At 43.9% G+C, this 140,738-nt stretch overlaps 3 protein-coding genes across 5 annotated transcripts; 2 read left to right on the top strand and 1 right to left on the bottom strand.

Moving 5' to 3' along the window:
- Window positions 1-31,455: 31,455 nt before the first annotated feature.
- MKRN1 (makorin ring finger protein 1) lies at window positions 31,456-60,882 on the top strand. The gene is made up of 8 exons (XM_068549567.1): window positions 31,456-31,836; window positions 38,995-39,123; window positions 53,020-53,249; window positions 54,049-54,275; window positions 57,036-57,250; window positions 58,008-58,118; window positions 58,674-58,812; window positions 59,169-60,882. Exons 1-8 carry the CDS (start codon window positions 31,652-31,654, stop codon window positions 59,379-59,381), a joined length of 1,449 nt encoding a protein of 482 aa, XP_068405668.1. The 5' UTR covers window positions 31,456-31,651; the 3' UTR covers window positions 59,382-60,882.
- A 15,524-nt stretch (window positions 60,883-76,406) lies between these two features.
- RAB19 (RAB19, member RAS oncogene family) lies at window positions 76,407-92,620 on the bottom strand. 3 transcript variants are annotated; one of them, XM_068550126.1, is made up of 4 exons: window positions 92,557-92,620; window positions 90,176-90,388; window positions 88,316-88,499; window positions 76,407-76,675 (listed from the first exon to the last, which is right to left on the bottom strand). In XM_068550126.1, exons 2-4 carry the CDS (start codon window positions 90,374-90,376, stop codon window positions 76,407-76,409), a joined length of 654 nt encoding a protein of 217 aa, XP_068406227.1. In that variant the 5' UTR covers window positions 90,377-90,388; window positions 92,557-92,620. The 3 variants fall into 3 exon arrangements, with proteins under 3 accessions (XP_068406227.1, XP_068406226.1, XP_068406228.1); XM_068550125.1 differs by having other exon boundaries at window positions 92,540-92,574; XM_068550127.1 differs by lacking the exon at window positions 92,557-92,620 and adding an exon at window positions 91,102-91,108.
- A 2,442-nt stretch (window positions 92,621-95,062) lies between these two features.
- SLC37A3 (solute carrier family 37 member 3) lies at window positions 95,063-138,748 on the top strand. The gene is made up of 15 exons (XM_068549566.1): window positions 95,063-95,159; window positions 103,775-103,935; window positions 105,200-105,308; window positions 111,931-112,023; window positions 115,484-115,567; window positions 117,407-117,552; window positions 122,480-122,576; window positions 124,768-124,852; window positions 125,593-125,771; window positions 127,995-128,136; window positions 129,468-129,569; window positions 130,180-130,227; window positions 131,189-131,340; window positions 135,673-135,738; window positions 137,380-138,748. The coding sequence occupies exons 2-15, from the start codon at window positions 103,847-103,849 to the stop codon at window positions 137,470-137,472; spliced, it is 1,485 nt and encodes a 494-aa protein (XP_068405667.1). The 5' UTR covers window positions 95,063-95,159; window positions 103,775-103,846; the 3' UTR covers window positions 137,473-138,748.
- The last annotated feature ends 1,990 nt before the right edge of the window (window positions 138,749-140,738 follow it).

Below are 140,738 nucleotides of genomic sequence, written 5' to 3'. Positions count from 1 at the left end.
TGCTGAAAAGGAAGAAAGCGAACGGTAAAAGGGTTTGGTTTCCTGGGATGAGCCGCGCTTTCAGCTGGCTGGTGATGCCACCTGGCGGCCGAGGCCACTTGCTGTCATGCCACTGACTCCTCTGGTCCCAAATGGACCTGACTTTTCTGGACGGCCTCTTTCCTCTTAGAAGCCATAGAGCCGTCCCCTGCCCGAGCAGCCCATGACTTTTAGAGGTACACACAAAAAGAGGAAATCTCCTTGTAAGATCTGTTAATAAAATATTCTTAGGGTCCTAAAGTTTATGGTGCTGCCTAGAGCCCATCTTAAAACATGTGAGCCACTGCTTTGAGCCCTTTCCGATTTATACTGTATGAAATTTTCCCATCTCAGTATAGGGACCCAGAGCAGCGTACGTGAACTAGTGCATGTGCAGGATGAATGCAGGGACTTTTGTTGTTGATGTTATCAAGGAGCATCAAAACTTTGGGGACAGCCTCCTCAGACTTGTGTGGCCAGAGGGGAAGAAGCAGGGGGTGCAGGAGAAGGCTGCATTCCAGGGGGCGCTGTCCTGCAAGGCCTGCAGTCGGCAGCACAGGCACGTTCTCAAAGCAGGCCTCGGGGCCACCCCGCGGCCAACCCACTGCCTGCACATCCCACTGGTGGATTCCCTCTGGGGGGGCACCAGGAACCCTGCAAAAACACACGAAAGGGATGTGCTCTGACCTTGGCAATGGCCCAGGGGCCTGTGCTGCCTGGCAGAGGTTTTGTTTGTTTGTTTGTTTTTAATTTTTTGGCTGCGTTGGGTCTTCGTTGCTGCGCGTGGGCTTTCTCTAGCTGCGGTGAGCGGGGGCTACTCTTCATTGCGGTGCGCAGACTTCTCACTGCGGTGGCTTCTCTTGTTGCGGAGCACGGGCTCTACGCTCGTGGGCTTCAGTAGTTGTGGTGCACGGGCTCAGTAGTTGTGGCTCACGGGCTCTAGAGTGCAGGCTCAGTAGCTATGGTGCACGGGCTTAGTTGCTGCATGGCATGTGTGATCTTCCCAGACCGGGGATCGAACCCGTGTCCCCTGCATTGGCAGGCGGTTTCTTAACCACTGCACCACCAGGGAAGTCCCCTGGCAGAGGTTCTTGCCCTTTAGGGAGTTGGGAGCAAGGGGGTCTTCTGAGGAAAAATAAGAACAAGAGGAAAATAAGGAGAGGTCGACCTCTCATTCTACATTAGGGGTTCTTAACTAAAGTCATGGGCCCCCCAAATTGTATCCGAGATTTGGTGTGTCCATTCTTTTTTGGGGAGAGAGGATCCATAGTTTACGTCAGATTCTCAAAGGGGTCCAAGGCCCCCCAAAAGGGTAAGAATGAGACTGTGCATAACAATTAATCTGGGTAGATATGTGTGGTTGGGGGTTGGGGGAAGACTGAAAGAGAATCTCTGAGTGTTTGTTTGGACTCAGGAATTTGTAACTAACAAGCTCCTCAGATTAGTTAACTCTATTAATACCAATATTCTGCCCAGAGATGATCACTTTTAATGTTTTATAATCTACCTTCTTTTCTAACTTATTTCATATTATATTGTTTACACCTCCAAGTGAATAAATATACATATTTTCAACACCTCTAATGGTCACATAATATTCTATTTTATAGATACAGTAAAAGTTATTTTACCAATCCTCTCATGCATGCAATGTATTTCCAATTTTTAATATCATAAGGAGCATTGAGAAAAGCATCTTTGTAAAAGTATCTTAGTACAGGGATTTCCCTGGCAGTCCAATGGTTAGGACTCTGTGCTTCCACTGCAGGGGGCATGGGTTCAATCCCTGGTCGTGGAACTAAGATCCTACAAGCCACGCAGCGTAGCCAAAAAAAAAAGTATCTTAGTCCATTTGCCCTATTTTCATTTTCATTTTTGCTTGAAGTAAAATATACATACAGAAAAGCGCACAGATTATGAAATATACACAGCCTGACACACTTTCACAAATGATCACATCTGTGTAACCAGCACCCATATCAAGAAGCAGAACATCATCGGACACGGTTCAACTTCCCAACATCCCTCCCATCCTACTCTAAGTTGAAACTAAATCAACTAACAAATTGTCTACATTTTGCAAAGTGGTAAATTGGGCTGGGGAGGATCAGAGACAAAAGAAAAAAGTAGGTGTGTGATCCCTGCTCACAGTCTAGGGTAGATCTGGGTGGATAACGCTATTTGGGTTCAGAAACAGAGCATGGCCATAAAGCATGGGTGTGTTAGACCAGATCACGACCACTCAACCTTTGTGTCTTGCCTCACACCAACCATCTGTCCAAGAACCAAGTCCTCTAATTGCAGTAAAACTCATACATTTTCCATAAAGGGTATGTGTTTAGAAGCATTCCATTACTGTGTTTCAATCCATGGTCAATTACCTGGCCATGAAAAGCAGTTGGAGCAGGCTTGTTGGGTGGATTTTATTGCTATGGAATATCGGAGACACTGGTGGGCAAGGGAAGGGCTGAGTGGGAGCAGGTGCAGCTGGCATGTCTTGGGAAGAGGCCGGAGATAGCAAATCTGAGCGAGAAGGCAGCTGTCACCACTGCTGAGACGAGGGAGAATGAATTCTTAGAAATTATCACACAAACCTCTTCTCACTCAGACCAAGAATAACGATAAGATCTGCCATTTATTGAGCACTTCTTTTTGCCCATTACTATGCTGAGTTCATCACATGTGTTATCTGATCACTAGAATGTAAGCCCCATGAGGGCAGGGACTATGTCCGTCACGTTCACTGCTGAATTCCCAGAGCCTAAAACCAGCGCCTGGCACAGAGTTGTCTCTCAGTAAATGTTTGCTGACCAAAGAAACAATTCCCACAACAGTACTAAAAGTGGTACTCGGATGCTAACGCACACATATGGAATCTAAAAACACGGTACTGGTGAACCTAGTGGCAGGGCAGGAATAAAGACGCAGACGTAGAGAATGGACTTGAGGACACGGGGAGGGGAAGGGTAAGCTGGGACGAAGTGAGAGAGTGGCATGGACATATATACGCTACCAAATGTAAAATAGATAGTGGGAAGCAGCCTGTAAAATAGATAGTGGGAAGCAGCCACATAGCACAGGGAGATCAGCTCGGTGCTTTGTGACCACCTAGAGGGGTGGGATAGGGAGGGTGGGAGGGAGATGCAAGAGGGAGGGGATATGGGGATATATGTATATGTATAGCTGACTCATTTTGTTGTACAGCAGAAACTAACACATTGTAAAGCAATTATACTCCAATAAAGATATAAAAAATAAATAAAAATAAAATATATGGATAAAAAATTTAAAAATATAAAAAATAAAACTGGTACTATACTGTCTCTATCGCAGGCAGCAAGCTCAGTAGAGATGGTTGCATACCCCACAAAGCCAAAGGAGTACTTCATCAAGGGGAGGCAGCCTGCTACTGACCGTGTAACAGCCATTCCTGGCATCTCAGATAGCTTGTTTTCAGCACAAGCACCAAGCTCCTAGGAGACCACATTAATAATCAGAAGGTTGCTTGGTGAGTAGGAAGTCAGAGCAAAGGGTGTTGGAGAGTCTGGAGGGACGTCTCCCCAGGAGGGGAGGGGAGCCCAACAGACTTTCCCATCTCACAGAGGGTCTGTTTCCCTGGGCAGTGTTCTATCTGCCCTGCCCTGCTGACTCCTTGATCCTTGGCACTTCCCCTGCCCCCGCCCCCTGCCCTGCATTTCTTTTTTTTTTTTTTTTTTTCCTCTTTATTTTATTGGGGGGAAATTCACATAACATAAAAGTCCATTCATCCATCGATGGACACTGGGGTTGTTTCCACCTTTTGGCTATTGTGAATAGTGCTGCAACAAATATGTGTATGCATGTATTTAAGTACCTGTTTTCAATTTCTTTGGGTATATACCTAGGAGTGGATCGCTAAGTCATATGGTAATTACTACATTTACATTTTTGAGGAGCCATCAAACTGTTTTCCACAGAGGCTGCACCATTTTATACTCCTGCCCACAATGTATGAGGGGTGCCCCCTTTCCTATGCTCCCTTCCTTTCTTCAGAGAGATTCCAGCTTTCTTAGGTATATCCATCACCTTCCAGCCGCACCTCTCAAAGAAGCCCCACGTTTCTCAGGGGTGATTGGTATCACCTGCGTCAAATCTGCCTGGGATACTAGTTTAAAATAAGATGCCTGGGATCCACCTTGACTTATCTGGGGCTAAGGCCCTAGAAGCCTTGATTGGTTGGGAGTTCCCCAGATATCTTCAAATATGTACAGGTCTCTGTCTTAAGTGACTCACTTCTTCAGGTGACCCATCTCCTCCCTTTTATGCAAATTCTCCCTTGAGTTTCACTGACAGAGAGTAATCTTAGCGCCAAGTTTTGGAAGTAAGACTTTTGCACGCATGGCCTGAGTTCAGCATTACATAAGAGCTTCTAAAGTGCTTTAGAGAATAAAAACATTGATGAAAGCTTGCAAGAGCCCACAGACCTGGTGAATTCAGGTTGGTTTGTTTTTTAAAAAAAGGTCCCATTACTCTAGTTACCTTGCCTAGGCTTAAAAGCCAACCCAAGGCAGGACAGGTTAGGCTCCCAAAAATCCTGCGGAGAGATCGCTGTGGGAGTGAACTCAGAGGAGGGCAAGGTGGGCCGGAGCTGGAGGCTCGGCTCAGACTTCAGGGGGGGCTTGATGTGAGCTGAGTTCAGAGCCTGACTTGGGTGTTTGGGAGGGGCTGAAACAGGTAGAGGAGGAAGAGGAGATTCCTGGCTGAGCAAAGGTTAGTAAGAAAAGCAGAAGGCAGGTGAGAGGGGCCACTTAACTGCTGGCACCTGTGAAGGCCAATTAACTTCACTCCCTGGCTTGTCCAGTGACCACACCTCGCCCCTACCCAGCTCCTGCATGGGGTTCAGCTGCCAGCCTGCAACTGCCTTCGGGCTACAATAAACAGAGGCCTGGAGCCAGTTTCCCTGACAATGGGCCAAGGAGCCGTCTCACCTTTGATCAGCGCTGGGCTCCCTACCTGCCCCTCTTACTCTCCTCTGCCTACAGCCGTCACCCCTCCCCATCCCAACCCTAATCCTAAGAGCCCACGGTGAAGTCCTGCTACTGAACCTCACCACAGGCTGTCCTCCTTACACAGAGCTCATCCCTTATCCCCCCAGGCGGAATGGGGGCTGAGTTGTTTTTCTGGCAGATTCATGTGGACCCACCCTTAACTCTCGCCAGGCCCCTGGACAGGTGTGAAAGGGCTTATCCAGCGGCACTGTGGGTGGCAGCCGGACCTGACCAGCTGGGAGGCGGCAGGCCAAGAGGCCAGCAGAGCGGCAGGGCCTGGCTGGCCGGCAACTAGCCTAGCAGACCGGAGCCGCGCTGCCTTCCGCTCGGGTCCCGGGGCCGAGGCCGCTTTTCTCCCTTCCCCGCCCTGGTTTATCCCTGGCCTGGTTGATCTGGGAAGCTCTGGGCAGAAACTGAGGTGGCACAGCAGCCCTGCCAAGGCCAAGCCAGGGTCAGCCGTGCTAGGATGATTCACAGGGTGAGGGGGTCAGTGCCTACCCAGCGGCATGGGGTCCACTGGCTCCACGTCCTTGGTTCCCACCAGCCAGACGACCCCTCGAGGCTAGTCAAGCCCTGCTCTGTGCGGAGACGGGGCTGTGGAAGTAGAGAGATGCCGAAAGCTGGCCCCTATCTCGAGACGGGGGCATCTGCCCTCTGGGGGATATGTAGGGCCAGGGCCCTGCTACACCAGGGGGACAGTCACACTGTCCTGCACTTTCCAGCCACGTCAAAATATTGCTCTTTAAAAAACAAAAACCAGGTGATGGGTGCACAATAATGTGAATGTACTCAGTGCCACTGAACTGTAAACTTAAAAATGGTTAAATTGGCAAATTTTATGTCATGTGCCTAATGCCATAAAAAACAAACAAACAAAAAACCATAGGAGTAATGTTGCAATGCATTTATATTCTGTGCAATTATATCAACCTTGGGCATATATCATTCACACATGTATTTCTACAGGATAAATGCCAACTTCTTGCTCTATGCCATTGTTCTCTTCCATTCCACAGGTATTTATCCTAAGAGCACTTCCTACTAAGGCTACTTGGTAAAGTTATATATATTCCTCTTAATACTTTGGGCTCTTACTGCTGCAGGACTGGTCCAGGAAACTGTGAAGGAGCTCTTTAATGCCTTCCTCAGAGGTTTGGGGATGACAAATGGAGCCTTAGGACAAAGCAATGTGCGTTGTGGTTGGCCTGACAGAATTTTGCTAAAACTTGGTCTTCCCTCTCTCCTCTCCTTTCTCTAAGTCAGCCCCTCCTCCTTCCTTTCTCAGCCCCAGGGCTCAATCTTCCCTCCGGCCCCTGAGATAAGCTCCCGCAGAGAAAGGCTGTGGTGATAACCGTTTAGGGAGTCACCCCTGCAAGGCATTTCCGGTTCAACTGCTGACTCTTGAGCTGTAGCCCCAGAAGTGTGGATTGCAGCGCTAAGACCGGCGCTTAGGGGAGGTATCATTTGGGTGGGGCCTGTCCTGAATGTTACCCCTGGACTTGCCGTCCCACCCCTGTCTCCACTGTGCCTGCCCAGCCAAGCAGCTTCCCTAGCACCCAAGCCCGCCCACGTCTGAGGCAACACAACTTGCCTGGGCGCCCCCTACAGACACTGACGACCTTCAGGGGAGCGCTGAAACCTTCTCGCTTTCAGCCAGGTGTGGGAAAGGATCTGAGCCCTCCTGAAACCCTGCTCCTCCACTGCGACATCGCCCAAGCTGCTGCCCACAGCAGCCGAGAAGAGGTGAGATCTTTCTGAAGTGATAAGAACATTCTGGAATTAGTGGAGATGGTTACACGACAACTTTCTGACTATACTAAAAACCACCGGTTTGCACACTTTAAAAGGGTGAACTTTTGTAGTATGTGAATTATATTTCAATGAAAATAAAAGACAAGAGACTTCCCTGCTGATCCAGTGGCTAAGACTCCGTGCTCCCAATGCAGGGGGCCCAGGTTCAATCCCTGGTCAGGGGACTAGATCCCACATGCCACCACTAAGAGTTCACATGCCACAACTAAGGATCCCGCATGCCGCAACTAAGACCTGGCACAGCCAAATAAATAAATAAATATTTTTTAAAAACAAAATAAAAGACGAGGGGGGAGGGGACTTCCCTGGTGGCGCAGTGGTTAAGAATCCGCCTGCCAGTGCAGGGGACACGGGTTCGAGCCCTGGTCCAGGAAGATCCCACATGCCACGGAGCAACTAAGCCCATGCGCCACAACTACTGAGCCTGCGCTCTAGAGCCCGCAAGCCTAGAGCCCGTGCTCCTCAACAAGAGAAGCCACCGCAGTGAGAAGCCCACGCACCGCAACGAAGACCCAATGCAGCCAAAAATAAATAAATAAATAAATGTTCCTTTAAAAAACCAAAAAAGACAAGGGGTACTTCCCTGGCCGTCCAGTGGTTAGGACTCCACATTTCCAATGCAGGGGCTGTGGATTTGATCCCTGGTCGGGGAACTAACATCCCACATGCCGCATGGCCAAAAATAAAAATAAAGGACAAGACCAGCCATTGGGGGACAAGGGGAGCAAGCTTGGTGTATGGGACAAGCTGTGCCTGTAGCTGCCCCAGGTCACGGGACCCAACAGGCTGCAGAGAGTAGAAGCAGCACCCACACCCCAGCATCAGGAGAGAGAAAACCCCCGTCTTGGTTTATGGCTCTGGGCGTGCGGGGGCCACTGTCACAGCAACCCCTGTGACCAATAATCTAACTACCACAGAGGTGCGCTTACAGTTTCCTCGTAATTGTTAAAGACTCTGCTCATTAAAGAAGTGTATTTTGGGGATTCCCTAGCAGTCCAGTGGGGGTGACCCGGTTCAATCCCCTCATCAGGGAACTAAGATCCTGCAAGCTGCCAAGCTGCCAATCTGGGCTACGGGGCCAAAAAAAAAAAGAAAAAAGAAAAAAGAGAAGCGTATTTTCACCACAACAGCTGATATCATCATCTCAACTGACCCTTCACTCAGTGCTTTACTGCGTGTTCTGTACACACAACTCCCAGCAGTATCTCCCTGGCTGGTCCTCCTCCCAGAGACTCATCAACTGGCTATAGGCAGACTTCAAATATTTCACTGATCTTGGCCTTGCCTCCAGCCCTGAAATAAAACGTGAAACAGCTCGAACATTCTGTCCCGGCCCACACCCGCCACTTCCACAGGCCCCTCGCCATCCCCACACAGGGATTTTTTTTTTTAATAATTAATTTATTTTTATTATTTATTTATTTATTTTTGGCTGCATTGGGTCTTCGTTGCTGCGCACGGGCTTTCTCTAGTTGCGGCAAGTGGGGGCTACTCTTCGTTGCGGTGCGTGGGCTTCTCATTGTGGTGGCTTCTCTTTTTTTTTTTTTTTTTTATTCTTATTTTTTTGGCTGTGTTGGGTCTTCGTTGCTGCACACGAGCTTTCTCTAGTTGCGGCGAGCGGGAGCTACTCTTTGTTGTGGTGCGCGGGATTCTCATTGCAGTGGCTTCTCTTGTTGGGGAGCACGGGCTCTAGGTGCGCGGGCTTCAGTAGTTGTGGCACGTGGGCTTCAGTAGTTGTGGCTTGCAGGCTCTAGAGCACAGGCTCAGTAGGTGTGGCTCATAGGCTTATTTGCTCCACAGCATGTGGGATCTTCCTGGACTAGGGCTCAAACCCGTGTCCCCTGCATTGGCAGGCGGATTCTTAACCACTGTGCCTGTGGTGGCTTCTCTTGTTGTGGAGCACAGGCTCTAGGTGCACGGGCTTCAGTAGTTGTGGCACACGGGCTCAGTAGTTGTGGCTCGCAGGCTCAGTAGTTGTGGCTCGTGGGCTCTGGAACACAGGCTCAGTAGCTGTGGCATACGGGCTTAGTTGCTCCGCGGCATGTGGGATCTTCCCAGACCAGGGCTTGAACCCATGTCCCCTGCATTGGCAGGCGGATTCTTAACCACTGGACCACCAGGGAAGTCCCCCAACACAGGGATTTTATTGCCAGTCTCACAGCAGTGGACAGTGGACAGTGCCCTCTACAAAGGAGACCAGGGATTCTTCTGAAAGAGGAATGAGAAAGCTGTAGTGTTTTTGGCAGTTTTTCCCGGTTCAAACACATGCTAACCCATCTGTGGCTGAGGAAGGGTATTTTTTTAAAAATTTATTTTATTGAAATATAGTTGATTTACAGTGTTGTGTTAATTTCTACTGTACAGCAAAGTGATTCAGTTATACATATATATACATTCTTTTTCATATTCTTTTCCATTATGATTTGTCACAGGATATTGAATACAGTTCCCTGTGCTATACAGTAGGAACTTGTGTTTATCCTTTCTATATATAATAGTTTGCACCCGCTAATCTCAAACTCCCAATCCATTCCTCCCCTCCCACCCTCCCCCTTGGCAAGCACAAGTCTGTTCTCTATGTCTATGAGTCTGTTTCTGTTTTTTTAGATAGGTTCATTTGTGTCATATTTTAGATTCCACATATAAGTGATATTGTATGGTATTTGTCTTTTTCTGACTTACTTCACTTACTTAGTATGATAATCTCTAAATTCATCCATGTTGCTGCTAATGGCATTATTTCATTCTTTTTTATGGCTGAGTAATAGTCCATTATATACATACCACATCTTCTTTATCCATTCATCTGACAATGGACATGTAGTAGTTGTGGCGCGTGGGCTCAGTAGTTGTGGCTGAGCCCACGTGCCACATGTCTTGGCTATTGTAAATAGTGCTGCTATGAACACTGGGGTGCATGTATCTTTTTGAATTGTAGTTTTGTCTGGATATATGCCCCAGGAGTGGGATTGCAGGATCATATGGCAACTCTATTTTTAGTTTTTTGAGGAACCTCCATACTGTTTTCCGTAGTGGCTGCACCAATTTACATGGGAAAGGGCACGTTGGGTGCTTTTGCATTGTATTGGAAAAGGAAGATCAGGGCCCAAGACAGGAGAGAGAGGCTCCTACTGCCCTTGAAGATCTGCAGGGCCGAGGGTAGGTAGGACAGCGTGCTTGAGGAGGGGGCATGTACTTGGTCTTTTTCTTTCTTTCTTTCTTTCTTTCTTTCTTTCTTTCTTTCTTTCTTTCCTTCTTTCTTTCTTTCTTTTTTTCTTTTTTTCTTTCTTTCTTTTTCTTTTCTTTCCCTTTTTTTAGTGCTGAAAGAGCAGTGATTTGTTCTGAAGCAGCTTCAAAGTATCCCTGAATTACACTGTCCTCTGGTACTGGAAAAAGTGGTTCTCCATATGAAAGAAAGAAGAGGGACTTCCCTGGTGGTCCAGTGGTAAAGAATCTGCCTTCCAATGCGGGGGACTCAGGTTCAATCCCTGGTCGGGGAACTAAGATCCCACATGCCACGGGACAACTAAGCCCGCGCACCACAACTCCTGAGCCCGTGCACCTCAACTAGAGAGCCCTCGTGCCACAAACTACAGAGCCCACGTGTTCTGGAGCTCACACGCCACAACTAGAGAAAAGCCCACGCGCCGCAAATAAGACCTGATGCAGCCAAAAAAAAAAAAGAGAGAGAAAAAGAAGAAAATTGGGCCCCCACCTCAGGCCATGCATACAAATTAATTCCAGATATCCAGCAAAGTATGTCAGCTGTCAAAAGTGTGGATTCTGGACATGGTGTGGGTTCAAATCCTAGCTCCCCTCTCACCAACTGAGGGGCTTGGAGCAAGTTATTTAATGTCTCTGTCTCAGTTTCCTCATCTGTAAAGTGGAAAGAATATTTTATGAGGCTTACTTTTTTTTTTTTTTTTTGGCCACGCAGCATGTGGGATCTTAGTTCCCTGACCAGGGATCAAACCCATACCCCCTGCATTGGAAGCACAGAGTCAACCACTGGACCTCCAGGGAAGTACCTATGAGGTTTAAATTAGTTAATATGTTGTGAACTTGGTAACTAACTAACTGCTGGTGAAACAAATCAGTGTGTAAAAAGCTAAATCCCACACTTTTATTTCTTTTTTATTTTTTTAAAGTTTTGGTCGCACCGTGCAGCTTGTGGGATCTTAGTTCCCAGACTAGGGCTCGAACCTGGGCCCTCAGCAATGAGAGCGTGGAGTCCCAAGCACTGAACCGCCAGGGAATTCCCATAAATCCAACACTTTTAGAAGACAATATGGGGGACTTCCCCTGCGGTCCAGCGGTGAAGACTCCGCCTTCCAATGCAGGGAGAGCAGGTTCTATCCCTGGTCGGAGAACTAAGATCCCACGTGCTGCACGGTGCAGCCAAAAAGAAAAAAGACAATATGGGAAAATGCCTATCTGACCTCAAGGTGAGGAAGTTTTTTGACAAGACATAAAAAGTGCAAATTACAAAGCAAAAGACTGTAATATAGTAAAAATAAGAACATCATAGAGGGAGAAGGATGGATAAATCATGGTGTATTCATACAGTGGAACACTACTTACCAAGGAGGAGGCATGGACTGTTTGACCCAGACAATGACTTGAATGAACCCCACAGTGTGTGGAGTAAGAGAAGCCAGAAAGAGAATAATACACACGGCATCATTCTCTTCATATGAAAATCCGAAAAAAGGCAAAACTCATCTGTGATAATAAAATTCAGAAAGTGATTGTGGTGCTGGGATGAGAGAATTGACTAAAAGGGAGAAAGAACGGACAATCCGGAGTCGTGGGAATCTTCTATATCTTGATTTGGGTGGTGATTACATGGGTGTACACAATTGTCAAAATTCACTGAACAACAATTAAGTTCTGTGCATGTTATTTTTTTAAATAAATGTATGTATTTTATTTATTTATTCTGTGTATTTTTTTTAATATAAATTTATTTATTTTTGGCTGTGTCGGGTCTTCATTACTGCACGCGGGCTTTCTCTAGTTGCGGAGAGTGGGGGCTACTCTTCTTTGCAGTGTGCGTGCTTCTCATTGTGGTGGCTTCTCTTGTTGCGGAGCACAGGCTCTAGGTGCATGGGCTTCAGTAGTTGTGGCACACGGGCTCAGTAGTTGTGACTCACGGGCTCTAGAGCACAGGCTCAGTAGTCATGGCGCACGGGCTTAGTTGCTCCGCAGTATGTGGGATCTTCCCAGACCAGGGCTTGAACCTGTGTCCCCTGCATTGGCAGGCAGATTCTTAACCACTGTGCCACCAGGGAAGTCCCTGTGCATGTTATTGTCGGTAAATTTATTTCCGTTTTTTAAATGTAATTTAAAAAAAGAAACACGGTGGAAAAATCTTTACTCCATCAAAGGATACCATTTTGTAGAGTAAAAAGATAAGCCACACCTGGGGGAAGATATTTGTAACATATAGAACCAACAAAGGATTAGGACCTAAATATATGTAAATAGCCCCTAGGCTATAAGGGGGCTTATAGCAATAAGAAAAGACAATTAAAAAAGACAAACAATCCAACAGATAAATAGGCAAAAGAAATGTATAGTGGGACTTTCCTGGTGGCACAGTGGTTAAGAATCCGCCTGTCAATGCAGGGGACAAGGGTTCGATACCTGGTACGGGAAGATCCCACGTGCCGCGGAGCAACTAAGCCCGTGTGCCACAACTACTGAACCTGTGCTCTAGAGTCCGTGAGCCACAACTACTGAGCCCACGGACTGCGATTACTGAAGCCTGGGCACTCTAGGGCCTGCATGCTGCAACTACTGAAGCCCGCGCACCTAGAACCCGTGCTCCACAACAAGAGAAGCCACCGCGGTGAGAAGCCCGCGCACCGCAATGAAGAGTAGCCCCCACTCGCCACAACTGGAGAAAGCCTGAGCACAGCAACGAAGACCCAACGCAACCAAATAAACAAAAAAAAAAGATCAATTATACTTAAAAAAAAAAGAAATGTATAGTAATTTCATAGAAGAGGAAGTACAAATGATCTATAAACAGACGAAAGTATTTTCAAATGCAATATTGATCAGAAAAATGCACATTGAAACCACTATGTGTTACCATTTCAAACCTCCCACATGATCAAAAATTAAAGTCAGACAATTTTTTAAATTGAAATATAACTCACTTCACATATCGTAACATTTACCCTTTTCAAGTGCAGAGTTTGGTGGTTTTTAGCACAGTCACAAAGTTGTGCAACTATAACCACTGTTTAACTCCAGAACACTTTCATCACTGGAGAAAGATTACATCTTTTTTTTTTTTTTTAAACATCGGCTATGTCTTATTTATTTATTTATGGCTGTGTTGGGTCTTCGTTTCTGTGCGAGGGCTTTCTCCAGTTGCGGCAAGTGGGGGCCACTCTTCATCGCGGTGCGCGGGCCTCTCACTATCGCGGCCTCTCCCGTTGCAGAGCACAGGCTCCAGACGCGCAGGCTCAGTAATTGTGGCTCACGGGCCCAGTTGCTCTGCAGCATGTGGGATCCTCCCAGACCAGGGCTCGAACCGGCGTCCCCCGCGCTGGCACGCGGACTCTCAACCACTGCGCCACCAGGGAAGCCCCCGATTACATCTTTTTAAAACTGCTGTGGGCAGCGGCTTTGGCCTCGGCCTGGAGTAGGAAGAGCAGGGGCTTGGGAGCATTCGGTTCCTGCTGGATATACAGTTTAAAATGTAGGAATCTGGAGCGACAGGATATGACAGAAGTAAATAGTATAGCCACTGGAAAACTGACATTACCAAGTAAAGCAATTGATTACCAGTGACCCAGTAATTCCACTCCTAAGCATACACCCAACAAAATGCTTGCCTATGTGTATCAAAAGACATGTACAGGAATATTCAGAGCAGCATCATTTGTAATAGCCAAAAACTGGAGGTAATGAAATATTCATCAACAGTAAAATGTGTAAATCAGGTGTGGGATAACCATACAATGGAACACTATGCAACAGTGAAAAATCTATAAACTACATCATATGCACCAATATAGGTTAATCTCACAAACATAAGCTAAAGCAGCAAGAAACAGAGGATATGAGTAAGATTCCACTTAAAAAGAATTTTAGGGGTTTCCCTGGTGGCACAGTGGTTGAGAATCCGCCTGCCAATGCAGGGGACACGGGTTCGAGCCCTGGTCTGGGAAGATCCCACATGCCACGGAGCAACTAGGCCCGTGAGCCACGACTGCTGAGCCTGCGCGTCTGGAGCCTGTGCTCCGCAACGGGAGAGGCCGCGACAGTGAGAGGCCCGCGCACGGCGATGAAGAGTGGCCCCCGCTCACCGCAACCGGAGAAAGCCCTCGGACAGAAACAAAGACCCAACACAGCCATAAATAAATTAATTAATCAATTTAAAAAAAAAAAAAAAAAAGAATTTTAAAACAGGCAAACCTAATAATGTCGTGTTTAGGAATCCATGCGCAGCTAAAAACAAATGTGAAGAAAACCAAAGGAAAGATTAAAACAGAATTTAGGACAATGGTTTACTTGGGATCAGGATGTGTTATCGAAGAGGCACATGGCGGGGAAGGGGGGAGGGATAAATTGGGAGATTGGGCTTGACATATACACACTACTATATATAAAATAGATAGCTAATAAGAACCTACTGTATAGCACAGGGAACTCTACTCAATACTCTGTAATGACCTAGATGGGAAAAGAATCTAAACAAGAGTGGGTATATGTGTATGTATAACTGATTCACTTTGCTGTCCAGCAGAAACTAACACAACAGCGTAAATCAACTATACTCCAATAAAAATTAATTAAACAAAAAAAAAAAAAAAAAAGAAGAAGAGGCACACTGGGCAGGACATCTAGGATATGATAATATTCTACTTTGTGATATGGGTGACAGGTGCCTGGGTGTGTTTTGTCGGAGGAAAACTTCCTCTAAGCTCTTGGTCTGTGAATTAGACTAACAAAAGACAGATTGTCAGGATAAAATGTACACGATTTTTATCAATATATATGTGCATGGGAGTTCACAAAAAATAAGTGAAAATCAAAGAAATGGTCGGACTCAGGGGCTCATATACCATTTTAACAAAGGAAACATGGTTTGGGTTTCAAGGGACGATAAACTGTGGAGAAGGGACTAGGAAATATGTGGGGGAAACTAGTGACCGATAAGGGTTATGTTAGTAAGAGTTGGTCGTGCAGCCTCATCCCAACGCTGACGCCTCCATCTCTGTAATAAGAGTTGCATTCCTCTTTCTGGTACCTTTGCAAGGGAAATATATGTCCTGCTTTTAGGAGGAAAAGGGGCAGAAGGACAGAGAACCCTTCCTGCATCTGTTGATTCTCAATTGCCTTCAGCTCAAAATAATCTTTATTCCAGAATGGCACATTCTGGGGCAGCATAGACTGTTCTCCTTCAGTTCGAACTATGCACGTTGTTTTTACACACTCTTCTGTTTGCATGCATGTGCGTGCACACGCGCGCACACACACACACCAGAAAAGAAAAGCCATCGCCCCCTGAGTGTTGGGTTTTTTTGTTTTTTTTTTATTTATTTGGTTGCACCAAGTCTTAGCTGCGACTGGCAGGCTCCTGAGTTGCGGCGTGCGTGTGGGATCTAGTTCCCTGGCCAAGGATCGAACCTGGGCCCCCTGCATCGGGAGGGCGGAGCCTTAACCACTGCGCCACCAGGGAAGTCCCACTCCCTGAGTGTTTTGTGTAGGCCCAGCAGATGGACATCTCACTGGCAAACCGATAATGTCCTAGCCTCACCTGGGGGAGAGGAAGAGATAAATTTCAGCCACTGCTCCAGATTCTTACCTGTCCCCTGGGAAGGCCCTGGCACCAAAAGGACAGTGAGGTTTGGGAGAGAGGGCGGCGTGGGGCACCCTCACCCAGCTCTGCCTCCGGGTGACTGTGGAACTTGGGGTACATCTCCTTGCCTCCAGCCCTTCCATTTCCCCATCTGTAAAGTAGGTGAAGAGGTCCCTTCTTAATTATTTTTTATTTTTTGGCCGCGCCATGTGGCATGTGGGATGATCTTAGTTCCCCAACCAGAGATTGAACCTGGGCCCCCTGCATTGGAAGCACGGAGTCTTAACCACTGGACCACCAGGGAGGTCCCTGAAGAGGTCCCTTCTGACCCCAGACTTGACTATCTGCTGGAGCACCTGTGGCCACAACCAGGAAGTGTGGTCTGTAAGCCCGGTCAGGGCGGGATCCCAGGGCCTTCAGCTGATGGGGCCACTGGGCAGATGCAAGAGGGAGGGAGGAGCTGGAGGCCTTGGCAGGACAGGTGGGGTGTGAGGAGGGGAGGAAACACACTGAGCTAGAGCCCAGTGTATCCCACGCAGCTAACAGCTGAGCTGATCTTAAAGTCAGGGCATGCCTCAGCCAGTCTTAGCAGCTATTTATAGCTCATACACCTCCTTATTTGGTAGCTGCCTGCAGTGCCCGGTGCTGGATCCCCTTTCCAGTGATGTCTGCCTTCCTGATGAGCACACCGGGCTCCTGGTGCAGCTCTGACTCACGCAGGGCTTCACACAGAACAGGCACTCGACTGTGTGTGTGTTTTCTGTTCCAAATACTCCTAAACTCATTCATATTTTTGAAATTTCTAATTGTGTTAAATTACACATAATATAAAATTGGCCACCTTAAGCATTCCTGAGTGTAGAGTTCGCAGTGGTGAGCACGTTCATATTGTTGTGCAGCCAGAATGACATCCTTCATCTCCACAAACTTTTCACCATCCTCAACTGAAAATTGGTACCCATTCTCCCAGTTCCCCGCTTCTCCCCTCCCCTGGCCCCGACAACCTCTCTTCTACTTTCTGTCTCTATGAATTTGACTAGTTTAGGTACCTCATATAAGCAGAATCATGCAGTATTTGTCCTTTTGTGACTGGCTCATTTCACTTAGCATAATGTCCTCAAGGTTCATCCATGTTGGAGATGTGTCAGAGTTTTGTTCTGTTTTAAGGCTGAATCATATTCATTCCATTGTATTAGTTCCCAGACCAGGGATCGAACCCATGCCCCCTGCAGTGGACATGCGGAGCCCTAACCACTGGACCACCAGGGAATGTAAAACACGTTTTGTTTTATCCATTCATCTGTCGATGGACACTTGGATCACACCACACATTTTTACGTTTCAAATGCAGTGTTGGAACCAGAATCCCCATTGCCAGAGTATAATCAAATGGAATCGGCCAGCTTTCTATTTATTTTTTATTTTTAAATTTTATTTATTTATTTATTTTTGGATGCATTGGGTCTTCATTGCTGCTCACGGGCTTTCTCTAGCAGCGGCAAGCAGGGGCTGCTCTTCATTGCGGTGCGCAGGCTTCTCACTGCAGTGGCTTCTCTTGTTGCGGAGCAAGGGCTCTAGGTGCCCGGGCTTCAGTAGTTCTGGCATGCAGGCTCAGGACTCATGGCTCGCGGGCTCTAGAGCGCAGGCTCAGTAGTTGTGGTGCACAGGCTTAGTTGATCCTTAGTTGTGGGATCTTCCCAGACCAGGGCTCGAACCCGTGTCCCCTGCATTGGCAGGCAGACTCTCAACCACTGCGCCACCAGGGAAGCCCCCGGCAAGTGGATTCTTAACCACTGCACCAACAGGGAATTCTCAGCTTTCTATTTAAAGCCCGAAGCCTTTCATTGATTTAGGGCAGGATCTGATGACCAAGAAAGATTTTATGACAAATGGCATTTTCTCGGGGGGTCCTGGGTTCACAGGACAATTGTCCCTGAAACCCCTACTGGACTGAGAATTCCAAAGAGGAGATATAGGTTGTGGTCAGAGAATGGGCTATAAGAGCAGTGGCTGGAGGTAGAGCAGTTAGGGGGGCTGAAAAGGCCTGGGTATAAGCAGTAGAGAAGGTATCTGGGATTTTTTTTTAAGTTGGAGATATATATATATATATATATATAGATATATAGATATATATATATATTTATTGAAGTCTAGTTGATTTACAATGTTGTGTTAATTTCAGGTGTACAGCAAAGTGATTCAGTTATACATACATGTATACCTAGTTTTTCTTCAGATTCTTTTCCCTTATAGGTTATTACAAAATAATAAATACAGTTCCCTGTGCTATATAATAGGTCCTTGTTGGTTATCTATTTTATATATAGTAGGGATTTTTTTTTTTTTAAGGTAGGAAATGGCCCCTGAGGGTGAGTGCATGGAAAACTGGAGTCAGGGTGGTCCCTGTGGATTTGATTTGATTTGCTTTGTTTATTTATTTTTTTGGCCATGCTGCCTGGCATGTGGGATGTTAGTTCCCCAACCAGGGATCGAACCCACGCTCGGAGTCTTAACCACTGGACTACCAGGGAAGTCTCCCCATGGATTTTAAAGACACCCGGCCTTCTGATCTGGCCTGGGGTGGAGAGACTGCAGGGCAGGTGCCAGAGTCCTTGATGAATGGTCAAGACCTATTTCCTTGACTCAGTTAACAGGGTTAATTTGTTTTTCGGAACAGCTTGTGTGGAGAAACCTTGCCTGGGACTCGGAATCATCCCAGTTAGAAGGGTAGGTAACCACGGTGAAGCTGGCAGCTCAGGACTCAGAGCTACCTTTCTTCTGCTGCTAGATTGTGATCTGACCACCTGCACCGGCGCCAGGCTTCTGCCCAAGACCTTCCCAGGGCTCCCCACTGCCTGCAGGCCAAGTCCAACCCCTCCCAGTCCTCCCCACCTCCCCCAGAGCTGGCTGCAGCCTGCCCTTTCCTGCCGAGGATTTTATGCTTCAACAGTGAGTGTAGAACTGCTTCCAGCTTCCCTCCTCCACCATCCGGTCCCTGAGCTCCACGCCTGTGCGTCTGCAGTCTGCAGCAAGGGCACACAGCTAGCTCAGCCCATGTGGCACCTTCCCTGCTACCCTCAGCCTCAATCAGTCTGGCATAATGGCTGCTTCTCTGACCTCTGACAGCACCTTGCAGATGCCTCTACCACTGCACATTCCCAGTAAAATGTTCTGCTTTGGGGTCTGCTTCCCCTCTTAGCTTCTAAATTCCTCGAGGACAGGTGCTGCTACTTTTCACCTTTGTTTCCCCCATTCATTCACTCATTAGACATATATTTATTGAACTGTAATGATGCACCAGACACTGCTCTAGTTTGAATGAATGCATGTCCTGGGATTGGGCCTTTTTGACATTCATTCATTCATTCATTCATTCATTCTACACATACTGAGTGTGATAGATACTGGAGGTACAACAGTGAACAAAAATAAATACAGTCCCCGCTCTCAAGAGATTTTGGGGGGAAGACCAACATTCAAATAATCGTACACAAACAAACGTAATGTTTCCATCATGACAGGTGTTATGAAGGATGGGGAATTGGAGTGTGAGAGTGGATCAGAGGGGTTGGACTTGGTCAGGAGCCTAGAGAACACTTCCCCAAGAAAGTGATACTTGAGCTGAGGTCTGAAGGTTGGGGAGAGGAGGGAACAGCTTTCCAGAGAGGAGGGAACAGCATTCCAGAGAAGGGAACAGCATGTGCAAAGCCTTAAGTCATACATTGGTTAGAAATGCTTTTGGCTTCAAGAAACAAAATCTGACTGCCAGTGGCTAAAACAATTGGGTGTTTGTTTTTTGTTTTTTGTTTTCTCATACAACAAAAAATATGGAGGTGGTAGCTGCTGGCACTGGGCCAGTTCTTGCACTCTGTCTTTGAGGCTCCTTCTGTTCTCTGCTCTACCATCTCTGAACGTTACTTCTTGTGCTCAGGCTTGTCCTCTTATCAGCCCAGCTCCAGACATCAGGATGCTTTTCAAAGGCAGGAGGTAGGGAGGACCAAGCAGAAGCCTGACTTATCCAGAAAACCCAGGACATCTTTCCCAGAGGCCTCCCTGCAGCCTTCCCCTCATAGCTCCTTGGTCTATGATCATATGACCATCCCTTGGTGCAAGGGATGCTGGGGAAGCTAGTATTTCACTTCTGTGGTGGGAATGGGCAAGGGAAAGAAGGTTGGGAATAGCTTGGTACCGATACATAGTGGGAGGGAGCAAGGCAAGTTCTAGAAACTTAGTAAAGGGAGCTTTGTAGAGACATTAAAGCTGGATGGGTATGTAGGGGCATTAGTTTGCTAGGGCTGCCATAACAAAGTACCACAGACTAGGCAGCTTAAGCAATGGAAATGTATTGTGTGACAGCTGGGGAGGCTGGAAGTCCCACGGTTGCTTTCTTCTGAGGCCTCTCTCCTTGACTTGCAGATGAACTGTATCTTCACATCGTCTTACCTCTTTGCTTATCTGTGTCCTAAGTGCCTCTTCTTATAAGGACACCAGTCATATTAGATTAGGGGCAACCCCAATGACCTTATATAACCTCTGTTACCTCTTTAAAGGCTCTGTCTCCAAATACAGTCACATTCTGAGGTGCTGGGAATTGGGGCTTCAACACAGGAATTTGGGGGAGAGGGGGCCACAGTTCAGTCCATAACAGGGTCAAAATTTGTAAGGCTCTGTAGATCATACCAAGGATTTAATTCTCATTCTAAAAGTAACCAGAGGGACTTCCCTGGTGGTGCAGTGGATAGGACTCCGTGCTTCCAATGCAGGGGCCCCCGGTTCGATCCCACATGAATGCCGCAACTAAGAGTTCACATGCCACACTGGGGAGCCCACATGCCGCGACTAAGGAGCCCGCCTGCCGCAGCTAAGGCCTAGTGCAACCAAATAAGTAACTAAATATATATATATAAATGATGTTTAAAAAATAAATAAGAAAATAATACAAGTAACCAGAAACTATGAAAAAGTTTTAAGCAAGAGAATGACACAGCATCTTCAGATTTAGATCACTGGCTACAATGCAGAGGATGGAATGGGAAGAGCCAGAGTAGATGCCCACAGACCAATTACCAGGCCACTGAAATAGCCCAGCAAGAAATGATGATATCTTAGCTTAGAGTAGTGGCAGTGGAGATGCAAGAGGGCAAATTTGAGGTAGATTTCAGAAGTGAAAAGGCCAGGACTTGGGCACAGGGGGGCTTTGGGAAGAGGGAGAGGAAGGCATCCGTAGCCTCTGGGCCTGGCTGGTGGTCCTGCATGGGAATCAGTGCTCAAGAAGCTGGGCCGCTGCTGTGAGAGGCAGCAAGGAGCTGCAGGCACCAAGCTGAGGTGGGATCAGCAAGGTGAAGGCTCCCCTGCGGGTTGGGGGGCTGGTGGTCTTGTACTGCTCTTCAAGGGTGAGTCCTAGGAGCTCAGATCCCCGTCCTATGAGGACATACAAAGCGAGTATTCTCTGCGCAGCTCTCTGATCAAAAGGCATTAGTTTCATCTGTCAATTACATGTGCATTTTTATATTTTGGAAGATAGGCACAAGATGCTATGAGATATATATTTGATAACGTGGGGACCCACTCAGGACCCCAGAGTTGATATCAAGATGATTTTAAGCTGAAGACATTTAAGATTCAACAGATGCAGAAAAAAAGCTTTTCTGAGTTTTCCTTACCTAACTAAAATCAGCAACTGCTAGGAAATGAGGATACCATAAATCCCCTTACTGGCCCTCAAGAAGGCAGAAATACCATGCATACCTGTGTAGACAATCATTATCACAAACCTTATCTCTCACCTGTTCTAAAAACCCACTGGGCTTCCCTAAAGAAACCTATTGGGTTTTTCCCATAGAAGCCTTCTCTCTCCCTCCCTTTTCCCTACTAAGTTAGGTGTATAAGCCTTTAATTTTAACCATTTAAGAAGCCAGCTACTTCTTTCACTGGCTATTCTTATGCATATGAAACAAACTCTTTTCTCCTGTTAATCTGTCTTTATCAGTTTAATTTGCATGTCCTAGATAATGAACCTAAGAGAGTAGAGAACGGTTTTTTTTCCCCCCATGTAATTACCGAATCCAGAATGCATTGCTGTAATCCTTCAGATCAAAGCTCCCTGCTAAGTGTGAAGCCAGAAGGATAAACAGACAGAAAGCTAGAAGACACTCTGTACCTGTGATTACTTGAGAATGAAAAAGGGGTCTGTGTTGTCCCTACCCTCCACTCACAACATCCCTTTGTCTCCTCCCTTCAGGTAGCCACACCTGGATGTGCGCTGCTTCAGTGCAGTTTCACTAGGTTTGATAACTTCTGCTTGGCTGGTAAACTCACACCCAAAGCATGCTGTGAACTGGCGTTAGGAGGAATGTGCTCCTTGGGACCCTGTCTCTCTCTCTCTCTTCCCATTTCTCCCCAGCCAGCCTGCCCCATCTCTGGCCACACTCAGCCTGGCTCAATGGGCTCCAGCCACACTGGCATTGGCAGTTCTTGGATTATACCAAGCATGACCCTGTCTCAGCGCTTCTGTACTCGCTGTTCCCTCTGTCCTGTACACTATTCCCTTAGATTTTCAACTGGCTTATTCTTGCCAATCCTTTAGGTGTCTGTTCAGATATCATCTTAGAAAAGCTTTCCCTGGACTTCCCTGGTGGCGCAGTGGTTAAGAATCCGCCTGCCAATGGAGGAGACATGGGTTCGATCCCTGGTCCGTGAAGATCCCACACGCCGCGGAGCAACTAAGCCCGTGGGCCACAACTCCTGAGCCTGCGCCCCTAGAGCCCATGCTCTGCAACAAGAGAAACCACCGCAATGAGAAGCCCGCATAACGCAACGAAGTGTAGCCCCCGCTCGCCGCAACTAGAGAAAGCCCGCGCAGCAGCGAAGGCCCAACGCAGCCAAAAATAAATAAATAAATTTATTAAAAAAAAAAAAAGAAAGAAAAGAAAAGCCTTCCCTGATGACCCTATCTAAATGAATGAATAAGTGAATACATTCACTGATGCCATCATCCTAAGACTGTGGCCCATTTAGACTGTACCCGGAAGAGGCTTTTTCTTAAAAAGACAAACAGACAAAAAAAATTCTGTTTTTTAACCAAATAAGGCTAAGGAATTCTTTTTTTTTTAATTGATTTACAATATCGTGTGAGTTTCAGGTGTACAGCACAGCTATTTACATATATATATATACACACACATATATATATTCTCTTTTAGATCCTTTTCCTTTATAGATTATTATGTAATATTGAGTATAGTTCCCTGTGCTATACAGTAGGCCCTTGTTGGTTATCTATTTTATACATAGTAGTGTGTACCTGTTAATCCCAGCCTAGGGAATTCTTAAATTCATTCTCAGCACCCATTTCTTAGTCTGGACTCAAGAAGTCTTTTGAAATAGATAATTCCTATGGAGATTAGGCTGCCCTCTCCAGCCTCTCTTTCCTAGAAAGCTTGGTTTCACTAGGGCAGAAGAGGGAGTAGCATTTACTCTAATGGCTAAAACACATACACATACACACACCCTAGAAAGTAAAGGTTAAAGCAGATAAGATTTTTCTAACTTCTTGGTACTTTAAATGCTTACTTTTCTCAAATCTAGTTGATCTTTTTCCCACCCACCCCTAGGGCTGTCCCCAGGCCTTTTTGTACTTTTGGAGATTACAGCTCACACTCCTAGCAAGGGCAAGAATGGAAACTGGAAACATTATTAGCATTTTTTGCTCCCTGCTTAAAAGAAAGCCCTCAAACTGCAAAAGCTATCTGGCCTGCACAAAGGCTTGGGGGTGTGGGAGTGCGCGAAGGGCTGAGACACCAGGCCATTTAAAGAGGAGGCACTGAGTTTGCTACAAGTTTTCCTAATTTTTTTCCTAAGACCTTAGCTCCTGTCGTTTAGAGTGGGGGAGGGGAGCTTCTCGCTGGGGTAAGCCAGCACAAACCTAAATTTGCATTCATTCCTACATCTGTCCATTGGTTTATCTATTCATTTGTTTACTCAACAAAGATTTTGGGCCAGGCACTGAGCTAAAGCTGAGAACAAAGGGCTCCAAGCATTCTGTGCAGATTGTGGGAGGGGTAGGGCAAAATGTTTAATGTTAAAAATAAAAATAACAGGATTTTAAAAATTAGACAATCAGATTCTAAATTTCATACGTAAAAGATAAAGTGAGAACTTTTCTGGAAACAAAAAGTAAGATGGCTCTAGCAGATATTATATACCTTCAATAATATACAGCACTGGGATTTAAATAAAGAGAACAGAAAGTTCACAAACAGACTTGAGTATAAGAATTTAATATGGAACTTCCCTGGTGCATAAGCCAAAAAAAATTACAAATTGGACTCCATCAAAGTTAAAAACTTATGCTTTTCAAAAGATGCTGTCAAGAGAATAGAAAGACGGGCTTCCCTGGTGGCGCAGTGGTTAAAAATTCTCCTGCCAATGCAGGGGACATGGGTTCGATCCCTGGTCCGGGAAGATCCCACATGCTGCGGAGCAACTAAGCCCGTGAGCCACAACTACTGAAGCCCGCGCGCCCAGAGCCGGTGCTCCGCAACAAGAGAAACCAGCGCAATGAGAAGCCCGCGCACCGCTCTCTGTAACTGAAGAAAGCCCGTGCGCAGCAATGAAGACCCAATGCAACCAAAAATAAATAAATTTCTTAAGAAAAATAAAAAGAAATGAACACTATTAAAATTTTTAAAAAAAGAATTTAATATGCCATAAAGATGGCATCTCAAGTCAGTGGAGAAAAGATGAACTATTCAATAAATGGTGTTGAGACAACTGGGTAACTATCTGGGAAAAATCAAAACTCACACCTAACACCTTGTGCCCGGACAAATTACAAAAGGATCATAAATTTAAATGTAGTAAATCAAACCATAAAATTACTAGGAAAAAAACCACACGGGTGAATACTTGAATAACCTTGGGGTTGGGAAGACTTTTATAACTATGATACAAAACCCAGAAAACATAGACTGCATTTAAAAAAAGAAATCCACATGGCAAAAATCACAAGGAAAATCAGAACACCAACAACAAACTGAGAAACATATTTGCAGTCCATGAGAAACAAAATGCTAATTTCCCTAATTCCACTTACAAATGATCTACGAGAAAAATGGGCAAAGGTTATGAATAGACAGAAAAGGAAATAAAGTATCTCTTAAACTTATGAGGATTAAGAGGAATGGCAAATAATTGTAAATGACTCTACTTCCATTTAAAAAGAGAGAGAGAGAGAGAGAGAGAGAGAGGGAGAGAGAGAGAGGAATTCCCTGGTGGTCCAGTGCTTAGTGAAACGGGGGTGGGGTTATGGGATCCTGGGCACGGAAGCCTTTTTTTGTCCCCCGTTTCTTGTAGGCAAGACTCCAGCCTCCGTGACCTTTTCCAGAGGGCAGATTCGAACAGTTGCTAATCAAGGGAGGAGCTGCCGAGAAACCACCTGAGGCAAGATTAAAGGGACCAGAGAAGCTCATCAAGATTAGGAGAGCCTGAGACCCTGCCCACACCCTCATCTTGTCAGTCACCCCACCGTTGAAGTATTGTTAGAAAACTCCTCCTCAAATCCTCTTGGGTTGGGACACACATTTTTTTGAGACAGGAGCCTTGTGTGTTCCCATTTGCCTGGCAAAGCAATACTGTCCTTTTTCTACTTCACCTAAAACTCCGTCTCCCAGATTCGACCCGGCACCGGTGCGATGGAGGATTCTGGCTAAAGCAATTTAACAGGATTCTTGCTAAAACTGGATGATGCAGAGATGAACACGGAAGTCCAAAAATTGAGGCCTCATTGTAAAGTTCAGGGGAGCCTGAGTAGAGTTTAGTCAAAGAATCTTTGTCATGCCCCCCCCCCACCTTTTTTTTTGGCTGCACTGCGCGGCTTGTGGGATCTTAGTTCCCTGATCAGGGATCGAACCCCGGCCCTGGGCAGTGAGAGGCTGGAGTCCTAACCCCTGGAACACCAGGGAAGTCCCTGTCAGGCCCTTTTCTACTTTTAAAAATGTTTAGTCACATGACTGTATTATTATAAAAAAAAATTTATACAAAGCAAAAATTAACACAGTGTCTAATACAAAATAATTCATAAATTGTCGGAGACGATACTTAGCCCGAAGAAGGCAGGGAACCACTGACCTATGTGAAAATACAAAGTGTTTTTACAGGGACCAAATCATTATTTGAAGCCCCTTTGGAAAGAAAATAACAGGAAGATTAATATTGGTGCTTATTGTGTGGACTAGAATTCACACACTAAGGTTTTCAAGGTTGTTCCACAGATTGCAAAGTAGATCTGCTCACAGCCATATAATCCGCAGCGGCTTGGCACGATGCTAGCCTTATCTCTTATACTTTCTTTAATTTTGTAGCACTCAGCACAGACCAACAAGTGGGATTGCGTCCTGTCTGTAGTCTTCCCTTTTACATCAAAAGCTTCCCCTAGGGGAGAGCCTGACTTCCAGTACCGGCTGGGGAAGGAACACTAGCCCCACAGCTACAATTCCTCAAGCTTCAAGCTCTGCTCTGTCACTCATGGGCTGTGTGAACCTGCACAGCATCTCTGCCTGTCTCTTCAACTTCATCTGCTCAGATTTATAGGGGCAAAATAATCTGTGCTTGCTCAACTTCAAAAGCCCGTTGTGAGACTAGAACTAGACAAGGAGTGACAGGCCTTTGAAAAGCATCAAGTATGGTTCTGATGTAGGGTTGCCAGACAAAATATAGGATGCCTAGTTATATTTGAAGTTCAGACAGACAACGAATGTTTTAAGTATAAGTGTATCCCATGCAATATTTGGGATATACTTACACTAAAACTCGATTTGTTATTTATCTGAAGTTCAAATTTAACTGGGCATGCTGTATTTTCATATGCTAAATCTGGCAACCCTGTTTTAATATCATATAACAACATCAATGGAAACAATAATAAATACTTACCTAGCAGTTACTACACCTAGGGACTGTTCCTTGAGCCTTATATATATTAACTCATTTAATACTTATAAGGAAGGTGTACCACTGGTCTTATTTCACCAGTGAGGAGACTTAGGCAGGAACTTGCCCAATGTCACCTGGCTACTACGTTCAGGCACTAAAGTCTGCTCATGATTCCTATATAACCTGGCTGTTTGGGTAGCACGGGTCCAGCAAAATCAAAATCACTAATAAATATTTTGTGAGGGAAGAGATAAATGGATTGCCCTGTGCTGAACTTTTCTCCCAGAGAAAGAGATGACTCTTTGTTTATTTTGTTTCCCTATAATACAAAACATCATTATTCCTATTGGTATGGATGGTGAGACAAGGCATAGTAATTTTTCTAACAACAGAGAATTCTTTCATCCATTGCCCAAATATTATTGAGCACCTACTATATGCCAGACACTGTACTAGGGACTTGGGATACATCTGAACAAAATAGGTAAAGATCCATGCCCTCAGAGAACTTATATTCTAGCTAGGAGAGACAGACAATTAAAAAATAAATAACAAGAAATTCTATAGTAAATTAGAAGGTAAATACTATGCAATAAAGAAAAATAGAGCAGGGACTTCCCTGGTGATCCAGTGGTTAAGACTCCAGCTTCCACTGCAGGGACATGGGTTCGATCCCTGGTCGGGGAACTAAGATCCTGCATGCCAAAAAAAAAAAAGAAAGAAAGAAAGAAAAAGAAAAATGGAGCAAAGTAAGGGGATTAGGAGTGTAGGAGGGTGGGGTGAGGTGGTGAGGAAACATGTTGCAATATTTTAAAAGGCAGTCAGAGGAGAAATTGAGATTTGAGAATTTCCTTTCTTTAAATTGTTTTAATTTTTTAAAAATTTATTTATTTAATTTATTTATTTTTGGCTGTGTTGAGTCTTCGTTGCTGCGCGTGGGCTTTCTCTAGTTGCGGTGAGCTGGGGCTACTCTTCGTTGTGGTGCATGGGCTTCTCATTGCGGTGGTTTCTCTTGTTGTGAAGCATGGGCTCTAGGCACGCGGGCTCAGTAGTTGTGACTTGCAGGCTCAGTAGTTGTGACTTGCAGGCTCAGTAGTTGTGGTGCACGGGCTTAGTTGCTCCGCAGCATGTGGGAATCTTCCCGGACCAGGGCTCGAACCCGTGTCCCCTGCATTGGCAGGCAGATTCTTAACCGCTGCGCCACCAGGGAAGCCCTTAATTAATTTGTATTGGAGTATAGTTGATTTGCAATGTTGTGCTAGTTTCTGCTGTACAGCAAAGTGAATCAGTTATACACATGCATATGATAAATGGAATATTGCCTGCCATTATCAGTAAACAAAGGATGTCACAGTCATCAGCAATTGCAGCTGCACCTAGGCTGCGCTGGTAAGCCCTGAGGGGACTCAGGAAGGAAAAGCATACCTGCCATCTAGCAGCCATCAGACTGCAGCCACTCCCTGTGGTGAGCCCTGAGGAAACTCAGGAGGTGAAAACACAGGATACTGGCCCCAGACAGCTGAGGTGCATATCAAAGGAATGATTTCAGTGAGCCCAACTCTTGCATCTTCCCGTACAGAGAAAAATGTTAAATTCCTTAACTAGAGCTATCTGGTTTTCTTTTATTAACATTAATCTTTTGTTCCTACTACCTGCCCTTTGTTACAAAACTCCTATATGTCCTAGCTCCCCTCTCCTCTCCTCGGAGCAATTTTCTCAGGGTTACTTGAGACGCTGACTCCCGGGCTTGCAGTCCTAAAAACTCCAGCTGAGTAAAACATAACTCTCAACTTTTAGGTTGTGAATAGTTTTTTAGTCGACACATATATCTACTCTTTTTAGGAGTCTTTTCTCATATAGGTCATTACAGAGTATTGAGTAGAGTTCCCTGTGCTGTACAGTAGGTCCTTATTAGTTACCTATTTTATATATAGTAGTGTGTATATGTCAATCCCAATCTCCCAATTTATCACCCCCAGCCCCGATATTTGAGAATTTCTGGTTGAGTTTTGGCAAAGGCTTGGAGGAGGTAGCCAAGGAAATGCCTAGATGATGAGGTTGTGAGAGTGTGACTTGCGTGTTTGGGTCAGCATGAAACCAAGTACAAATCCTTTCCCGGCCCCTAGTTTCTTGTTTATAAGCTTCATTCAGCCTCCTTGATATTCCAAAGGGTGGATTCAAACAGTTGCTAATCAGGGAAGGGAGGGAATACAGAAACAAAGAAGGAGCAGTCAAGAAACAATAGTGAAGCCTCGGGGCAGGGTCCTGGTTCTTCCTGAAGGAATGTACATAACAATATCTTTGAGTTCTTCTGCAGGAACTAAGGTCCCCACCCAGGTGGAGGATGGTGACTTCGGGCTGAACGCCAGATTCCTGGAGCACCGTCCAGTTACCTCACCACCAACCGGTCAGAGGAAAGTCACACACCTTGCAGCCCTCACCCCAAATTTTGCCTATAAAAACTTCTCCTTGAAAACCATCGAGGAGTTGGTGTTTTTTTAGCATGAGCCACCCGTTCCCCTTGCTTGGCCCTGCAATAAACCTTTCTCTGCACCAAACTCTGATGTTTAGGTCTGTTTGGCCTCACTGTGCCTCGGGCACACAAACTTGCATTTGGTAACAAGCTTGAGGTCAGAGTTCCTGGAGAAGGGAAAAAGGGGCAGAAGAGAGATGAGGTCTGTAGATGGGGCCTAGTAAAGCCTTACCCTGATTGAAACCCTCCTTGGAGGACTTGGAGCAGAGAAAGTCACTTTGGCTGCAGGGTTGAACAGGAAGATCTAAAATTCAGAGCTCAGCTTGGCTGGGCACAGGGGGTCTCGGGGACAGCTCTGGGTCCCATCCTCAATCCATCTTAAAGTTGAGGCCCAGGGCCTTTCCAGGTGTATCTCTGAGACTCAGATCTTTTACCATCTCATATGACTGCACTGAGGGCCCTGAGCCGAGCATCACTGCTTCCAGGTGAGGGCAGCAGTGAGGAGACAAAAAGAATCCATACTTTACAAGAAGATTTTTCTAAAATAGAAGAATTGTTTTAAATGACCCTTTTTCTTAACATAAAAAAGTTTCAGTACTTCCTTCCCTACTCCCACGTTTTAAAAACACAATTTATCACCTGACTGTGTTAAAAAGGAGACAGAAGGCCCCAAATGGAGTCACTTGTGCTAAACCCACATCACCAAACCAAGACTTAATACCTAACCTAATTGTTGTCTCAACCCCCCAGGAATGTAACCTTTAACCAGTCAACCTAGAATTACCTGGTCAGCACTAGGTGAGGTGATCTGACCAGTAGGCCCCTTCTGTTCCTTTTGGGAGAACAATGCTTTCTTTGCTAATAAGTTCCTTTTTCTGCCCCCTTTCAGCCTTTAAAAAACTTTCCTTTTCTACAGCTCAGTGCAACTCCTTTCTAGATGCCCAATTCATGAATTGTTCAATAAAGCCAATTAGATCATAAAATTGACTTGGTTGAAATTTTGTTATTTAACAACAACAGATAAACCCTAACAGAAAAAGACTACCAGGAACACACCAGTGGTCCAACAAAGATTTATTAACTTGCCGCAGCAGGGGAGGCCACCCAGGAGTGGAATGTGGGCATCTTGGAAAGGGGAATAGGGAGGGGCTTCTCACAGGGTTGAAGCTCTTTTTGGGTAACAACACAGCAGAAGACCAGCTCTGGTTTGGGGTGCTGTCGTGAGGTGGGGCAGTTTAGAAACTGGGTGTCTCATAAATCTTCTTTGGGAGGTCAGAGGGAGAAATGAAGTGGGGCTGGGGAAGTCATAGCAAAAAGCTGTAATTACTCAAAAGGGGATTGTTAGTCATTTCGCAGCCATGGTGTGGCCTTGGGTGAAACATTGTTTTCTGTTGGCTTTGCCACTGTCCTTGTTTGTGTCTGTTGGGTACATTGTGGTCTGATTATCAGTGGGGTGGATTTTCACTTTCTCAAGGTAGAGAGACTATAGAAAAGCAAATTTAAGGGCTCATGAAAAACTGCTCAGGATTTAATATGCAGCATCTGTGTGGACCATGGGCTTTAATCAGAAAGTAGCATTAAATACTTTTTAATGTTCCTAGTTTTAGAAATAACTCTTAGAAACTGGGATATTTCAGACAGCTTTTGTTATTCAATATCTATTAAGTTAAAACTGTAGTGTGAATCACAGTGGACTCTCATTTAATTTTCATAATCGTCTCTGGGGTAGGGACAGTTATTATTTTTAAATTATTATTATTTATTATTTTACAGATGGAAAGCAGGAGCACTAAGAGGTAAGTTAACTTACTCAAAAACACATTGCTAGGAATGGGAGAAGCCTGGAGGTAACGGAGACAAGCTGACTGCAGAGCATCTGCTTAGCCACCATGCTATTCTCTTGGGTTGAGAGATCCCACCTCTGATGGGAAGAATACGAGAGAACATTTATTAAGTGTTTAGTCTGGCCAGGCACTAAGCTCAGTGATTGCCACACAACCCTATGTGGTAGGGCCTACTCTCACCCCCATTTTTTTTTTTTTTTCTCACCCCCATTTGAGAGATCAGGAGACTGAGGCTAGACAGAATGGGTAACCAGCTCAAGTTCGTACAGCTAGTAACTGGTAGAGCCAGGAAAGTCTGGATTCAAACCCAGGACCCCAATCGCACTCCGCCTCTCCACTGCATCAGCCTATGCTGGGACGCATTCCTCTAAGTCAGTGCCCTTGAAATGAGGACTTTGGTTCCCAGGATGTGGAGCCTGGGGGCAGTAGGTGGGGGGGGTGGGCCTCACCTGGGGTAGCCCGCCCTCGCCCCGCCCCTCCCAGGCGGAGCTGCCTCGCCCACCAATCAGAGGGCGCTGGGGGCGGGCTGGGGGCGCTCGGGCTCCGGCCCGCAGTTCGAGCGGCGAGAGCGCTCAGAGACGCGACGCGGGGCAGAGGGGAGCGAGCGGGCGCCTTAGTGTCCTTACGCACCCCACCCCTCGCCTCGCCGCCTTCTCCTCCCGGCAGCCGGACCGGAATTATGTGATCCCGGAAGTTCCGGCGCCATTGCTGTGTGGGATAAACAGTAATGGCGGAGGCTGCAGCTCCCGGAACAACAGCCACAACATCAGGAGCAGGAGCGGCAGCGGCGGCGGTGGCAGCGGCCTCCCCCACCCCTACCCCCACAGTCACCTCCCCGTCCCTGGGGGCGGGGGGCGGGGGAGGCGGCAGCGACGGCAGCGGCGGCGGCTGGACTAAACAGGTCACCTGCAGGTGAGACGCAGCGCGGCCGGCGCCGGGCGCGGGGAGGGGACCGAGACCCCGGAGGAAGGGGCGGGCGACCGGCCGGAGGTGGGAGGGGAGCCGGCGTTTCGCAGCCGCCGCCGACGGTGCTGCCGCCGCCGCCGCCGCCGCCGGCGCTGCTGTCCCCGCGGCGGCCGCGGCCTCCCCGCCCGCGCTGCGTCAACCCCCGCCGGCCGCTGAGGCTCGGGCGCGCGCGGCCTCGTTGCGGAGCCGCCGCACCGCCCGCCGTCTCCCCGCACCCGGCGGAGCGGCGCAGCGCGCACGGGGAGAGGTAGGATGACTCCTCTCTCCTTTTTATTGTCGCCGGATCCACCAGCCCCTGCCTCCAGCTCGCCGGTTCGAGAAGGCGGTTGGCGGTGTCGCCTGGAGCCCGCCACCTCCACGCGACCCTGCCTGGCCGGGGAGCGCCGCTGCGGGCCCCGGCGAGGGGGCTTGGCTGCCGGGCCCCGCCGCCGTGTCATCCGTTTGTAAAGTCTCCTCGGGTCTCTCGGCCCCCGCCCCCGCCCCACCCGGAGCAGGAGCTTTGGTTATTTCTTCTTTGTATGTTTATCGAGGTTGGCGGTTCTGAGCTTTGTCTTAGAACCGAGTGCCGGACCGGGGTCGTCTCCTCCGCCCTAAATTTGACGAGCTGCCGTTCCCGTTCCCCGGCAAAAGGTTTCTATTTTGAAATCCACGCATCTTACTTAAGGGAGTCGAGGAGCTCGTCGCTCCCAAAGGAGAGAGATTTTGTTTTAGTTTGGGATGTCGGATGAAAATATTTGGAAAAAAAAAAAAGTGATTAGTGGAGGACGGTTATACTGACGTGTGCACGCCTGTAAAAAATTATCGAGCTGTACGTTTAAGATTAGGGCATTTAATTGGATGTTGTACTTGGATTTTTAAAAAGTGATCAGTAAGCGCCTAGAAGCTTTTGTTTTTCAATCGGTTGAAAAAATCAGTTGAAACGCCGGTTTTCACTTAGGTGGGGTAATTTATATGTAAATGCTTGAAAATCTTCTTAATGTACAGAACTCACTGCCCTGGTATTAACAGCGAGAGTGAAGCGTTCTCAGTGCTTAACATGATACATTTAAGGCATGAATGATAAGTTTAATTAAGTTTATTTTCAATAACGGGATGTAGAAAGCATAAAAGCCGTTTTAGGTGGCTTCTTTTATCAGTCATCTGTAGAGCCTTAGAATACTTGTGCAGTATCCCAAAGAATGAGAATTTTAAAATTCCTATTCATGGAACCAATTATTTGAGCCTGTTACTTCTCTTTTCTCTACAATGTTACAGTTGATTTATGTGTGCTAGTTGACTCTTTTAAAAAATAAAGGGACTAGTGTAACCTTTACATTCCTGCATTTTCTAGCCATTCATCTTGCAGTTCCAATCTATCTATACACTGAGACTAATCTTCCTTTAATATGTGGGTTCTTTAAGAACTCTATTCAGTGCCTTGATTTTACACACTGACTCTGATCTCAATATAGTTTAGCCTTGAATACCCATCACTAACTTGACGTTACTATATATTACTTGTCTCATTATTTTCCTGTTGTGTCTGTATGTGAGCTCAACTCATTTCTGTCCAGAATGTGTGGTCACATCTACACTTTCCTTTCCCCTCTGTTAGGTATTTTTCCCTGATCTGCTTCCCCTTTTCTACTTCCTCACCAGTGTCATCAGAATTCAGAACAGCTCGCCAGACTAATCATTCCTTTTTGCCTACCTTTAGGATCTTTGAGTTTCTGAAATATCCCAGATCGATTCTGGACCAGTGGGAGTTCCTTGCCCATGAACAAATAGATTTATATATTTAAGAAATTTACATAGCTGAGTAATATTTCTAAGAAGCATTATGTATCAGATACAGGCTTAGATGTGCTATTGTTTTTCATATAAAGCTGTCTGTAGCTTTTGCTTGAGACAGTTATCCAAAAAAGCACAGGCTAGTTGATAAGTCTTGGGTTTTAATATTTGATATTGTTTTCAGTTGTTCTAAGTACTAACATGATCGCCTGTTAAAAAATCTTTCTTCCTTGAATAGGGGGATACCAAATATGATATCTTATTTATTGTAAGCTTTGAGCTTTCTGAGAGCAGGGGCCCTGTTTTATCATTGTATCTGTAGGGCTTTACTCAGTGCCTGGTATACTCAGTAAATGCTTAAATTGATCTTGATAAATCCACACCTAAAATTACCCACTTTGATATGTGCTTGTAAGATTCCTCTGCTTTCGTTAAGAAGAAGATGACCCTTGTAAATCAGCAAAGACAAAGGACTTAATAGAACATGTGTATATCTTTTGGGACTATCTCATTCAGTTATTCAGTAAATAAACATTAGTGCTTACAACGAGAGACATAGAGCTAGAAGTTGAAGGAAATGCAGAAATGCACTGTATTATAAATATTTTCGTTGTGTTTGATAGCAAAATCTCCTGTGAAGAGAATTCAAGAGAGTGTTCTAGTTTGTGCCTCTTCCCCCATTATATCTAGGAATTTGACTAAGGCTGTTTTCTTCACCAAGGGTATAATCCTCTTAGCTGTTTGGATGTTGGAAATTTGTTTCTGGTTGCTCAGAATCATCTGTATTTTCTTGTTGGTTAGTATTGTCTAAATATTTCTCTTGAAATTCTATGTCATTGTGTTTATCTTCTCGGCTTTTAAGAAAAACCTAGGTATACTTTTCCCAAGGAACTGTGTTATGCTGCCCCCACCAGGCCATTTTGATATCTTTTATTAGAATTTAGTGCTGTGAACTAGAAATGCTGTTGCTTTTTCTAGTTTTCTTGAGTGTTGGGGGTTAAAACAACAAAGTTGTAACTTGCAAGTTGTAATTTTGAATTTAGACACTGTTTTATCAGAGTGCTTCTGCAATGGTAGACGAGTGTATTGAAATAATACACAAAAACCAAGTGTTTTTTCATTTTGATTTTTCAAAAACTTTAAGTGTAGCTTAAAAATGAAGGGAATTTTTCCAGAAAGTCTTTATCCAAGTGCTGTGATATCCATAGTAAAATGTATTGCTTGCAGACTTCAGTGTTTTTTGAAGGGATGGCATTGAAAAAGTTATTCAGCCCAGGGAAAAGAGAAATTAATTTGCTACTGGCACTATGATTCCCCATGACACCTAGCTGTCTTCTACAGTTTTTACTGAACAAATATCTAAGTATTATGTGTACAGGTACTATAGAAGATAAAAAGCAGAATAAACTGTGGTTCTTAAACACCAGGAATTTACAATCTAGTTTGAGAAATAGGGTACATGTACTTATCAAGAATTAAGTAACACAGTAAACAATGTCACAGCAGATTAAGTGATTAAGTGCCAAATTAATTAATATTCTGTAATTTCTGTAAATCCCCAGACAGGTTGTTATGATGCCTAGAAGTACTTTAAGGGTATTGTGTAGCTCTCTTACACCCTCACAAGCTACTGTTGGGGTTTCTTATATATATCTTGGTAACCATGCTTACGTTTCCAAGAGGTACAACAGTCGGGGATTCTAGTCAATTGTATTTGTCTTTATTACTGGACAATATCTGATTGGAGTCATAGAATCTTCAAGGTGGAAGGAACCATAGAAATCATATGGCCCAGCCTTTAACTGAAGGCAAGCTCAGCCTGGACACTGGCATTAAGGTGAACTTGGATGATGGCTTTTTGGTGGTGGCATTTAAAAAAGAAAAAAAAATGGGGAGAAATTCTTGGGAGAGGTGCCTTTTTTCCTCTTTAGGTTATAACTTACACTATCATGTCGTAATCTCTTAGACTTAGACATGGGTTGGCAAGAAGGGATTTCACTGTGAGGACTGTTTATAATTATACCAACAGTGTTAATATCACTGAGAGACAAAAGGCAAGTAAAACAAACCAGAAGCCCAGACCATATGTAACCCAGACCATATGTACCAAACAACCATGTAAAATAATGCTTAGTATTTGGCAGTAACTAATTAGGGCTTGTATTCTAGTGTTTCTGTTGATTCTGCAGTATCAGGTGATTTTGTGTCTGCTTGAATTCCTTTGGTGATGCTAGTTCTGGACCTCAGGAACTTATTTCATTGCTGGGTAGTTCTAGTTCTCAGTCCTTACGCTGAGCCAGGTTTATGATGTAGCTTCCCACATGTATTGACTTTGCCAGGAATAGTGCTGGAAAAGGCTATTCCTTTATCTTCTGGCCAAACTACTCCAGTTACTTAAAATCTTATGGCATGACATCTAGGTCTCTTGCTTTTCTTACCCGATTTGTTAGTGTGTACCTCTTACAGTGTGTGGTCGGAAACAAATGTAGTCAAGGCAGAGAAGAGATGTGGAAGGGGAGATGAGGAAATGAACTCGAGTGCCAGCAAAGACACTACGCAGCTGCTACTGCATGCATGGTTTGTTTGTTTGTTTGTTTTTAAGTTCTTAAATCTGAAAGAGTGGTGAAACTAAGACAATAGCTTTACTGAGGGTCACAAAGCTGGAATTTAAACAGTCTTCCTAATCCTGAAACTGTGTGCTTTTTATTACTACTTGGATCCAAACAGTTGACTACTGATGCAGCCTGATTGTATTAACTGTTCTGGTAGCTGCATCCACTGCTGGCTCTTGAAACTTGGACTCAACTGAAGTCCCTAGACATAAATGTAATCAGCTGGCCCAGACACATCACCTGGAAGAAGGCAGTTTAATGTAGTGCTTTAAAATTTAAATTTAATTCTGACATGTCCTTGTTTAAAATCTTTCAGTGGCTTCTTACTGCTTTAAGATAACTTGACTTAAAAGGCCCTGCAGAATCTGTTCCCTAGCTCTCCAGCCTGTCCTCCCCTCTGTTCTCTCCATTCTTGGTCACTGCTGTATTATGCTCTTGGTCAAAAGGTGCTAACAGGCCATGCTACACTGTCTTAGGCCAGTGACTCTGAGTTTTACTCTTTCATTTTGGATTCTTGGGAACAGTTTTTACTATCGTGGATGTCAAAAAGTAATAGTGGTGTGAGGTGTTGCAAAAGTGTTAAGGAAGAGCATCCTGCTGAACATTTAAATGCAGGTGTTAGGGAGCTGAACTCCTTGGAGCAACTGGTTTGAGATCTCTAGGGGTAGGTGTTTTATCAAGCCTTAAAACTGTATCAGTATGTGCATCTCTGACTTCAAGCTGACCCCAAAGAATATTGAAGGTATAGACAGCTTTGTCTTGTGTTGAGAATTGTGAAAGTTCCCACTGGGGATGGGACAGTAAGCAACTGTATTCGAACAGTGAGACTGTTTCAAATGAATAACCAATTACCAACTGTGGATACTTTTATAGATACTTTGAAGCATGATTATACTAGTGGTGATTACAATGAAATTATTGATTTGTTGGGTTGTTGGCTTTTTTTAAGTGTTAATCTCTTCATTTATGCAGTCAAAAAGTACCTATTGGCACAAGTGGTTTAACTCAAATTTGTCTTATGTGGTGCTCAGACAGCTTCAAAGCTTGGAGAAAGTTGCCCTGTAGTTGAGCAAAAGTTCAGACCTAGTTAGATTAAGTTAAACCTGATAACAGTTGAAGTTAGGTTAATTATAGTTAGAATTTGACTTCCTACTACTATATTCTTATGTTTTGTTACGGACTGAAACCCTAGGGCAGTTTAGGATCTTCTTGATGATTATAGCTGTTCCACCAAGATGTTACATTTTTTCTTTCTATGTCACATAGAAGGTATAAATGCCAGTAATTTTTTAAAAATTAATTAATTAATTTTTGGCTGCGTTGGGTCCTCCTTGCTGTTCGAGGGCTCTCGGGCCACTCCCCGTTGCAGTGCGCCGTCCTCTCATTGTGGTGGCTTCTCTTGTTGCGGAGCACGGGCTCCAGGAGCGTGGGCTTCAGTAGTTGTGGCACGCAGGCTCAGCAGCTGTGGCTCGCAGGGCTCCAGAGCGCAGGCTCAGCAGTTGTGGCTCACGGGCCTAGTTGCTTCGTGGCATGTGGGATCCTCCGGGACCAGGGCTCGAACCCGTGTCCCCCGCATTGGCAGGCGGATTCCCAACCACTGTGCCACCAGGGAAGCCCTGTGCCAGTAATTTGAATAGAACCTTTCACATTTCAATTTGGGGCAGCCGCCTTCAAGGCTCCTTTAGGTAAAAATGAGTCTCTTTTCTATATATCCTTCAATCCAGCGGACAAGTGGAGTGCACTTACTGCTATTCTACCTTTCACCTCTAGATAATTGACACACCCAGGAGATAGGCACTTTTTCCTTACTCTGGATCAGCTGTACATAGATGCATATTTGGGGCAGTTATGGTCTGCCAACATGAAGTCTTCATAACTCTGCTCAAGAGAAAGAGACCAAAGTCAGTGATGGGAGGGAGGATGCAAGGGGTGGTGGTGGTTCTACCCACTTTACAAGATCAGGATTATCTACAAAAAATAAAGACCTTTATCACTTCCCTGATCCACCTAGTTACTTACAGATTGCTGCTTGGCCCCCCGCCCTATTTCCAGTTTAGTTGGTCTGAGGTGAGGTCTCAAAAGTTGCACTTGTAGCAAATTCCCAGGTCCTCTTAGAAACTGAGTCATTCTCTGATACTTGGTTTTTGGAAACTGCTAGTTAGGTACACATGTTCTTCAGAACAAGAGTCTGCTAAATGAAGGACAGAAAGTGATTTCACTTTGCCTCTACCTTTGCAACAACTTTTACTTGTATTTTCACATGTGGCTTTTAAAGAATTAAAATGGTTTCTCCAAGAATTGAAACATATACAGTAGTCTGACCCGTTCAGGTTTACGTTGTTTCTTGCTTATCTTTGATTTTTTTTCAGATAGAGCTGCCGTTATGGCTGAAGTTAGTGGAAAACAAGAAGCTACCTCTGTAGGACTGTAAAATGAGAGCAGTAGTCAGACTTAACCCGCAGAGACTAGATTAATGATGACCTCAAAGTTTAAATTGGTGTCTGTATCTATAGGCAACCTTCCTGTGGTACCATCATGGATAATTTTATGGTCATATGGTCTAGTTCTACTTTCTTTGTGTTCATGACTCGTATTTGTGTAAATAGACTATAACAGTAGAATATAGTATTAGTATATAGTGCTCCTGTGTTATTAGAATATATTGGTCATGAATTCTTTGAGTACTGACTTGTAAACCAACTTGTGGTTCTTTGTCTCACAGGTATTTCATGCATGGGGTTTGTAAGGAAGGAGATAACTGTCGATACTCACATGACCTCTCTGACAGTCCATATGGTGTAGTGTGCAAGTATTTTCAGCGAGGGTACTGTATTTACGGAGACCGCTGCAGGTAAGAATTTGTTTCCAATTCAGTTTTGTTCAGGGGTGGATGGAGAGGTTGGCAGAAAAAAATGAGAGTAAAATACGTAATTCCAACAACTTTGTAAATAATAGATTTAAAATAGTCCTTTTTTTTTTTTGCCACGCCTCGCAGCTTGCAGGATCTTAGTTCCCCGACCAGGGATTGAACCCCGGGCCATGGCAGTGAAAGCACCAAGTCCTAACCACTGGATCGCCGGGGAATTCCCTAAAGTAGTACTTTAAAAAGTGCTCATTAGAAATGTTAGCACACTGACAGATCTTTCTCTTGGACGGAAAGTATTACATTTAAAAAATGAATTTATAATACAGTCCTAAGTTTAAATAGTGCCTGAGGAGCAACTTCCAGCAAACCTATGGATAGGGTATGGTGAAGGCGTGTTTGTTAATGGCATTTCCTCCTTTTTAAAATAAATTATTTATTTATTTATTTTTGGCTGTGTTGGGTCTTCGTTGCTGTGCGAGGGCTTTCTCTAGTTGTGGCGAGCGGGGGCCACTCTTCATCGCGGTGCGCGGGCCTCTCACTGTCGCGGCCTCTCTTGTTGCGGAGCACAGGCTCCAGACGCGCAGGCTCGGTAGCTGTGGCTCACGGGCCTAGTTGCTCCGTGGCACGTGGGATCCTCCCAGACCAGGGCTCAAACCCGTGTCCCCTGCATTGGCAGGCAGATTCTCAACCACTGTGCCACCAGGGAAGCCCAATGGCATTTCCTCTTAAAGACCAAGAATAAGGTTAATATTTGACCAGTTGGAACTAGTTTCAGTTGTTCTCTATTAGTATGAATTATGGGGAGAAAATGGGATCATAGGCATTTGGAACAGTGTATTAGGTTACTAGTTAAGAGGGCTTGTCATTCCAACTAAACTTTCATAAACCACTTGAGCTCGCAAGACTAAATTTTAAGCCAAGATTTACAGAAAATGCTTCAGAACAGTCTCTAGTATCTATCTCAGAACTGTGGAAAACCAAGAGGGATTAGTTATTAAGTAACCTCTATCATTATTCATTGAATTGGTACCATAATCCTGTTAAATTGCAATTCAGCAGTAGTGGGTTCTGTGGGTTCTGCTAGCAATTGGGTAGAGCTTTTCTTCTCTTTTTCTTTTTGGCCGTACTGCGCAGCACATGGGATCTTAGTTCCCTGACCAGGGAACCAAACCCGCACCCCCTGCAGTGGAAGCGCCAAGTCCTGACCACTGGACCACCAGGGAAGTCCCAGTTAGAGCTTTTCTTTATCTTCTCAGTTTAGAAAATATCTCAGTGTATTATCTATTGATGTTAAACAAGTTACCCTGAAAATCAGCAGTTTGAAAACAGCGAACATTTATTATCTCATATTCTGGAGTCTGGAATCTTGGAGTGGCTTAGCTGGGTGGGTGGTTCTAGCTTAGAGACTCTCAAGAGATTGCGGCCAAGATTTCAGCCAGGTCTGCCATCATCTGAAGTCTCAGTGGGGGCCTGAGGACCACTTTGAAGGTGGCTCACTCACACATCTGTTGGTGGGAGGCCTTAGTTCCTCGCCTTGTGGACATTTCCCTAGGGCTGCTTTAGTGTCCTCACACTAACTTGTCCCCAGAGTAAGTGATTCAAGAGAGACAGCAAGGACGAAACCACAATACCTTTTTATGACCTAGTCTCAGAAGTCACACACTGTCACTTCCACTATATTCTGTTTATGACAAGCGAGTCACTAAGTCCAGCCCACTTTCAAGGGGAAAGAAATTGGCCTCCACCTGTTGAGGTGGGGGGGACTGTCAAAGAATTTTGGGCATATTTTATTTTATATTTTTTAAGGTTTTTTTAAAAAATTTATTTAAAAAAAATTTTTTTTTGACTGTGTTGGGTCTTCGTTGCTGTGTGGGCTTTCTCTAGTTGCAGTGAGTGGGGACTACTCTTTGTTGCGGTGCGCGGGCTTCTCATTGCGGTGGCTTCTCTTGTTGTGGAGCACGGGCTCTAGGCACGTGGGCTTAAGTAGTTGTGGCATGAGGGCTCAGTAGTTGTGGCACACGGGCTTAGTTGCTCCGCGGCATGTGGGATCTTCCCGGACCAGGGCTCTATCCTGTGTCCCCTGCATTGGCAGGCCTATTCTTAACCACTGTGCCACCAGGGAAGTCCCAGGCATATTTTAAATGATCACACTAGGTAAGATATTTTGACAGTGTCATAGCCAATTTTAGCATCCTATTATCAGAAAAGAATTGTGTCAACTATTGGGTTCAAAAGCTTAGAGTTGAAAAGACTAAGAAATTATTGACGGGTGGAATATTGATGTTAGGTTATCTCACATCTGTTTTACTTAGGAAATCTAGTAAGGGTAGAGAAGAAGGAAGATTCTTTCCATGTAACTGTAGGAAGGATCCCAGAAATGGAACCCCTGGTATCTGAGTTTAGTGGTCATTTTGCCCTCTGCTGATTATTTTCATTGCAATATTGCTAGAAGGAAAAAACTGATACAATGACACTCAAAAAAAAAGCCAAAAACTAAAAAACCCAGATATGTCTTTTGTAGTCAGTCACAATATTAAAAAGGGCAATAGGTGTTAGAAATCCATCCTACTGTGAATGAGCGATTCTTTGTAGTAGGATGGTCTCTGCAAGATTTTTTTTAAAAAATCTTTATTGGAGTATAATTGCTTCACAATACTGTGTTAGTTTCTGTTGCACAACAAAGAGAATCAGCCATATGTATACACATGTCCCCATATCCCCTCCGTCTTGAGCCTCCCTCCCACCCTCCCTATCCCACCCCCCCATCCCACCCCTCTAGGTCATCACAAAGCACCAAGCAGATCTCCCTGTGCTATGCTGCTGCTTCCCACCAGCCAACTGTTTTACATTTGGTAGTGTATATATGTTGATGCTACTCTCACTTCGCCCCAACTTTGCCCTCCCACGCCATCCATGTCCTCAAGTCCATTTTCTATGTCTACCTCTTTATTTCTGCCCTGCAACTAGGTCCATCAGTACCTTTTTTTTTTTTTTTTTAGATTCCATATATATGCGTTAGCATACGGTATTTGTGTTTCTCTTTCTGACTTACTTCACTCTGTATGACACACTCTAGGTCGATCCACCTCACTACAAATAACTCAGTTTTGTTTCTTTTTATGGCTGAGTAATATTCCATTGTATATATGTGCCACATCTTCTTTATCCATTTTCTGTAGGTGAACAGTTAGGTTGGTTCCATGTCCTGGCTATTGTAAATAGTGCTGCAATGAACACTGTGGTACATGTCTCTTTTTGAATTATGGTTTTCTCAGGGTATAAGCCCAGTAGTGGGCTTGCTGGGTCATATGGTAGTTCCAGTTTTAGTTTTTAAAGGAACCTCCATACTGTTCTCCTTAGTGGTTGTATCAATTTACATTCCCACCAATAGTGCAGGAGGGTTCCCTTTTCACCACACCCTTTCCAGCATTTATTGTTTCTAAATTTTTTGATAATGGCCATTCTGACTGGTGTGAGGTGATACCTCATTGTAGTTTTGATTTGCATTTCTCTAATAATTAGTGATGTTGAGCATCTTTTCATGTGCCTCTTGGCCATCTGTATGTCTTCCTTGGTGAAATGTCTATTTAGGTCTTCCACCCATTTTTTAACTGGATTTGTTTTTTTTGATATTGAGCTGTTTGTATATTTTGGAGATTCATCCTTTGTTGTTTCATTTGCAAGTCTTTTCTCCCATTCTGAGGGTTGTCTTTTTGTCTTGTTTATGGTTTACTTTGCTGTGCAAAGTTTTTAAGTTTAATTAAGTCCCATTTGTTTATTTTTGGTTTTATTTCCGGTACTCTAGGAGGTGGGTCAAAAAAGATCTTGCTGTGGTTTATGTCAAAGAGTGTTCTTCCTATGTTTTCCTCTAAGAGTTTTATAGTGTCTGGTCTTACATTTAAGTCTTTAATCCATTTGGAGTTTATTTTTGTGTATGGTGTTAGGTAGTGTTCTAATTTCATTCTTTCACATGTAGCTGTCCACTTTTCCCAGCACCACTTATTGAAGAGGCCGTCTTTTCTCCATTGTACGTTCTTGCCTCCTTTGTTGTAAATTAGGTGTCCATGTGTGCGTGGGTTTATCTCTGGGCATTCTATCTTGTACCATTGATCTATATTTCTCTTTGTGTGCCAGTACCATACTGTCTTGATTACTGTAGCTTTGTGGTATAGTTTGAAGTTGGGGAGCCTTATTCCTCCAGCTCCATTTTTCTTTCTCAAGACTGCTTTGGCTATTTGGGGTCCTTTGTGTTTCCATATGAATTGTAAAATTTTTTGTTCTAATTCTGTGAAGAATGCCATTGGTAGTTTGATAGGGATTGCATTGAATCTGTAGATTGCTTTGGCTAGTATAGTCATTTTCACAATATTGATTTTTCCAATCCAAGAACATGGTATATTTCTCCATCTCTTTATGTCATCTTTGATTTCTTTCATCAGTATTTTATAGTTTTCTGAGTACAGGTCTTTCGCCTCCTTAGGCAGGTTTATTCCTAGGTATTTTATTCTTTTCGTTGCAGTGGTAAATGGGAGTGTTTCCTTAATTTCTCTTTCTGATTTTTCGTTGTTGGTGTATAGGAATGCCAGAGATTTCTGTGCATTAATTTTGTATCCTGCAACCTTACCAAATACATTGATTAGTTCTAGTAGTTTTCTGGTGGCATCTTTAGGATTCTCTATGTATAGTATCATGTCATCAGCAAACAGTGACAGTTTTATTTCTTCTTTTCCAATTTGTATTCCTTTTATTTCTTTTTCTTCTCTGATTGCCATGGCTAGGACTTCCGAAACTATGTTGAATAAGAATGGCGAGAGTGGACATCCTTGTTTTGTTCCTGATCTTAGAGGAAATGCTTTCAGTTTTTCACCATTGAGTATGATGCTTGCTGTGGGTTTGTCATATGTGTCTTATTATGTTGAGGTAGGTTCCCTCTTTGCCCATTTTTTGGAGAGTTTTTATCATAAATGGGTGTTGAATTTTGTCAAAAGCTTTTTCTGCATCTATTGAGATGATCATATGGTTTTTCTTCTTCAATTTGTTAATATGGTGTATCACATTGATTTGCATATATTGAAGAATCCTTGCATCCCTGGCATAAATCCCACTTGATCATGGTGTATGATCCTTTTAATGTGTTGTTGGATTCAGTTTTCTAGTATTTTCTTCAGGATTTTTGCATCTATGTTCATCAGTGATATTGGTCTATAATTTTCTTTTTTTGTGATATCTTTTTCTGGTTTTGGTATCAGGGTAATGGTGGCTTCGTAGAAGAAATTTGGGAGTGTTTCTCCCTCTGCAGCTTTTTGGAAGAGTTTGAGAAGGATCGGTGTTAGCTCTTCTACAAGTTTGATAGAATTCGCATGTGAAGCCATCTGGTCCTGGACTTTTGTTTGTTAGAAGATTTTAAATTATGGTTTCAATTTCATTACGTGTGATAGATCTGTTTATATTTTCTGATTCTTCCTGGTTCAGTCTTGGAAAATTGTACCTTTCCAAGAATTTGTCCATTTCTTTGTGGTTGTCCATTTTATTGGCATATAGTTGTTTGTAGTAGTCTCTTATAATCCTTTATATTTCTGCAGTGTCAGTTGTGATTTCTCCTTTTTCATTTCTAATTTTATTGATTTGTGTCCTCTCCCTTTTTTTTCTTGATGAGTCTGGCTAAGGGTTTATCAATTTTGTTTATCCTCTCAAAGAACCAGCTTTTAGTTTCATTGATCTTTGCCATTGTTTTCTTCATTTGTTTCATTTATTTCTGCTCTGATCTTTATGATTTCTTTCCTTTTACTGACTTTGGGTTTTCTTTGTTCTTTTTTCTCTAGTTGTTTTAAGTGTAGGGTTAGATTGTGTATTTGAGATTTTTCTTGTTTTTTGAGGTGAGATTGAATTGCTATAAATTTCCCTCTTAGAACTGCTTCTGCTGCGTCCCATAGGTTTTGGGTCGTGGTGTTTTTGTTGTCATTTGTTCCTATGTATTTTTTTATTTCTTCTTTGATTTCTTCAGTGATCTCTTTAGCCTCCATGTATTTTTGTTTTTTACAGTTTTTTTCCCGTAATTTACTTCCAATCTCATAGCGTTGTGGTCAGAAAAGATGCTTGATATGATTTCAGTTTTCTTAAATTTTCCGAGGCTTGATTTGTGACCCAAGATGTGATCTATCCTGGAGAATGTTCCATGTGCACTTGAGAAGAAAGTATATTCTGCCACTTTTGGGTGGATAAATATCAATTAGATCTGCCTGGTCTGTTGTGTCATTTAAAGCTTGTGTTTCCTTATTTATTTTCTGTTTGGATAATCTGTCCATTGGTGTAAGTGGGGTGCTAAAGTCCCCTACTATTATTGTGTTACTGTCGATTTCTTCTTTCATCATTGTTCGCAGTTGCCTTACGTATTGAGGTGCTCCTATGTTGGGTGCATAAACATTTATCACTGTTACATCTTCTTGGATTGATCCCTTGATCATTATGTGGTGTCCCTCCTTATGTCTTGTAACAGTCTTTATTTTAAAGTCTATTTTATCTGATACAAGTATTGCTACTCCAGCTTTCTTTTGATTTGCATTTGCATGGAATATCTTTTTCCATCCCTTCACTTTCAGTCTGTATGTGTCCCTAGGTCTGAAGTGGGTCTCTTGTAGACAGCATATATATGGGTCTTGTTTTTGTATCCATTCAGCCAGTCTGTGTTTTTTAGTTGGGGCATTTGATCCATTCACATTCAAGGTTATTATCAATATGTATGTTCCTATTACCATTTTCTTAATCATTTTGGGTTTTTTTTTGTGGGTCTTTTTCTTCTCTTGTGTTTCCTGCTTAGAGAAGTTTCTTTAGCATTTGTTGTAAAGCTGGTTAGGTGGTGCTGAATTCTTGTAGCTTTTGCTTGTCTGAACAGCTTTTGACTTCTCCATCAAATCTGAATGAGATCCTTGCTGGTTAGAGTTATCTTGGTTGTAGGTTTTTCTCTTTCATCACTTTAAGTATATCCTGCCACTCCCTTTTGGCCTGAAGAGTTTCCACTGAAAAAATCAGCTGATAACCTTATGGGGATTCCTTTGTATGTTATTTTTTGTTTTCCCTTGCTGCTTTTAATATTTTTCTTTGAATTTAATTTTTGTTAGTTTGATTAATATGTGTCTTGGTGTGTTCTTCCTAGGATTTATCCTGTATGGGACTCTCTGTGCTTCCTGGACTTGGGTGATATTTCCTTTCCCATGTTAGGGAAGTTTTCAACTATAATCTCTTCAAATATTTTCTCAGACCCTTTCTCTTTCTCTTCTTCTTTTGGGACCCCTATAATTCGAATGTTGGTGCTTTTAGTGTTGTCCCAGAGGTCTCTGAAATTGTCTTCAATTCTTTTCATTCTTTTTTCTTTATTCTGCTCCTCGGAAGTTATTTCCACCATTTTGTCTTCCAGCTCACTTATTCGTTTTTCTGCCTCAGTTATCTGTTATTGATTCCTTCTAGTGTATTTTTCATTTCAGTTATTGTGTTGTTCATCTCTGTTTGTTCTTTAGTTCTTCTAGATCTTTGTTAAACATTTCTTGTATTTTCTCAGTCCGTGCCTCCATTCTACTTCCGAGATTCTGGATCATCTTTACTGTCATTACTGTGAATTCTTTTTCAGGTAGATTGCCTATTTCCTCTTCATTTATTTGGTCTTGTAGGTTTTTACCTTGCTCCTTCATCTGTGATATATTTTTTTTGCCGTCTCTCTCTCTCTCTCTCCCTTTTATTTTTTTTGAGTGGGATTATGTTCCTGTCTTACTGGTTGTTTGGCCTGAGGCTTCCAACACTGGGGTTTGTAGGCTATTGAGTAGAGCTGGGTTTTGTTGCTGAGATGAGAGATTCCGTGAGGCCTCACTCTGATGAATATTCCCTGGAGTTTGAGGTTCTCTGTTAGTACAGTGGTTCAGACTCGGAACTCCCACCAGCGGAGCTTCGGCCCGACTCTGGGCTTGTGAACCAAGATGCCGCAAGCCGCCTGGGGTGACAAAAAAAAGAAAAATAACCAATAATATAGTAAAAAATAAAATTAGCTTAGGAAACTAACAGATATTTTAGGAAGAATATAAAAATAAAAATATAGATGAGTCAACAACCAGAATGTGCATCAGTACCACAATAGTAGAAAAAAAAAGAGGAGGAGGAAAATGAAAAAGGACGGAGGCGGGAGAAAGGCCTTGGCTGTGGAGAGTGGGGCCTAAGCAAGGGCAAGGTTTGGGCAGTGGGCAGGGCCAGTGCTCAGGACCCACAGGGCTGGAAAAGGCCTTGGGGACTGTGGGGGGGTGGGGCTTAGGCTTAAGGAGCAGAGGTTGGTCTCAGAGGGTGGGGGACCTCACCTGGGAGCCCAGCAGGCTTCCTGGGCTCGAGTGGGCGGGGCAAACGCCCTCCTCTCCTCTCCAGCTCCTCCTGGAGGGCTCCTCCCATCTGCCTCTTGTGATCTCCCCGGCCTCCCTCCTGTGCCCCCAAGGACCCATGCGGCCTGGAGGGGGGTTTGGAGGACAGGGGGGCCTCACCTGGGAGCTCAGCAGGCTCCCTGTGCCCAAGTGGGTGGGGCAGTCACCCTCCACTCCTCTCCCACTCCTCCTGGATGGCTCCTTCCGCCTGCCTCTCCTGATCTCCCCGCCCTCAGGGGCACCGATCCTGTCTGGCCTCCACATCTCCCACTGTCAGTCTCCCTACGTCCTACCGGTTCACTTTGGGCCAGCAGGTGCCCTAGCTGTGGGGAGACGCTAACTCTGCGTCTTCCCACACCGACATCTTGACTCCACCTCCTCTGCCGGGTTTTTAAACCAACTTAATTCCTTGACTAGGCAGTCAGTTGAAAATCCTTGTAAACTGTAGGGAGAGAGGAATTGAATGTAGGCGAGAGTGGACACAGGGCTGTAAGGTGCGCAGCAGAGAGATGTGGAGAATAATATACTGTGTGATAGATTGTGGAAAAGTATGGTTGTTAACAGATGAGCCTCTTATTTCAGAAGAGAGTCTCATATGATTGGACCATAGAGGTGAAATGACTGGGAAGTAAGGGGGTAAATTGAAGAAATCCGAGCTAAGGCCTAGGCTCCACGTGTTAATCAGCTTAGTTTTCAGGTACCTTTGCCAGCCCCAAATGGCATTCCATGTTCTCCTTGGGAGTAAGTATAGAAGCCCATCTTCCACATTACCCTGTATTCAGAGTGGGTTTCCTTGTGGGAGACCAAGGTTGAAGGCCAGGGAGTAAGGTAGGTGCCCTGTTTCAGTGAGGCTCTGATACTTAGGTGGATGCAAGTCACCTAACAAACTGCTTTTTTCTTTTTAGTTTTCTCTTTAGTAAGGGTACACAGCTCCCTTTTTGGGGAATGATCCTGATTTGAGCTGAGTTTAGTGCTCTTAGGGTAAAGTGAAAGGAGTTAGGGAAACCTACATCCCAATAGTCTACCTGAAAGGAAAGTTTGGTGATAATTGTTTGGGACAGGCTGATATAGGTGATTATTAAGAGCTTGATTATAGACTAGCTAAGGAAGGAATCTCATGGAGTGGCTTGTTCCAAGATTGTTTGTCTCCTCATTAAAATTGTACTTGGGGGCTTAAGCCTACTTGTCACTCTTACTATGTAGAGATCTTTTTATACAACTTGGCCAGTGCCCAGGGATTTTGAGTAATTTAACTCCTCATGAAGGGAATAGTTTATAATGAAAGATGATATCCTAGTTCCAACAGGTCAGAAGTGTTGCTGTATCCGTGTTGCAGAAGTATTGCTGCATCCGTGTTGCATAACGGGGGTGCTGTTATTTAGTGATGCCGGTTCTTTGTTGCTCAGGACTGTTGCAGGAGATCTAGCATCCTTTGCCCCCACTGCATAAGTGCCATTAGAACTCCTAGTCATTGTTTCTGAACAGCCACTTGGGAAAGGGACAGGACTGCCTTGGTTGACAACCATTGTTATGGTAGATCTTGTTTCCTTTGGAGCGACCGTGAGGCGTGCGGGATCTTAGTTTCCTGACCAGGGATTGAACCCACGCTCCCTGCAGTGGAAGCTCGGAGTCCTGACCACTGGACTACCAGGGAATTCCCCTTTGGAGGGATTTTTGCCCTATAGACCTACCAAATCCCATAAGTTAAAATCTTTAAAGGCAGATATCAAAGCTCAGAATGATTGGGGGTGGGGAGTTGCAAGCCAACCACAGGGAGAAATGTCTGTCCTTTGTGTAGAGGTAGAAGAAAAATGGATTAAACTTCCTTAGACAGAAATTGATACTGTATGAAAGTATTTTTTGCAAGATGTGAAAGAAAAACTCAATATTAGTTTCAGTGTTGCCTCAATATTAACTTACCTCTTAACACTGTGGCTTAAAGGATCAGCAATTCTGTGTTAATTTCTTAAAGAATTAATAACTTTACAAAGCCACTGTCATGGACTGTGAATCCAGTAGATGTGAGAATTCTCTTTAATGCGGCCTGGCAGACTTTCAGTATGGGGCCAGAGAATTAATATTTGTGGCTGGGCAGGCCATACGGTTTCTTGTAGCACAAAAACAGCCCTAGATAAATACATAAGCTAATAGATGTGGCTGTGTTCCAATGAAACTTCATTTTGGGACACTGAAATTTATTTAATTAATTAGTTAATTAATTTAAACATTTCTGAGAGAGAGTTTATTTTATTTATTTTTTAAAATTTTATTTTTGGCCGTGCTGTGTGGCATGCGGGATCTTAGTTCCCCGACCAGGGATCAAACCCATGCCCCCTGCATTGGGAGTGCAGAGTCTTAACCACTGGACCCCCCAGGGAAGTCCTTGAAATTTTAATTTCAGTTACTTTTCGTGTCATAAAATGATCTTTTTTCCAACTATTTAAAAATGCCAAAGCCATTCCTAGCTCCCGTTGGGTTTGGCTTGAGGGCCATAGGTGGCCGGTCCCTGTGCTATGAAGAGCTCCATGCTTCACTGAACCATTCGTTTTTAGTAAACTCCTTTCAAAGTGGGAGTGTTGCTTTTGCCTTTGTCTTTTTCTTTCTTGCTTTATTCTTATTTGTACTCTACCTTTCCTAATGCTTACTCACAAATTTTTACTTTAGAAGCGTATTTTATATAGATATATTCTGCACTATTTACAGATGTGAACTTTCTTGCTAATATTCTGTGCTTTCAAAAATTTTATTTATACCTTATTGATTCCTTGATAAATTTTCCTTAAAACCAAAATGCACTCCTTTCAAAAACTTTGTAGTATTTGTAATTTGATAGATGGTGATAAGCATTTGAGTCCTATCTTTTAAGTAGTTTTTTGAGTCATTTACCCTGAAATTCTTTTTTTTTTTTTTTTAAAGATGGCTCTTAGCTTTTTTTTTTTAAATTAATTAATTATTTTATTTATGGCTGTGTTGTGTCTTCGTTTCTGTGCGAGGGCTTTCTCTAGTTGTGGCAAGGGGGGGGGCACTCTTCATCGCGGTGCGCGGGCCTCTCATTATCGTGGCCTCTCTTGCGGAGCACAGGCTCCAGACGCGCAGGCTCAGTAATTGTGGCTCACGGGCCTAGTTGCTCTGCGGCATGTGGGATCTTCCCAGACCAGGGCTCGAACCTGTGTCCCCTGCATTGGCAGGCAGATTCTTAACCACTGCGCCACCAGGGAAGCCCCTACCCTGAAATTCTTGAGATCAATATGGCAAAGGAGAAAGAAAAGAGAACTAAAATATGGGTGTCATATCTATTTCTTAGACCCTTTATGTATCTTGACATTTAGTTTTATTTAATCCTTTAATACTTTCCCAAAGCCCTGAAGGCTTTCTCTATTGGTGAAGCTGGCATTTTAAATTCAAGCCTGTCTTAATTCTGAAACCCGGGTTCTTTTCTAACTTAAAGGCTGTGAAAGCAGTTAAAATGTGAGGATCTGGGGATAGATTTCTAAGGTTCCTTAAGGCTCTGAAACAAACTTCAGAGCGGTGCTGTTTAATAGAACTTTGTGCGATAGTGTGAATGCCCAAAAAGGTGACCCCTAGCTACGTGTGACTACTTATGGAACACTTGAAAACGTAGCTAGTGCCAGGACCAAGGAACTGAGTTTTAAATGTTATTTAAGTATAAATAGCTAGATATGGCTAATGGCTGCTCTCTTGTACAGGGTGGCTTTGGAGTCACATTAGACCTAGAGCACTACTTACACGTCATCTATAAAGTGAAATAATACCTTCTCATAGTTTTTTGATGATGAAGTGAGGTGGTACAAGTGAAAGAGCATATTTCTGATCTTCAGCTGGCATAATTCCAGTCTGTGGGATAAATGCACTGGGTTTTGTAGCTGATATCAGGATACTCAGATTACTTGTACTGCAAAGCAGAGTAGGTTACCTACTGCTTAGGAGTAGGAATAGGAAGATTTGAGATAATATAAGGATAAAGACCAGCTCAGCAAATGTTTGCCATAAGCTAAAGGACAGTCTTTAGTTAAAGTTTTACCTCGTCTTTAGATGTAAACACAGACACTTATAACGCAGATGACCCATGGTCAGTACTGCCCAGTTAACTAATTAATTACAACAACTGCTAGATACATACTATATGTTACAACACAGTTTATGTACTGCATTCATAATTTATTGTGTCTGGGTGAATCTCTCAGCATAAAATACTCAAAGAATTGTGAGGATTTTCTCAGGCAGCAAGGTGCTTCTTAAAGGAAATAAGCAGTTTTTTTCTGTATTTGGGGATAAGGTTCAATGATAATTTTACAGATGAAAAGCAATCAGGAGATGTGTAGGGTAAGAATTTAGAAAAGAAAATTAGGTGAATGGATGGATGTGGGAAAAGAAAATGCATACTGCATATTTTGTAAATACTATCTCTGCATTTTAATATTGGGAGAATTTTATGTGTTGGTAAAATGTTTCACATATTTACTTGTTGAATTTGAGTGTCAGCCTTGCTTTCTTAATCAGTGTTAATTTTGACTGCACAATCTCTTTAGCAGACTTGCCATGGGAACGGTAGTCAACTGTCTGAAACTCCTAATTAGAGTGGAATTTGAAGGGTAATAGATGTTCTTACAGCATGGGTGGGTGAACTATATGGCCTGTAGGGCAAACCTGACCAAAGGCTGTTTTTGTAAAGTTTTACTGGAACACAGCACGCATCATCATTTAGATAATGCCTACGGCTGCTTTTTTTTTTTTTTTTTAATTTAGTTATTTTATTTATTTATTTGTGGCTGCTTTGGGTCTTCGTTGCTGCGCGCGGGCTTTCTCTAGTTGCGGCGAGCAGGGGCTACTCTTTGTTGCGGTGCACGAGCTTCTCACTGCGGTGGCTTCTCTTGTTGCGGAGCACGGGCTCTAGGCGCGTGGGCTTCAGTAGTTGTGGCACGCAGGCTCAGTAGTTGTGACTCACGGGCTCTAGAGCGCAGGCTCGGTAGTTGTGGCGCACGGGCTTAGTTGCTCCACGGCATGTGGGATCTTCCCGGACCAGGGCTTGAACCCACGTCCCCTGCATTGGCAGGTGGATTCTTAACCACTGCGCCACCAGGGAAGCCCCCTATGGCTGCTTTTGAACCACAGCTGCAGAGTTGAATAGTTGTATTGTAACATGGGCAGTATGACCTGCAGAGCCCCGAATCTGTGTGTATTTGACTCTTTAAGTTTGCTGACCCCTGGTTTGTGGCCTTGCTGCTCACACTGGTCCCTGGAGCAGCACACTGGCATGTGTGAGGGCTGGTTAGACTCGCAAAACTCTGGGCTGCACCCAGACTTAGAAATTAGGTATCTGCCTTTTAACAGTTTTCCACGTGATTCATAGGCACAGTAGTTTGAAAAGAACCCAAGGACAGGGTGGGGAATATATTCCATCTAGAGGCTCCTGGCTAGACAGTGACTGCCGACTTTTTAAATTTTATTTGATTTTATTTTTAAGATATGAACACAGCAAGCCATTGAAACAGGAAGAAGCAGCTGCTACAGATCTAACTGCAAAGTCACCCCTTGCTGCTTCCTCAAGTCTCTCATCAGTAGTTGGACCGATTGTTGAAATGAATATGGGCGAAGCTGAGTCAAGAAATTCAAACTTTTCAACTGTAGGAGCGGGTTCAGAAGACTGGGTGAACGCCATTGAGTTTGTTCCTGGGCAGCCCTACTGTGGCCGTAGTGAGTATTTTGAAGAATAAAAACAAGTTAGAGGGATAGAGAGTAGTTCATCAATTAGCTGAGTTTTCACAAGCTTCCTGCTTCCAATCTTCATATCTAGTCTAATCTTAATACTCTTAAATTAGGTTACCTAAGACTTAACAGATGGAGTCAAAGAAACTTTTTGAATCCCAATAGTAATGAATTTAGAATGTTTTGAAAAACTGAAGCGCCTCTCTCTCTCTCTTTTTTTTTTTCTTTTTTAAAATTTTTCATTTTTGGCTGCATTGGGCCTTCGTTGCTGCGCACGGACTTTCTCTATTTGCGGCGAGCGGGGGCTAATCTTCATTGTGGTGTGCGGGCCTCTCATTGCCGTGGCTTGTCTTGTTGCGGAGCACGGGCTCTAGAGCACAGGCTCAGTAATTGTGGCACACACGCTTAGTTGCTCCACGATATGTGGGATCTTCCCGGACCAGGGCTCGAACCTGTGTCCCCTGCATTGGCAGGCAGATTCTTAACCACAGTGCCACCGGGGAAGTCCCAAGCCTCTCTCCTTTAATAAGTACAGTTGCACAAGAAATACGTAAAAAGGTTTTTTAAAAAAATTTTAGAACAAGGCTAATCTTGGAAATGTCAGTATCAGAAGAAATTCATTTCTTTCAAGAGTAAGGGAATTAGTTCAATAGACTGCTTTGGAGTTTAATTGAAGTTCTTTTCATTTTTTTCTTTTCAGTTAGTTTCTTAATTACCTTATTTATTTATAGTTCATGTATCTGCCTTATCCGTTTTGGACCTTTACCACACTCTTAAACGTTTTCAGCTGCCCCTTCCTCCACTGAAGCACCCCTGCAGGGCTCAGTGACCAAGGAAGAATCAGAGAAGGAGCAAACTGCAGTGGAAACAAAGAAGCAGCTCTGCCCCTATGCTGCAGTGGGAGAGTGCCGATATGGGGAGAACTGTGTGTATCTCCACGGAGACTCGTGTGATATGTGTGGGCTGCAGGTCCTCCATCCAATGGATGCTGCCCAAAGATCACAACATATAAAAGTAAGTCTTAAGGAAGATATTCTGTTAATAGGTGTGAGAACTATATTTTCCCTTTCACAACATTGTCAGTTCATTTCAGAGAAACGTTTGGTGAATTGAATGGTGATTAGCATTAAGTTAGGGATGTTTTCCTTCCTAGGCTTCTTGACTGCTTTATCAAGTAAACTGTGCTTTAGAACCTCAGACTTTGGGCTTTTTTTCCTTTTTCTTTCTTCTTTTTTAAAATAACAGCTTCTCTGAGATTCACATTCTATACAATTTGGTCTTCTAAAATGCACATTTCATTGGTTTTTAATATATTTGCAGAGTTGTGCAACCACTGTTCTCTCTAATTTTAGGACATTTTCATTATCCCAGAAGAGAAACCTCTGGCTCATTAGCTCCACTGCTCTCCATTCTTCCCTTCCTCCAGCTCCTGGCAACAACTGATTTACTTTCTGTCTCTATGGATTTCCCTGTTCTGGACATTTCGTATATGTGGCCTTTTGTGACTGGCTAAAAGATTAGCATGATGTTCTTAGGATTCGTTTGTGTTATAGTGTGTATCAGTACTTCATTCCTTTTCATGGCTGAGTAATAATCCTCTGTATGGCTGTACAACATTTTGTTTTTCCATTTGGGTTGTTTCACCTTTTGGCTATCATGAATAATGCCATGAACATTCGTGTGTAAATTTTTGTGGACATATGTCTTGATTACCTTGGAATAGAGTTGCTGGGTCACATGGTAATAACTCTGTGCGTCATATTTTGAGCAACTGCCAAACTTTCTCCACAGTGACTGCACTGTTTTACATTCTCATCAGCGATGGATGAAGGTTTCAAACTATGGTTTCCTAAGCCCATTTGCTGCATGAATTTTTTTTTGTTGGGAAGACCCTGTATTACAAACCTTATATTTATTGGAGCAGATTTTGCTTCTAATCATAATCATCTCTTTTAATAAACTTACTTTGGCTGTGGGTGGTGGTGAAGCAGTGGAGTATGGTTTGACCTCTGCCTCCTCAGCATATTGGCTGTGTGATGTAGCAGGTTGAACCCCTGCATATATTCGGGAGAGCAGTGCCTACTTCAGGGGATTGTTTTTTTTTTTTTAAAAAGGTTTAGCCTAAGTGTCCATCGACAGATGAATGGATAAAGAAGATGTGGCACATATATACAATGGAATATTACTCAGCTGTAAAAAGAAACGAAATTGAGTTATCTGTAGTGAGGTGGATGGACCTAGAGTCTGTCATACAGAGTGAAGTAAGTCAGAAAGAGAAAAACGAATACCGTATGTGAACACATGTATATGGAATGTAAAAAAAAAAAAGGTCATGAAGAACCTAGGGGCAGGACAGGAATAAAGACGCAGACCTACTAGAGAATCGAGGACACGGGGAGGGGGAAGGGGAAGCTGGGATGAAGTGAGAGAGTGGCATGGACATATATACGCTACCAAATATAAAATAGATGGTTAGTGGGAAGCAGCCACATAGCACAGGGAGATCAGCTCGGTGCTTTGTGACCACCTAGAAGGGTGGGATAGGGTGGGTGGGAGGGAGACGCAAGAGGGAGGGGATATGGGGATATATGTATAAGTAGAGCTGATTCACTTTGTTGTACAGCAGAAACTAACATACCACTATAAAGCAATTATACTCCAATAAAGATGTTAAAAAAAAAGGTTTAGGAAAAAGATAAAAATATATACTAAAATAACTGGTTTATGGGACTATGGGTGACTTTTCTATTGCTTTTTTGTATTTCCTATAATTAGCATGTTTCTTAGAGATTAAAATATGTGTAATATAATGTTATGTAAATTATACCTCATTTAAAATAAAAAGTATGTGATGTCCACACAAAAACTTGTACATGAGTGTTCATAGCATTATTCATAATAGCCCCAAAGCAGAAGCAAGCAAAATGTCCATCACCTGAACATGGAAAAACAAACTGTGGTCTCTCCATACGATGGAATATTACTCAGCAATAAAAAGAAAATGAAATAATCATATATTGTACCACCATAGATACCTTGAAAATGTGCGAAGTGAACAAAGGCAGTCACAGAGGGCCACATATTTATACGAAATGTCCTGAATAAGCATGTCCACAGATTCGTCGTTGCCTAGGGCTGCGGGTGTTGAGCGGGGGGGAAGTAAGTGACCGCTGTGGGTTTGGGGTTTCCCTTTGGGGTAATGAAAATGTCCTAGTATTGATTGTGGTGATGGTTGTATAGCTCTATGCATATACCAAAAACCATTTCATTGTACACTTTGAATGAATGCATTATATGGGATGTAAATTACATCTCAATAAAGCTGTTTTATTTTGAATGTGAATTATATGCCTGGCACGTAATTGTCACCTAATAAATGTTAGTTTCCTTCACCCTTATTTTCTGGCAGGTTGTAAATTAGAGCCTTAATCCTAATTACATTTTCCATCTAGAAACCAGTAAAATCAACAAACATAGTGTGAAAAACTGTCTGTAGTGTGAATAGCAGCAGGGGTTGAGTTGCAGGATAGAGAAAATTAGGTAATTTTTTAGTTCCTGAAGTTGAGTCCTCAGAGTTTGACTTTATAGTATCGTGAAGTCCCCAAATGTCAGTGCACCTATACTCACTGGTGAACAAAGCTGTTTTCAGTGTCGTATTGGGAACATTATCTTTTCAACTGACTGTTTGATTCTCTGCACAGGAGTCTTTAGCTGTCAGGTTGAAGTCTGGTCATGATTCCGTGACTTGATTGCACCTCTCTCCACTTTTTCTAGTCTTGCATCGAGGCGCACGAGAAGGACATGGAGCTCTCGTTTGCTGTGCAGCGCAGCAAGGACATGGTGTGTGGGATCTGCATGGAGGTGGTCTATGAGAAAGCCAACCCCAGCGAGCGCCGCTTCGGGATCCTCTCCAACTGCAACCACACCTACTGTCTCAAGTGTATTCGCAAGTGGAGGAGTGCTAAGCAATTTGAGAGCAAGATCATAAAGTGAGACTCCTCCCCAATCTCCGTTTGTGCTTTCTATTTTGGGGAAGAATTTAGTATCTTGTGCCAACTTTCAACCAGATGGACCGCATTTAAATGCATGCATTTTATCTTGAAACTGGGGGTTCTTCTAATTGGGATTTCTTCTTTGTATTTCAGCTAGCTTCTAGATTAGTTGGTATATCTACTTTTATTTGAATGAGGAAACCGTATGTATCAGTTAGTAGAATCTTCGTGCTTTTTTCTGAGGAGATTGTGTTTAATGGATTAGCCAGTTTAGGTTCAGAGAACAAACTTATCTAGCTCTGAATGTATGTTTCCTGACATTTTACATTTTCCACTTTCCTATTCCATCCATTAAGCTAGCCAATAATCCACCATCCTTTAAAGATTGTTCTCATAACTGAACAAAAACTACATAATCTAAACAGAGCAAAGTTACAAGAAATAAATTTATTTAAACGAAAGAAAAAGGAGTCTGTGTGAAATGTCTTCTTTTGTTGTTGTTTTTTTTTTTAACCTAAGTTATTTTTTTTTTTTAATGCACTGGCTAGCCATTGAGTTGAATTTATAAAGGGGTTTGTCTTGCCTCAAAAGAAATGGTCAGTTGTGTGACCAGTGTGTGGAACCCTTTCAGGAAAAGCCCATTTGCCTTTCAGTTAAGTCTTTAAATCTGGAGGTGACACACCAGGGTGTGTCCTTGAAGGAGAGTGGGCCTATAAAGGGGAATTTGCATTGCAGCCTGTTCATTGTTTCCCAGGTCCTGCCCAGAATGCCGGATCACATCTAACTTTGTCATTCCAAGTGAGTACTGGGTGGAGGAGAAAGAAGAGAAGCAGAAACTCATTCAGAAATACAAGGAGGCAATGAGGTATGAGCACTGCAGCCTTTTCTCAACCTAAGATCCCAACGTCGCTTGGGTTCACTTTGAAAAGAACAGTGCTGCATTATATACTCCTACCTCCTTCCTACCCTTTCTTTTACTTCCCAGTACAGTTTATATTGTCACCGCTGATAACACTTACCTGTTCTGTATCTTGCTATAACACAGTTCTTGGGGTGCACGCCAAGGGCTGCGTTACGATGGAGTCTGCACTGCTGATAGAGCTAAAGCCCCAGGAATGGGGTCTGCCTTGTCCTGATTCCATGTTACAGTTGTCCTATGTTCTTGTGTGTGGGCTTTCTCAAAGGTTTTCTCTCTGCTGGATCTGCGGTAGTAGGGCTGTTAAACAGCTAGACTTGACCAGTTTCTGTTTCTAGTCAGTGTTTCATGCAATAGCACACACGTGTTTGAGAACACACCTTGGGGAGGGCTGTAAACAGACGTACCAGTTCTATCCCTCCCTGTTTAAAGAAACCCTGGATGATAGTCAAATACAGACCTGAAATCCACTGTGAATAAGGGTTGCGATATTTTCCTTTCCAGCAACAAGGCGTGCAGGTATTTTGATGAAGGACGTGGGAGCTGCCCATTTGGAGGGAACTGTTTTTACAAGCATGCGTACCCTGATGGCCGTAGAGAGGAGCCACAGAGACAGAAAGTGGGAACATCAAGCAGATACCGGGTAACTCTCACTGTTTTTTTAAAGGAGGGGAAATACCACACTCTCAGTTGAGTCCCACACAGATTGGGGTAGGGGAAGGAGAAGATTAACAGTGGGAGCGAGACTAGAGCGTTACAGGAGGAAACCAACTTCAGCAAACTGGGAGGGCTATGAGAGGAGAAACTAGAATGCTTAACGCTCTAGACTAAACTGTTGGCCTCAAGTAACCAGAGGGGAGGAGTTGGTAAAGTCGAAACCCTAAATGAGAAGTCTGGTTCGTCATGCCCTCTGGTGTGCTGGACGTTTTGCCTTAGAAACAACAGAATAGAAGATGCTACTCGGCAGTGCCATCCCTATCACGGCCCTGTTTTTTACAGGCCCAACGAAGGAACCACTTCTGGGAGCTCATTGAGGAAAGAGAGAACGGCAACCCCTTTGACAACGACGAAGAAGAGGTTGTCACCTTTGAGCTGGGCGAGATGTTGCTTATGCTTTTGGCTGCAGGTGGGGACGACGACCTGACAGACTCTGAAGACGAGTGGGACTTGTTTCACGATGAGCTGGAAGATTTTTATGACTTGGATCTATAGCAGCTTTGCGGGGCGTGTGAACTGGTCTGCTGAGCCTCAGACGGCAGCCGTCCCCGCTGGTGGCGGCAGCGCCCGTGGTTCTCTTCTAGGCAGGCCTCTCAACTCCAGGTGCTGTCGTAATAATTTTTACCCAGGGCCTGTCTTCTCAATCCCTCACCTTTCCCCAAGGAATATGTTGTTTTCTCTGTTTAAAAAAGTTACAAAAATAAATCTTAAAGTTAGTTTTTTTGTAACATGAATTTAACTGTCAGACAGTTAGAGTGTAGGTTTGTTGCGTCATCTGTTTTCAGCCAGATTCACACAGTTCAAGGGTAACGTTTCTGGATTTCCAGTACTCATTTTTGAGGACCCCAGTTTCAAAACTAACAGCTTTGGCCCTGCTTTGGGGTCCAAGAATTGGGGTGATAGGTGAAGGATCTGAACTGTGGCATGTAGCCTTCTGCTATAGACTTAGGCGGATGCTTGAGGTTTCTGGTGAATTCTGCACATCTGTGTTTTTATATCTGTTCCCTGCCCTGTAATCCCCACCCTGTGCACTTGTTCTGTGGTTTTGGTCTCTTGTTTAATTGCACACAAGTACTACTGCTGGGTAACCAGAACCAGGTGTGACTGTGTTGAGATTTTTACTGTGTTTAGCCTGATAGGAAAATTGTGAAAGAACACATATAAAGATATAGTGGGATAAAATAAATGCAGAGTTGGAAGTTGACTCCCAAGGGCTGATAGACTTGGTACGTGTGAGCGTGTAACAAGCTTCTCATCCCTGCATAGATGCAGTGTCTGTAGCCTTAGTGGAAAAACTCAAGTTTAGTGGTTTCAGCCTCGTGTGGCAAATAGATCTTAAAAAAGGACAAAGCAGTATATTGGTAGCTGTTAATAGAGCAGGGCTAGCTCTGTCTGTATAAATAGGGAAATGGGCTTAGCCATAGAAGTTCAAACTATCTGGTTATCTCATGTATTAACACAAACTGGGTCTCAGTTACACGGTTGTATGTAATGTTTTATGATCTCCTAGACTTTCTAGTCCAGGCACTTTTTGACAAACCTTTGTCCTCATTTGAGGGGTTTTGTTGTCGGGTTTTTGTGTTCGTTTTTGTGGGTATTTGCCTCATTCCATCCCTGAGCTTTGCAGCTAGACAGGTGTGATTCAAAACTATGTTCTAAGGTGTTTCCTGTAGTGGAGTAATTGGTTTGCAGTAGTAAGTCATGCTTTTCCACTAAAAGGGGACGGAGGGGTGGTAATCCACAAGATAAGCTACAGTTAAATTGTTAGAAGAATTCCTTGATCAGAAATTATAAATTTGCGTTTTTGTTGCTCTATTTCCTGAAAATAACTTGGAGATGCCCCTGATTTGTCCATCTACTGCTTTGATTCCTTGGATACCACTCATTCTTTCACGTTAAGCAAAAACAAGTAATTGTTGCAGAGGTCTCTGTATTTTGCAGCTGCCCTTTTGTAAGACGCACTTTTCCCAAATAAAACAATTTTAAAAACCCATAACTTGGCTTTCTGTTTTGTGTAATGAGCCATTTTGAAATGTGCAGATGTCAAAGCATATTTGTTTCTTTCATCGCCTCTTGGATCAGTTCATCAGTGAGTCAAATTTCTGTGGATATAGGTTCATTGAGAAAAGTTGACACCTTTCCTAAAACATCTAGCCTGCTGAGAAATGTTTGAGAGAGAAAGAGATAAAGAGGAAAACCTTACCAGCTGGGATCATCAAATTATATATTTCTTTTTAGGATTTTTAAGACTAACCCTTAGGCCTTCTTTATTGGCCAGTGGCACTGACAGTTTCTGTTGCCAACGTGCTGGTTGAACCTGCTTCAGACCCGCAAATAACGGTGTTTTTGTTCCTAATTCTACTACATGGTTTTTTTTTTGGCCGTGCTGCGTCGCTTGTGGGATCTTAGTTCCCTGACCAGGGGATCCAACCCGGGCCCTCAGCAGTGAGAGTGTGGAGTCCTAACCACTGGACCACCAGGGAATTCCCTATATAAATTTTTTATTATTAAAATAAAAACCCTTCCACCACTCCAATGGAAGACCTTAGGTAACCTTTTTACAGTGCCTATTTGTAAAATAAGTTAGTATCTATAATCAAGAATTAATCGTTGTAATATCTGTATTAAGAATTAATGCTATTGAAAATGTCTCCAGGGCTTCCCTGGTGGCGCAGTGGTTGAGAATCCGCCTGCCAATGCAGGGGACACGGGTTCGAGCCCTGGTCCGGGAAGATCCCACATGCCGCGGAGCAACTGGGCCCGTGAGCCACAGTTACCGAGCCCGCGCGTCTGGAGCCCGTGCTCCGCAACAAGAGAGGCCGCGACGGTGAGAGGCCCGCGCACCGCGATGAAGAGTGGCCCCCGCTCGCCACAACTAGAGAGAAAGCCCTCGCACAGAAACGAAGACCCAACGCAGTCATAAATAAATAAATAAAAGACCGTGAATTTCCAAAAAAAAAAAAAATTAAAAAAAAAAATCTTAAAAAAAAGAAACAAATGTCTCCACATCTAGGACTGTGTGTATTGCAACTTATCGTAGCCATGGTCATAGCTGAAGGTCCACTGAGGTGTGTGTTTCTGCAAGCTCCCTGCTGGTGGATCTTTAGCTGAAGCCGCTCCCTTCCGGAAGTGCCCAAAGTTCACCTGCAGCTGCTGCTGCTGAGGCCTTGCTGGGCACCACGTGTACTCCCAGAGGGATGCCAGGGATGCCTAAGGCGAGGCGGAAGTGCTGGGGATCTGAGCCGGGGGAGAGACTTAAGCCTCTGTTTTTTTGGTGTCCAGAAAGTAGGAAGAGGCTCATCAGTAGCTGCCCCGTTGGCAGCGTGTCTTGAGTCTGCGGTGGGGAGAATGGTCTAGGCATGACCCAGGTGGTGGTGATAATAGCTTACTGCTGGAGTTTCGGTGGGTTGGTGTTTGGAGCAGCTCTCTTTGTGTCTCAGAAGAGGCAGTGGAAGCTTACGTATAAGCCTGTCCTTACTGCGTGTTGCTGCCTGCTCACTGCCTGCGTTGAAAGTGAGCTCTTCCTGTGTGCTTGCCGATTGCAGACAGTTGGGGGACCGCCGGTGATGAGTGAAACTTCTTTCCCATTTGCACAAAACTACCATCTCAACGTCTTTCCTGCCACCACACACAATAAGTGATGTTTACATCTGTGACTATAACTCCTGTGGACATTCACAGATTGTTTTTTTTTAAAGGTTGGAGGAAAAGTGAAGCAAACACTGCCAAAGATTTGGGGGAGGGAGGAGGTATGCTGTTGATAAAAGTATCTGTAGTCGTCATTATTCACGCTTTTCAAATGTCCCAAGTCGGCTTTCTGGGTGCGCGGTACAGTGGCAAAGCCCATCTAACTTTCGTGAGCTGATGAAATGTGAGCGGAAGTGACAAATATCATTTCCAGATGAAAGTTAAGAGCCAGTCAGCCCATGGTTTTCCTCATTCTCCACTTTCCTATGGCCATGCGTGCTTTCTGAGGAGGTGGAGTTTCCACCGGCCTGGGTCACACTGCAGGGAGAGGTGGGGCGGACACTCAGCTGACCTCTGAGGGGCATGGGACGCCAGCTGGGGGGCGAAAGGCCTCTGAAATTTTGGGTCTTCATGTTGTCACAGCATAACAACCAGTCCGTCCTATGTTGAAATCATCTGTTTAAAGAAATGAGCTGTCATTTTTTACAGAAATCTAAGTAAAAGACTTTCAGTATTTAAAATATTCATTTATGTTTACAATACTTTTTAGGCACCTCTATTCAAGATAATCCAGTAGAAAATAAATTGTAAGGTGATCAAGTAAATTGTACCGATGAACGAACATAAATAAACTTTATCTTTTAAAATTGATACATCGTATACAGACAATGATTAGTCGGAAAAGCATTATTACAAACTTTACTTGCTTTTTTGCCTAATCTTTGATGATAAATACTACTAATGAAAATATGTAATTTTTTTTAGAAGAATGAGATTTTGTACTACAGTTTTTAAATATGTCGGAAGGACTTTAGTTGAATTGCTGTAAGTTGGTTAGCTAGATGATAAGTTTTTAAGTGGCCCTCAAACACTAGAAGACATTTCTGAGGGTAGCATAGGCTTGTGCAGGAAAGGGATTTCCCTCTAAGTGGGAAAAGAATCTTTAAAATTTTAAGCAGCCAGTGCTTATTTTGTATTGAATGACAGGAAGAGATCCATTGCTGGTAATAGAAAATACCTAAGATCTTACTTTCACCAGAACTAACCAGGTCTTAGTGCAGCTCCCTTATCAGTACATAGAAGAAATACGCCTTGTAGTACCTAAACAAATACGTGTTTTTAGGTTCAAGTGATGTGCTTTACTTCCCTTTTAATTAAAAACTTGTTCCCCTCAACAAATACTTAGAAATTGACTTCCAGAAAGTTTGTACCGCCTCTGTCTTTGCCAACAGTGATCATAATCTAAAATGCAAAATTATGAATTTCTAAGAAAAAAAGATTTGTTTAAAGGAAGACTGATGATATATTTGCCCTCTTGTAAAGGGCTTATTTCGTTTTTACTTATATAGATGCAGGTGCACGAACTCACTTTCTTCCCCTGCCCTTGCCTTCTTCGTTAAAATTGTTAACAGATAACGTTTTTAATAAGATGAAGGTAACCATTTGTTACAGAGCCAGCACTGTGCTAGCACTGAGGTGCTGTGAGCACAGATGTGGCGGAAACAGTGCTCATCAAAATAGTCCATGTGATCCCTTCCATTTCCCAACTTCTTTGCCGTTAAATTGGTGCCATGTGACTGACTTGGACCATGTGCTGCACGCCTCCTCCATCCCTCCTCCTGCCAAGGAGATGTTGGAAGCCCCCCGCTGAATCGGCAGTTACAAGGTGGAGGGATCCCGAGTCCCCAGGTCACTGGAGAAGAGAACCCCTCCACCCCAAATCAGATTTTGCATGAACAAGAGATTCACTGAGATTTGCGAGTCTATTTTGTTTTTTGTTTTTTTTTGCCGATGTAGCCTAGCATGAAATATCCTAATAACGATAGCCGTAGTCCTTTTCTTAATGGAGTTAGAGATATTTGTGTTATTTATTTGTTTGTTTGTTTGCCACGACACGCGGCATGCAGCATCTTAGTTCCCCAACCAGGGATGGAACCTGTGCCCCCTGCAGTGGGAGTGTGGAGTCTTAACCACTGGACTGCCAGGGAAGTCCCATTGTGTGATTATTTTTGATAATTATAAATTATGATAACTACTATAAAGGTGTAAAATGAGAACTTTCAATGGGAGGCCTGGCTCGTCTCTGGCCAGGGAAAGCTCATCTGAGCTGAGATCTGAAAGGGGGGAAAAGGGCACCACCCCTCAGACCAAAGACGTGTGCTGAAGCCGTGAAGCCGGCAAAGGCAGAACATATGACACCTTGTACTGAACCCTACCATCAGTGGCAGTCGATACCCTGCAGGATATGCCCAGTTTACTATCTTAGCTATAACACTTCCTTTCCTTTTAGAAAAGAATATCAATGCAAGTGTGTCTGTAACATTTATAGGGATAATATTGGGTTGCCCTAATATATCAAGATGATCTTCCTAAGTTTTAGTACTTTAGTAAAATGTGACACACCCAACTGGTCCTCTTCTTAGCCTAACCAGAACTTAGCCCTCCCCTGAAGTCACTGCACCCCCAGAATCCTGTCCCACAGGGACCTCAGCTGTCACTCTTCTAAAGCCGCTTGCACGTTATTGGGCCACCTGTGCCATAATTTGAAGTCTTTGCCACCTAGCCATAACACTGTCATCATAGGAGAACTTGCACGATGCTTTATAAAGCACTTCCTGAGCTTTCTTAACTGATCCTCACAAGCCTGTAAAGTAGTTAGGGCCAGTTTTTGTCTCATTTTGCAAATGAGAACACCAAGGTGCAGGAGTTAACTAGCCCAGTGTCAAACAGGCAGTGTGTCCGTGGAAGCCTTATAGCTTTGGACTCCACGTCTGGGTCTCTACACAGATCTGCTGCCATTTGCTTCCTTTCTGGATATAGCTCACTTTTCTGGGTGACTTGAGTAACAGATTTACACTCTTCCTCACCACCATCCCCTCAGTTGGCCTTTGTGACTTGAACATCTGTTCTCTCTTGACACTGTGGAGTCCTAAGCCTCAAGGTTTGGGGGGAATGATTTTTTTTGTCGTTATTCTAGTTCTGTTTACTTGCATCAGGAGATTCAAACGTAAGAAATTTAGTTTCTTACAGAAGATATGCTTTGTTTAAATCCTGCAGACTTCAAAGACAGGCAAAACACAACTCTTACCCTCTAGCTTATAATCTAGTCTTAAGTGTCTGAGATGATCAGTGCATTTAGGTGGCTTGCTTGCTAATCATACTGCTGGTATAAAGGAGTAGCAGAGACATGGAACCTCCGCTCCAGAGCAGTGTTATTCACTGCAGGTTGTGACCCATTCATGGATGGGGAGAACAATTTATGGGCCACAAGCAACATTTTAAGCAAATGAATGGTATATTTATGTCAGGGTGCATCTCATGTGATAAGGACACGTTTTACCGGGTAGAAATGTAAATTGTGTTTCTTAATATGGATTATAGTCAAAGTTCCGAAAACACTGCTGTCGTAACCTACAGTCTTAGGGACTCTAAAGGTCATTTCCAGAGACATAGTAGTCTGTGGACTGCAGCTGGGGACACAGGTGCATTACAAGTTTTGGTACCAACACAATTATAAGAAAGGCAAACTTGAGCACTGAAATTAAGGGACAGTGCTCATTTACATGGTAACTATTCACAGGTTTCTATTAATAACATTTTTTATTATACAAATGTAACAAAATCATAAAGAGTAAAGTTTTAAACCCAAAGAATCCAATGTGATAGGTAAAACTCTAGAATGACCCTTGCTCAGATATCATACCATCCCCTTTGAGTGGATGGAACTTGTGAATATGATGGGAGATATCACTCCTGTGATTATGTGTCATAATGCAAAAGAGACCTTATCCTGGGTAGGTCTGACCTAATAAGGTGAATCCTTTCAAAGTAGAGTTTTCACTGGCTGGTTGCCAAAGAGAAAGTGGAGAGATATGCTCCAGCTGGCCTGGCTGAAAGCAAACACCCATGTCGTGATTGCCTATGGGGACCGTGTGGCAAGGAACTGCAGGCAGCCTTTAAGAGCTGGCAGGAAGGGGCTTCCCTGGTGGCGCAGTGGTTAAGAAACTGCCTGCCAACGCAGGGGACACGGGCTCGAGCCCTGGTCCAGGAAGATCCCACATGCCGCGGAGCAACTAAGCCTGTGCACCACAACTACTGAGCCTGTGCTCTAGAGCCCGTGCTCCGCAACAAGAGAAGCCACCGCAATGCGAAGCCCACGCACTGGAACAAAGTGTAGCCCCCCGCTCGCCGCAGCTAGAGAAAGCCCATGCGCAGCAACGAAGACCCAGCGCAGCCGAAACAAACAAAAGAACTGACAGGAAAACAAGGACCTCGGTCCTACAACCACGGAAAATGAATTCTGCCAATAACCAGTGAGTTTGGAAGAAGAACCTGAGACCCAGATGAAAACCACAGCCCTGCCTGACACCTTGCTTTCAGCCTGGTGAGACTCTGAGCAGAGAATCCACCTAAGCTGTGCCTGCACATCTACAGAAACCTACAGAAACTCTGAGATAATAAACGTGTTGTTTTAAACCACTAAGTTTGTAGCAATTTGTTATGCAGTAATAGAAAACTAATATACCCAGGAGTAACACTTTGGTTTATATCTTTCTAGTTATATCATTTGTAGTTTTCTTTCTGTGTACATCTATACTTTTTTGCTTGTAATGGAATCATACTTTTTCTTTAATCTTTTTTTAAGATTTAATTTTATTTATTTTTGGCTGCGTTGGGTCTTCATTGCTGCGCGCATGCTTTCTCTAGTTGCGGCGAGCGGGGGCTACTCTTCGTTGCGGTGCGCGGGCTTCTCAACGCGGTGGCTTCTCTTGTTACAGAGCACGGGCTCTAGGCACATGGGCCTCGGTAGCTGCGGCTCGCGAGCGCTAAGGCACAGGCTCAGTAGTTGTGGTGCACAGGCTTAGTTGCTCTGTGGCATGTGGGATCTTCCCAGACTAGGGGTCGAACCTGTGTCCCGTGCATTGGCAGGCAGATTCTTATGCACTGGGCCACCAGGGAAGTCCCTCTTTAATCTTTTATTTACCCTATTGTTGAACATTTTTCACCCCATTAAACAATGATACCACACTTTTTTTTTTTGTTTTTGGAGTATAGTTGATTGACAATGTTGTGTTAGTTTCAGGTGTAGAGCAAAGTGAATTAGTTATACATACACATATATCCACTCTTTTTTAGATTCTTTTCCCATGTAGGCCATTACAGAGTACTGAGTAGAGTCCTCTGTGCTATACACAGTAGGTCCTTATTAGTTACCTATTTTATATATAGTAGTTACCACACCTTTAAAAGTTGTGTAGAATTTATGTAATAATCCCCTATTGTTGAAGATTATTTTCAGGTTTTCATTATTATTAGCAGTACTGTCTCACACAATCCATGAAGAATTCCTGAATCTAAATACCTAGAAATAGTCTTCCCAATATTTAAAAAACCTTTGCTCGTTTCCAGCCATCAACTAATTCTCTCCTACTTTCTCATTGTGAGAGCTCTTTTTTTTTTTTAACTTTTCTTTTTTTTGGCCTCTCCATGCAGCAGTTCCCTGACCTTCCCTGACCAGGGATTGAACCCAGGCCCTCGGCAGTGAGAGCCCGGAGTCCTAACCACTGGACTGCCAGGGAAGTCCCTCATTGTGAGAGCTCTTGAACAAGGGATCTCTACTAATGACTTTAAGGTAACTACCCTTTATTGAATGCATAGTGTGCCAGGCCCTGTGCTTCGCACTTCATTCATTTCACATTTACTCCTTACAGCAATCTGAGGTGAATGGCGTCTGTTTTACAATGGTGGAAACTGAAACTTACGTTAAATCATTTGCCTGTGGCTTCACAGTTGATAAGCTGTGGAGCAGCCTTCAAACTTAGCACCTTCTGACTAGAGGCTAGACTCAAGTAGACTGTGCCGCCTGCAGTGGACTCGCCTCATCATCCTACCAAAAGTGCATTGCCGAGGGCAACCGGTGACGGTCCTGCCAGATTCAGGAACTGCAGGGGCCTTTACTCCATGTCCTTGGCTTTTCCCAGCAATAGGTGGAATTGATCACTATTCCCCCCAATCTTTAATGTTATTTTACACCAGTGTTTCTCAAACCATTCATGGTAAAAAGACTAGTTGTCTTAGAAAAAAAAAAAAAAATTCCAGTTCATCATGGGCCTTCTGTGAAAGGCAATAAAAATAAGTTGTTAGAAAAATGGGATGGAAGGGACTTCCCTAGTGGTCCAGTGGGTAAGACTCCGCACTCCCAATGCAGGGGGCCTGGGTTCGATCCCTGGTCAGGGAACTAGATCCCACATGCATGCTGCAACTAAGAGTCTGCATGCCGCAAAGAAGAAGCCTACATGCTGCAACTAAAAAAAAAAAAAAAAATCCCGCATGCCTCAACGAAGATCCCGCATGCCGCAACTAAGACCCAGTGCGGTCAAAATTAAAAAATAATAATAATAATAAATATTAAAGAAAAGAAAAGAAAAAGGGCATGGAAAACATTCTTCAAAGTACAATCCCAAAGTTGTTATTATTGGTTTCAACAGAGATAGGATTGGATGTTGTGGCGATGCCAAATTGATACAAGCATTTCTAGATGCTCTGGTGTCTGTACTTCCTTGGCCTGGGACCAGGGATGGTGTGCAGACCCCTCCTTAGTGGCATCGGTTGACACCATCTTAGTTCTGATTTCTTCTGACCTAGTGGCTCCTCCCTTCTCCCCCTAGTTATGGGCATTCCTTAAGGCATTTAGGAAATCCTTTGACATTTCCACTTCTGCTTCAGATCTCTGTGGTCAATGGCCACTAAGGCTTTGGGTGCTGAATCTTGGAGAGCTGGTAAAACAACAGATCAGTTCTGGTCTATGATGCCCAAGTGTCAGTCTGTAGATTGGTGTGTGAGAATCTCCTTATGCTTTGAAGAGACTTCTAACAAGTGCAGATTATGGATCCTTGTCCAGACAGACCTACTGAAGCAGAGCTCCAGGGCTGGGACCTGGGAACTGGTATGTTTAGCAGGTGCTGTGGCCCGCCCCATGCACAGCCAGGATGCAGGACGCATTCTCTAGTCCAGGCTTCTCTTTTTCCAGTTAAGAATACTAAAGCCCCCCCCAAAGTGGAAGTGACTTGACAGGTTCATATTGTAAATGGCCAGGGAAAGACTTAAACCCCTCGAGGGGCTACCTGAGTAATAGCTACATCCCTGCACGTGTTGAAATGTTATGGAAAGTCAATGTATAGAGAAAAGACAGAACATGTACAAGATCATGTTGAGAGAGTCACTCTGCATGGGATCCCAGTTGATTTTAGTAGTCTTAAGCTTTTCTGTAATTTAATTTTTTCTTCAGTGTGCAGTAGAAGAAAAAATTATTAAAAATGCTCCACTGCGGGACTTCCCTGGTGGCACAGTGGTGAAGATTCTGCACTTCCAATGCAGGGGGCCTGGGTTCGATCCCTGGTCAGGGAGCTAGATCCCACATGCATGCCACAACTAAGAGTTCGCATGCTGCAACTAAGGAGCCCGCCTGCCACAACTAAGACCCAGCACAACCAAATAAATAAATACACACATACATAAATAAATATTTTTTTAAAAAGCTACATTGGAAAAAAAATCAGCTTTTCTAAAGCCAGTGTTCCTCACTTTTTTTTTTTTCCAGGTGACAAATCCCTTTCTCAGTTGTTTCTGAGTAATATATAATCTTAGTAATTCCCTTAGGGATTTAAAAAAAAGTGTTTCACTGTTTTTGTATGGTATACAATGGTTAAAGTTAAAAAGCAATACTTATGGCTGATAAGTTATTAAAGATTGTATTATAAAATTTATTTAAAATGCAATTATTTTCTCCTTAGGCCCTTTGAGCTCTTTTTAAAACACTTTTTAACAGCTTTAGTGAGATATAATTCACATACCGTACAATTCACACATTTAAGTACACACAGTTCAATGGGTTTTGCTATAATACATTATTAATTTTTTTTAAATTGTGGTAAAATATATATAACGTAAAATTTGCCATCTCAACCATTTTTAAGTGTACAATTCAATGGCATTAATTACATTCATAATACTGTGCACCTATCACCAAGAGTGAAATTCTTTATTTATGTTCGGATATACTGATTTTTTCCCACTAAAATGATGTTCACTAAGTTGTTTTTATTTATGTTAAAATATTGCTGAATTTTAAAATAACCCATGGTTTGATTTGGAAGTATATAGACAATGAAATGCTGACAGGCAACTGCTACACACACAAGCTCTTATATCGGGAATGTCTATATCCTGTAATTTTGAAAAAATAACTGGTTTGGTATTTCTACAAATGTCATAAATTTTATTTTTGTAATTGAAATTTCATTTCTAAATTAGATGAGGTTTCAGGCTGCTATTTGTAAGTGACTTTATAAAAATTAACACATCATGTGTGGATAATTTTTATTGCCCCAAAATGAAAAACTGTTTGAATATAATTATCACTCTATGAACTCTTTTATTTTTTAAATAAATTTATTTATTTATTTTTGGCTGCATTAGGTCTTCGTGGCTGCGCACGGGCTTTCTCTAGTTGCGGTGAGTGGGGGCTACTCTTGATTGTGGCGCACAGGCTTCTCATTGCGGTGGCTTGTCTTGTTGCGGAGCACGGGCTCTAGGCACGCGGGCTTCAGTAGTTGTGGCACGTGGGCGCCGTAGTTGTGGCTCGTGGGCTCAGTAGTTGTGGCTCACGGGCTTAGCTGCTCCAGGGCATGTGGGATCTTCCTGGACCAGGGCTCGAACCCATGTCCCCTGCATTGGCAGGTGGATTCTTAACCACTGCGCCACCAGGGAAGTCCCTACGATCTCTTTTAAATGTTGTTTTTCAAGTTCTAGAGACATCTTGATACACTATGTAAGAATAAGTAAATGCAAGTCTAAATGATAGGTAAAGGAAACTTCTATTCAGGTGAAGAGCAAACTTTGATTTTGCAGAATTACCACCTATTCTGTACTATCTAGCTAGCTAGCTAGCTATTTATTTATTTATTTATAAAGAATTTTTTAAAATAAATTTATTTATTTATTCATTTTATTTTATTTTATTTTTTGGCTGCATTGTGTCTTTGCTTGCACGTGGGTTTTCTCTAGTTGCTGAGAGTGGGGGCTACTCTGTTGTGGTGTGCGGGCTTCTCATTGCGGTGGCTTCTCTTGTTGCAGAGCACAGGCTCTAGACCCACGGGCTTCAGTAGTTGTGGCACACGGGCTTCAGTAGTTGGAGCTTGTGGGCTCTAGAGCGCAGGCTCAGTAGTTGTGGCACATGGGCTTAGTTGCTTCGCGGCATGTGGGATCTTCCCAGGTCAGGGCTTGAACCCGTGTCCGCTGCATTGGCAGGCGGACTCTTAACCACTGCGCTACCAGGGAAGCCCTATTCTGTACTATTTATTAACTTGTACTTTAATTTCGGCATTCCTGGTACTTCCAGTCTTTGGCAATTATTTTGAGGTATAAATTAAACAATATATGGTTAAGAATAAACACAAAAGAAGCTGTAGGATGTCAAAAACACTTCAGCAGCTCTCCTTCTTCTGGTGGTAAACCAACTAGTGAATCGTTTGTGAATTGTAAAATCTACACATGTTCATTCAATAATTGATCACAGGCTCTTGAACAGATTATACTGATATTGTTGAAAATAAAAAAAAATTAAGCAGGCACTGTTATTGCCTTTGGTGATATGAATCCCCAGAACCTCTTCTCAATCATCTGGAGGTTTACAAGCTACCTGCGGGGAGCTGCAATGTGTACTGCTGGCCGAGTTCTTCCTCATCCTTTCAATCTAAGCCTTGGGTCGTAATGGCTGGTGGAAGCCCGCCTGGTTTGCCCTGGATCAGCCACGTCACCTTACATATGATGGAACTGGAGTTTCTACATCATCCCTGTTCAAAAGGCAGAGCATTCAGCCTGAGCCGGGTGTACTTCAGGCACAGCTCCTCCGTAATTCCCCCGCAGTTAAATAGGACTCACTCAATCCACCCAACCTGCTACCCTTTCTCCACCGTGCCCCTTCCCCACTGCCTTCTCGCCCCTTCAGCTTTCTTTTATATATATAAAAATTTATTTATTTGTTTATTTTGGCTGCGTTGGGTCTTCCCTGCTGTGTGCAGGCTTTCTGTAGCTGCGGCAAGCAGGATCTACTCTGTTGCGGTGCACGGGCTTCTCATTGCGGTGACTTTTCTTGTTGCGGAGCACATGCTCTAGGCACGCGGGCTTCAGTAGTTGTGGCACGCGGGCTCAGTAGTTGTGGTGCACGGGCTTAGTTGCTCCGCAGCATGTGGGATTTTCCCAGACCAGGGCATGAACCTGTGTCCCCTGCATTGGCAGGCGGATTCTTAACCATTGCGCCACCAGGGAGGTCCCCCTTCAGCTTCTTTTATAGAGAGAGCTGCACAATTTTACTTTGAAGGATATTGAAATGTATGTGTGTGAGTTTATCTTGGCGGTGAGTGTATTTTTGTGTAGAGGTTGGTGAGGAGTTAACATGATGGAGCCCAAATCCAGTACTGGTCATTATCTGAGAGAGAGTGTAGCATAATTGTTAAGAGTGGGCTCTGGGGCCGGGTGATTTGGGTTTGCATCCTGGCTCTGCCACTTACTAGCTGTGTGACCTTAATCTCTCCGTGTCTCATAGCCTCATTCTTAAAATAGGAATTACATATAGTACCTACTTCAAAAATAGTTGACAGGATGCACTGAGTTAGTGTAAATAAAATGCTTAGGGAATTCCCTGGTGGTCCAGTGGTTAGGACTCTGCACTTCCACTGCAGGGGGCCCGGGTTCCTTCCCTGGTCAGGGAACTAAGATCCCTCAAACCACGCGGCCAAAAAAAAAAAAAAAAAAGCCTGGTACAGTGCCAGGCACATAGTAATTGCCATATGTGTTTGCCATTATTATTACCGTAGTAGTACTATTACTGTTACTACTAACAGACCTTTTCAGTAATAGAGTGGGGAAGAGATTCAGGAATAATCTATGAACAATGAAATATTAACTGAAAGATTTTCTCATACATGGAGATGTACTTGACACTGGCAGATGAAATAGAGACATTCATAATCTTTTTTTATTAATTTTTATTGGAGTATAGTTGCTTTACAATGTTGTGTTAGTTTCTGCTGTATAGCAAAGTGAATCAGCTATACGTATACATATATCCCCTCTTTTTTGGATTTCCTTCCCATTCAGGTCACCACAGAGCACTGAGTAGAGTTCCCTGTGCTATACAGTAGGTTCTCATTAGTTATCTATTTTATACATCTATAATCTTTTTTTTCTTCCAAAAATGTCCCTTTTGGAACTTAACTTCATATAATTCCCTCGTTAACAACTCTACAATTTTGAGGATGTGAGAAAAGTGCCAGCATTCAGTTAACGCAGAGCCTTCCTGGGCCATGGCTGTAAAGCAGCGCCTGCCTGAGTGAGCTTCACGGTGTGGTACAAGCCTGCTCTGAGCTTCAGGAAAGCCTGCACCTCTTTTCAGAGCGGGCGTCTGTGCGCCCTCACCCGGGAAGCTGCTGCACTCCGCTTGCCCTTTCCAGTGCTTCTGTCCCAGCACCGTCGTTTCAACAGGAGCCCACGCTGGTTAATTACAGGTTGCTGGTGTTCAGGTGACCTTGTTCTCACGTGTGTACCCTGTTGGTAGGAATATTTTAATTCCAGATAACCCGCAGAGTGCATCATCCTAGAAGCTGATGAGGTTTTCGAGTATTGGTTGAGACTGATGTGCAGGTAAATGAAGGAGCATTGGTGTGAACCATTAATCTCATCTCCTGCTCAGCCTCTTGTCTGCACACTTTTTCCCTGATCCACTCAGTTTTCTTTCCTCTTCTTCTTCTTCTTCTTTTTTTTAAAAATATTTATTTATTTATTTGCTTGCACCAGGTCTTAGTTGCTGCAGGCGGGCTCCTTAGTTATGGCTCCCAGGCTCCTTAGTTGTGGCATGTGAACTCTTAGTTGCAGCATGCGTGTGGGATCTAGTTCCCTGACCAGGGATCGAACCAAGGCCCGCATGCACTGGGAGCGCAGAGTCTTATCCACTGCACCACCAGGGAAGTCCCTTCCTTCCCCTTCTTAATGAGTGTCTGCTCACTGCCTCCTCTGAAAATTGCCCAGTGACTCGGTACAGGTGTACTCCTGACCTGCCTTGTGAACTCCTGCTTCACATAACCCTTTCTTTAGAACAAGAATGTGTATGTGAAAAAAGGTTAATCTGCTTTGATGCATTTATTATTTCTGGCTTGTAATAGATTTCCCTCATGTTTCCAAAAGGTGAGTTGTTCGCTTCAAAAATAAATATATATTGCTGTGAATTAAAATGTAATTTATTCTCTGTGTTTACAACCCCATCCTCACCTAACCTCTGTATGGTAGTAGTTCTCAAGGTTTAGTGTGGGGAGAATCACCTGGCAAGCTTGGTGAAGTGTGGGTTTCTGGAAAGATTCAGTCAGTAAGCCATGGGTGTCAGGAATCCTAGACAAGCATCCCCTGGCCCCTGTCATAGGTGTGGTTGGGGAATTCCACTACAGAAAGAAGCATTGCTCTCTTGTACTGTCCAATGGGCATATGGTGTGAGCCACACGCATAATTTAAGATTTTCTAGTTGCCACATTAAAAAAAGTAAAAAGAAACAGCTGAAATGTTAATATATATTTTATTAACCTAGAATGATATTAATCTAAAATATCATTTTAACATATAATCAACATAAAAATTATTAGGAAGATACTTTACATTTTTTTTTTTTCATAATAAGTCTTCAAATTCTGGTATGTAGTTTACATTCAGAGCTCATCAAATTCAAATTAGCCAATTTCAAGTACTCAGTCACATGTGGCTAGTGCTGGTCTCAGCCTACAGATAACGGTGCTACAGCTAGAAATGCCTGGGCGGGGGGACTCACCTGCACCCTGGGTGCGCCCCGGACAGACATTTCCTCTTTCAGGGCTGATGTTGTGGCTGGACCAGCACTTGCAGTTCTTATTAGGATTGTAAGACACCCTCAGCAGCAACCATCAGGGAGCTTTGCAGGCACAAGGGTTATGACTCACAGCTTCCAGAGGGTACACAGCACGCCCCGGCCATACAGCGAGGTCAGTATTGGTTTGATATTTGTCTGTGAGCCAATTTAATTTCAATTCAGAAATGGCTTTTGATCCAGCAGATAATTGGGTGTTTTAGAAAGAAATTGTAGGCATCTCACTCATCCTAGGAGGGTGGTCCAATCAGCCCAACTCGGATAAAGTGAAATCTAATTCTCTCTCCATCACATGGCTCCTGACCATTTGGCAAGACCGTATTTATGGTCTTTAGGTCAAAAAGCTTTGCTCCCCAAACGAAGACCCGAGGTGGGAATGTCAGGAAGCAAAAGTTAACAGCATCTGGCTCGTCATTGCAGGCTTTTTCCCCATCTTCCCACGCCCACACTGTTTTCAACCACTCTGCAATGTTCCAAACATCTTCTCCCCTCTCGTCTTTCCTTTTTCTATTTCTCTTTTCTTCTTTCCTTCACTACCCTCTCCTTCAAGTGAGAAGCAGAGTTCAGTAGAAAACAGCTGAAGGGTTGGGGAAACAGAAAAGGGGAAGATGAAAAGGAACAAATCTTGTCCTCCTACCGCTGGGCCTTGAGTCCTAGGAAAAGTCAAGAAAAACAGTGGTGTCCTCTGTCCTCAGAGTCAGGGTTTCCCCCTCTGGTGTGAACTGAGGCAAAAGGGTGCCCCCTCCTCCCCCCAGGCAGGAAGGAGTAGGACCAGCAGCAAGTCCGCACTGGGGTCCGAGGTCTACTCAGCAGACACAAGGCCGTCCGCTGCCCCTGGTTTCGGAGGTGGCCTCTGCTGGGTGCCACCAGCCTGGGGAACGTACTCAACAAGTGCACTGGCTCTTCTCCCTCGGCCCCGGGGCCGTGAGGACAGGACTGGACTCCAGGGGGAGGCTGCCCAGGGTGCCCTCCCCATACAAGGGCAGGCTGTGGCGGGCCATCAACTCCCTGGCCATCAGCACGAAGACCTCGTCGATGTTCTTGGACTCCTTGGCAGATGTCTCCAAGACAGCCAGGAGGCCGTATTTCTCAGCCAGGGTGCAGGCATCCTCAAACAGAACGTGCCGTTTTTCCCACATGTCACATTTGTTCCCTGGGAGTGAGAGAGAAGCAAATATTCCGATGAGTAACTTAATCTGGTTTTTTAAAAGGTGAACTTGAAAAAGAACATTTTAGTTTAGCAATATGCGCACATGCATTTGTTCACAAATAGTTATTGATGGCAGATTTACTGAAAATGAACCCAGCGATGAATGGAAACAGAGCCACTATCTTTTTTTTTTTTAATTGAAGTACAGTTGATTTACAATGTTGTGTTAGTTTCTGGTGTACGGCTAAGTGATTCGTATATATATATAAAATTTCAGATTTTTTCCATTATAGTTTATTACAAGATATTGAATATAGTTCCCTGTGCTGTACAGTAGGTCCTTGTTGGTTATCTATTTTATATTTAGTAGTGTGTATCTGTTAATCCTAAACTCTTAATTTATCCCTCCCCCACCTTTCTCCTTTGGTAAACATAGGTTTGTTTTCTATGTCTGTGAGTCTGGCTCTGTTTTGTAAATAAGTTCATTTGTATCATTTTTTTAGATTCCACGTATAAGTGATATCATATGATATTTGTCTTTCTCTGTCTGACTTACTTCATTCAGTACAATCTCTAGGTCCGTCCATGTTGCTGCAAATGGCATTATTTCATTCCTTTTTATGGCTGAGTAAAATTCCATCGTATATATGTGCCACATCTTCTTTATGCATTCATCTGTTGATGGGCATTTAGGTTGCTTCCATGTTTTGGCTATTGTAAATAGTGCTGCTATGAACACTGGGGTGCATGTGTCTTTTCGACTCAGAGCATTCACGGAGCTGCTGTCTTAATTCCCTGTCCTGTAAGAGCATTAAGAGCTGCTAGGAATGGGCTGGAGGTGTGTGTTTTATTGCCCAGGACAGGTGGAGCCCCTGTATTTGGGGACCATCATTCCTGCCAAGTGTGACAAGGTGAAGGCTGGGCTGGTGACCCTCTCTGTCTTCTCTCTACTTGCGTCACATCTTTTTCCTCTTTTCACTCTTTTTTTTCCCAAGTGACTGTAGAGATGGGGCCTGGTCTCACTGAGGAGACTGTGATGAGATTTGTTGGATTGACGGCATGGAGTGAATAGTGAAGGACAGAGCTATAATTTACATGCAATAAAATGCACAGACTTGAAGCAGACAGGTCAATGAGTTTTGACAAATGTCTATGTGCTGTAACCGCCATCCCCCTCAAGACACAGAACATTTGCAATTCCCCCAGAAAGCTCGATGAGGGATTTTGCCAGCACAGCCCAGGATTTACTGTAAGAGGAGAATTACCCCATTTCTTTTCCTCCTCCTCCTCAATCCTACATTCATCTAATCACTGGACTTTGATCTCTCGGAGGCAGGAATCTAAAGGCGAAATTACTTTCTCACCAGGTTTGTTTCACTAGACATCAAGATTTATTACAAAGCTACAGTAATTAAGATGGGCTAGACCAGTGTTCCTTTATGGTCCTCATAGAGGGTCTTTTTAGATCTTTTTTCCCCCTAATTACACCTTCGCCTCTGAAAAACAGTAAAACTTCCTATTTGGAAAAAAAAATCTAGATTCACAGGAAATTGCACACACACACACACACACACACACACACACACACACACTATATATATATATTCAGGGAGGTCCAGTGTACTCTTCACCCAGTTTCCCCCAATGGTAACCTCTTGCACAACTACAGTACAATATCAAAACCAGGAAATTGACACTAATACAACCCACAGAGCTTATTCAGATTTCACAAATTATACACACATTCCTTTGTGTGTATGCCTGTGTGTGCGTGTGTGTGTGTGTGTGTGCGTATGTGTGCAATTTGATCACATGTGTAGATTCCTACACCTACCAGTGCAGTCAAGATACAGGACAGTTCCATCACCACGAAGTGCTCCCTGTGCTACCCTTTACGACCTCCCACCAGCTCTAATCCCTGACCCCTGGTAACCACTAATCTGTTCTCCATCTGTATAATTTTGTCATTTCAAGAAAGTTATGTAGGGGCTTCCCTGGTAGCGCAGTGGTTAAGAATCCACCTGCCAATGCAGGGGACACAGGTTCAAGCCCTGGTCCGGGAAGATCCCACATGCCATGGAACAACTAAGCCCGTGCGCCACAACTACTGAGCCTGTGCTCTAGAGCCCGTGCTCCACAACAAGAGAAGCCACCGCATTGAGAGGCCCACGCACCACAATGAAGAGTAGCCCTAGCTCCCTGCAACTAGAGAAAGCCCACCCGCAGCAACGAAGACCCAATGCAGCAAAAATAAATAAATTTATTTAAAAAAAAGAGAATCATACAGTAGGTAGCCTTTGGAGATTGGCTTTTCTCAGCTCTTGAGAGCCATCAGAGTGATGTATGTATCCATAGTTTCTTCTTTTTTATTTCTGAGTCATGTTCCATGGTATGGATATACCACAGTTTGTTTAACTATCCACCCATATGAAGGAAACTGAGTTGATTCTAGTTTTTTATTATTATGAATAGTGCTTCAGTGAACCTTTGTGTACAGACCCTACAAAATTTGTGTACAGACCCTACAGATACACTGTATATCTGGTCCTTTGGAGGCCACAAACCACTGTAATATCTAAAATATTTTTGCCCTCCAAGAGAATGCATGAAATAGACCAGTAGAGTAGAACAAAAAGCTCAGAAACAAACTCATGAATATATGTACCCTTCACAGAAAGATGGTGCCACAGAGCAGTGGACAAGATTGCCTTTTTAGTCAATAGTACTGAGGCAATTGGATCTTTACATGAATAGTTACAAATTTTTGGCCCAGACCTCTCACTGTACACCAGAATCAATACTGGGTAGACTGCAGATCTAAATGTAAAAGTCATAATAAATTATAAACAAACAAACAAATACAGCAAGAAAGGGAGGGTGGGAGGGAGACGCAAGAGGGAGGAGATATGGGGATATATGTATACGTATAGCTGATTCACTTTGTTATACAGCAGAAACTAACACACCATTGTAAAGCAATTATACTCCAATAAAGATGTTAAAAAAACAAAAAACAAATACAGCAAGCAAGCTTCAAAAGATAATGTAAGGCTATGTTAATGATTTCAAGTAGGGTAAATTTTCCTACATAGGATACAGGAAGCAATAATCATTAAGGAAAAGTTTGATGGATTGAAATATATTAAAATTAAAAATGTCTATTCATCAAAATACACCATCAGGAGAGTGAAGAGGAACTCTGAGAGTAAAAAAGTGAAAGATGAGGGACTTCCCTGGTGGTCCAGTGGTTAAGACTCCGAGCTTCCAATGCAGGGGGCATGGGTTCGATTCCTGGTCGGGGAACTAAGATCCCACATGCCGTACGGCGCGGCCAAAACATTAAAAAAATAAATAAATAAAATTTAAAATAAATAAATAAAAGTGAAAGATGTATTTGCAACACATGCAATTGACAAAGGGCTCAGAGCTCCTTCAAGAGAACTGACTTCAGAGAGCATAGGTGACCCCAGCCCAGCTGCTACCCCACTGTCCTCCGCCAGCTGGTGCAGAGGCCCCAGCACAGGGAGGCACTAACACAGGCCCCTGCTGCAGAGACCAGGGTTCCATTCCTCTATCAGGCAGCTTTGGTTCGGGGCTGAACGAACCTTTCTTAGACACCATCCTCCCCCCTCCCTTCTCTCCTTCCCAGGGGCAGGTCTGCATCACGTAGAAGACTCTCCCTGCTTCCTTCTGTTCCTTCCTCTTTACCCCTCACGGCCATTTCTCCCAATAAATCTCTTGCATGTCTATCGGATCCTGTCCTGACATCTTCCTGGAAGACCCGGACCAACATAGATTATTTCCAGAAAACATAAGGTACTTGTAGGGATCAATAAGAAAAAGACAAATGGGCATGAGAATTGAAAAGAGAATATCCAAATAGCTAACAAGTGTATGAAAAGGTGCTTGACCTCAACAATGAACAGGGACCTGCAAATAAAAAACGCAAGTGATATCACGACACACTTATCAGGATGGAAGAAATGAAAAGATCTGATAATAGCAAGTGCTGGTGGGGATGTAGAACAACCGGAACTTGCAGACCCTGCCGGCGGGAATATGGAGTCTGAGATGATCTTACTGGAATTGCAGGAATATGCAGTTCTGCTCTCAGGTGTGTACGCAACAGAAACGTGTGCCCATGTGCATCAATAAACATATACAAGGATGTTCAGAACAGCAATTTTCCTAATCGTCCCAAACTGAAAAAACTCAAATGTCTATCACCAATAGAAAGAAGAGAGACTTTGCAAAGGAAGATTATACAAATTATGCAAAAGAACAGGTTACAGTTACATGCAACAATGTGGATGAAACTCATAAACTCCACGTTGAGCCATAGAAGCTTAGACATAAAAGATATTTGTGTCGGGACTTCCCTGGTGGTGCAGTGGTTAAGACTCCGTGCTCCCAATGCAGGGGCCCGGGTTCGATCTCTGGTCTGGGAACTAGATCCCACATGCATGCCACAACTAAGAGTTTGCATGCCGCAACTAAGGAGCTGGTGCAACCAAATAAATAAATAAATAAATATTTTTAAAAAAGATATTTGTATGACTCCACTTCTGTAGAGTTCAAAAACAATAGCAAAACAAAACTGCAGCATTTAGTGATGTGGGCTTAGGGGGTAAGATGATATTGAGAAGGAAGGGAGTGATCACTATGAAAAGCATGTTGTGTTTACCTTGGGGGGAGGAGAGGGAGTAATTGGGAGGGGCATGAAGGGGAGACTGAAGGGAGGGTGCTGGCCATATTCTCTTTTTTGACCTGAGGAGAAGGGTGTTTACACAGGTGTTCTCTTTGTGATAAATCCGTGTTGATGTACTTCTCTTTAAACATGTCCCAATAAAAAGGATTGGGGAAAAAAATACTTTCTCATAGTGACAGTCACTAACCTGCTCATTGACAAAGCTAGACTTAGATCATAATTATCCCCAACTAAGGTTAAATCCAAGAATTTTTTCAGTGGACATTACCCCTTCTGGTACTGTGGTAGGCTGAAAAATGGTCCCAAAGATACCAGGTTCTAATCCTTGGAAACTGTAACCATTACCTTATTTGGAAAAATGGTATTTGCAGAGGTGATTAAGTTAAGGACCTTGAGATGGGAGTGGGGCATGGGGAGAGGAAGATATCTTGGATTAGCTAGGTGGGCCCTAAACATAATCATGTACAGTATCCTTATAAGAGCCGGGTTGAGGGAGACTTGAGTACAAACATTGAGGATGTGAAGATGGCAGACACTGGAGTGGTGCGGCCACAAGCCAAAGAATGATGGCAGCCATCAGAAGCTAGCGAGGCAAGGAACAGTGTCTTCCCAAGAGCCTCCAGAGGGAGCGTGGCCCTGCTGACACCTTGACTTCGGCCCAGTGATACTGAGTTCAGATTTCTGGCATCCGCAACTGAGAGAGGTCAAATTTCTGTTGTTTTAAGCCGCTCTGTTTATGGTAATTAGTTACGGGCAGCCACAGGAAACATTCAGGTAGTACCTTCAAGAGAACTACATGCATTTGTATAGCTAGTGAGGTTTAAGCTGGGGACAAAGCCCTGCTTCTTGGTTGGTGGGGGAAGGGATGCTGTGGAAGTAGGAATCCCTGAGCCCGGAGTCTGGTCTCCCGCTCTGCATTCCTCACTTTGGTCTATGGGGTTCTGGGCCGGGTTGCATTTATAATCTGCTCCTCCCAGCTGCCCCATCACCACGGCAGATTAATAGCCCTGACTCTGCGCTGTGCAGCCTCCCCAAAGCTGGTAGCTGCGCACCTCAGGATGGACCCGGACACCTGGTGGAAGGGAAAGAAACCGTGTGCTTGCTACACGGAATCCAAGTCCTTGCTTGCTAAGTGCTCCGTGTTGGGCACCCAGAGAGATATGGGAAGGGGGTCTTCATCTTGTCAGGGAGGCATGAGAGACACACAGACAATTAAATAGCTATACAAGCATTTACCAGGCGGAGACGGGTCAGGAAGTACTATATACTAAGGACCAGGTGAGTGGTACGAGTTGTTAGTAGTACAGATGCACAATCCCTTATCTGCCTTTCCCAAATCCGAAACACTCCAAAACTCCTAAGTTTTTTGGTAATTCATCTGACAGTAAAATCTGCCCTCAACTGGCCATTTGAAGTTTTTATTCAACCTGCTTTGTACGACTGTTCATTCATTTCACTGCATAAATATTAATGCATTTGACCACAGGGCATTGGCCCAGACCCTTAGAGTATTACGTAACATAGAATGCACCCTTCTAAGATCTGCCAAATTCTGAACTGTGAAATCTTGGGTTCTAAGAGCTTTTGCTGAGAGATTGTGGACCTTTAAATATAACAGGGGTTTAAGTGGAAAGTTTGCCCGAGATCCTAAGGGGACAAATAGCAGATGCCAAAGAATGTTAAGAGACAGAACAGCCACATAACCTACAAAAGGAAATTGGCTCCCAAACCCTTACTCTGAGGGAGTAAGAAGAGTTAAGAAGTTAGAAACAGAGCAGAGGGGGATGAGAAAAAGATAAGAAGCAGCCATCTCCAGGGGAAAGCAGGGCACCTTGTGAATGATGTTCAGGAATTTGTGCATTATCTTGGGGGTGATGGAGACACCGAAGGTTTTAAACAGAGGGACAGGGGCTTCCCTGGTGGCGCAGTGGTTAAGAATCCGCCTGCCAATGCAGGGGACACGGATTCGAGCCCTGGGCCGGGAAGATCCCACATGCTGTGGAGCAACTAAGCCCGTGCACCACAACTACTGAGCCTGCGCTCAAGACCCCGTGAGCTGCAACTACTGAGCCCGTGTGCCACAACTACTGAAGCTCACGCACCTAGACCCCATGCTCTGCAACAAGAGAAGCCACTGCAATGAGAAGCCCGCGCACTGCAACGAAGAGTAGCCCCCGCTCGCCGCAACTAGAGAAAGTCCGCGTGCAGCAACGAAGACCCAATGCAGCCAAAAATAAATAAATAAAAATAAAATTAAAAAAAAATTTTTTTAAAATAAGTAAACAGAGGGACATTACTGAGGAGCTGGGTTCCCTGTGAATGGCTGGAGGGGAAGGAACAGGACAAATCAACGCACAATCGTCTCTTTGATTTTGTACGGTGGTGACATGGCCTCTAGGGGCTGGGGTAAACTTTTGAGGAAGAGCCATTTGTGTGAAAACCATGGAGACAGAATGGAAAATATGGGGAAAGGGGCAGGGACACTTCTGTGAGGGAACAGCACAGGTAGCGATCCCAGATTAGGGCGAGGAGGCCACTGACAGTAAACAGGAAGACCCGTGGTGTCAGCCCCTGGGATTGGATGCGTCATAAGCGGGAACACTGGGGACACGTCCTGATCATCTCTGGGGGCGTTTCTAGAACCAGTTAAGAAGTGGGGCAGAGACGTTTGTTACAACAGACAGACGAGGGAGTAAATATCAAGCAAAAGTTGTGAGATTCATGGAAATCCCACCACATCTTGGCATTTGTTCCCCTACTCTGCCCCACCTGTTTCTGCAGTAGGGGGAGGAGGAGCGAAGGACAGTGCTGGTGGGGGGCGGGGCCAGCAAGGGGCGGGGCCCGCAAGGGAGGAGAAGGCGGCGGTGGAGAAGGGGTGAGCCCTTCCAAAGACAGCCCAGAGGGGATGGCTGGGCAGGGTGGCTTTGCATGGCAGCTTTCAAGGTTCTTCCGCTTCAACGTTTCCTGGGAAGCCTGTGAATTTAATGGAAGAGGGATCCAACCCACCTTGCTGGGTAACCGCTAGTGAGATTAGGACTGCGTAGTTCCCCTCAGTGGGATGCAAGGGATTCACACCCAAGCTTCCTTGCCCTGGGAGCTACTATTGGTGGGGTTCCCACCTTCCCTGCCGGCTCAGCTATGTCCCCCCTCTCCTGGGGATGCCCTCTGAGCCCCTCGTTCAGCAGGGCAGGACAGCTCCCCTGGATTGAGGTCTCAGCACTGTGCTAAGTGCTTTATATGTTACCTTGTTTGATCCTTTCAATTCAACAATACCTTTGAAGCAGGTACCAGTTTTATAGATGAGTAAGTAGAAATTTAGAGAGAGGGATGAGACCAAGTTCAGACAGGAAGGACAGAGAGGGAGATTTGAACCCAAATCTGTCTGACTGCAAAGTCCAGGCACTGGAGTGGACGAGACATTGCCTCAACCAGAGCTTGAGGGGGCCTCCGGGGCGACTGTCGGCCTGACCAGCTACTGGAAAGTCGTTGGACAGGAATTGAACCACCCGGGGCTCTGATTCAAATCCTGCCTCACCTGTCAGTAGGTAACTCGGCTGAGCTCCTCGGCAGGATACTTAACCTCCAGAGGCCTCGGTTTCCTCAGCTGGGAGACGAGGATGGTCGTCTCTGCTTCTCAGGATGGTTGTGAGGATTAAATGAAGGGACCCAGGGGCGGACTCAGAGTGGAGTTTAGTAAATGTCACCTGTCGTCACATCTTCTTGTCACCCCTCCTGGTCCTCACACTTCAGGAGCAGCTGTTGTGAAGGGTGTCAGGAACCTCGGCCAGTGTTCTCCTCGGTGCTTCGAAGAAGTGGTTATTGAGGAAGAAATACGGCTCTGTTGGGGGTCAGTGTTTATTTTTATAACTCTGAACTCTGCCTTTTTCTTTTTTTAAAAATAAATTTATTTATTTATTTGTGGCTGCGTTGGGTCTTCGTTGCTGCATGCGGGCTTTCTCTAGTTGCAGTGAGTGGGGGCTACTCTTCGTTGCGGAGCACGGGCTCTAGGCGCGCGGGCTTCAGTAGTTGTGGCACGCGGGCTCAGTAGTTGTGGCTCATGGGCTCTAGAGCGCAGGCTCAGTAGTTGTGGCTCACGGGCTTAGTTGCTCCGTGGCATGTGGGATCTTCCCGGACCAGGGCTCGAACCCGTGTTCCCTGCATTGGCAGGCGGATTCTTAACCACTGCACCACCAGGGAAGCCCTGAACTCTGCCTTTTGAAGAAGTGTTCTTTATATCTGAAGTGAGATCAATAAAGTTTCTGGTCCCAGAGGGGACCTTTGGCTGAGAAGTAACAAGAGAGAGGAGGCAGCTCACTCTTCTCCAAAAAGACAAGTCGCCCTCCACGTGGAAGCCGTTTCCCAGTCTCACTAATCTCTCCTGGTTTCTGCCATGAGGGAAAAGACACAGCCCCTCTGAAAAAAGGGGCTAAGTTTGAGGCGCATTTTCTTTGGCAGCTGGCTGTGGATAGGGAGCTTTTGATCTGATGCAGCAGGAAGGAACGAGCCCCGTCTAGGCTCTTGGAATGACTTTGATTCTTAAGTTACAAGAAGCAGAATGAGTTACAAAGCAGCATTCTCTTCAAGGCCATGCATATGATAGGGGCTAGACTGTGACTTAAAACAGCAAAGACAGGGAAAACATGGTTCTAGAATAACAAGTCCTTTTTTGGAATCGCAATGGTAATAATAAATGGGCTAGATGTGCCAACGATGTGTGCCAGTGACCTCTTCTGTGGACCGCCTGCAGCCCGGCTATGCTTCCTGTCACTGCCTCCCGCCTCGGGGCCCAGCTGCTTGGTCCAGGGCAGGCACCTTACCCCAGGCCTGCCTGCCGTGAGGTTGGCCAGCAGCCTGGGCCAGGCTTTGCCATGAGAAAGAGGAATGGGGCGGGACTTCTCTGATGGTCCAGTGGTTAAGACTCCACGCTCCCAATGCAGGGGGCCTGGGTTGGATACCTGGTCAGGGGACTAGATCCCACGTGCGTACTTCAACTAAAAGACCCTGTGTGCTGCAACTAAGACCCAGCGCAGCCAAATACATAAATAAATAAATCTTTTTTTTAAAATTAAGTATTAAAAAAAAGGAATGGGACAATGGGATTTCCTTTCTGAGGAATGTGAGCTAGAGGGTATGAGAGAATGAGGGATTTTGTGGCAGGAGCAGGCTGGGGATGATACTTTGAGGAACCCAGGAGGGAGGGTTCAGTGGGAGAGAGCGCTGCAGGCCCACAGTATCCTGAATGTAAGAAGCAGCTCTGAGAGAAGACATAGATACACAATGGTGGAGGAGGCTGGTACACAGGGCTGGTACACAGAGCCCAGCCCTGAGAGGAGGGTCCCCAACTTCCTGCTTGTGATGGGTGGCCTGGCTCCACTGTGTCTCCCACTCTGGCTGGGCTTGACTGCTGGTTTTTCCTAGGTCCCAGGGACTTGTACCCTCACCATAAGCACCCCACCCCATTGTTTAAGGAACACAGATGAGTTAGTTCCCTCAAACAAATGAACCTTCTAGAAACAAATCCCACACCCGTTATGAAGCACCTACTATGTGCCAGGCACTGTCAAGTGATGTATACACATTATCTCATCACATCTTTACAACAACCCTAGTGAATACTGATTGCATATTATAGATGAGGAAACTAAGGCTCAGAAGGTAACTTACCTTCTGATATGCAGCTAGGATATGCCTGTCAATGGATAAATAATCCATTAAACATGGTATGTTTAGCTCTCAGTCCCTCAGCAGCTGTCTAGACCTGTGCTCTGCAAACTTTAATTTGCATATGAATCTCTCTAGGATCCTGTTAAAACGAAGATTCAGATTCAGTAGGTCTGGAATGGGGCCTGAGATGGGGCACTTTTAACAAACCCCAAAGTGATGCTGATGTCGTGGATCTTTAGGGCAGTGAAAATACTCTCTATGATATCATCATGGTGGATACTTGTCCTTAGACATTTGTCCAGACCCACAGAAAGTACAACACCAAGAATGAGCCATAATGGAAACTATGAAGTTCAGATGACTAGGATGTGTCAATGTAGGTTCATCCTTTGTAACAAATGTACCACATTGGTAGGAGATGTTGATACGGGAGAGGCTATGCGCGTGTGAGTACAGGGGGCATATGGGAAATCTCCGTACCTTCCCAATTTTGCTGAGAACCTTAAAAACTGCTCTGAAAAAATAAGTCTTAATACAAAAAAGAAGAAAAGGAAACCTAAAACCAAAAACCCCAGTGATGCTGCTGCTGCTGGTCCGTGGACCACACTTTGAGTAGCAAGAACCTAAACCAACTTGCCAAAATTAAGCAGCCACCTGGTAAACATTAGCGTCCTTAGGAGGGGCACTGCTTGCAAAGCTAATACTACAGGGAAGGGACAGCACGTTACCCGTTTCTGAATGCACAATGGGACGGCACGTATTTCAACCTGTGAGTTCACTTTGTATAGTTGAAGTTGCGGTTAATTTTGATGTTGGCTTGCTGTTAAGATTTGCTTAGCATCTTAGCAGATGTGACAAGTCATTCAAGAGTGTTGTCAGTCATAGTCATCTGAGTGGCTCCTCCGGGGATTAAGAGCCATCTGACGCTGTGAAGCTCAGACTACAGAATACTTCCTGTGTAGTCTGTACAGACGTGTGTCGAATCAGCCAGGGTGTACCTTCATCTAGATGTCTGGCCCCATCTCAGGTTTTTGCAATGAGAAACTCTAGGGTGGGGCCCTGGAATCTGTATTATTAACAAGTTCAAACCACCCCACTCTCATGCTCAAGTGAACCTGATGGGAATTTCTGGCCCAGATGTTTTCTGAGGTCCCATCCGCCACATGCACTTTTATGGCTTCCTGTCCCACTGCCATTGGAAACACAGAAAAAACTGAGCATGCGGGGTGGCGGGCAGTCAAGGAAAGCGAAACACTTTGAAATCAACCTACCAATCAGCATGATGACCAAGTTTGCCGCCCCGTATTTCTCTATCTCGTGAATCCAGTGAGGAACAGACTCGAACGTGGACCGCCGGGTGAGGTCGTAGGCAATGATGGCCGCGTGGGCACTGCGGTAGTAGCTTTGGGTGATGGTCCGGAAGCGCTCCTGGCCTGCAGTGTCCCACACCTGCATCTGGAGAAGGGCAGGAAAGGGGGTCCGCATCAGGAGTTCCCACCCCTGATGGGAACTTGCTCGCCTAAGTCGTTTCCTGGGTCTCACTTCTAGAGATCCAAATTCAGGAGGCCTGGGGTAGGGCCCAGGGATCTGTCTTTTTTCAGTTGCTCCCCAGGGTAATCTGGATGTGCTTTCAGGTTGGGGGCCGTCACCTAAGGTGCCCTTCAGTGGGAGAGGCGGATCCAATGTCCTAAGGTCTGGTGTTCTTTTGCCTTCCTACCACACTCATCCCTTCGTCCAGATGTTGGGCTTTATCTTTTGAGTCTGTCCATTGATGTTAATGCTGGAAAAGGTGATAGCATTGGCTGAACTGTTTGGATTTTAAAGGACCATTCGGCTGTTCATGTTTAGAAGTGTTATCATAATACTACCTTCCAATTACCGTCCCAGGCAGTGGCATCGATTTATACCCCTCCGACAATGTCTGAGGGTACCTGTTTCTTCATACTCACATTATTTATAAAATTTATTTTTTAAAGAAAGTTTGCAAACATACACAAAACTAGAGAGAATAAAACAGTGAACCCTCATATATCCATATAATTATCAAGATTTTGCCACTCTTGCTTCATGGAGCCATTTCTGTTGATTTCTTTGACGTATTATTTTAAAGAGAATCCCAGACTTCATGTCGTTTCATGCCTACTCCCATCAATATACATTCCTAATAAAAATGGACATTTTCTTATATAACCGTAACACCATTATCACTGCTAATAAACTTTTCAATAACTCCTTAGTATCATCTAATACTCAGATCATATTAAAATTTCCTGATTGGCTCCAAATGTCTTTCTTTTTAGAAATTGCACTTTTGTTTGATTTAATTAAAAAAAATTTTTTAGCTGCACAGTGCGGCACGTGGGATCTTAGTTCCTGGACCGGGGATCAAACCTGCGCCCCTGCATTGGCAGCGTGGAGTCTTAACCACTGGCTTGCCAGGGGGGTCCCTCCAAAATGTCTTTTTACTATTGTGTTTGTTTAGTAAGGATCCCACGCAAAATCCATTTATTACATTTTCACCAACACCTTTTGATCTTTTTTGATCAAATGGGTAAATGATATTATCTCACTTATTTTAATTTCATCTCTTTAATTATGAGTGACAGTGGGCACCTTTACTTTTTCACATAAATGTATGAGCCAGTTCATATAAAATTTGTGAAGCAGCTGTTTTGTCTAATCTGTGGAGTGCCTGCTTTTTGTATTTGGTTGTTGGTCTTTTCTTCGATATTTATCAGAGCTCTTTTCACGTCAAAGAAATTAGCTCTCTGTCAGTTCCATATTTGCAAATGTTTCTTTCCAGTTTGTCACTCATCTTTGACTTTGTTTATGGTATTTTTGAGTATGTAGAAATTTGACCTCTATATGATCATATAGAAGAGTATTAATTTGACCTTTAAATAGTTAGATGGAGCAATATTTTCCCTTATGGCTTCTGGGTTCTTGTCTTACTTTAAAGCCTGATTTCTCTATTCCTCAATGATAAAAATAAATACTCCCATGGTGTTTTTTTTTTCCTGGTATTTTAATGATTTCATATCTTATATTTAAATCTTTCACGCCTCAGGCATGTGTTTCGGGGTTAGGAACCATGGCTAAAAGAGGCAGACCCGCCCCTGTCCCCCTCTGACCTTCACTTTCTTGCCGTTGATCTCCAGGGCACGCACAGTGAAGTCCACCCCAATGGTGTTCTGCTGCGCCTCTGTGTAGACCCCGGACGTGAAATGCTGCACCACACACGTCTTCCCTACATTGGAATCCCCGATGAGGATGATCTTGAACAAATAGTCAACGTTCTCATCTGCTGCCCTGGCTGAGCTGGAGAATTGCATTGCTCTTGCCGCCTAGAACAGATCAAGGAAGAAAAGAAGGAATTCAGTCTCTCTTTAGTGCAGCCGTCCCCAACCTTTTTGGCACCAGGGACTGGTTTCGCAGAAGACAAGTTTTCCTCGGACGGGGTGGGGGGCCAGGCTGGTTCAGGAGGCAACGCGAGCGACGGGGAGTGATGGGGAGCGATGGGGAGCGATGGGGAGCGATGGGGAGCAGGGTGAAGCTTCGTTCGCTCGCCCGCCGCTCACCTCCTGCTCTGTGGCCGGGTTCCTAACAGGACTGGTACTGGTCCACGGCCCGGGGGGTTGGGGACCCCTGTGTTAGTGAACAGCTACCAGGGGCCGGGAACTACTCTTGGCACTCGGGATTCAGCACAGGACAAGACAGAGGGAGGTCACTGTTTTCCTAGCACTGCCATCCTCGTGGGACAAGGACGTTAATTACTGGTCAGGTAAGAGGGAGCTGCCCGCACAAACCCCACCTGTCCTAGGGGAGTTAACATTACTTTAGGGGTGACCTTGGAATGGAGAGGTTCTACTGCTGTTCTCTGCTGGGCCCAGGACACAGTCAACACTCTCAGATGACAGCATTGACTGAGACTTCCCTGGCGGTCCAGGGGTTAGGACTCCACGCTTCCAGTGCCTCCACCGCAGGGGGTGGTGGGTTTGATCCCTGGTCCCGGGAACTGAGATCCCACATGCCTCGGGGCCCAGCAGGAGTGTTTTACCTGCCAGTCATCAGGTGGGAGACATGCCTAGCTGTCAGCCTATCTCCATGTCACACGGGAGGAAGACAAATTACTGGAAGACTGAATGGCCAGGCAACCAGCGGCAAGCATCAACGAGACCTGACAGACAAGTCAGTTTCGGGAAGAGTCACATAGCCCTTTTCTTCTGGTTGGCACCTGCTTTTTCTTGTCCTGGAAATTATGATGCTGAGAATATTCAGAATGAAAGCTGTGGGGAATTCCCTGGCGGCCCACTGGTTGAGACTCTGCGCTTTCACTGTCAAGCGCCCGGTTTCAATCCCTGGTTGGAGAACTAGGATCCCACAAGCCTCGAGGTGCAACAAAACAAAACGAAACAAACAAAAAAACCCTGTGGTTCGAACGTTTGTGCCGTACTCTACCATAGGCTGGAAAAGAAAGTTTCTCATGACAGTGTCTCCCAAACTAACTGATTATCAGAATTACCTGGGAAGATAGTTAAATATATATGTATTCCTGGAGCCCATCTTAGGTCTGCTAAATAGATTTAAAAACATGCACACGCTCCCAGGTGATTTTGATGACTAGCTAGCCTTGGGAAGTGTTGACCGACACAGTCACCCACCTGAAACTTTATTCCCACCTTCAGCGTCTCTGCTTCAATATCCACAGCATCTCAGATCACAAGGGGCTCACTACCTCCTGCAAAAATCTATGTTGTGTGCACAGCTCTAACTTACATGGGGTTGAAGTCTATCTCCCTGAGGTTTCCATCTGTGGACCCTCGTGCTACATCAGGACTCCTATTCCACATGACAGCACGTTCCTACTTCACAGCCCAGCAGATATTTGGAGCAGCAGCCATGTCCCCTCATGGCAGGTATACCCGGGCCCTTCAACTGTTCTTCGGTTGTGTTGGGTCTCCTCGTCAGATGTCTCTTAAAAATACAGGAAACCTTATTTCATTTGATGACGAAACGTGACGTGCTGCAAATTGTTCCTGCCTATGACACCCTTCTTGATTCCCCCCAGTTTCGGTTTTTGGTTTTCTCAGAAGTCATAGAAAAGGACAAGTCTGTATCATCACACAAATTACAATCTGTACGTAAAAACCGCGAGCTTTAAACAGGTGGAGGATCCTCGCTTCTCTTGGACTCCTCTGAAATCACTGTGGCTAAATGATCCAGCAGACACGAGACATAATCAAACAACTCTTCCCCGGGCTTTTCAAGGAAAGAAAGCCATTCCACTTCCGGTGTCTTATCCCTGTAATTTGAGCTGAAATCTTAGTTCCATGACCCCCCCCCCCCCCCCCCCCCCGCCACCAACCAAGTAAGTCCTCAGGGTTTCCACAAAAACCCCCTTCACCTCAGCCTACACGCCCTGCAAGGAGAAACAAGCGATGCCCACCCTCCAACACCCACCATCCTGCATCCTGTAACCTGCACCTGTTGCTTACCTGTCTGGCTCTCTCACCTCTGCCGGGGGTAGGTATTGTTTGCTCTTTCTCCTGGTTTTCCTTTTGGTCCTCCGTGCCCCTTCTTCCTCCTGTCTCGAGGCGTGGTGGGAACTGTAGTTCTGTCCCCAGGTGTCAGGTTTGGTGGCCTGAGAAAGTGAAAGGAAAGTGTCAACCCTCCCTCCCTCCGCCTCCCCCTCCCTCCCCATCCGGAGGAGCTGCCATTGGGTACAAAGCACGGGGTGAGGCCACACTAGGTCACCTTTCCTCGGCTTCTTAGCCTCACATGTTATCCAGCAAACCCAAAATGAAAAGGACCATCTAGCTACCTCAGCCAACACCTGTTGAGCCGCCCTGCCCTTTCTTTCAGCTCACATTCTCTTAGGCGGCCCTTACCCCCAATTTTTCCTGGTGTCCCCTGTTTGGCTGGGGTGGGGGTGGCTAGTTGAAGGACAGCAACTTAAAGGAGGAGACAGATCTGGGTTTTGAGTCATTTAACTGTTTTGTGGACTTGAATAACCTTTCCTGAGGAGCCACTGAGAGAAAGGAGGTGATCCAAAGAGAAGATTAAAAAACTAAAACAACTTTGAATTTGCAGGGGAAGAAAGAGCTGAAAAAAAAATGTTTCCTTCCCCCCACAAAATGTACCCCAGAACCAAGGTTAATTTCTAGGAAGACCTGGAGTTCGTCAGTCCCTCATGCTGGCAGGAGAAGCGTGGAGCTGAGGTGAAGTTTCCTTTTTGTTTTTTCCCCACAGAGTCTGGAAGAGTCACTGCTTCCAGCATGGGGACCAGATCAGCTCCACTCTGTGGAACGTGCTGAGCAGGCAGTTAAGCTATAGGCACAACATGCAAAACAGAAACATCCCGACTGATAAAATATTAAACTGGTGTAGTGGTTTCAGACTGTGGGCTGAGACCCGTTAATGAGTCATGAAGTCAAATTTAGTGGGTTGTAACCAGCGTTTTTACAGAAAAGATTAGGAAAACAATTCAGAATGCATTCCATGGAGTAAGAGTATTGTTGCGTGAGCTGTTTGCATCAGTTGTGAGCAGGCACGTGTGTGCTGGGGGTGATGTAAGATGTATTTCTTACTGTGGGTTGAGGCCTAGCGCTGAAACAGAGGACAATTTACTCACTACTCAAGAACATTTCTCCAGAAAACCTGTAAATGATGATTTATCTTACCCCAAATTCCATTTACACATCACTTTCAGGAACCTCTCTTTTGGGGAGGATAAACCCAATGTTGGCAGGTAGAGCAAGAAAACAAAAGACACTGCCAAATACTGCTGCTGCATACCGTGCTTTGTTGTTGTTTTTTTTTAAATCTTTATTTTATTTAAAGAATCCTAGTTCGCATTCAGCATGAGGGATCTTAGTTCCCTGATGAGGGATTGAACCCGTGCCCCCCAGCAATGGAAGGGCAGAGTCCTAACCGCTGGACTACCAGGGAAGGCCCTGCAGACTGTGCTCTGAAAGCCACAGTCATGCGTATGCGGCTTGAAAATGAAATGTAGGTCAAGAGCCACGACGAATGTATGGGCAGGGGCAGGAAATAAAACCCGTGAGATGTGTCAGTGAGGTTAGGTGTCAAAATGTTTTCTTCTTCTGGTAATGATTACTGATAAGGAAAAAAAGAAAAAAAAACCCCGAAACCAAAAAACCCCAGCTGACTCAGACTTCACACTTGGATTACCTGAGAACTTGCCTGAAGTGGGTAGTGTCTGCCTGGCAATGTAAGGGGGAGATTCCTTTCTTCCTTTGCTACCTCTTAGCGTGTTGCCTGTGATGTGCGTCACAGTCTGGTTCAAAGCGTATTCAATAATAAAACTGTTTTCTAATCTGCTATCTTTGTGGACAGGTTTTCTGGGTTGAAAGACTTAAATTTTTTTTTTTTTTTTTCCCTAGCAGTTGAAAGAGAGCCCAGGAGGGCAAAAGACCCTTGTTCAGAGTCGTGTGTTGTAAGGCCTTCAGTTTTTGCTTGAGGCTGCCAGGATCTTAACACTCATTTATTTGGGTGATGGGGGTGGGATGTACAACAGTGAATTATACCGACAGACTAATAATCCTGTCCTTATGGGCAACTGTATTTAATTCAACAAAAATTTAAAGCTTATGCCCTCATGGCAGGTCAGTAGCACACCTAGCAGCGCGTTTCTTTCTCTCAAAACAAAATGCAGAATAAAGGTTTTTTGAAAAAAAGATGATTTATATATACATCATTTCTTCCCAGATTATATCCTCTCTCTCCCGCACTGCTTCTTTCCTAACAGTCCTGGCCGTTGTCCGTCCCCCGGACCCCCACTTCCCCCTCGAAGCTGCCGGGTCCACCCAGGCCTCCGGCGGCGTCTGGAAGCCTACACTCCCCCCCCCTCCCCTCCCCCTCCCCCTCCCCCTCCCCTCCCCCCCTCCACTCCCTGCCCAGCAGCCCTCAGGTAAAGCCGCGCGGTCGGACTACAACTCCCAGCATGCCGCGGGTACCGACGGGTCACGTGAGTGCCCGGAAACCCTGGCCGCGGCGGCGCCGGTGAGGTGGCGGCGGGAGTGGCAAGCTTGCGGGCGCTGCGTAGCGAGAGGAGCTGCCGGCCGGCCGGAGCGCAACGACTACTGCGGCACTCGGGTGCGCGAGCGGCGGCGCGCCGGGCCCGAGCCGAGAAGGGCCGGAACCCGGCTTGGGGCGGGGGCGGGGGCGGGGGCGGGGGCGGGGGGCGCCGCAGTCGAGGGCAGGTCCGAGGAGCTTCCAGGCGACGAGGGGACGGGGCGGAGAAGCAGAAGGTGGCGGCCGGTGGGTGTGGCGCCGCGGGCAAGGCCGGCCACCCCTCGTTCCCTCCCCTCTGGGCCTGGCTCCTCGGCGCCCAGGTGCTCCGGGACCTGGCGGGGCCGGCGAGTACCGCAGCGGAGGGGAGCGGGAGGATCGGGAGGGCCTCCGGGGAGAGCCGGCGGCCGGGCCCCACGCCAGCGCGGTGGCGGGGGCGCCTGTGCAAGAAAGGGGTTTGTCGTCTAGACCAGGTGAAAGGTGCCTCACAGGTAGGGCGGGCAGGCTTTTGGAGAGGATGTAGTGAGGCCACAGAGGGAGGAGGGTCTTAGTGGAATAACTGGGCTTTGCTTTTTGGTAACTACCACGGTCTCGGTCAGGAATTTATCTGATCGCTTTTCGTCATTAGCTCAGTATTCTTGTTTGCAGAATGTGGTCTGTTTGTTCTCACTTCTCACGGGATTATGGGAACGTGTCCACAGGGTTTTTGGTGTTTCCAGAAACTAGGCGATCCCCTGATAACTTACTGAAAGGATTGTAGGGATTTCCTGGGGTGAGCAAAATATTCTTAATGGCCACCTTCTTTCTTCAGCGTTTTGATGCTTGAATTCTTTTTTTCCCATTTGTTGAATGTTTGCTGTATGCCAGGCACTGTACTTACTTAATTTATTTTTGGCTGCGTTGGGTATTCATTGCTGCGTGCGGGCTTTTCTCTAGTTGCGGCGAGCGGGAGCTACTCTTCGTTGCAGTGCGCCGGCTTCATTGCGGTGGCTTCTCTTGTTGCAGAGCACGGGCCTAGAGCACAGGCTCCGTAGTTGTGGCGCACGGGCTTTGTTGCTCCGCGGCATGTGGGATCTTCCCGGATTAGGGCTCGAACCCGTGTCCCCTGCATTGGCAGGCGGATTCTTAACCACTGCGTCACGAGGGAAGCCCCAGGTGCTGTATTTAGAACTCTCTATAAATTGTCTCATTTAATCTTTCAGTGAGGAAATTGAGACTCAAAGAAGTTAAGTGCAAGGTCTAGAATTCCAGCTGGAACTTTTATGCCTTTGTGTGGGCCGCGGTGTGGCTTCAGATGACAATCTTTTATTAATCTTTGATATCCGGTCTCTGCATCAGAAAATAACCCTGAAACGATACTTTCATAAGCTCAAAGTCGGTGCACTGTCTTGTTGCTCACTAGCTGTCAGGATCCAGTGTATTAGTCATTGTGTCAGGTTCTGATTTGTCTTGTTCACCAGTGATAAGGAAATGTCACGGCAATGACCATTAACTTGAGTATAAGTCCTTTGTCTAGGAGAGGGAAAGATTTGTATCTTGAAAACTGTTGTCTTCGGAATATGTTCAAAATAGGTAGGAAGAACGTGGTTCAGGGAACCCCGAGAGAATTTTACAGAAAAGTGCTAGGTATTTTACATCTGTGGTAAGGAACAATTTAAGAAGAGAGACAAATTACAGGAAGACTTGAGTTTTGAATAAAAGGATTTACATGATACAGGGAAACGACTTCAAATGAGGTCATGTGGGATAAAAAAGATACTTGTGTAAATTACAGCATGCACAACTGTCACAATAGGCGAGCTCAACTATCCATTTAATACTTTTCCCCCTACCTCTTTATACTGAGTATACATAATCATTTTACTTTGCAAACATAAAAACTGAAGTCTAGGGAGTGAAGTAATTGCCCTTTTTATTTAAGCGTGTGCGAGAACCACTGTTACTAATAAGGTGCTTTTTTTCCATCCTGGATCTATACTTCTGTGTTTAATGTGTGATATTTTTAATTACTGTGTTTTACCCAACTTGGGATATTTTAACCTTTTAACCTTCCCTCTTACACAGTATAATGTAGGGTCTAGGGTCAGGTCTGGGTTTGAATGCTCCTTTCACCTCCTAAGAGATATTACTTTCTAAAATCCATTTTTTTATCTGTAAGACGTGGTGAGAACTAAATGCAGTGGCACATGGTGAGTGCCTAGCACAGGGCCTGGCACTTTGAAAGCAGTCAGTGTTGGCCGTCAGTCAAAGCATTCATTCATTCAGAAAATCTTTACTGATCATTCTAAATGCTCTGCTAGGCCCTGGGGTTATAGCTGTGGTGTTAAGACAGATGTGGAACTTACAGGTGAACAATAAACATGTGAACAGTTAAAGCAGATAATTAGATTGGGAGAAATGCTGTGAAGGGAAGAAACAGATGGAGATGGGAGAGGTAGTAACAGAGGGAGACCATTTTAGATAGGACGATCCAGGCAGCCACGCTAGGGGATGACACTTGAGGCTGAGCCAAGGAAAGGCAAGAGCAAGCCATTTGCAAAGAACCAGGAGAAAAGCATGTCAGACAACGGAACAGCAAATGCGAAGTCCCAAAGCAAGGAAGGGCTGGGTGTGTTCAGGGGCAAGAAAGGGATTGGGTGCTAGGGAGACGGTAGCCCTGTGGAGGAGTGATGCTGGTGGGGGGCGGAGCTAGGCGGGCACAGGGGAGAAGGAAACGGCTAGCTCCACACTGTGTACACCGGCAAAGGATTGGGAACCACCCAGATGTCCCGCAGGAGACTGGACTGCGGCAGCTCTGTAGGTGCAGATGGGGTGGACCTCCAACCTCGGATAAGTGAAGGAAAAAAATGGTGCAGGATAGTGTGTGCTGTATGCTCCCATTTGTGTATGTGTGAGTAGTGTGGGGCTACGCCTGGAATGGACGCACAGGTGCAGATTCTGCAAGAGTGAAGAAGCAATGGTAGGAGCCCCGGGTGACGTGAGAACAGGGAGGGAGGTGTCACCGTGTACATACCCTTTGAACTTTCTACCGTATGTGTATAGCATCTACTGCATACAGGTTTTGGAGGCCGTGGCAAAACTCTTGTTTTGTGGTTTTATATGAGTCTTGGGAAACCGTGAAGAAGGCATTTTAAGCAGAAGAATGACAGCTGATTTATGTTTTAAGATATGTTTCTGGCTGATGTGTGAAGAGTGATGGGCGGCAGGGGGCTGGTGTGTGTGCTAGATGTACAATAGTGAAACCCTGCAGGAGGCTGTTGCACTAGGCTTGGTAGAAGACGTGCGTGGTTGACCTTGGTAGTGGCTGTGGGGATGGAGAGAAGAGGATGGATTTGGGCTGAATTTTGGGGTGAAGAGGACTGGATTTAGTAGTGGGTTGGATGCGGAAGCTGAGAGGAAAGGAGAAATGAGGGCTAAGTGTTAGTTGCCTTGGTGGTACCATTTTCTGAGGGCAGTGCTCGGGACGGATGGGTGTGGAGGGAGGAAGTGAAGAATTGTGAAATTGTGTTTCAGCTCCAAGGAGGGCCCTCAAGTGGTTGGTTGGCTGTGCCGCTGGGAGCCCTGGAGGGTCCAAGTTAGAGCTGGCGCTCTAGGAATCATTGGCAGAAAGCCGTGGTACCAGATGAAGGGGACAGAGAGCTTGGAAGTTCAGAGAGAGAAGTGTAAGTGGTTATCTTAGATGTTGAGAAAGCAGGTCATTAGGGAAGTGTGGACTTGCTGGGCAGAGCTGCATGCCCTTTGAGGTTTGTGGTTTCGAATCTGAAAAGTGAAACCAGCCTGCTCCTTTGATTTTTCTCTGGCAAAACTCAACCACTTGGGCCCAGGGGAGGAGGCCAGAGGCAAGCAAGGAAAAAAGGCCCGTAAGGGAGATAGTCCAGATTCTAAGTTGGGAAAGAAGGGAATGAGGACAGGAGGAGGGTCATGGCTGAAGGGAAAAAATGGGGAGGTGACGTAATTGGGAGCTTGCCGAGGTAAAATGACTTTGCGGTGGGGAGTATGAAGTAAGCAGTTTTCTGGAAGGAAACAAAGCAAGATGTTTGAAATGCAGTTTGGGAGGTGATGCACTTACTGCTTAGTAGATGACACGGGCCGGGTTTTGACCACGGAGTGGGTTTTTCTCGTGGGATAGAGGAAAAGATTGGTGGGAAGAGGACAAGGGTCTGCTAGGTTACCCATCTGGGTGTTGACATGAGACAGAGCAGAGGGGGGGCAGCAGGTGACCAGGAGACGACGGCTGTGAGGGGCAGGGGGCAGCGAGGCCCAGGAGCTTCGGAGAAGCTGGGGTCTCGGAAGGAGGAGGAGTGGTTGTGAGAAGGAAGATTGCTTCTCCCTGAGAGACCCCAGAGGAAGCAGTGTTATCTGGGGGCAGGCAGGAGTCCGCCAGGGTAGGAAAGGTAAGAACTCGCAGAACAGGGTCATGGTATGGAGAAGTAGATTAACTGCTTCTCTCCATTTCCAGAGAGCCTTTCCTTCCAGTGGGGGTGGGGTGGGGATGGGTCCGATGAGGTGGAAGTGGCCGGTGATCTCCTTTTCTGCCAGTCTCTCCCCTTTCCACTCTGCAGTCTGTTTCCCCCAAAGTGTTCCTAATACGAGACAACTTTATTTATTTATTTTTAAAAAATTAATTAATTTATTTATTTATTTTGGGCTGCGTTGGGTCTTCGTTGCTGTGCACGGGCTTTCTCTAGTTGCGGCGAGCGGGGGCTACTCTTCGTTGCGGTGCGTGGGCTTCTCATTGCGGTGGCTTCTCTTGTTGCGGAGCACGGGCTCTAGGTGCCCGGGCTTCAGTAGTTGTGGCACGTGGGCTCAGTAGTTGTGGCTTGCGGGCTCCAGAGTGCAGGCTCTGTAGTTGTGGCTCACGGGCTTAGTTGCTTCACAAGCATGTGGGATCTTCCTGGACCAGGGATTGAACCCATGTCCCCTGCATTGTCAGGCGGATTCTTAACCACTGCGCCACCAGGGAAGTCCCTACAAGACAACTTTAAATCTTACTATGTTTGAGTTGGAATGGACTCTAAATATGTATGGAAAGTGAAATTTGGGGAATGTTTTATATTCCAAGGCAGTGTTTATAAGGGGGAGATTGCCCTCTGCCTGGACGTGTCACATGTGAAGCCATCTTTTTATTCAGCCTTGATCACACAATATGGAGCGTTCCATCCTGGAAAGTATGTTGTGTGGGTGATCCTATAGGATCTCAGAAAGCTTCTTACAAATCAGATGAGTTAATGATCATGAACTAGCCTTGAAAAGCAGAATAGGGCTCAATGGTTCTGCATCCTTTTTGATGGCAGGGATCTTACTTCTTATGTTTTTTTTTTTTTTAAAGGTCATTCTTGTTCTCACATAACAGTTGTATATTTAGTATCCATGGACTAAGAAAATACTAAATGACAAGCTTCTATTCAGAAACACTTAAAATGAATTTTGGCTTTATTAATTATAACAGCATTTACATATGCTTGAAAAATGTTAGACATTTGTTCAGTCTATATTCAGAGCTGGAAAGAAAATGGTCTAAAAGTAGGATGTGCTTAATAGAGTCGGACTTGGCAAAAACTCCGTGCTTCTGCAGGGCTCCAGAGCTCACAGATGATCAGAAATCACTTCTGTGATGTAGGACATATAAACGCAAGGTATTATTATTAATGATTATGATTATGTAAGACCAGATGTTTATAATAGTATTCATTTTAAATGGCATTCTGCCAACATCAGAATGAATGTTTAAACTCTTTTCCCGTTGAACTTATTAAGCATTTTCTTCCCTGTCACTGTAGCTAAGGAAAAGGTGGTTTATTTAGAAACTAAATCCAGATGGTCTCAAACGGCTTGGTAGTCATTTAACAGCATTAATGTAACTGTACAGGCCTGAAATCCACAACCATTATTGCCGAAGCAAGTAATTCCAATCTGTTGGAGCATACATTTTTGGAATTATTCTCTTACCTAATTAATTATAGAATTTCATAACCCACAACCTTTTCTGAAGTATTCAGTACAGTGTTTTGAGTTGTGAGTGTGTTCAGGTCAAAGAGCTATGATATATAAAGAATGGTTAAAACTTAGAGTTGTTTCACTTGGGTGTCATGTTTAATTTGGGGGTAGAGGTAAATTTAGCAGTAACACTAGTAGCTCTCGGGTTTGTAACCTCCTGGAATTACAGACAGAAAGTTTATTTACATTTTGTGAGTGGAAATTTGTTGTCTTACTTGGCTCATAATTTTGTTTTAACATTTTTCAAGGAGAATGATTATATGAAATTAACTGTATTCTCCTGATGTGGGATTAACCCTGGGCAGATCAGTGGCTAAAATAATTATCTTAATACCTTACATGCATTGTTTATTTTGGTCTCAGAAGAGATAGGCCATTTTACACATGACAATCTGTGCTTCAGAGAGGTTGATGTGTCCAAGGGCTCACAGCCAGTAAGTGAATCAGCTATAATGTTTATATAACTTTAACCATCTCAACTTTGTATCTTTTATCCAAAAGTTTCAAGAATGGCCTTTCAGCTGGGTCTGTCAGCATTTAAGGTTTTGGGTTCATCTACCAAGCAGTAGTATAAATTGTAATAGAGAACGGGAGTATAAATAGCAGTTACAGGGAACACAACCTTGGGCAAAGTCCTGTGATTCACTAATTTTAGTGCTGGAAGCTTTTGAGTTTGTCTCCTACCTTGACTATTATTGTAGTATGTTTATCATACAAGGTATTTTGTTAATTTAATTTTTTTTAAAGCTTTTTTGTTTTTGTTTTTGTTTTTAATTTATTTTTGGCTGCGTCGGGTCTTCGTTGCTGCACGCGGGCTTTCTCTAGTAGCGGTGAGCGGGAGCTACTCTTCATTGTGGTGCGTGGGCTTCTCATTGCGGTGGCTTCTCTTGTTGCAGAGCACGGGCTCTAGGTGTCCAGGCTTCAGTAGTGGTGGCACATGGGCTCAGTAGTTGTGGCACGCGGGCTCTAGAGCACGGGCTCAGTAGTTGTGGCACACGGGCTTAGTTGCTCCGCAGCATGTGGGATCTTCCCGGACCAGGGCTCGAACCCGTGTCTCTTGCATTAGCAGGCGGATTCTTAACCACTGCGCCACCAGCGAAGCCCCTGTTAATTTAATTTAATTTTTTCCTAATATGCAGGTAAACTATAGGACGTTTACAATGCTGTGGATGTTTTCCCTCCTGATTATAAAAGTAATATACATGTTCATTGTAGAATTTTTAGGAAAATATATAGAAAACTAAAATTACCCATAATTCCACTGCCCAGAGAGAACTATATATTCCCTGTTTACTTGTAAATATTATGTAAATCTAGAGTTCAGTTGATTGTAAGTCATATCCTACACATTTCACTTGCTGTTTTCTCATGTTATTATAAAGTCTTAATCATCATGTCAAATGATAAAATATTCAGCCATTTGGATATACCATAATTTGTTTAATTATTCCCTTATTGCATGTTTAGGTTGTTTCTGCAGACTCATAGCTGGAGACGTTAAGTGTAGATGCCTACTTTATGCTTAATTAGTCTTGGTGTCAGAGCATGGATGTGGCTTTCCGAGAGGACAGAGGAGAGGTGAGAGGAAGTAGTGGAAAGAGATGGCAGAGGTGTGGCCCTGTCTCTTTCCCCTGTTCCTTTATGACTGGCACAAAGTTCATTTCTTCATATAAGAGAGCTCTTCCGACTTTTTGTGAAAACTACCTTTGTGTATAGAGCTGAATGCATCTTGTATTTCTTTAGGAATAAATCCCTGGGAATTGAATTTTTGTGTCAGAGGCTCTCAATGAACATGGCCAGATCGTCTTCCTATAAAATTGTGTTAATTTTCGCTTCCATCAGCAGTGTATGAGAGTTCAGGATCATTAGACCTTGAGCTGCATTGAGCACAGTCTTTTTTAACTATGCAAACATTTTTTGTTACCATAATTAGCATTTCTTATGTTCTAATGAGATTGGAACTCTTATTTGATAAGTTTAATAGCCATTTCATTTCATTTCTTCTGAGTTGTCTGTTCATTTCCGTTGCTCATTTTCCAGTCAGAATTAGTGATTTTCTTATCAGTTTGTATGAGAGTTTGTTCTGTTAGGAGGTAATCAAGGATTTCTTTTTTTCTTTCTAATAAATAAATAAATTTATTTATTGGCTGTGTTGGGTCTTTGTTGCTGCGCACAGGCTTTCTCTAGTTGTGGCGAGCAGGGGCTACTCTTCGAGTGGGGGCTACTTTTTCTTGTGGTGCACGGGCTTCTCATTGCGGTGGCTTCTCTTGTTGCGGAGCACCGGCTCTAGGTGTGCGGGCTTCAGTAGTTGCGGCACACGGGCTCAGTAGTTGTGGCTCGCAGGCTCAGTAGTTGGGGCTCGCAGGCTCTGGAGCGCTGGCTCAGTAGTTGTGGCGCACGGGCTTAGTTGCTCTGCAGCATGTGAGATCTTCCTGGACCAGGGCTCGAACCCATATCCCCTGCATAGGCAGGCGGATTCTTAACCACTGCGCCACCAGGGAAGCCCCAAGGATTTCTTTTTAAAGGACTAGTTAATAGCTATAAAACATAATTATCAACCTAGTTTTCTGGTGTCAACTAATCCATGTAATTTTTTTTTTCTAGGCCTTATTATACAGTGACTGGTTGTAAGTCTAAATAATTCTGTTTGTGGATAATAGGCCTATTATGAGTCATGTTGATAATGTGTTTTGTTTTTCCAGAAAGAAGAAATGATGTAAACCATTCACTATCCAGACTTTAAGGTCAAGGTGAGAAGGAAGGTCAGGAGGAACATGGCCTGGCCAAGTATTTTTCAAAGAGGAACTTTGCTCTCCCAGTTCAGCCATCATCATGTGGTAGTATTCCTGCTCACCTTCTTTAGGTAAGTGGACCACTGAAACTCTTCCCTTGTTGTTCTTGTCCTTGTTTTCCTTTTGAAGGAGCTGTTTATTGCATGGCCAGTGCTTAATGCAGTGATTGGCCTGGGCGAGTCATGAGCTAGACCAGCTGGTCCTTCTGTGGCACTTTATGATGTGGCTGTAATACAGTGCTTCTCGAGGGCTGTCTTGCCCATATTTGGCGATGTCTGGAGACATTTTTAGTTGTCACGCTGGGGGAAGGGGTGCTACTTGGATCTAGTGGGTTGAGACCAGGGATGCTGCTGAACATCCTGCAGTGCACGGGACAGCCCCCCACAATAGAGAATCTGGGGGGCCCAAAATGTCAGTACTGCTGTGATGGAAAAACCTTGCTCTAACATAAAGTCCTTTAATTGTTAAAACCAGGAGCTTGCGAACAAAGGATGTGCGTATTCAGGGAATGCTCTATGCCTCCTTGAGCAGTAAAGATGGTAGGAGACCTCTTCGAGGAACTTCGGTCACTCGTGTGAGAGCCTGACCAGTCAGTGTGACTGAAGAATCGTCCATGTCTGACTCAGTGGCCCTCAGTGGCTCTCCTTAGTGGTCTGTAGATGACTTCAGCCAGGCTTTTTGGTGTTAAGGGCACGTTTTTCATAACCCTGTGACTCAACTATTTCGATTATTTCTTCTGAATAGATTTTATTTATTATTAATCTTTATTGAAGGCACTGCAAATGATGATGATGGTTGTGGTTTTTTTTTTAAGGCAGAAACTAGGAAAATGGTTTTCTAATTATGTAAGAGTTGATAGGTACTTTTGGATGCTTGCTTTAGGGGAAATCCATTTGTGAGGGGTTGAGGGAGGCATCAGTATGAGGAAAAGACAGGCCCCAAGGAAAAAGCCACTGAATGGCTAGTGCAGTGAGTGGCCAGTGGTTGGTAAAGACTTAAAATCCTTTAAAGAACTGCAACCATGATTTAAAGGGGTTGCAATCCATCACATCTCCATCTTCTAGGTCCAGGGACATGTTATGAATGAACATGGGGGCTCATACTGAAGAAGACAAGTTAATTGTTTCTTTGCTTAGCAGAGACTGTTTCAGTGGATAGCTCTTATAAAACAGTTCCTTCCCTCCCTCCTTCCCTCTCTCTCTCTTTCTTTCTTTCTGAATTTCTCTTTTTTAAAAGAGAAGAATTCCAAATTGTATAAAACAAATGGGAATATATCTGTGATTTTATTGAATCCGTTTTTCTTTCATTCAGCTGTCTTTCTTCTCTCTTTTGTAGTTACTCGTTGCTCCACGCGTCAAGAAAAACATTTAGCAATGTCAAAGTCAGTATCTCTAAGCAGTGGACCCCAAGTGCTTTTAACACGTCAATTGAACTGCCTGTAGAGGTAAGCAGAACGAAGTGCTAGGGTGGATTTAAGAAGGGAACCACACTCACCCATAAATTCTTCTAAGTTCTGTTTTGTTTCATTCATCCTTAGGATGGCTTACTATTCCCTATGGCATAAAATCCAACCTATTCTGCCTGATTTCTTAGCTTGCCCTGATTCAGGTCTGTTTTACCATTTCAACCAATCTATTTCTCACTGTTTTGAAATCACACAATTCTGGCTAGGCTGTTTTTTTCATTGAGTTTCACAAGTACCATGCTTATTTCTGCCTTTGAGATTTTGCCTGTATTCCTTTGTATGATCTTTCACCTTCCTTACACCCATCTAAATTTTGCTTTTTCCTTTGTGTCAAGATAAAATGCCACTTTTTCTATCAAGTTTTTTTCCCAGCTTCTGCTGATTTTTTTCCCCTCCTGAACTGTGTGCACTGCATATTACATAGTTTAATGTCGAGGTACTTATGTACTTTATAATCATTTCACTTGTTTTTATCTTGTTTAAGTGACTTGAAGTCAGGGAGTCTGTATCCAGGTCTTATATTCATTTTTGTTTGTTTGTTTTGTTTTTGTTTTTTGGCTGTGCCGTGTGGCTTGCGGGATCTTAGTTCCCTGACCAGGAATCGAACCCAGGCCCCAGCAGTGAAAGTGCTGAGTCCTAACCACTGGACTTCCAGGGAATTCCCTCTTATATTCATTTTGGACCAAGTAAATTCTTTGATGACTATTTGGAATGGAGATGCTATTCTATTTTTTTCAATAAATTTATTTATTTTTGGCTGTGTTGGGTCTTCGTTGCTGCGTGCAGGCTTTCTCTAGTTGCGGGAAGCGGGGGCTGCTCTTCGTTGCGGTGCACGGGCTTCTCATTGCAGTGGCTTCTCTTGTTGCGGAGCACGGGCTCTAGGCTCGGCGGCTTCAGTAGTTGTGGCTCATGGGCTCTAGAGTGCAGGCTCAGTAGTTGTGGTGCACGGGCTTAGTTGCTCCGCAGCATGTGGGATCTTCCTGGACCAGGACTCGAATGTGTGTTCCCTGCATTGGCAGGCGGATTCTTAAGCACTGCGCCACCAGGGAAGTCCTGGAGATGCTATTCTTTATGATGCCGTATCTCAATACAAAAATCCATACCTGTCACTCTTTACTATGTTGTTTGAGTTCAACTTATATGGAGTTATAGGTATATATTAATATGCTTCGCACTTTTAAAAAATTTTATTTATTTATTTTTGGCTGCGTTGGGTCTTTGTTGCTGCGCGTGGGCTTTCTCTAGTTGCAGTGAGCAGGGGCTACTCTTCGTTGTGGTGTGCAGGCTTCTCATTGCAGTGGCTTCTCTTGTTGCGGAGCACGGGCTCTAGGCGCATGGGCTTCAGTAGTTGTGGCCCGTGGGCTCAGTAGTTGTGGCTCACGGGCTCTAGAGCGCAGTCTCAGTAGTTGTGGCGCAGGGGCTTAGTTGCTCCACGGCATGTGGGATCTTCCCGGACCAGGGCTCAAACTCGTGTCCCCTGCATTGGTAGGGGGATTCTTAACTACTGCACCACCAGGGAAGCCCCGCATTTTTATTCATTAAAAATTATTTCCCCTATTTGGACCAATTCAAAATTGACAGAGATTCGAAGGTTATATGAATATACCCTGAAGTGTAAATAAGTTATTCAGTCAATTGCTTATTCAGTCTGTCTTGCACTGAGGATACAATCAATCAATCAGTCAATCAATAAAAGCCTAGAGGATTAAAAAAAGAAAAGAGCCTGTCCTCATGGAGCTGACATTGTAGTGGAAATGCTCTTGAACAATTTTTCTGGAATTGAAGTTATCAGGGATTTTTAAAAGGCAGGCTATTAAGACTACACAGCTACATTTCTCGACGGAACCTTGACCAGTGTTGTGTGCACGGTAAGTACGTCTGAATGATCATTAACTGACTCGTCACAAACCCTCAAGGTGAAGTGGCCTTAGAGAGGTCATATGCCCTAACCTCTCAGACGGTGTAGAATCTTTCTTTGTCATTATTGACAGATGACCACCTAGCTTCTGCTTTAATACTTCAGGGAGAAGAAACTCCCTGTTTTCTAGGTGGACGATTACATTTTTATTTAACTTTGATTATTAGGAAGTTCTTTCTTATACTGAGGTAAGAGTGTTCTGCTGTTTAATTTTGATCTTAGGTTTTATCCTGAGCCGTGCATACTAAGTTGATTCGTGCTGCAGGACAGCCTGTTAAATATTTGAGGAAAATCCATCTCCCTAAATTTCTCATGTTGAGGCAAAACATCCCTGCTCCTTCGGCTGTAGTTTAGTGACACAGAGCACTAAATATGCTCTTTCAGGTACAGGCTGACCAATATATAGAATAATAGGATTTGATTTAGGCACTAAATTTCTGGTTATACAGCCTTTGTTTTTCAGGTAACTGGGTTGGAGATCCCCAGCGCCACCCCCAGGTTTGATGATTCACTAGGGAGACTCATAGGACTCAGCATATGACTCAAAACTATGGTTTATTACAGTGAAGCACACCGAGCAAAGTCAGCAAAGGGAAAAGCACATAGGGTAAGGTCTAGAGGAAAGCAGGCAAAACCTTCCAAGAGTCCCTTTCCAGTGCGATAATATGGATGTGCTTAATTTTTCCAGCAGCAAGTCATGACAACTCCGGTGAGATGTTGTCTACTAGGGAAGCCCATTAGAGACTTGGTGGCAGGGTTTTTACTGGGGCTGGTCATGTAGGCACCCTCTGCCTGGCACGTACGAAAATTCCACATTCCCATAAGGAAAGCAGGTGTTCAGCACAAACCATATTGTTTGGACAGACAGTTTAGGTACAGGGAGCCACTCTTAGCAGGGACTGATGGGAACCCTCCCAAGACCCAAGTTTCCAGGGGCCAGCCTTGCAAGTAGGCTTTTTTTTTTTTTTTTTTTTTTTTTTTGCAAGTAGGCCTTTTTAAGGACACGTATCAGGTCTGCTATGGTAACTCTTTCCTGCCAGTGACCGTGTCACATTATTAGCTTGTGTTGAACTTGCATTAACTTTCCTGCTAAGATATTTACTTACTTACTTATTCTAATTGATGCTTATTTATTTATTTTTTTTAAAAACATTGCTTTTTTTATTTTATTTTATTTATTTATTTTATTTATTTATGGCTGTGTTGGATCTTCGTTTCTGTGCGAGTGCTTCCTCTAGTTGTGGCAAGCGGGGGCCACTCTTCATCGCGGTGCGTGGGCCTCTCACTATCGCGGCCTCTCTTGTTGTGGAGCACAGGCTCCAGACGCGCAGGCTCAGTAATTGTGGCTCACGGGCCCATTTGCTCCGCGGCATGTGGGATCTTCCCAGACCAGGGCTCGAACCCGTGTCCCCTGCATTGGCAGGCAGATTCTCAACCACTGCGCCACCAGGGAAGCCCCTAATTGATGCTTATTAAAGTAGCTTTCACCATTCTGAGTTTTCAGAACTATGTATTCAGTAGCTTGGATGGATTGGTTATGTAGAAGTCGGGTTCTGACTTATCTTGGAGGTCTTTGTATTTCCATACCTGCCCTCATAGAGAGCAGTACCAACCTTCCACTCCCTTCTGTAGACTTTAAAATCCAGGTTTTTTCTTTCCTGAAGCCTGCTGCTGGGAGCAGAGTGGCTAGGGCAGTATGTACCTTTCACTCCTGTGCTTCTGGGTCTGTAACTGTCTTAACTCTAGCTTTCTTTGGAGACTTACTTTCTTGTCCAAAGTGGAAAGGTTCTTAGAACCAGAAGTGTACGTAAAATGAGTCAACTCTAAAAAACATTTTGTTTATATATGTTTTTAAACATTTCTTAAGTGCCCCAAACAGCATCCTCAAAAAGTGCTTATTATAGCTTTTATGTTTATGCATAGCTATCTTAGGTGCTTTACAAAAAAATTAAGCAGACACAGTCTGTATACCTTGAGATTTTATAATGGGTCCCACTGACATGGGCAAACATTGGACATAGTAAGAGATCATGATATTGAATCTCTGTTTATAGATAATGAAGAGGAAATGGTTGAATCTAAGATTTGAGGACAACTTGATTGAAAATTGTGAACAAAAATTTGTTCCATTAAGTTAAAAAGTCGTAACTCTCCAGACAGCACAGTCCTTCCAGGGTGTAGGGAATAGTGTAAGAGAGTCTAAACTTCTCTCCAGGAGAGGAAAGCAGGATTCAAGGTGCCCTCAACATTCCAGCTCAACCTCGGCCACAGCTGCTCTGACTCAGATTCTCACAGCAACCGATACCTGACCCCTGAACACAAGTCAGCTTCGGCTTATCCTCCGAGCTCGGCTTCAGGAAGTGCTTTCGTGTCAGTTTCCCCACCCCCACGCATAGCTGTAGTTCTGTGATAAACATTCTCACTTAGGAAACCCACACTGCGACCTTTTGTGTTTCCAGGAAGTGCCCCAACGTGTGTAGCGGTCGTCGTAGCTTAATGCAGGCCCTCCCCTGACAACACAAGAAAGGCCTCCACACTTAAAGGCCGGTCCTTTCACATGGCAGTTGTGCATATGTGCAGGCCAGCGGGTGAGATTTGAGCACCTTAAAGTCACTTTGTTGATGACCTTCAGGTTCATTTCATTCTCTTTTGAGGAAATATCTGCCACATACCCAAATCTGAATAACTAGAGTTTGTCTGTCAGTCACTCTTACAAGTAAAAATGACATTTCAGCTGTCAACTCACACAGTTTTCCTCAAGACAGTCATCTCCTCTCCTGTTCGTATAGCTGTATTATCGATGTTAACTTTCTTCACTAGCCTTTTCTCTTTTATCCTATTTTCTGAATCTTTTTGTTAGTCCTGCTTTTTTTGTTTTTTCTTTTTTAGTTTTGGGGTTTGTTTACACTTGTTAAGTAGGCAGTCAGAAGTGTATTTCAGCTGAATTTTAAACAGAAAAAAGCTGTTTGAAACCTGTCAGTTTTTGTGGCAGCCGCACCTGCAGGGAGATTTTGGTGGCTTCTCGTAAGAGTAAAGAAAAAAATCCTGAAACTCGGAGCAACTGCTTGAATGTGAGCTCCTCACGTTGGTGTGTGCCCCACAGGGCTTAATTCTGGGTCCTGTTGAGCCTGGATGGCATCAGGGATCAAAGATTGTGGTTAGAGAGGAGGGTGGCAAAATAACTCTAATTGGAGATATTTCGGGCCCCAAGTTGGCACACTGAAATACTGATGGGTCTCAGCCGTGTGAGCTGCTTTCTTATCGCTCATGAAAGCAGTGTGTGAGGGAAAGTAACAAGACTGTTGGCGTTAAGCCTCATGGAAGTGAGTCACAATGCTTTAGGATCACACTTTATATATTCTCTTACAATTTGGGGATTTTACTTTCTGTTAAAAGGTAGAGTGTGTTTTAAGTTGCTGATTGTGATTTTTCTCTTTAATATTCCAAAGTCAAATTTTCTATAATAACCCATCTCAGAAATCATTTAGTATAACAACTTTTTGGTCTGGAGACCCCAAAGAGCTATGGGTTTGTATTTATAGAGACTTACGGTTTTAGAAATTAAAACCAAGACATTGAAGAAAAATACATTGGTTTTAAATTATTTTTAAATGAACTAAATAACCCATAACACGTTAACATAAATAACATTTAGTGAAAAATGACTTTCAAAATGGAAAAAAATCACTTAATAAGGAGAGTGGCATTGATTTACATTTTTGCAAATCTCTTCATGTCTGGCTCAATAGAAGACAGTGGGTTTTCATGTCTGCTTCTGAATTCAGTCTCTTGCAGCTTGATCCTTTAAAGTATATGAAGAGAATTTGGCTTTCACAGATACATAGTAGGAAGGGGAGAAGTATTTTAATAGCCTTTTTTGTTAATTGTGGATATTTGTCTTTGATACTACATGAGAATTTGACAAGAGGCAATTTCTTAAAGGTTAGTTACAATGTGGAATCTGAAACTGTATTCATTAACTTTTTTATACACTTGCATTAAGATCCATTTGTCTGTCTTGTACTTTGAATGGATCTTGAAGTGACAGGCTCATTTCATTCTTTTCTGAGGAAATATCTGCCAAATACCCAAATCTGAATAACTAGGGTTTGTTTGTCAGTCACTCTTTCAAGTAAAAATGACATTCCAGCTTGCAGCTCAGACAGTTTTCTCAAGATAGCCATCATACTTTGGTGTGCATAAGTGCTGTATGCATATTTTCTGCTTCATCACACGAAATATTTAAAAAAATGTACTCGGGCCAGATTTAATAAAATCAATAATTTTTACTGCTCGACAAATATTTGTTGAGCGTCTAGCATGTGCCAAGGACATTCTTAAGTGAAATTGCCTTTGTTTTTTTTAAACTGCGTGGCATTAAAGAATACAGTGATTAATAGTACAGTTGTGTAACTGCCTTGATCTGTGCTGAGGCACAGGAGTTTTACCCACCACTGCTTTTGCACCATCAATGGAAAAGTCAAAGGGAAAAAGCAAATAACATTTTAGTGTTATGCAAATGACTTTGGCCTTGTGGACCTTTTTTGCATATGTGTTTCCCTTATGTACAGAGGGCTGATTTGCTCTTTTCAGCATCACCACCCGGTGATGCGGGGGTTGGTGGTAGTTGTGTGTGAAGGTGCTTTGGACCAGCGGGACTGACTGGTTCTTGTGTTACTGCAGATCTGGAGCAGCAACCATCTGTTTCCCAGTGCAGAGGAAGCCACTCTTTTCCTCGGAACACTTGACACCATCTTCCTCTTCTCCTATGCTGTGGTAAGTTTCAGAACTCTAGGCTTTTACGTTGAAGAAAAATGTAAAATTACTCCAAACCTTATGAAGTTGGCAAGGGATTTTGAATTTGCTGACTGAGGAGAGTTTATGTTTTGTGTCCTTCCCATCCCTCTATTCCTCCATTCGACACATATTTTTTGAGCACCTAGCATGTGCTGAGCACGTGCCAGGTACTTTTCTAGTCGATGGAGAATTCATCAGTGAGCATCACAGGAGAAATCCCTTCCTTCGTAAAGCTTATTATTCTTTTTTAAGCTTCTCTTCTTGAGTGGGAGCTAAGGGAGACAAACGGTAACAAAATGCTATAAATAAGTAAACGACTGAGTGTATTCGAAGGTGGTAAGTGCTGTGGCAAAGAGCCAGGCCGGGGCGGGGTGGGGGGGGGGTTTGTCGTGTATGTAGGACGGCCGGGGAGGACCTCGTGAAGAGCAGAGGCCTGAGTGTAGGTGGAGACTTCAGAGCCCTTCACATATAGATGATTTTTTATTTTTATTTTATTTTTTTAAAAAATTATTTATTTATTTATTTATTTGGTTTGCTGGGTCTTAGTTGTGGCTTGCTGGCTCCTTATTTGCAGCACGTGGGCTTCTTAATTGTGGCAGGAGAGCTCCTAAGTTGCGGCTCGTGGGCTCCTTAGTTATGGCATGCAAACTCTTAGTTGCAGCATGCATGTGGGATCTAGTTCCCTGACCAGGGATTGAACCCGGGCCCCCTGCATTGGGAGTGTGGAGTCTTAACCACTGGACCACCAGGGAAGTCCCGTAGATGATTTTTTAAATTATGAGACTGGATGAAAATCGTCAGGAGAGTTGATAAGGACGGGGAGGAGGTAGGAAGACTGAGCCGGGGCTGGGGGGGGGCTTCCAGTATTTCGAGGTGGGGAAGATGAGGGATGGGCCCGGGAGGCTGAGAGGGAGCAGGAGAACCACGAGAGGGTGGCATTGTCCTGGGAGCGGAACCGGGATGGCCGGGGCCAGCTCTGGCTGAGGAAGTGTCCTGGGATCGGGCAGCCAGAGTCTCTGTCTGGCCTTAGGGAATGTCTGTGGTGGCTGCCGAATTAGAGCAGTGGTGGCGATAGCTGGAGCTGTGCCCCCGGGGGAGCAGTCTGACCTTTTCTCCCCAGCGTCTTACTGTTTATCTTTAAAATGTGTCCAGTTATAAAAAAGCCTTTTAGGTATAAATGTGCAGGTGATGTGAAATACTGGGTGAAAGTCCCAAAGTAATCTCCAAATGTTTATTTGGGCGGTTCCTAGAATATCTTTTCTTTGAAGAGGAAACTTACAGACACAGTTGGAGCAGATCTTGGATCATTTAGCCTAGCTTCTCAGCCCAGCCTTTTTTTTTTTTTTTTTTTTAATTGGGGTACAGTTGTTTTACAATGTTGTGTTAGTTTCTACTGTACAGTGAAGTGGAGTTCCCTGTGCTATACAGCAGGTTCTTATTAGTTATCTATTTTATACATATTAGTGTATACATGTCAATCCCAATCTCCCAGTTCATCCCACCCCGCTCCCCCCGCTTTACCCCCTTGGTGTCCATACATTTGTTCTCTACACCTGTGTCTCTGTTTCTGCCTTGCAGACCAGCTCATCCATACCATTTTTCTAGATTCCACATATATGCGTTAATATACAATGTTTATTTTTCTCTTTCTGACTTACTTCACTCTGTATGACAGTCTCTAGGTCCATCCATGTCTCTACAAACAACCCAATTTCGTTCCTTTTTATGGCTGAGTAATATTCCATTGTATATATGTACCACATCTTCTTTATCCATTTGTCTGTCAGTGGACATTTAGGTTGCTTCCATGACCTGGCTATTGTAAATAGAGCTGTAACGAACATTGGAGTGCATGTGTCTTTTTGAATTATGGTTTTCTCAGGGTATATGCCCAGTAGTGGGATTGCTGGGTCGTATGGTAGTTCTATTTTTAGTTTCTTAAGGAACCTCCATACTGTTCTCCATAGTGGCTGTGGGAATTTGTATTCCCACCAACAGTGCAAGAGTGTTCCCTTTTCTCCACACCCTCCCCAGCATTTATTGCTTGTAGATTTTCTGATGATCAGGCCAGCCTTTTCTGTACAAAATCCCAATATAGGATCGCTTGGCTTTGGCAGGAGCACTCCCAGTGATGCTTCTCCTTCAGCCTTAGAAGAGGCTGTGTCGTCTCACGGAACCACTAGCTCACCACCACCAACTAGCTATGATAAGCTTCGTATCAAAATGGAATTTAACCTTTTTTTGATATTTAGTTTCCTTAGCTACAGAGTTACGATGATATAGAGTTATGATGATAATACTTGTCTATAGGATTAAATAGGTTTAGGAGATAAAAGATAAATGCCATGAAAAACCAGTGATCATAGCTCTTTATATTGAGCTGCATTTCCTTCTGTAACTGCCAGGTATTGTGTGGACCTTTGGAGCAATACAGAATAAATTGGTTGCCTAATCTGAAACATAATTGAGAGATTTTCTTCACCACTGTCCCGCACCACCCCCACCCCCCGCTATATATAGTATAAGACCATGTGAATTGGAGCTATAGAACATAGACTCTTCTCTAATGTTTGCGGGTACCTCTTTTGAGGTAGTGAAAACTTGACAATAATGAGGGAGAAACATTTATTATGCCGTTTATCATCTAAATTTTCTCTAATATAGATATATTTATACAGCTATATTATATTTATAATATAGTCAATTTACTAGAAACACTTGTATCTGAATTTAGGTATTTAGTCAAGACATTTATTCATTTTACATATTTGTGGAAGAAACCTAAAGTGCGTTGCCCTTAGCTCTTTGGTCTGCCTTACTGCCATGATCTCGGCATTTTAATTCCTGCCACTCAGTGGGAGGACAGCAGAAGGCGGAGCATCTGCGCCTCTCTTCAACTAATTATCGTCTCTGCCTCCGTGCTCTCCTTGCCTCGTGATGTCATGAAACCCAAGGGTCAGATTAAACAGGCAGTGCATGTGCCCCCGAAGCTTCTGTTCTGCAGGACACGTAACATCTTAATTCAGAACGCAAATGGCTAAGAGGAATCCCTTTGGGAAAGCAGGTAACTGATGTTTAGGAGTTCATCTGTTCTAGAAGAGGAAACATATTTGTGTGCTTGTTTTATTAGAATTATTCTTTGGTTTTTTTTTCTTTTCTTTTCTTTTCTTTTCAGTCTCTTAGGCAGTTAGGGGATCAAATAGAATGGAAATTTGCACTGAATTGTACTGTCTTGGTGCATGAAGTGTTTACAGTATAGTGTGCAGAAACAATTGTCATTTCTTGAAATGTTAGTGAAACTGATTTAGATAGCTAGGCTAGGCATGAGAATGAGATTTAATTTTTGTGTTTTGTTTGCCTCGTTTGCTTTGGAATGCGTTTTACTTTTTCCAGGCTGTGTTGTTATCCAGAGCTATAAAATAAAATGCTTTATTTTTAGGGCCTTTTCATCAGTGGTATCATTGGGGATCGGCTTAATTTGCGATGGGTTCTGTCTTTTGGCATGTGCTCCTCTGCATTAGTGGTAAGTTGAAAGGTGTTATTCTTATTACTATTACTGTTATCTCAGCCAGGTATTTTACAATCCAAGCAATCCCCCACTTCTGTATATAGAATAGAATAGAAAAATTAATCTTCAGTGTTCTAATCCCTTCTGTGCCTTTTCGCTTAGGTATGTCCTTAAAGTATGACTTCAGTCATGCCCCTTGCTTGATTCTCAGTCACCAGCAAAATCAAAGCATAACTCGCCTGGCATCCAGTGCTCCTGAGAACCTGGTCCCAGCCCGCCTCCACAGTCATGTCTGTCCTGTGCTTCACCTCTCTGCTCTCCCAGATCAAACTATCAGTACCTTTTGTGGCCCTAACGTATCCTGCTCCCTTCTACCTCACGGCTGTTGTTCCTGCTGTTCTTCCTGCCTTGAATGCGCTCTCTTCAACTCTTGATAGTATAACTCAGCGTCTCCTTCAAGTCATTGGCCAAATGACTCTTGTTTCATTATGCCTTACTTTACCAGCCCCACTCCCGGAAGTCATCCTTCCCTGTCCTGAGCTCCCGTGCCTGGATTTCTTTGAAGGCACTTGTCTTGTCTGCTGCTCAGCCTGCTTATTTCTGTGTCAGTCTTGCTTTCCCTAGGAGTCTGCAGCGGGGTGATTAAGACCACAGACTTGCCCAGACCTGCACCGCCTGGGTTTCAGTCCTTCCCCGGGAGTTTCCAGCTACGGTTTCTGTGTGCTTCAGCCTTCCCTTCTGAATACCTCCACCTGGGGTTGCAGTGAGGGTTGTGTGTGTTACTATGTGTGGGGCATTTGGAACAGTGCCTGGTGTATTAAGTGCTATAGAGGGCAAGATCCATATTTGATTCATCTTTATTTGCTTACAAGCATCTGGTGATAAATTTTTGTTGATTGAATGAAAGCGTGGAGTTTAGTTAGACTCTATTACTGTTTTTCAATGTCTGCCATTTGTGTATGGGGAAAAACTTCTTTTTCTATTTCAGAGATTGAAGCACTTTATTTATTCACAAGCTGCTCACCCACACACATATACATACTATTTTTAAACCTGTATACATTCTTGTTTTTTTTTTTTTTTTACATTTTTTGAAAAATTGAAGTATGTACATAAACTCAATAAACTCACCCTTTTTAGTGTATACTCCTGAATTCTGACAAATGAGTGTAGTTGTGTAACTGCCACCCTTCCTCCTGCCCCCACCCTCTGGCAGGCACCGACTGATTTTCTGTCGTTATAGTTTTGCTCATTCCAGAATGTCATATAACTGGAATCATACAGTATTAGACATACCATTTTGAAACCCATGCCAGATATTCCCGAAGGAGACTGACTACAAATAAAATGCCCACCCCGAGCAGAATGCCTGGAAAAAAGCAGTCCTTTGATGAATGCCACCAAATGATTGAGCCAATCACAAGTTACGCTGCTGCACTTATTAGGCACGGCGTTAATAATAGCTGGCGCTTTCTGGTCCCCGTGACGTGCCTGGGCTGTTCTAACGATATTTAAACGTGTGAAGTCAGGTAGTCCCCAGAGCTGTCTTCCATAAACAAGAGGAAAGGGAAATAGATGTAAAAAGAGGTCCAACAATGGGGACTTAACCTTTTAGAGTTGAAGATGCAAGTTGGAAGGATGGTCCTCGTTGCGTTTTACGCTCTGCCATCTCTGCCTCTCTGGTGGGGGTGGTTTGGTGGTGGTCTCACTCAGCGCTGCTCTGGGCAGGAGCATCTGAAGAGTCGGCCACACGTCTCTCAGGCCCCAGACATTGACTGCATCTTTCACACAGGGTCTTTAGTTGGGGTGTCCACGCAGATGTTACACGTGTCTTTTTCTTTCTTCTTCTCTAAGGTGTTTGTCTTTGGCACTCTCACAGAATGGCTGCATTTCTACAACAAGGGGCTGTACTGCAGCCTGTGGATCGTGAATGGCCTGCTGCAGTCCACTGGTTGGCCCTGCGTCGTTGCTGTTATGGGCAACTGGTTTGGGAAAGCTGGGTATGCCACTTCCTCCTTCTTTCAGTTCTCTATTTAAGTAGTTTTAATATGGGATTGTTCAAGACTTGTCAGTCAATGCACTTGATCCCTTCGACACCACCCACGTCTTCCCTCTATTTTAGAAAGTTTAGAGCAGCCGGGAGAGGAGGTTTCATGTCAAAGTACACTGGAAATAATGTGGACCCTGGAGATGGTCTAGCCTGTGGGACTCATTCACAGCAGTCTCCTGTCCATGGTCAGATTTTGAGTGTGGCTAAAGCCGTACGTCTCAAATTTTTTTTTTTTTTAAATCTTCCCTTTAGAGAACATAAATAACACACCATAATAACAGAAATCTCACATGCCATCTCATCATGTATCTTCCTGTGGGTTTTGCTTTCCCTTTTCCTGAGACTCAGTGATCTAGTTTAACCTTCTTAAAGATAAGAAAACGGAGGCCAGAAGTTATCCATGGGGCTTGCCCTAAGGTCACAGAGCAAAGGCTTCAAGAAGATGCAGATGGGGCTTCCCTGGTGGCGCAGTGGTTAAGAATCTGCCTGCCAGTGCAGGGGACACGGGTTCGAGCCCTGGTCCGGGAAGATCCCACATGCCACGGAGCAACTAAGCCCGTGCGCCACAACTACTGAGCCTGCGAGTCACAGCTACTGAAGCACGTGCACTCTAGAGCCTATGCTCCACAAGAGAAGCCACCGCAATGAGAAGCCTGCGCACTGCATCAAAGAGTAGTCCCCGCTCGCCACAACAAAAGAAAGCCTGTGCGCAGCAATGAAGACCCAACGCAGCCAAAAGTAAATAAATAAACTAAAAAACCCAAAGTTCCCTTTAAAAAAAAAAAAAAGGAAGATGCAGATGAAGAATGCCAAACTTTGGGGCTTAGTTAAGTTGGCCATTTTTCCCATAAACCTTTAAGTACTTACCAGTTGTATGTGAGTTTGTGTGTGTGTGGCGGGGGCCATGGCTTGAGGATGGGCACCTACTGCCACTCAAGAAGACCCATGTGTAATTTACAGGATGGAAAATAAGTTGAGCTACCCAAAGACTTGGCTTTGTTGTTTATCGTTGTTTGTGACACTCTGCCTTTGGGAATACTGTTAATTTGGATTTCTATCATTTGTCCTGGATAAATATTTATGTGTTGTGAGATGCACATTTATTTCATCGATGGCTGTATGCTTTTTGTTTGTTTACTCTTTTACGTAGGGACCAGTGTACACAGCAGGCATTATCCACCCGCCGCGGTGATCAGTTCATGCTTTGACCAACTCCTCTCGGTTTTCCAGCTTCCCCCGTTTCATAGTCGGAGTAGAGGTGCTTGCTGGCTAATGATCTCTGTGTTGTTGTGAAAGTTCACCTGTAAAGTGCCTTGTGGTTAGAATCAGCACCGCTTACCGAGAATGCTCTGATTATGTTCAGTGTGCTAGTGATTTCCAGTTCTTTCCAACTCTAGTGTCACTGGTTTAACAGAATTGATTTTCGGAGGTGCTCATTCCCCCGGGATACTTTAGTTTTCTTTTGGAGTAGGAGATGCTGTCCGCTTGCGTGTTGTTTATTTTTATTAAGATTTTTAACATAACTTCTTTCCAATCATGATTTTTGAAAATTATACAAAGGTTACTTGATTATTGTAGCCAAACCAGATACTGTAAATGAACACAGAGAAACAAAGGCAAAACCACCTGAAATCCTGTCACTTCAAAGATAATCACTTTTTTTTTTTTTTTTTTTTTTTAATGTGGGATCTTCCCGGACCAGGGCTCGAACCCGTGTCCCCTGCATTAGCAGGTGGATTCTTAACCACTGCGCCACCAGGGAAGCCCAAAGATAATCACTTTGACATGTATCATTTTGAGATAATCCTTATCTGAACTTTTATAAATTGGGTGACATTTGGTGGTAGGTGGCAGTGACTGGGTAGGCTGACCTCTTGATTATTTTTCTGGCTCAGTCACAAAGACAACAAATTCAAGAAAGCCATTACAGTTTACTTTTGAAAGTAAGACAGTTTGTTTTTAAGCAAATAACACTAGTAAGTGAAATCAATGATGCATTGCCTGACACACAGTGACTCTTCCTGTGAAATGTAACAATAAACCACAAAGTACTAATAAAACTATGATAACTTAAAGTCACAGTCGTTTTCAACCAGTTTCTTCTGAAATCATGCCTTTGGTCAGCCAGTGTTATTCAGGCCCTCTAGGACGCTCTTGGTAGGTTTCAGGTTTTAGAGGCTTGGGGCATTTTCACACTGGGGAGAACATAGAGATTATCTAGTTCAAATCATTTGATTTCCAAGTGAAAAAAGTTGGGGAATTAAGTGATCCACTGAGGACATTGCCTTGGAAAGCTGTTACCTTGGCTGAGTCGTGTCCTTCCTCCCGTTGTCGGGGTCATAGTTTTTTAAAACACATTGAGGCAGGTAGTACTAGTAGGTACACCCTTGCAGGCCCAAACTGTCAACTCTGTCACTGCACTCAGTCCTTTGAGGAGCACAGCGCTTTCCAGATGAGAGCCCTGAGCCTGGGCTGGGACTTGCTGGAGATCACCCAGCTGGAAGTGGCAGAGCTGGGACTTCTGAAAAGACTTTAGTTTTCACTGTTAAATGTTGTCTACCTGTTCATTTCTAAGATTCCTTCTGTCTCAGTGAGGTTATAAAAATGTTGAAAGAGCTGAAGAACCTAGACCTAACACTGTGTGTTATTAATATAAAGTAGAATAAAATACAAATTTATTTTTTTATTTTATTTTTTAAAATGTAACATACTTTTTTTAAAAAAATAAATTTATTTATTGATTTGTTTTTTGGCTGTGTTGGGTCTTTGTTGCTGCGCGCGGGCTTTCTCTAGTTGCGGCGAGCGGGGGCTACTCTTCGTTGTGGTGCGTGGGCTTCTCATTGCAGTGGCTTCTCTTGTTGCAGAGCACGGGCTCTAGGTGTGCGGGCTTCAGTAGTTGTGGCACATGGGCTCAACAGTTGTGGCTCGCGAGCTCTAGAGCGCAGGCTCAGTAGTTGTGGTGCACGGGCTTAGTTGCTCTGTGGGATGTGGGATCTTCCCGGACCAGGGCTCGAACCCGTGTCCCCTGCATTGGCAGGCGGGTTCTTAACCACTGCGCTACCAGGGAAGTCCTAATACACAAATTTATACGTTAAAAAAATTAATTTTTCTTAACTGCTTTTTTTTTTGTCTTTTTCTTTCTTCACCAGCCCTACTGCCATTGCCTAAGTCCAGAGCTAGTTGTTTTTCTCCAGGACTATTGTAATAGCTAGTTTCCCTTCCACAGACTCTTCATCCACATATCCATTTTTTTTTGATGGCCTTATTGAGGTATACAATATGCTGCACACATTCAAAGGGTACAGTTGAATGAGTTTTGGCATGCATGCACCCGTAAAAGTATCATCACAATTAAGATAATGACATATCCATCACCCCCAAAGTTTCCTCGTGCCCCTTGGTAATTCCTCCCTCCCACTGCCATCTCCAGTCAACCACTGATTTGCTTTCTGTCACTTTAATCTGAATTTTCTAAAATTTTATATAAATGGAATCATGCAGTATGTCTTCTTGTCTGTGTTCTTTCACTCGGCACAGTAATGCTGAGATTAATTCATGTCTGCATTGATAGTTCATTCCTTTTTATAGCTGAGGAGTCATCCGTTATATCACAATTTATCTGTTCACCTACTGGTGAACATTCAGGCTTTTAGTTTTCGGTTTTTACTAGTAAAGCTACTGTGAATATTTGTTCATGAATCCTTGTATGGACATATGCTTTCATTTCCCTTGGATACATACCTTGGAGTAGGATGGCTGGATCATATGATAGGTGTGTGTTTATCTTTTTAAGAAACTGGCAATTTCTTCTAAAGTGGTTGAACCATTTTACATTCCCACCAGCAGAGTATAAGGATTCTAGGTGCTATACATCCTTGCCAACACTTGGTATGCTCAGTGTGTTTTGATTTTAGCTATTCTAGGAGGTGTGTAGTGATACCTCCTTGTGGTTTTAATTTGCATTTCCCTAATGTCTGATGATGTTGAGCATCTTTTCATGTGTTTATTTGCATCTTAACTTATTTTTTATTTTTTAAATTTTTTGGCTGTGTTGGATCTTCGTTGCTGCGCACGGGCTTTCTCTAGTTGCGGCGAGCGGGGGCTACTCTTGGTTGCAGTTCGTGGACTTCTCATTGCGGTGGCTTCTCGTTGCGGAGCGTGGGCTCTACACGCACGGGCATCACTTGTTGCAGCACGCAGGCTCAGTAGTTGTGGCACACGGGTGCTAGGGCGCACGGGCTCAGTAGTTGTGGCACATGGGCTCAGTAGTTGTGGCTTGCGGGCTCTAGGGCACAGGCAGTTGTGGCACACGGGCTTAGTTGCTCCATGGCATGTGGGATCTTCCTGGACCAGAGATCGAACCCGTATCCCCTTCACTGGCAGGTGGATTCTTAACCACTGCACCACCAGGGATTTCCACATCTTATTTTTTGTGTGTGTGAAGTGTTTATTAAAATCTTTTGCCCCCTTTTCAGAAACTTTGTATTTGAGATTATTGTAGATTTATACTCTTCAACATTTTATTGTGTTGTCTGTTTTTTACATTATTGAGTTTTGAGAGTTCCTTATATTCCAGTGACAAGTCTTCTGTCAGACAAGTGATATCCAAATAGTTTCTCCCAGTCTGTGGCTTGTCTTTTTAAATTCTCTTAATGGTGTTTTTCAGTGAGCCCCAAATTGAACTTATAATAGAATCTTAGAGTTAGAAGAGACCTACCTGATGTTTTGCCATTTGGGTGTACTTTAAAATAACGTTAATATAGAATATTGATTCTTTGTAATGCGAACCTGCACTATTTTGGCCATTTTGTATTTGAACTGCACACAAAATCCCTTCTGATTCTATTGTCTTCTGTTTTGCACTGTTCCCATCATAGACGAGGAGTTGTTTTTGGTCTCTGGAGTGCCTGTGCCTCAGTGGGCAATATTCTGGGAGCATGTCTAGCTTCTTCTGTTCTGCAGTATGGTTATGAGGTAGGTGTTTCTTTCTAGCTTTTTTGTGAGTATATAAATATATTTTCTATTTTAGGAAATAATCCTGTGACCACTTAAAATGACCTAGAGCTATGTCTGGGTGGGGCAAGGTTTGTATTAAGAGTGGACAAACTTTTGGTAAGTTCAAACATGTTAGAAAAATTAATCGTGGAAAAACAACCAAATCTAAAGACATATCAGTTGGGGAAAAGTATTTGCAACTCATATTACAGATAAAGAGCTAATTTCCTTAATATATAAAGAATGCCCACAAATTGATAAGAAAAAGACCAACACACAGAAAGGTAAAGGATTTGAATGTGTAGTTCATGAAAAGGAAATAGAAATGGCTTGTAAACATACGACAGGGTATTCCACTTCACTCAGAATTTATTCATTCATTCAGTAAATATTTTTAAGCTCCTCTAAGTGCCCCAAGGCAGTAAAGAATAGAGCCCTGACCAAGAGACAAAAACCTCTACCCTTATGGAGTTTAGGTGTTAGTCGGCAGAGAAATGCAAATTAAAACTACACTGTAAAAAAAAAAGAAAAGAAACGACACCGTATACTTATTAGATTGGTAAAAACCCAAAAGTTTGATAACGCGTTTATGAGGATGTGACAAAACAGGCATTGCAGATGGGAGAGTAAATAACCCCTCTTGGGGTCAGTATGGTCTATCAAAATTATAATGGCTCTCACCAAGCAGTTCCACATCTGTGAATTAATCCCATTGGTGAATATACTTCAGCATGTACAAAGAGATACATCTACAAGGTTATTTACTTCAGCATTATTTGTAATAGCAAAAGATTGGTAACAGATGTCAACCAAAAGGGAAATAGTTATACCAAGGAACTCCTATTCAGTGGAATGCTGTGCAGCTGTGAAATAGAATTATGCAGCCCTTAATGTCCTGACAGGGAAACAGCTCAATGGTGTGTTAAGTGAAGAAAGCAAGGGTGCATAACCGTGTGTGTTGAATGCTGCCATTTGTGTGACATGGAGGAAGAATTAAAGAGTATCTGTTGTATTGGCTTGTATGTTTCCAAAACAATCTCTGGAAAGTAAAAATGAAATAACAGTGCTTATATGTTGGAAAAATGAGAATTGAATGGCTGGGAGAAGGGATGGGAGGGAGGGTTTAACTACACATCTTCTACTTTTTGTTGCTTGAATCATGTCAACCTATTGCCTGTTCAGAACCCTAATAATTAAAAGTAAATTGCTCTTTTGAAAAGCAGATACATTTTTAAGCTGCTCACCAAGTGTTTGGTCCCTGAAGAATTCTGGTCTAGTTAGGGCCAGTGGGACGTCCTTCCTGTGTTCACATCCACCTTTTCCCGGGTTTCTTAGCTTCACACCTGGATTGTACTACTTGGCTCAGATGGGGATTTCAGTTCACCCTACGTGCTGCTCCCAGATTTGACTTCTGGAAAAACTAATTTTGTCACCTGTCTATCCGCATCAGGCTCCACTCTTAAATAAAATAAAATTCAGCGATGCAGCCTGGCTCCTGAGTCTTTCATCTGGATAGCACCTTTCCAAGTCAGTGTTCTTCCCTGTTACCCCCAGCAGAAGCTCTCAGCTCCCACCATGCAGAAGGCTTTCCATCTCCCTCCCACCCGGTGCCGGTGCCTTTGCCTCAGCCGTGCCAGGAAAGGTGGTCAATTGCTGTGATTTTCAGCTGCTCCCTAAAGCATTGTCTCCCTCCTTCAACCTCTTTAGCTGTTTCCTTCTTCTGAATTCAGTTCCTGTTTGTTTCCTATTAGGACTGGGCCTTCTCATTTATTCAGCCACATGCTGCCTTGTACTATTATTTTGTGTACTGTTTAATCCCCTCAACTGGAAAATGTCTTTGAGGGCAGATACTGTCTTTTGTAGGAGGCCGAGTAGTGTAAGGAAGAGTATTTTTGGAGCTAGTTCTGATTTCACGATCGTAATAGTACCACTCAGTGTCCAGCGGACCTTGATTATCCTCTCTGAGCCCCGTGGAGTCACTGGGAAAAACTTGTGAGAAAACACAAGTAAAACACTTAGCTCAGCGCCTGGCACAGGCGAGGCGCTCAGCGCTCATTTCCTTCCCAGTCGCCCCGTCCTCCCCACCGCCCTCCCCCCGTGTGCCTCTAATGAATGTGCCTTTAATGAGCATCTCAGATGCGTCAGGAGCACCTTTCCCTTCCCCCTCCAGTATGCCTTTCTGGTGACGGCGGCTGTGCAGTTTGCTGGTGGGATCATCATCTTCTTTGGACTCTTGGTATCACCCGAAGAAATTGGTGAGAAGCTGCTCTTCTGCTCAGAACGTCTTACTGTTACAGGCAAAGAGAAACCTGTGGCCAGAACAGCCCGTCTCTTTCTTCCTAGGAGAACTGTGAGCTCCTTTCAGTGAATTCAAGGAGCAGTATTGCTGTTCGTATCCTGTCCACGCTGCGGCCTCGCCTGGCGCAGCTGCAAATGTTTGAGGGAGTGGGGCTCACCTTTTTATAGATTCAGGGAAAACTCATCACTTGCAAATGGGTTTCATGATGGAGATGCTGGCTAGAAGTTAGCACGGATGTATTTCGAATTTCACTTCTTGAGACAGATTTATTTTCCTTCATAAAAATAATTTAGTGTGTGATGCTTACCTGTGGTTAAATACAGAACGTGTACAAGTGAAACCACAGAAGCAGATAGATGTATGATTCTTCTCTCTTTTGAGTATACTAAAGAGACATGTCAGTTTAAGAGCACGTAATTAATGGTTTTTTTGGTACTATGTAAGAGAGAGAGTGTGATGTAGTTGAAAAAGCTTTGCTTTGAAGCCAGGTCAAGGAGAATCAGAGGCCTGGGTTTGTGGCTCATTAGCTGTGTGACCTTAATTGCCCTTGGACTCTGATGAACCTTAGTAGCTTCTTCTGTAAAATGGACATAAAAATAACATGGACCCCGTAAGTAATGATGCACGCAAAGCACTTAGCCCAGTGCTGGGCACCTGAAGGGCCCTCTATAAACATGGCTGTCACTCTTGTTGTAGGTCTCCCAGGTATTGAGGCCGAAGAAAATTTTGAAGAAGACTCGCACAGGCCATTAATTAGTGGTGCTGAAAATGAAGATGAAGCTGAGCCTAATTATTCAATCCAAGAAGACAAGACTATTACCCAAGTCAAGGCGATAAGCTTTTACCAGGCCTGTTGCCTTCCCGGAGTTATAGCGGTAAAGCCTGTTCAAATCTCCTCACCACAGCCAGTGAGACGTTACAGCCTGGATAGTAACTCTGCCTGGGATAAAGCATCTTGAAGTATTTCGCTTCTCTCTCAGACTTTATCGTAGGAATATATGTTCAGAGGAGTAGCGAATATTGGCCCTCAGCTTGTTTCTGTATTGGCACCACTGGAAGTTTTATCTGAAATCTAATGCAGGGGTTGGCAAAACCTTTTCTGTGCAGAGCCAGTTAGTAAATGTTTTCAGCTTTTGGGGGCACCATACAGTCTCTGCCACAATCGCTCAACTCAGTAGAGGAAAGGAGTCTATGGACGATACGGAACAGATGGGCCTGGCCGTATTTGGCCCGTGAGCTGGAATTTGCTGACCGTGGTCTAGCCTTCGAGTAAGAAGGCAAAATTGATATTTTTAAATATATACCTTTTGGCCTGTTGAAGTCTTATAGAATTATAAATAGCCCAAGAGAGGTTTGAGTGGTTCGTTAGGTCTGTTTGATTTGCCTATATTCTTACTATTCTAGGGGAAAAAAAGTTTGCCCTTCTGTTAAAAGGTCCAGAGCAGAATACTCCACAGTATTTCCTGGTAATGCATTCCAGTGTTTCCGCAACCGTATTTACAGTTAGGTTTTTTCCTGATGTCTAAACTGAATCCCTTCTGCTGCAGTTTTTCTGTCTTGGTGTTTCGGGCGCTCTAGCGTGGGAGTGGAAGTTAAGAGGCCTAGGTTATGTTGCCAGCTTACCCATTAACTCGGCCTGGGGTAAGTCACTCAGCCCGTCCTCGTGTCTCAGTTCCCCTTCCTATGGACAGAAGGTCTACCAGTCCTCCCTGGGGTCTGTAACGCTAGGTTATTATATTGTGAATAAGCACCTTTTTTATTTTATTGTTTAATGGTGCTCTATGAACGTAACCCCTCAGTTAAATTCAGAGTCTGCAGGTTGTCCTATTTCATACTTTACAGTTCCCTTCTACCTGCCCCCAAGCTAAGAGAACTGACATTTACAGACAAGATAGTTTAAAGTGTGAGTTAAAATTTAAGTGTATGTTCCCACAAGTCTTCAACCAAAAGATGATGCGTAATACAAGGGAAATGCAAGTTCCTTTGGGCCTGTTCTTATGCTAATGATCAGTATTTTTTAAAGTGGTTATTAAAATGTTCTGCTGGTAATAGGTTAATTTCTGAGACAGAACTTAGATTTGTTGTGACTGAACGTGGCCCTCTTTTGCTATTCCTTTGTGTTTCACAAGCTATTGTTCCCTGCCATGGGCAGGGTGTAAAGGAAATCCAGTTAACTTAATTCCTTTGTCTTTGTGGCAGGCTGTCTGGACAAAATGCACTCGTGATTGGGATTTGGCTCTCTGGGGGCTGGCTGCTGCCCTGCCTGGGAAGCTGCTTTAAAACAAGTGATACCTGGGGACTAACTGGCAGCTCCAGGGAGAAGGATATACTAGCCAGACACCCTTTGAAGTCAGTCTCTCTGTTCCTCCCCCTTTTTCCTTTGATGCTAAATGTCAGGATTTCCTGGTAATAATGTGTTGAATATAGGATTCTCAGCCCCGCTGCCATCTTAAGGCAGCTGTAGCTTTCACTCCTCAACCTAGAGCCACAAGACCCATGACGATCCTATTCTTTCATTTTTGACTCAAAGCTTGTGGAAACTGCAGCGTGAAAGTAGTTTTCATGTTGATGCTTTTCTTAGGCCTTGGAACTGTCGTCCAGTCCCATTGCTTTGCATTGTCCGTAATGTTAACTTCACAGGAAGCAGAAGAACCAAAAAAGTCTGGCTGCTTGCAATAAAGGCTGTGATGTTATTGGATTCGTTTGCTTATGGTTAGTGCTAGTCAGTGGCATGAATACCTTTTATCTTTATCTAAATAAAGAAATATGAGTATGTGCCCTGCCTTGCAGGTTCAAAACACTGGTCTGCTTCTACCAGAGAACTGAAAGAAGAAAGTGGGGGGACAATTAAGGAGTAGTCCTATGTGTTTTTTATCCCGAGGCCTTCTGTACTGCCTTTCTAGACACTAAGCGGGGATGAAGAGAAGAGGGAGACTAGGTAAAGTCAGGCAAATAGGAATTTGTAGAAACGTTTAATTTGAAAATCAGGTACTGTTCGCCCCAAACGCCTCTGTTTTGTTTTGTTGTTTAATTACATTAAAATGGTAGTTATGTTGTGCTGTTTGTTCCTTACTGGTAGTTGGATGTTTTTCTTATAGTATTCACTGGCCTATGCCTGCTTGAAGTTAGTGAATTACTCCTTCTTCTTCTGGTTGCCCTTTTATCTGAGTAATAACTTCGGATGGAAGGAGGCTGAAGCCGACAAGCTGTCCATTTGGTACGACGTTGGAGGAATTATAGGTAAGGCCAGTGATACATCTTTTCCTGTAATAAGAATTAGTCACTAGTCATATTTTACTGGGTTATGAAATCTGGCATCATTTAAAGTTGTATTACTTATTCCACAGCTATTTTTCCTAAACTGTCCTACCAGTAAATAGCCAAACTCTTAAAAAAAAAAAAGTCCTTGGAAAAGAAGACCTAGCCTATGGCAGCCCTGTGATTTATAGGGCTCTTTTTTCTCAGTCCTTTGTTGATGGATCAGTTCTTTTGTCTTGGGAAGTGCAGGGATGTCTCTCTCTGATCTCTTTAAGTGTAACCCTTTTGTACACTTTCAGCGATAGCTTAGCTGTAAAGCAAATTGTATGTCAGAGATTCAAGTTAGGATGTGAATGTGTTCATTTTATATACCACACCGCAGCCAAAGAAGGGAAACATACTAGCTTAGTGTATTGATTGTCAGATCATAAAGGTAGGAATAATAGCAGGGATTAATTTTTTTGTTTTGCAGTTGCTTCATTGTACACAGCAGATTTTAACAGTGACTTTTTGCTCTAGCTGGAAGTGTAAACAAGGAAGTAGGAAACTTTAAAATCAGACAGACGTACAGATTGCACGTTAGTGGGTACTGCTTATATGGCTATGGCAGAACCTTAATATCCTTTTTGTAATGTTTACATGTAGAAGTGTGGAAAGACTAAACTGCCCTGAGCACATGAAAGCACAGTGTATCCTTAGGTGATATACTGTTGCTGTATTTGAACTTGTGTGCCCTTATTCTTAGATCCAGAGCCAAAGGTGAGGTTGCTGCCTTTAGACCTGCACGTACTTCTGATGAGGGTGTACCAGGTGTCCCATTGCCCCTAGACTCCAAGCAGGACTGCATCTAAACGTGACTGCGTTGCTTCAAGGATCCACATCACTTCTTTTAAACGTATTGACCTGTTAGTTATTACCAAACCATGATTGCTGCATTTAAGTTTAGTGAATATTTATGTTCACTACTACTAATAGCCGATGAAGCACAGTTCTTAATTAATTATCTTTTAAAATAAAAAGCAGCAAAAGCCTTCACAGCTGGTTGGAGAAGGAAAAACAGCAAGGAACAGTGGGGTAGTTTTGATGATTTTCCCTTATTTGTGGTGTCCCGTCCCCATCAGCCATCATGGCAGTTAATAGGTAACCTTTCTAACAGGAAATTACGGAGGAAATTTTTCAGGAGAGTCAGCTGTCGTTTTGGATAGACCAGTGTTAGGATCCTGATCGCAGGTGGAGGGTTATGTGGTAAGCAGGAGTCAGGTAACTGAGCTAAATTAGAAATTTTGATTGGGTTGCACTCTTTGTGCTTGAAGGTGGAACTCTGCAAGGCTTCATCTCTGATGTGCTACAGAAGAGAGCCCCGGTGTTAGCTCTCAGCCTGCTTCTGGCCATCGGGTCCCTCGTTGGATATAGTCGTGAGTATTCCCTTGCAATTAAACTGTTTTCCTCATCTCTTAGGACTAAGGCATTTATTTGCCTTGAGTCAGTGATCAACCCTGGGGGGATAGTTGAGACCAGCCACAAAGGCATAATATGGGACCTTTGTATTGTCCTGTAAATGCCGCTAAAAGTATCACATAGTTTTATTTGTGTTGGGGAGGAAACTGGCATCTCTTCTGCTTTGTTGGTTTGTTTAAAAGCTTGCTTGGGAGTGTATATGCTTTGTTCAAGGGTAGGCTCCAGAGTGGCAGCATTAGAGCCAATAAAACAATAAAAGGGACAAGATTTCAAAAGAGGAATGATGGTAATTACTAGGTTTGGTATATGTCCCTTAAGATGCTGCTGAGATAGAAGTAGAGTTTTCCTGTAGCTTTTAGAAGCCACATTAGCTTGAGCACCAGCAAGAAGCAGACATTACAAATAAAAGTTGGGGGACGTGGTGATGGAGCTGTATGCGCCTGTTGTCCCTGGGAGTGATCTGTGAGGTCATGGAGATCCAGGCCCGGGTCTGTGTGTACTGTTGGGTGGGGGCACACGTACTGCGCTCCTCACATGGTTGTTCTGTGTCTGTGTCTTTCCTCACAGGTTCTCCAAATGATAAGTCCATCAATGCACTTCTGATGGCTGTCACAGGTATGGCATAGGCTCCATTTCACTGTATGTTCCTCTATAAGGAAAAAGGAAAAAAGGAAACTGATTTCTCCTTCAATTTGAGTAATGCTAAAACCATAATTATAGAGAACTCAAAAGGTAAAAGGAAAGATGCTTCCTCCAGATCCTGCTTCTCTGCTCTCGTGTGACCTTCTCAGTCCTGTCGTGACAGAGGCAGTCCCTTTTGACAGAGATTTTCTAAGATTTTTGATTGCTGCCCCACCTGCTCATGTTACTTGCGGAAGTGGCTTAGGAAGATGCCACATTGGAAACCAATTCACAGGCTTTCAGAAGGTCCAGTATAGCTAGTTTTTCCTCCTGTGTTGGAATTGGTCAGAATTTCTTCCCTTGATCCCCAGATGAAACAAATGAGTGCAATTAGGGACCATGTTATAGAAGAAGTCTTATTTGTAAACTTGAGATCATAGGATAGTGGGAGCTGCTCCTGCCCTGTGGGGCACATGGGGCTGATCCAGCCTCACGAACACATTCACATGGGCCAGCTCCTGCTCTGTCCTTGGACAGCCTCACCGAGAGCAGTGGCAGATGGAACCCCCTACACCACTGAAATTGCTTTTTCTCCTGTCTGTCTTTTTTTTCAAGATGTTTGGTTGAATTTGAGCAGTCAGATGCTCTGCGATGCACCTCTACCATAAGAGAATTTGACAAGCCAGTGCAGTTAGTTGTCAATGAATGCACACTTCACAGGATTAGAAAGCTGTGTGTTCGCTCCATTTTCTAGAGAAAAATAGATGCTAACTGGTTCGAAGACGTTACTATCTGGGGGAGTTTCCATTTTTATTGGTTATTTTTTTCCCCTCTTTTCGTTTCTCTCCAACATACTGATTGGAGTATTGGGATTAAGAGTTTGCTTTATTCAGTAGATTCCTAGCATTGTTACAGATAGTATGTTAATAAGAACCTGTTCTGTTTATGACTTTAGGATTTTTTATTGGTGGACCTTCTAATATGATTAGCTCTGCTATTTCTGCGGACCTGGGTCGTCAGGAGCTGATCCAAGGGAGCAGTGAGGCTTTGGCAACCGTCACAGGAATAGTTGATGGAACCGGGAGCATTGGAGCTGCGGTGGGCCAGGTGAGAGAGCAGGGGAGGGCTTGACATGGAGTGTTCAACAGTCCTTCGGCGGTGGAAGAGTTTACCCCCGCCCTCTGGGCCACAGTAGGGTGGCACTCTTGTGCTGTAGTGCACTGTACTGAAAACCTTGGGTTTTTAGTCTCTGAGGTCCAGCTGATGTGACCTAATGTGGAAGGTCGCTCTACATTTATCAGTTCCTTCTTTCCACTTTTACCTCCAGATTCTTCCTGTCTGGAAAGAAGCTAACACCTCATAAGACAGATCCTCCAGTCCCAGCCCGCCACCCCCTTCTTCCAGCCTGAACTTGGCACTCCAAGGAGGCCATGAGACACATGCTTCTCATTACCCCCACCTGACATGCAGGCCCTGCCTCTCTCCCCCTACCAAACACACACACGTACACACATCCTTCCCATGGATCCCTGCCAGAAATTGCCATGAACTCTGCAGCTGCCCTGAGTCGCTTTCTCTGCTTCCTACAACTGTGTCTCAAAAGGCGGTTCATAAATGTCTTATGCCAGAATCATCTGGGAGTTCATTAAAGTACCGAACACTAAGCTTACTATAGACTTGCTGAGTGAGAGCCTGGGGATCTGTATTTCAACAAGCCTTCCTGGCGATTCTTATGCACTCTGAAGTTTGAGATCTTCTAGGCTAAGATTGGCCTACTCTAGGTAATCAGAGCTATTCAAATCGATCTTTTTTTTTTTTTAATTAATTAATTAATTAATTAATTTTTGGCTGTGTTGGGTCTTCGTTTCTGTGCGAGGGCTTTCTCTAGTTACGGTGAGCGGGGGCCACTCTTCATCGCAGTGCGTGGGCCTCTCACTGTCGCGGCCTCTCTTGTTGCGGAGCACAGGCTCCAGACGTGCAGGCTCAGTAGTTGTGGCTCACAGGCCCAGTTGCTCCGCGGTATGTGGGATCTTCCCAGACCAGGGCTCGAACCCGTGTTCCCTGCATTGGCAGGCAGATTCTCAACCACTGCGCCACCAGGGAAGCCCCTCAAATCGATCTTTTTTGCTTACATTCAGCTTCAGAAAGGCATCCCTTCTCTGGGACAGTCATGAGTCATGCCTCTCCTAGGGTATACTCCTCTAGGTCATTGAGTGCTAATTTTGCAAAATGTGGATTTGAGAATCAACTGCATGGATAAAATGGTTGAAACCGTGGAAGTGATGTGATGTTTAATGGGGAAAGAAAATATAGGTAAAACCTCAGAGGATGCCCAATGGTCACAGAAACAGGAAGCCAGAATTTGAGGAGGTGTGTTACTCAGATCATAGAGGGAGAGAGGTCAGGAGAAAGAGAGTGGAAGGAAAAAGGCTTGTAGTTTTGACATTGAGGTCATTAAATGGCCTTGAAGATTGCTGCTTAATGGGGGTGGATCAGTGGTATCCGATTGCTAGTGGTTAATGCAAGAGCAAATACTGAGGGAGATACACCATCTTAATGCTGGTCTCCACCCAACCATATATTACACATTTATTTGTTAATGTCTGTGTCTCCCACGGTAAGGTGGGCTTCACGAGGGCAGCATTTTATTTGTTTTGTGTTCTACTGTAGCCCTGGTACCAGGAACGGTGCCTGGCACACAGCAGACATTCAGATATTTGTGGAATGATTGTAGAATGAATGATTTATAGTGTCAGTGTGTTAGCAGATTTGATTCTGAGACTAAAGGAAAAACAAACTTAGCAAAGGTAGGAGAAATTTGTTCTGGAGTAGGAACTAAAAAATGCTATTGGCCACCTGTTCAGATGTCTTCATATAAGGGGTATGGGCATCCTTTTCTGAAATTACTGTATTTTAAGTTTTCCTTCCCAACTAATGTTTTCTTCATTAATCAAATAGGTAGATTGTAATTAGCATTTCAAGGAGTTTCTTTTCATTTAGAAAGCCTGCCAGTGTTAAGATCCCTATCTGTGAACATGGGTCAGCATTAGATTGACTTTCATGGCTTGGGAAGCAGCATAGCTAGCTTTACTCATTCCCCTGCCATGTTGATTTTTGAATGATTTCCTATTGCTTGGAGTATGAAATCCCAAACTCCATGACTTAATATGGACTTAATAAAGCCCTTAGAAGGAAACATAGGGACGACTCCTCATGATAGATATATACCAATGGTCAGTAAGCACCTGAAAAGATTCTCAGCATCCTTAGGGAGATGCAAAGCAAAAACATGAGCTACCACTTGACACCTAATTAGGATGGCTATAATTAAAACAAAACAAAACAGAGTAACAGGTGTTGGTGAGGATGTGGAGAAATTCACATACAGTGCTGGTGGGAATGTAAAATCGTGCAGCTACTGTAGAAAACACTATAGTGGTTCCTCAAGAAGTTAAACATAGAATTACCATATGACCCAGCAATTCCACTCCTAGGTATGTTGTACCCCAAAGAATTGAAAACGGATTCAGATATTTGCTTGCCAATGTTCACTGCCGCATTATTCGTAGTAGCCAAAAGGTGGGAACAACTCAAGTGTCCATTGATAGACGAATGGATAAACAAAATGTGGTATATATCCATGCAATGGAATATTATTTAGCCATAAAAAGGAATGGAGTTCTGATACATGCTACAACATGAATGAACCTTAACAACATTATGCTAAGTGAAATAAGCCAGACACAAAAATATTGTGTGATTCTACTTAACATGAAATATTTTGAATGGCAAATTCATAGAGACAGAAAGCAGATTAGAGTTTATCAGGGGCTGAGGAGAGGGGCCATGGAGAGTTCTTGTAGAGAGTTAACGGGTGCAGAGTTTCCGTTAGGGGTGATGAAAAATTTTGAAAATAGGTAGTGGTGATGGTTGTGCAACATCATGAATGTATTTGATGCTGCTGAGTTGGACACTGAAAGATGGTTAAAATGGCAAGTTTTATGTTACATGTATTTTTTTTTAAAAAAGAACATGGGTTAAAAACTACTGTATACCTTTTATTAATTGAAAATAAAAGAATATGCTATAGAGTGTCAAAGTCATACAGTAATCCTATGAGCAAATAGTATAATTGAAAAATGAGTGGTATACTTAAAAGACGAACTTTTAAAAAAAAAAAAAATATATATATTTATTTATTTATTTGGCTGTGTCGGGTCTTAGTTGCGGCATGCGAACTCTTAGTTGTGGCATGTGGGATCTAGTTCCCTGACCAAGGATCGAACCCAGGCCCCCTACATTGGGTGCGTGGAGTCTTAGCCATTGGACCACCAGGGAAGTTGCGAAGACGAACTATTTTTAAAAGCATCAATTATAGTACCGTTCACTGGAAGAAGGAATGATTAAATGGAAGTGACTTGAGGCTGTTCATCATCCTCTCTTAATTTTTTTTTTAATAAATTTATTTATTTTATTTTATTTATTTTTGGCTGCGTTGGGTCTTCGTTGCTGCACACGGGCTTCCTCTAGTTGTGGCGAGCCGGGGCTACTCTTCGTTGCAGTGCATGGGCTTCTCACTGAGGTGGCTTCTCTTGTTGCAGAGCACAGGCTCTAGAGCACAGGCTCAGTAGTTGTGGCACACGAGCTCAACAGTTGTGGCTCGTGGGCTCTAGAGCGCAGGCTCAGTAGTTGTGGCACATGGGCTTAGTTGCTTCATGGCTTGTGGGATCTTCCCGGACCAGGGCTCAGACCCTTGTCCCTTGCATTGGCAGGTGGATTCTTAACCACTGCGCCACCAGGGAAGTCCCCATCAGCCTCTCTTAATACCAAAGTGAAAAAAAATGTACCTCCTGGACTTGTGCCTTCTGTTACACAGTTTTTGTATGTGGACTCTGCCAGCTTACCAAATGAAGGCTGTCAATAAAGCTTAAATAGGAGCATGTACGTGCAAGAGCTCTGCAAACTGCAAAACATTATACAAATCCTAACTCCCTTTTATTTTCTAGAAGAGATATGTTTAATCTCCTTTTTTAAAAAAAATTTATTTATTTTATTATTTATTATTTTTGGCTGCATTGGGTCTTCGTTGCTGCGCGTGGGCTTTCTCTAGTTGCGGTGAGTGGGGGCTACTCTGTTGCAGTGCACGGGCTTCTCATCGCGGTGGCTTCTCCTTTTGTGGAGCATGGGCTCCAGGTGTGCGGGCTTCAGTAGTTGTGGCTCGTGGGCTCCAGAGCACAGGCTCAGTAGTTGTGGCGCACAGGCCTAGTTGCTCTGCGGCATGTGGGATCTTCCCAGACCAGGGCTTGAACCCGCATCCCCTGCATTGGCAGGCGGACTCTTAACCACTGCGCCACCAGGGAAGTCCTAATCTACTTTTTAGCTACTTCAGTTTATTAATATATAAAGGATTATATTGTGATTTCTTTTTCTCCCTTTTAGTATTTAGTGTCTTTGATCCAGGACAACCTAGGATGGATGTGGGTTTTCTACTTTTTCATTCTTATGGTAAGTGTGTGCCCTTTTTGTTATTTTAAAACTAGTAGTTTTTAAATTAAATTAGTTCAAAGCATTTACTTAAATCACTTTTTTTTACATGCAAAGTAGTTTTTTTTTGTTGAGGAATAATTGACTTAAAAGAAATTGCATATATTTAACAAGTAAAATTTGGTACAGTTTAACATATGTGCACGCATGTCTGTGAACCCATCATCCCCATCAGGACAGTAAATGTATCCATCACTCCCAAAAGTTTCTTCATGGCCCCTATGTAATCCCTGTCTCTTGCCTCTCCACCATCCCACCTCTCTCCAGGTAACTACTGACGCACTTTCTGTTGCTATAGATTAGCCTGCGTTTTCTTGAGTTTTGTATACATGGAATCATACACTCTGTATTTTTGTCTGCTTCTTTCAGTCAGCATAATTATTTTGAGATTCATCCATGTTGTTGCATGTATCAATAGTTCATTTCTTTTTATGGTTAAATCACTTCTTAAACCAACAAAATTGCTGACCGCTTTTAAAGATTCTTTTGTGAAAAGTAACATTTTATTATTCTGAAAGACACATTCATTTTTCAAGGAAGGAAACGGCTGTTAGTTTGCCCTTGACCTGAGTCTTACGAGTATTGTCATTTGAAATTCCAGAAAAAATGAAGAGAGGCTTATATCCCCAACCATTAATCAGGGTACTCTTCCAGAGTACTCTCTGTCTGCTAAATACAATTTGGAAATTCTGAAGGAAATGTGTACGCCAAGCCACATAGGGTTAAAAAAGAAGCATTGCTGTAATTAACACTGTGGTGTGCAAGTTCTAAAGTGAACCTCGAGTCTCTTGAGAAAATATCTGTTGTGCCTTCGACATTCTTGGCTGGAACTCTGTACTTTCTGGGAAACAGCCAATACAGAATAAGGCCTTGTGCTTTTAAAACACTGCTCTCTGTTGAATAGGCATGTGACATACTCTTATCACATACTGAGACGGTGCTCAAGACAGGTCTACTTGAGAGTCTGGTGACGGCTTCGTCCACCAGGGGATGCATTCAGTATCCTGTCCCTAAATCTAGGGCAGCCTAATTGGAGGCAGCCTCCATTGCCCAAGTCTAGATGCTGTCCTCCAGCCTGTCCAAGGAGCCTTTGGGATAGCTCAGCACCTGGAATCCCCTGGAGCTGCCTTAAGGCTTATGTACTCTGCTATCACAAAGGATGCTTTCTTCTGCCTGAGTGCCCTCCGGCTTCTACAGACTGGGCCGTATAGCTCTGTCATCTACTTCTGAGTAGAGGGAAGTATCTCCTGATGAACCTGTTGGTATGATCATACTAGAAATGTAATAGGAAGAAAACCGAATCTGTTAGAAGAAACACTGTTTAAATCTGAGCTCCAGCATCAATTTTCTGCCCTACCTATGAGTTATTTAATCTGTGTACCTTAGTTCTTTTTTTGGAGACTGTAATGTAACATTTAAGTATTTTGTAATATTAACTGTAATTTTCAAAATCATTTTCTAATTCATTAAAGATTGAGTCGTCCTTGTACAAAGTCAAAAAAGAATGTAGTTGTCCAAATTCATTATTATGTTCAAAACATGATGCTCTAACAGAATTAATTAACTTGTCACTGCATGTTTAATGCTTTTTTCTCTTCACAGACAAGTTGCACAATTCTATTTATTTCACCATTAATAGTGAGGGAAATGTGCTATCTTATGCAAAGACGACAAACTCGCATATTGAGTGGGTGACTGGTGCCCACAAAAGAACAAGAATAATAGGAGACACGTCAGGACTATTTCTTTTCATTCACCTTCTTTTGGGGTTGTCTTAAGAGCTCTAGCATAACCTCAGATTGTCAAGCCTCTTTCAACAGTGTCAGCCACCGGAGATGCTGACCAGAGTGAAGGCTGGGCTGTTTTTCTACACTACAGGAATTATTGTTAATGATTTTTATCGCTGTTGTTTCATGAATGTACTGAATGGCCTATGAATCTGCTAGCGTCTTTGTTGGCCGTAAATGCTATATTGGACTTGGACCCAAGTTCTCCAGCCTGGAAAGCCGAGTGCCCACAAGGCAGTCAGGCATGGTTTGTATCAGTGACGTGCTCCACGAATAGAAAGGATCGTTGCATTTTGCTTTGGTCATGAGTTTGCAGAGCGTGCCTCGTCTCTGAAGCATCAAATCCGGATAAAGCACTCTAGCTGGGTCCAGCGTAAGCCTGCCTTGGACAGAGAATCCCTTTGTTAACCACGGTGGGAAAAATCACACTACATGCTGATTGGCTCAGTCACTCTGTATCTGCACTAAAGTCGTTCAGCTCCAGAAGCAGAAATACCTTCAAGCGATTGTCAACTTGTTCTCCTCCGTCTTCATTCAGAATTCCCTTTGACTCCTGGAAGTCTTTAGTCTTCCTGTCAAGGACCATGAGGTACCTCAATTGTGAACATGCCAGTGTGTGATTTACAACTGAAGTACTCAACCCCAGATTTGTTCTCTGGGAACTTTAGGATCCACTAGGAAGCTAATCTGCTTAGCCCTATTTTCAGAGGATTGATCTCTGTCGCAACTGGGTTCCTTGCGTTACCTCAGCAGAAGACTAGAATTAGAGAAAAAGAAAGACCTTTTGGCCCTGTAAGTGTTAAGTATGTGACCTTGAATCACATTAATGGATTACTAGGGCCTGAGGCGTATCTAGGTATCTATTCTTTAGAAGTTTGTAGAATATATGTCTTCAAGGATGGGAATTCTATACTAATTATCAATATTTTAAGGTCATACTGTATATATATTTTAAATTATGGAAGTTAACAGGTGAAAAATGTGCAATTTTGAGGGCTGCCTAATTTGCATTGGGTTAGGGAATATTTTTCAACCTCTTGCTTTATACTCTCAAATGTGGTGCATTTATGAACTTGTTAATGTTATTTAATCAAGCAGATTTCCAATCAGTTAATTGCTCATTACTGACAAAAAGGGAAAATATGAAACACAGAAAGGGAAAATAAACTGACTTTTATAATAAATATCTGTCCACCTGGTTATTTTATTTATACTGTGAGCTCCGCGCTGTAGAATGTGACTCATGACTTGCAATTTCCTGCTACTGAGTGTTCCCTGGTGACCATTCACTGATCCTATGGTGTTGTCAGATTGTACAGGTCTATTTCTACTACATTCTGTGAAAGCCTTCCCTTCCCCTTTGTGTAAGATTGTGCTAAGTTTGGATGAGTTGCCTAGTTGTAATTTAAGAATCGTCTGTAGATGAACCCCATTTTGATTGTTTAGCCTCTGTCTGACATTTGGCTGAGAGCTTCCTCTCCCCCCACGTAATCAGTATGGTCACATCTTCATATCCTGACACCAACCATTGTTTTCTTTCTCAAGTTTAAACTTAGGACAAGTGTTCCTCTGACCTCTCTGGAGCCCCCAATTTGTACCTGAAATGAAATTATAAATAAAACAACTGCTCGGCACTGAATGAAATTATATCTTGCACTATGGGTATATTTCCTATTGTTCTCTTTCTGGCAATCTACATACAAGTTAGCTTTAAAGAACTCCTAAGAGTTAACTTTCTTATTTTTTTTCCCTTGAAGAAAAGGCCATAGTGAAGGCCAGTTTGGAAAAGCATTCTTCTCTGACACCTCGGTCCTCCGATACTCACTAGGTTGAAATACAGCACTCTGGCCTGCCTTTTCTTGTCATATGGTGTTTTCTTTTCTCCTTCCATATAGTTTCAAAGGGAGAAAGCCCCCTCTCCACTCCTGCTTATCCTAGTCTTTGCTGCTTCCTGGAGGGCTGGTGTCCCAGTCAACATTCACACAAGAAATGTCTGAGGGCCCCCTGTGTGCGTCGTGAAGTTCAGCGAGATGGAGGGTACAGGATGCTCTTGTCCACTCCTTCCCTTTCCTTTACAACATCAGAAGTCCTCCCTCCTCCCACACAGGTAACTGATAAAGCCTTTTCTTATCCCTACTACTTCTTCTGACTTACGTCCTATTTTCCTTTTCACAACCAAATCCTTTGAGTTAACAGATGGTATCTGCTGCCTTCCTGGCTGTGCTACTAACTTCCTCCACAACTAGGTAACTAACTGTATGTCTATTCGTCCAGGACACTCCTGGTTTATGCCTGATGTCCTGACATAATTATCACGTCATAATTATAGCACTTTCCTTTGCTCTCCAGGTCTCCTAGTTTGGATATGTTATCCTTAACCTCTGACCTTTTTTGCATCGCTCTACAGAAACCGTGCAACTGAAGGTCATAGAACTTAGATATCTTTTTTTTCTCATTCCTTATCTTTCTTAATCCTCCTCTTATACTTGACTCCGGTAACCACTTCATCGTCTCCAGGACTTTTTTCCTTTGGCTTCTATGGCATTTTTTTTTTAAAAATTATTTATTTATTTATTTTTGGCTGTGTTGGGTCTTCGTTTCGTGCGAGGGCTTTCTCTAGTTGCGGCAAGTGGGGGCCACTCTTCATCGTGGTGCGCGGGCCTCTCACTATCGCGGCCTCTCTTGTTGCGGAGCACAGGGTTCAGACGCGCAGGCTCAGTAGTTGTGGCTCACGGGCCCAGTTGCTCCGCGGCATGTGGGATCCTCCCAGACCAGGGTTCGAACCCGTGTCCCCTGCATTGGCAGGCAGACTCTCAACCACTGCGCCACCAGGGAAGCCCTGTGGCATTTTAATGTATTGAATCTTCTTACTTCCTGTCTTTTACTGGGTTCTCTTCTCTGCTCCCCCTCTGCTAGTTTTTAGTAGGGGTCACCAACTTTCCCAGATGAGCTGTTGTAAATACCTAACAATCACTCTGTTACGCACTAAAGAGAGACGGGGCATCCAGTTATATAACACTGTCTGCTGAGTTAACTGCACGTCTCAAGGGAAGTGAGCTCAACTTATGTAACCTCAACCCGTGTCCCATCCCCACCCAGACCACACTGGCAACTGGCTCTATGAATGGTTTTCAGATTTTCTAAGTCATAAACCCTTTTGAGAATCTGCCAGCC

This window comes from Eschrichtius robustus, chromosome 8 (assembly GCF_028021215.1).
Source record: "Eschrichtius robustus isolate mEscRob2 chromosome 8, mEscRob2.pri, whole genome shotgun sequence".
NCBI classification, from domain to species: domain Eukaryota; kingdom Metazoa; phylum Chordata; class Mammalia; order Artiodactyla; family Eschrichtiidae; genus Eschrichtius; species Eschrichtius robustus.
The sequence above is the reverse complement of the archived record's forward strand: the minus strand, read 5'-3'. Positions and strand labels throughout refer to the sequence as shown.

Bases quoted from the DNA above. Each gene is read 5' to 3' on its own strand.
- MKRN1 (XM_068549567.1), top strand. From the start codon at position 31,652: ATGGCGGAGGCTGCAGCTCCCGGAACAACAGCCACAACATCAGGAGCA. The intron at 31,837-38,994 runs GTGAGACGCAGC...TTTGTCTCACAG, and splicing joins ACTAAACAGGTCACCTGCAG to GTATTTCATGCATGGGGTTT. The intron at 54,276-57,035 runs GTAAGTCTTAAG...CACTTTTTCTAG, and splicing joins AAAGATCACAACATATAAAA to TCTTGCATCGAGGCGCACGA.
- RAB19 (XM_068550126.1), bottom strand. From the start codon at position 90,376: ATGCAATTCTCCAGCTCAGCCAGGGCAGCAGATGAGAACGTTGACTAT. The intron at 88,500-90,175 runs GTCAGAGGGGGA...GCCCTTCTCCAG, and splicing joins TCAACGGCAAGAAAGTGAAG to ATGCAGGTGTGGGACACTGC. The intron at 76,676-88,315 runs GTAGGTTGATTT...TCTCACTCCCAG, and splicing joins CTTGGTCATCATGCTGATTG to GGAACAAATGTGACATGTGG.
- SLC37A3 (XM_068549566.1), top strand. From the start codon at position 103,847: ATGGCCTGGCCAAGTATTTTTCAAAGAGGAACTTTGCTCTCCCAGTTC. The intron at 103,936-105,199 runs GTAAGTGGACCA...TCTCTTTTGTAG, and splicing joins TTCCTGCTCACCTTCTTTAG to TTACTCGTTGCTCCACGCGT. The intron at 105,309-111,930 runs GTAAGCAGAACG...GTGTTACTGCAG, and splicing joins CAATTGAACTGCCTGTAGAG to ATCTGGAGCAGCAACCATCT.